The sequence below is a fragment of the Strongylocentrotus purpuratus genome, unplaced genomic scaffold (genome assembly GCF_000002235.5).
Source record: "Strongylocentrotus purpuratus isolate Spur 01 unplaced genomic scaffold, Spur_5.0 spur5_scaffold_1, whole genome shotgun sequence".
Taxonomy (NCBI): Eukaryota; Metazoa; Echinodermata; class Echinoidea; order Camarodonta; family Strongylocentrotidae; genus Strongylocentrotus; species Strongylocentrotus purpuratus.
This window is the reverse complement of record NW_022145594.1, coordinates 24,974,177-25,118,355: the sequence shown is the minus strand read 5'-3', so window position 1 is coordinate 25,118,355 and position 144,179 is coordinate 24,974,177. Positions and strand designations below refer to the sequence as shown.

The following is a 144,179-nucleotide window of genomic DNA, read 5'->3' as shown; positions in this document are numbered from 1 at the left end:
CAATTATTAATACCCCAGGGGGTGTTTCACAAAGATGCTAAGTTGAACTTATCTCTAAGTTGGACTTAACAATTATGGAAAGCCATTAGCATCTATGACTTTTTGTAAAAGTTATTTTAAAAGGCATAAAATGTGAATTCAAATCATTTATATTTTCGATTATCAAGGAGATTTAATGGTCTTGATGTGGAATTTGTTAAAATTCAAAAATATTTTTAATTTTCACTATTGAATATATTTTATTTTAAGGCTACAAATGGCTCTCCATAATTTTTAAGTCCAACTTAAGTTAAGTTTGACTAAGGATCTTTGTGAAACACCCCCCCCCCCCCAGCATTGCCAGGCACCCAGTAGTAGTAGTAGTGGTGGTGATTTTACCTGACTGCTAAGAAAGAATAAATGCTGGTTAGTAAGCAACCAGAGGACAGACGGCTTTAGGTCCTGTCCGAGGGGCCTGGTAATGAGGATTGATGCCTTACCAAAGCGCATCTACAATGTAATTGGTTTGGAAACAGAATTACGAGACCACTGCTTTACCAACTGAGCTATCGTGGCTTCTCTACCTCATACACCTGGGGGTGTTTCACAAAGCTCCTAAGTTGAACTTAACTCTAAGTTGGACACAAAAATTATGGAGGGCCATTTGTAGCCTAAAAATAAAATATATTTTAGACTTTTCATAAATTTCACATCAAGAACTTGAAATCTCCTTGATGATAGAAAATATGAATGATTTGAATCAACATTTTATGCCTTTTATAATAACTTTTACAAAATATTTTCATAGATGCTAATGGCTTTCCATCATTGTTAAGTCCAACTTAGAGATAAGATCAACTTAGGATCTTTGTGAAACACCCCCCCTGGGATAGGAGGGACCAATGTAGGCAAAATTCCTCATCCAAGGCTATGCAAAACAAGCAAGTATTGAACCCAGGACCTGTTATACAAGAGTCAAGAGCCATCACCAATATACAAAGGGGTTCCCGAACTGGGCAAATAGGGATTATCTACCGGTATCCCCCCAATCTAGAGCGGGCGGGGGGATGACCAGGGTGTTACAATGTAAACTATCAAGAGATGTAGGGTCATTGAGAAATGGTTTAGCCACCTATCCCAGAGCTGCCAAGCTTGTGCGACCAAAAAAAGGAATCATGATGGCAAAAAAAAGGAATTTCAAGCAAAAAAATGGAATTGATCAAAACGAAACTTACAACCACGCGCAACACACTTCCAATGCAGAAATGTTCATTCATCATGCTGTTTTTTTCCATACAAGCAGGAATTTTTTGGGTGGTTATCTTGGTCTTATCGGCATTTCATTCTTTTTGAGAATATTTTTCTTTTCAGGTACCATATGTTTTAAATTTAGTTTCTAATGAATTTGTGAACAAATCACCATTTTAGGGCAGTTGCGGTATGTAAAAAAAAGTATTTTATGAAGAAAAAACGTGATACCGTAATTTGGAGGAAAAAACAGAGTAATTACGGCAAAAACAGAATGATTGGCAGCTCTGCTTCCCTAAGAGCAAGGTGAGACGTTTGTATTCGTCATACTAGTTTCAAGCTCAAAACACATTCAATAGTCATAGAACAAGTGGGATATTTATATAGGGAAATAATCCCTGTACATTCTCCTCTACATTTGCTTTCGCTCGACGCCAACAGGCACCCACTAGGGGCACCTGCTAGACACGGGCCCCAAATATAATCTCCAGATCCTAAGATTTGTTTAAAGGGAGTCACCAAACTTGGTGGGAAAACCATTAATGGGAGTACAAATCTGCACACAGCAAACCCATTGGCCAGTCAAGAATTACCCCCTTATCTCTCGGAGAGTCTAGCTTCAGATCCCGCTTCGGATCGGGTGAGGGAAAAGCAAAGCATTAAATAAGGTCGAATGGTCATAAAACTTAAGGCGTACCCTGGTGATTGACAACACCTGTTACTGGGTGAACACCCGAACAGTGTTGAATTCCCCATGACAGCTAACTACTGAGTCCCTGTGCAGAGGGACTTTAAAATTCAGTCAGGTGTCTCAGGATCGAGACCCAGTTTAAACAAAAATTGATACGGAGCCCTGACATGGGAAATGAAAATGTCAATGAATTCCAAACTATAAACATTTTTCAGTCCTGTTACACCAACCCTCTCTTCCCTGGGTATGCCCAGATGCTAGCACCTTTCAATAACCGGTACAGATAAATGAAAGCCAAAACACTTGACAGCATGAGCAACGATTATTGCTCCATTCTCATGAGCAGAGCACCAAATTTTCTCTGTCCCAGTCATACGCTAATGCTTTGGCATGGAGATCGTCGATATCATCATACTTCACCGTATAAAAGGTGTAGAGATTGTTCAGATGACCAATTTGTTCCTCATCCAGCTTGAGCAATTCACTCGGAGAAGTCTTGTGGACCACCTTCCCTTCATACCACTTGTACAGACCATGTTTGCCCAAACTACAGCGATGCCGGATGCGCTTTCCAACGATACCATCTCCAGGAAATTCATCGTCTTTTACGAATTCCTTCTCTTCAATCCCCGCTGGTTCGGAATTACCCTTTGCCTCATCATCAGCATTCTGATTGGACAGAGTCTTTTCAATTGCTGGAATGTCCTCATTGCCACATTTTTCAGACTTATTTTGTTCTTTGTCTCCTTCAACTTGACTCTCCGTTTCAAATTCATTTGGACTCTCGTGCTCTTGCTCGTCATCATTTGTTTCATCCATTTTATCATCATTTTGTGGTTTAGTACTTTCCTCCTGAGTGGTAGATCCATTTGACTTTTGTTTTTTGAGTTCCATTTCAGTCTGCTTTTCGAGAAAGTCATCATCATCATCATTCTCCTCCTCGTTCAATTCAGTGTCATCTTCTTCACTGCTTTTATCATTGGGCTGATGTTTAGCGTTTATTTTTCCTGGAGAGGATTTCTTTCCAGAATCTGTCTTTCTCCTCTTGGGACTGTTCAGCTGCTTGACAAAATCATTCAGAGATCGTTTCTTCACCTTCTCCTTTGCGGATGCTCCCCGCCAATCCCCAAAAGACGACATTCCCGCTGCCAGAGCGGCAAAAGCAGATCGCTCCGGTTTCTTGGGAACCTCACCCTCGTCCTCACTGCCGCTGTAAGGTGGTTCAATTTCAGAGGATTTGTGAGTTTCCTCCTTATCACGTTGGGATTTGTCCCTTCCCTTCCGAGATCTAGGTGGGGATCCCTCTCCCTTGTCTGAATCCTCTTTGGTCTTTCTAGACCTTGAAGACCTTGAAGAACGTGTTGACCTAGAGGGTTGTTTCTCTTCTTCTTCTTCGCTTGAGACTATTTCCGTATTTGTGTGGTTCACTCTGCCATTTCTGCTTTCCCTAGGATTACTCCTTGTAAAATTTTTAGAGGAAGGCTTCTCGTCAACATCAGAATGATCAGAATCCTGTTTCTTTGATGATTCAGAACTGACCTTCCTTGAGTTCTTATTCTTAACACTGCTCACATCTGCACTTTTCTGCTTTGACTGAAATTTGCCGGATGTTCTTCTTGCTCTATTTGAAAGTTTGTCGTCTTCTTCCATCTCTTGGTCTTCCTCATCGCTCCTCTCTTTTTCATCATCAGAGTCTATCTTTGGTTCCGGACCTCTCCTAGCTGGACTTTTTCTTGCACTTGTTTTTCCTGACTTCTCAAACGAAGTACAGTGCCTTCGTGTCGTTCTTAAACATGTCGACTCTTCGTCGCTATCTTCAAAACAGTGGTCATACTCTTTTAAAGTTTTCTTGACTAGATCTTTACTACTGATCTTAACCAGAGACACAGACACTCTACTAGAGAAGAGCTTTTCCTTGTCAAAGTTGTTGATTTCTTCTTCGGTAGCCATGGATTTTGTTGAACTTGAAGCTCTACTACCCATCTTCTGCCGAGAAACTTTTAATGGCGTTCGAGTCACTTTAGTTGACTGTGCACTGGCTGTAGGGTGAGAATGGCCCTTTCTGGGGGAAAGCCGTTTGACGTTGACAAGTGGTCTCTTAAGTTTGGCTTTTACGCCTGGTTTGACTTGAACAGTTATCTTCTTAGTTTGCTGTGATCCCCTGGTACGTCTCACCGGTTTTTCCTCGTCACTTTCTTCTTCTTCCTCGCTACTCTCCTCCTGTACCTCATCTTCACTATCGTGTTGTGCTTTGTCCGATTCCACCATTTTCATGACATTGTCCAGCTTTTTCTCGGCTTTTTGAAGATTCTTGCATATCTTGGCAGTCTGACTTTCCAGGTAGTCCATCGCGATTCGCATGTCTTTCTTTAGAGTATTCACAACTCCGCTCATGGACGTGAAAAGTTTAGCAGCCTCAGCAATGTCTCTCTTGATAATACTGGTATTCCCAGACTTGCGTCTGATTGTCCTTACTTCACCTTCCTCGATGCTGTTATCATCCTCCTCCTCCTCATCCTCCTCCTCATCCTCCTCCTCCTCATCCTCTTCTTCATCCTCATCATCGTCATCATCATCATCCTGATCACCAGAACTATAGTCATCAGACGACTCTAGTATTCTTTTACGACCACTGCTTCTGGCAGGCTTTTCACCAGTACTAGAGTCATCAGATGAATCTAGTATTCTTTTACGACCACTACTTCTGGCAGGCTTTTGTACTTTTGATGTGGTTTTCTTTGCTGGGGCTCTTCTCTTTGTATTCTTAGAAGATGTAGATTGTCTAGTTTCCTTCTTACTCAAGGGTGATAATGCTGCACTTCTAGATAAAGTCTTTGGGTCAGGTTTACTCATTTTGGCCCGAGCAGCTATTGCTGCACCTCTAGATAAATTCTTTGATTCAGGTGTAATCATTTTGGCCCGAGCAGCTATAGCCGCGCCTCTAGATATAGTCTTTGATTCAGGTGTAATCATTTTGGCCCGAGCAGCTATAGCTGCACCTCTAGATAGAGTCTTTGATTCAGGTGTAATCATTTTGGCCCGAGCAGTTTTAGCTGCACTTCTAGGTGATGTCTTCCTTGAAGACTGTGATGTTGACGCTTCAACTGCTTCTTTTTCCTCACCACTGCTCAATTCCTTATCACTTCTGTTGTGAATATCACCACCATCGTTGCCATCAATTTCCCCATTTTCATCTCCATCAACAGGTGAAGATGATGTGACCGGTAATTTCTTTTCACTTGGTGGTTTATCCACTTCTGTGCCCTCTTGAAGGAAACCGGATACATCCATGGCTTCTTCTTTGTCATTCTCTGCATCATCCTCAGAAAATTCAACAGCGATGCCACTTGCTTCTGGTGGATGCTCCAAGGATGGCTTAGTTATATCCTCTTTGCCATGGCTCGTTGTAGGGAACTCCAACCCAGAAAATTGGAATTTTTGCAAGAGGTATTTCTGAGCCAAAGTTAAGCTACTCTTCTTCCTTTTCTTGGTCTCTCTCATCAACGTGGCGCACCAATTGTCAACCATCTTTGAAGTAAGGTCAAATTCATCGCCCCATCCCATTATTTTCTTGATCCACCCTGCCAGGGTCTCATACGTTTCTTTTGTACGGGTCACATATTCACTGAGTTCAAACATCACTCTGTTCGAAATGCTGTCAGGATCAATAGCCTTAGGGAACAACTTCTCCTTGTCAAAGAGAATATCACCCAAGATTCCTAGGGATTCGCACTCTGGTCCTATCGGGAAGCAACCAGGGGCTAGCCATTCTACAGGTTGATGAAGATCATCATCGGTCTGACCCTCTAGATCGTCCATCTTGGCTTTGATGTCGCGGCAGAAGTCCTTGTGAGACTGGTTGCGGATCCTAGCTCTGCCAGCGGACAAGACGGTGATGGCAAGGTCCAGATTGGGATCCAAGGGTTTGTCCACCTCCTGCAGGAGATCAATGATCTTCTGGACCCTGAAGTAGGATGCAATACCATCCTCCCAGTGAGCTGCAGCATGAAAGAAATATGAAGAGCATCAGTTGCTTGATGTAAATGTCATGTACTGATTTAAAGGCCGTCAACACTACTGGGCCAGAAGGGATTAGACCACACAGCGAGGTCACTGACAGGTGGCTATCTCATTAACTGAGCTCTCAACTAACATAAGAAAAAGAGGATTATGGGGGACCAACAGGCACCGATTTGGGAAGTTTTCTATATAGAGGGAGTAAGAAGCTACAAGTAGGACAGTGGGGCTTTAAAGGATTGACTAATGTTTGCTTTAAGCCGAGGGAAACGAATAAGGAAGTTTTTTGAAAGCTGCATTCTTTTCAATTGACAGTTCAACATTCTGAATGCTCACGCATGTCTAGGGATCTAGTTGGCATGAGATGTCTTGCTTTGTGCTGTGATGAAAGTCCCATTTTATAGGGATATCATTATTCATTGTGCCAATATACCCAATGTGGATTTGAATTTCCTTTCACAATCTGTTGGCTGATAAGATTACAAAGCAACCAGGCTGAAAATTGCCTCTGTTAAAATAACCAAACTAGACAAGATTTCAAAACAAGGGAAACGCTCTCGGCGGTCTCGCCTGCATTACGCAATTCGATATGATGAAAAATTGAGGTTGGAGCATTATTCACAGGCAGGGTGGTTCATTAGCAGGCCCCAAAAAACGAAATCCTCTGAATATACCGTAATAAGCATTTTGAAGTGAATTATGACTAAGAATCATCAGAAGAATTATTTACTAGTAATTGTACCACGATCAATAACTTGAATGAAATATGAACAAATTAATCAACAAAATTGATTAAATAATTCTTATATTAAGTTGTGAAAACATAATCCCAAGTCTACTGACCAAAAATGACCTAAAATGACCTTGTGACCTGGAAGTTGTGTCATATGATTTGGGATACTTGATTTCCCTTGGGTACAAGTTTCATGGAATTTGAATAAACAATTTTGAAAATATGCTAAAAAATTTATATCTTAATGTTGATGACACAACAAAGTCTCAGTATGTTGACCTAAAATGACCTTTGACCTTAACTTAGTGACCTGAAATTCTACTCACATGATTGGGGAGACTTGATAACCCTATAGTCCAAATTTCATTGACTAAGAACTTATACTTTAAAAATTATATCACAAATTCAAAAACTTAACCTTTGGTTAAGTTTTTGATGTTGACGCCGTAACCGCCGTCGCCCCCGCCGTCACCGGAAAAGCGGCGCCTATGTCTCGCTTTTTGCTACACAGGCGAGACACAAAATTATAAGCATTGGTCTACTATTCCCATGATAAAAATGTTTTTCCTGTAAATTTGACCATTTCAGTTCCACTTCCACTTGCCTGGTTGAATAAATCGAGCTTCTGAAATGTTTGTAAATTTATGTAATCCTTACTCTGCTACATTCTTAATGAAAAATGTATATCATCTTAGCCACTTGACTGCTGCATGTATTGGTTTAAATTTGTTCATACCCCCTGTGCTACAGCATTTTTGTACTGTACACTGTACACAAAAAAGCCAGATTTTTTTCGGAAGAGCGCCATTTGTGAAACAATTCTTTGTGAACAGAGAGCATCATTAGTTCTTGTATTTTTGTGTAGTTTCTCAATCTCTGAGCAGAAATCTAGACTTTCTTCTATAGGATGAGATATACATGTATGGCTTGGGATTTGACTTTGTGAGGTTTTGGGTTAGGTATAGAGCTAAGTCTAGGCAAGGATTAACACTAACAGGGACAGAGTAGTACACATGGCCCCTTACAAAAATATCCAACTATCAAGAGGTACCTGAATCACCTAAAGCATACAGACCCACAATATGAGGCTCCTAACCCGGGGACAATAACGAGTGTGGGGTTTATAGCCGTTTGGTCTGCAACTTCATGTCACTATGAATATGACTGACAAAGAAAGCGGACAAAATATGCAGTTCCTCAGGTAGACAAAGGAGCATCCCTTCACTGCCATTATGTAAAAATGTGTAGAACAGGTGTCACATGCATATTCACCTTTTTACATAATAGCAATGAAGGGATGTTCCTTTGTCTGCATGAGGAACTGTATATTTTGTCTGCTTTCTTTGTCTGTCATATTCATAGTGACATGTACACTGTAGTTCATCTACTACCCAATTGGTCTAAATTACAATATGGTCTACACCCAGCTTGTCTACTCTCCACATGGTCCCATAATTATTTTGCCTACTTATCATTTGGTCTATCACTTACTTGGTCTAATTGCCAGTTGGTCTAATTTCAAGTTTGTCTGATGCCGATTTTTTTTCTACCACCCATGACTAAGGTCGTTGAAAAAGTTGGTGATTATCATTATTGATTAAATGATTATTAGAAAATTTGGATAGTTGACAAAATAGGCATAACAAAAACTGGCAATTAGACCAAATGATTGATAGACCAAATGGGTATTAGACTTGTAGATAAGACCAAAAGGAAATTAGACTAATAGACTTTCGCCTATATACAGGTATGGTAATTAGAACTAATAATAAGTATACAGAATGATTATGAGGGTACCATGTGGATAGTAGACGTGCTGAGTGTAGACCATATGGGAATAGACTAATTGGGTAGTAGATAAATTAGTAGTAGACCAAACGGCAATTCACCCGAGTGTGGCACCCTTCATAGTTATTTCATTGAATTGAATTGAATTGAGGGCTAAAATCAGGGCTCCCACTAAGCCGAGTTGTATTAGCAAGTTAAGACGAGTTGTGGTGAGTTGCCTCAAAGAGGCACTCGCAATAATTTGGGAAAGCTCTTCTTGTAACTCGGGATAACTCGCAAAAACTCAGTATGGCTCAGCGTAACTCTTTACAACATTCCTCGACTTGAAGTCGGGAGCAGTTACAAAATTTTGAAAATGTTCAAATTTTCACTGATTTGTTGTAACTCGAGGTGAATTCACTTACATGTACATGTACTCGTAATATCCTCGCATTACTCGTAACAAGCTCGCGCTGCACTCTTCATAAGGTGGCGAGTTGCTACGAGTTATGAAGAGTGCAGCACGAGCTTGTTACGAGTAATGCGAGTATATTACAAGTGTAGGCGAGTTCACCTCGAATTACAACGAATCGGCAAAAATTTTGAACAACTGCTCGCGACTTCGAGGAGAGTCGTGGAATGTTGTAAACAAGCCATACCAAATTGTTGCGGGTTATCCCAAGTTACAAGAAGAGCTGTTCGCGAGTTATTGCAAGTGCCTCTTTTAGGCGACTCACCACAACTCCACATATTTAGCTAATACAACTCGGCTAAATGGGAGCCCTGCTTAAGTGTTAACAAGTCACGCCAGAGTAATTTTCAGCTAGAGTGCACGCGTCATTGAAGCATTGCATCATAAGTAATACTAACCTGGTCTGATTTGATTCTTGAGCATGTCATCGAGCTGCTCCTTGGTTAGGGTCTCCTCGAAGATCCTCTCAGTCACCTGGTTGTCCAACGTCACCAGACTGTCCATGGTCCCAGGTCACCAAGCTAGCGCGTATTGGGTGTAACTCCCTCCTTCCTGATCACGACCTCAAAGGCATCAGTTCTGTATGGAGAGACGTTGGCTAACCATCAGATTAGATTAAAGATAAAGACCAGTAATATGCATGGTCAAGCGATTGCATTGTGAAAGAAACGTTGTGGAATCAATCAGGACAGGTTGATCATCTAGCATATAAGTATTGGTGTGTACTGCAAGGTTCTGGAATCATCAAAATGATAAGAAATTTGGCCCAGTCTTGGTAAAGTTACAAGCACTGGACACAAAAAGATGAATATGGGACTACACGACACATGCGTGATATCTATCGGGTCCAAATAGATATAATAATTTACCAAATATATCAATTAGTTGGTGGTTTCTCAGAAAAATTTGTATCATCACGTATTAGTCGAAACAAATTCTTTCACATGATTGGTACTGTAATAAGAGCTTCCATTTCATTTTTGGAGAGGGGGGCATTTCTAAAACTGATATTTACCTTTAAAAGAGAGGTGGCAGGGAAGTGACTCTGAAGCAAGAAAGAAACATATGGTTTGATATATACACTATAAACCAGTTCTCCACACTAACTTTCCAGTTAAACATTTTTGGGGTCCACCTGCATTGGCTCCCTGTCAAGGTTCAAAATGTGTGGTCCAAAGTGAAAACTTAGGGGACCCCATGGATCTGTTGAGTTCAATCTAAGTCCATTCTTTCTTTCTTCTTTTCTTTTTTTTCTTTCTGGTAGACTATTTCTCTTTATCTTTGACATACTTTTTTCAAAAGGATGGGGGCCCTCTAGTCCCACCCCCCCCCCCACCCCCTGAGCACCTTCGTTCTGTGGGCCCTGACATGTACATGTAGGCTTCTAAATAAGCATATCTTTTGCTTGACTGGGAATTTGGGAATTTGTCATTTTCCAACAAATGCATAAAAAAGTATAGTCTAGAGACCTAGACGGTAGAAGTAATCTAATTTTTTTTTAAAGTGAACAAAATCCCGGAAAATCATGTCACTTCAGCAACATTTTTAAATCACTGGTATGGTAGTGGTAACGAATAAGAAATAATCCCTGTTAGAATTTTATGTAAGGGGGGGGGGGGGGGAGGCAACAACATGTACCTGATTGAAACATAGACTATCTATAAAAATAAAAAATAACAACCAGTAGGGGCGCTGGTCCGAGAATAAGGATCATCCACATAAACGAGGATCGTCTTTGTAAACGCAGACGTAAGCCATAAACTTAAGTGAAATACTTAAGCTGAAAAAATCTAACAAATAGAGGGTTTGAGCTTTGAGTTGACTGAAATATCATGACATGTCAAAATCTCCTTGGTGTGACATAATAATGTATTACAGTATTGACATTTCCGTTGAACTTAAGTTACGCTTAAGTTAACTCTAGGCCCTCTTTCAGTTAAATTTGAAGCCACTCGAGCGGATCAGCCAATGGGAGCCGGTGCGTAGCCAGGGGGGCGGTGGGGGCTGTCGCCCCCCTAAAACGCCGGCCCAAAAAAAGGAGAGAAAAAAAAGAAGGAAGAGGACATAGGAAGAAAAAGGTATAGAGTCGAGAACAGTACAACGAATAGTCTTCTTTCTCTCATAATTTAATGAAACGTCAAAGCTACCGCGCGCGGGATAGGGGGGAACTGAATTCAGACAAGGATTAAGAGTCGATCGAGAATGGTACAACTTTCTTTAATAATCGAATGAAACGTCAGAGATTACGCGCTATGCGCAAAGGGGAACTTGATTCAAACAAGGATTTAGAGTCGAGGACGGTACAACGAATCGTCTCCTTTCTCTAATTAAACGTCAAAAGAAACTGAATTTAGATAAGGATTAAGAAAATTCGAGAACGGTGCAACGTCTCATCTTCTTTCTCTAATTTAATAATATGAAACGTCAAAGAGCGTGGGAAACTCCCCCCTCCCTGTACCCACCCCCCTAGGGAGCGCGCTCTGTAAGTGATTCGCACGCTTCGCATGCTCACTACTGCCCCCCTAAATGAAATCCTGGCTACATTAGTACGCGCTTGAATGGGAGCTTGTAATCGAAACTCACTGGGCGCCACTCCTACAGCGCTCAATGCGCAAATTTTTTTGTGCAACACCCACTCTCTCTAATAGTTAGCTCTTTACTCAGTCAGCTCAGTCGACATTCTCATCTTCGATTCACAGTTGCAGCCTCGCTTCACAGTGCAGTGAAGTGCAGTGCAGTGCAGCCTTTGGCTTTACGACTAGGCCTTGTTTAACTTTAAATACGCTCAGCTCAGTTCAGCGTTCAGCTGCAGCATGCAGCCTCAGCTCAAAACACGCACACACGAGTATAAATTCATGAGTAATGATCAATGATTAATGAATGAGTAATACACAACACAATCCCATGTTTCGACCTCAAAAACAACATCAGTCTCACCTTCAATGCAAATTTTTCTAACACAAATATGAGGCGATCTTGATGTTTCTTGCTGAACACGTGCTTTCTTCCTCTGATATCACTTTGGCGACAAATCGGGCAAAAATAGAAGTCAGTCTTTTTCTCAGCCATGTTGTGCCATTCGGCGCGCGTTATTAAATTTTAGTCTGAGTTTCAGGCCATAATAATATGCATTATTCAAATCAGTGAATCTTATAGGAGAGAAGATACAGTAATTTTCCAAAAAAAAATTAAGAAATTAGGGAGGATCGTTATTTCTATTAGAAATTTATATTACTTTTCATAAAAGCTTTGACTCAGTATCCTATCAGTGATTGTCAATAATAATAAAAGTCTGATATTAAATCTAGCCAATGCTCAAGTCGACCACAGACAAAACAGACTATACAGGTCGATGACCTTGGCCTGGGTTTGTTTTGACTGGTTTGGCTGCAGGCGGGAGGGGTAACTTTCTTCATAATTAGGGAGTTTACAGATACAATCTGCGCATGGGTAGGTAAAGGTCATTTGAACCAAAAAGGTAAAACCCACCAGATCTAGGGATGAATACTGGATATGCGCTCCTGAAAGTTATGTAACATTATTCATTTATGCACCAACGGTACATTCTATGATACGCAGGTGGACATAGGCGCCGGAAGTGGGGGGGGCAGGGGGGGCAGTTGCCCCCCCAATCAAAAAAGTGGGGGGGCAAAACGCATTTTTGCCCCCCAAAAACGCCCCCCCCCCCCCTCAAAAAAAAAAAAAAAGCAGTAAAAGAGTAAACATGGTTTGTATTTTTAACCCAAAAGAACATAACAATAAGATAAACCTGAATTAAATCACATATACAATTCCATTCAAAGAAAAGGAAAGTTCACAGGAATTGCGCATGCCACCTATACGGTATTTATTAATGGAGGTCTTTATAATAGCGATGCGCGCATGTCGTGGACAATTATTGTGCGAGAATGGGAAAGCGTGTCTGTTTTTTTGTTATAGGGGTGAGAAGACATGAGCCCCTGAACGCTGGCGTACTGATGGGGGGGGGGGGTGTATTTCTTATTCGATACCAGTGATTTACAAATGTTGCTGTTATGACATGATTTTCCGGTATTTTTTCTCCATTTGTTTGTAAGTCATACCTTCTTATGCCTTTGTTGGAAAATAAGAAATTCCCAAATTACAGTCGGGCGAAAAATACGTTTATTTAGAAGCCTTTATGTCATGGTCTGCAAAGTGGCTGGGTTCGAGACCCCCCCCCCCCCCCTCACTTTTTGAAAAAGTATGTTAAAGAGAAAGAGAAAGAAAGACAGAGATAGAAATAAGTGACCTGCCAGTGTTACAAATAAGGTATAAAAAATGCTCATCTGACCGTAATTAAATAACAAAAACCCCTGAGCTTCCGGGGGCTCTGCCCCCTGGACCCCACCAAGGGCCCTATGGCGGGCCCCTGGATGCTCATCTGACCGTAATTAAATACCCAAGACCCCTGAGCTTCCGGGGGCTCTGCCCCCTGGACCCCACCAAGGGTCCTAAGGCGGGCCCCTGGATGCTCATCTGGCCGTAATTAAATACCCAAAACCCCTGAGCTTCCGGGGCTCTGCCCCCTGGACCCCACCAAGGGCCTAAGGCGGGCCCCTGGATGCTCGTCTGACCGTAATTAAATACCAAAAACCCCTGAGCTTCCGGGGGCTCTGCCCCCTGGACCCCACCAAGGGCCCTATGGCGGGCCCCTTGATGCTCATCTGACCGTAATTAAATACCCAAAACCCCTGAGCTTCCGGGTGCTCTGCCCCCTGGACCCCACCAAGGGCTCTAAGGCGGGCCCCTGGATGCTCATCTGACCGTAGTTAGATATTAAAACCTCTAAGCTTCTGGGGGCTCTCCCTTCCCCTAGAACACTGGTGGTGATGCAGATTTTTCGTCTGCCCCCCCCCCCCCTTCCGAACGTTTTTTCTCATTACGTCACTGCCCCTGGAAGGTGAGCCCCCTGGAATGTTTGCCACCCCAATCCCAAACTGCTTCCGGCGCGCCTGCAGGTGGAAGTATTCTTTTCAAGGGGGCAAACAAAAGGTATTCATGAAGCACATCTTGGACTTTGGCAGTTATTATTCTGAGATGCTCAAAGTGGAACTTCTCCATGTGTAAAAGATCTGTGGATATTTGGGGTCATTTGTACCATGTGCTATCTGTAAACTCCCTTATTAATTTGCATGTTTATTCATTAATAATAATAATGATATCGGATATTTATATAGCGCAAAGTACTCCGAATAATTTGCCCGGCTCAGCATTCAAGGAAATCATCCATACCCATTTAACAACTGCCACATGCAGTGCAAGGCATTAAGTGTCGCTGGGGGACTCGAATCGCGGACCCTGTGATCCAGTCAGACGACTTATCCACTAGACCACAACACCACAGCCTGGTCTATAAGCCACTCGTTGTAAATCATTCTTTGAATTAAGAGCCTTGATTTATATTTTCACTGTGTACGTAAATTGGATAAAATGATATACTTATACATTTTGCAATTTATAATCGCAGTGGAGTTTGCCTATCAACTATGTTATCATGCTGGTTAAGATAGAGAATCGTATGATACCAGTCCCAGTAGAGAGAGAGAGAGAGTCGGGGTCGACGGTTAGGGCCCCGGGAGGGCGGCCGGCGAGGAAAGAGTCGAGGGGCCGGGGAGATCTCGAGAAATAGGCCGGGCCCATATTTATAAGGCGTATGAGTTTGATTTTGATTTGATTTTGATTTGATTTCTGCATTTTTATAACTGAATAACAAATAACATATATAAATGTAAGGTATAATATACAACATGAACAAACAATAATATATCTGTAAAGCGCTTAGGTACATCGTTGGATCGGTGTATTGAGCGCTATATAAAAAACCGGATTATTATTATTATTAATAATAATTTCTGCATGTCAAAATGTTTTTTTTTTACATAATACGAAACTTAATATTTCCATAACATATAATCATAAATTTAAAGTATTATCCGAACTATTCTGTTGGAAAAGTGCAGGAGACCGCAATCATCATAAGCAAAGCTTGACAAGGATGGCGGCCTGGTATATAATCCTCGGATACTTAAACAAATCGAGGTCATACGTTATTGCATTTATAATTTATAATACACGATCGAAGCAGGATTCGTTTTCTCTATGAGTTACGCATATAGCTTATTATGTTCAGTGACATTTGTGAGCTAAGACATCAGTCTGTAAGTAAATTAAATGAAAATTCAAATTTTAAATTTTAAAAATCCTGAGCACCTCCAGAGAGAAATTCAATCTGTGCATCTCATTAAAATGAACTTCGTTACTACAGAACACTTCCGGAGAATCTCCAGAACCCCTCATGAACACGTCTTTATGGGCTCCCCCTGAGCAGGTCAAGCAATTTAAGAATACTTTATGAGGACCTCGATCGATCCAGATTACTTAATTAATTTGATCCTATACCACCAGAGCACCACCTAAATAGCTGAGCACTTCCAGAACACCTCAATCTGTGAATGCACCTCAAGATCTACCACCCCAGAACACTTCTATCCTATGTGCATAACCAAATAAGGCACTTCCAGAACACCTCCCGAGCACCAGTAGGTAGGCTAGAATTCGACCGCTTCCTAAGAACCTCCAGAGTATGCACCACATGTGCGCCAGGGGGGCGTTTCACAAAGCTTTTTTCAATGACAAATGCAAAAATCAGTGACAAATTTGCTGATTACCAATCTGAAGCAATGATTTCAGTAGCTTATAAAAAAAAACTGTAATTTGTCACTGATGACAAGTTTTGTGAAACGTCCCGCTGGTATATATAACAGGCCCTGTCTTCCTGAGCACCCCAATCAAACCTCTGTGCATCGCAAGAGCACCTCAATCTTGATTACCATCAGCTACACCTCTCTTGAAGAACTCTAGAGCACCCTTGCCCCCCCCCCCCCCCATCGAGGCCCTCAAGGGCACCTCGAAAATAATACTGAAGGCCCAGTAAATCAGTGGACAATCTGAGTCGTCATTTACACTACCCTTATGTTGTGCTATGAATGGTTTACCCTTAAGTCGGCAACATTGTGCCGAATGTACTGAATGTACTACACATACCCTAGATAATTTATCCCAGGTCTATCAGTATTCCTAAATTCCTGATCAAGCTGCCCAGTCGCGGATCCCGATTTAGCGAGAATGGGAGGGGTGTCATTTTCTCGCCTATATCGAGGTACCTACAATATTATGCTATGACAAACTAGATAACAATTATTGGCGAAGGGCATGATTGTGCCCCTGTTGACTACCTGAAATCCGATCACAAACCAGATTTAGCCATAATTATCATTTATCTTTAATGAAAATGTATAACCACAGAGCAATCCAAGAAAATCATTTGATGATTCTCACAAATGCAATGATGCTACAGACTCTGCATGTTGATGCAGACACAAGTCATAGAAGCGACTTTTTCGGAGGGGTGTGCTGCGAGCTAAAGGGGGTATAGGGAAAAAAGCAACAGCAAAAAATAACAAAACAACGGTCCTATCTTTTAAAACGGTGTCTCTTCCATTCAAATCTTCTGGTGAGGTACCCTTGGTTTATTGTTACAATCATTGTCAATTTGTCCTAGCACCCCGCCCCCCAAGACCCGATCCTTCCTCCGGCTTTCGGCTCTGTCCCTCCGTCGAAGGAAAACCAAAACCCAAAATCGAAATGACAACGCTAATATGGCCATAGGTGAGCCATTATCCTTGATATTAAAAAGAAAATCGATGGCACAAATGCATATACGGCCCGGCAACAATCGCTCAATGGTCATTTTCGCTAACCATAAACCTGATTGTAACTCAGTCTAATCTCAAAAATCCTCGGGCAATCTTGCTTGTCGCTATATAGAGAGTACTGTCAGTTCTCCGTTGGGCCTATACACAAAGCTATGTACATGGAAAGGATCCATGTAAACAAAAGCCGAATTGGTCTCGTGTGTCCAAAAAAATATAATTATTAAATAAAATGATAAGAATACAATCAGATATTGTCGAGGGTGAAGGATTTTGTTTAGTTTCTTTAAGAGAGTGTAACGAATTTGGAGAGAAAATTATGGACGTTATTATTTAGTATTCCCCCTTCTGTTTCATTTAAAAAAAAAAATTTTTACTGTTTTTCGAACAAGAGATATCTTGGCAAGTTTCTGTAATCCATCGCTATCATCCCATATGAGATCCTTTTGTATTTTGACCCTATAGCTACTTCCTGTACAAGATTATTATGGTTTCATAACCATTGAGACCCGATACATTTCGTTTCGAGGAAATTCGAGCCCAATGTATTGCTAGCAACGGCGAATCCAGGACTTACCCCAAAAAGGGGGAGGGGAGGGGCGATGGCACCGTTTGCGAAGCGCGCTGCATGCGAGCCCTTCTGAGTGGGGTTCAAGGGCCAGTATTAGGGCCCCAGAGACCCTCAGAGACCCCCAGAGATCCCCAGAGACCCCCAGAGAGAACCCTGTCGGGGGCCCTTACTGCAGACCCTCTGACGCTCTCGAGATTTACACATTTAGAACCTTCAAGATAGCCGTCTTTAGCAATGGAAACGCATATTCTCTCCCAAAAAGTCAATTATACAACATATAGGGTTGTCTTGGGATTCAATGGATAAGACCAAGAGACATGCCCTCGAGTCTTATCAATTCAAAACCTTCAAGATAGCACTCATAAGTGATATAAATTATATTAGGCCTACTCATCCCTTGAAATAGATCTCCTTGAAATTCACACATTTCGTTAGAAATCATCTCTCTTTCTCCCTAGAGATAATTTCATACCCCCCCCCCCCCCCTGCTGTTCTAATTTCGTCCGATGTCTTTGAAGGCACATGTGCCAACCCATCGGCAAAACAATAATTTGTACATTTAAGTTTCATGTTGGTTTTTTCCCCTTTCTGCTCTCTGTTCTCTCTCCATCTATCTTTTCATTTTTTTTCTTTCGCTCTCCCCTTATTATTTCCCCCACTTAGGCCGAAATAAAGGGGGCCGCGGTCAATTGCCCCCCCCCCCCGCGATCCGCCACTGATTAATACATTTATGTATGCATTACGCGTAGCTTGCAGTGCAGTGGGGTGGAGTTCCAGACCTGTTGCTCATGCAGGGTAACGATTAAAAAAAAAATGTCTCTCTGTCTGTCTATCTCTCTATCCTTTTCATATCTTCTTCTCTTTTTCCTCTTTTTGCTCTTTCTTTTACCCTTTGTTTTTTCCGTCGCTTTCTCTTTTCACCCCCTTTTAATCTGCCGCCAAAAAAGGGGACGATGGCGGCCGATATGCCCCCCCCCCCCCACTTGAATCTAGAAATGTCGAACCGTAATGCATGCAATTCTGAATCCTATAGAGTCGTTTATTGGGGTCGGTAACTCAATGATTGCATGGTGCTGGGTGATTTTAAACATTGGTAAGCTGACATTGGAAGAAAATCTGAGAGGGGAGCAAAATCTAGCTCAGTTAAGGGCTCCTAAAGGGGTACCTCCTCAATGGGAATGACTATAAACCTACCGTGCATTAGTTGGCATATCTCATTGTGTGTGTTGTATGGCATGGCAGGAACCTGTCGAAGGGGGTGGGGACATGGCTATAATATTGGTCCTACAAAAAGTCAAGGATGGCCAATTAGTTATTTAAGCATAATTATGAGCCACTTAAAAAATTTAAGAGAACAAAAATCTAACAAACTACATCTAGAATTATTAGTATGATTATAGTTGTATTTGGGTGGATATCGATCGAATGGCATACTGCATGTACTAGCTGTAGCCTACAGTATAATATGCAATTTATGTTTTGGTGGTGATCATTCGGGGAGACTCCCTAATTAGTGATGCGCACAAGCTACATGAATTATGACCCATATAACATAGGTCTATACGTGATGACGGAGAACTGCGTCAAAGGTCCAATGAAAACTTTAAAGATCATCATCGGGAACATTATGTCAAGGGTGCCCCTTTATGTATGACCTATATATATATATATATATATATATATAAATATATAACATAAATACATATCCTGTCCCGTAGGCTCCAAATGGTAGCTGGGCTCCATGGATCGCGCGCCAAAATAGACATATCTAGCTGGGTTTCAATGTATGTATGGTAAATATATATATATATATATATATATATATATAATTGTTTGTAGACCTATTATCTGCATAAATACCAAAATAACTTTTGGGAAAATTTCCTTTCCGTAGCCTGGCCCCAATCTGAGTCTCTGATATTGAGTTGACACAACGACCATATACCCCACCCCATGGATGCAGTAAGCGGGGTGGATGAACTCTTCGCGGTTATCATGAAGACCTATATAGCTTGCTTTGAGCGCAGACTTTGTATTTTCCCCGCGAAAACAACATGTGTGCGGTGTGTGTGTGTGGTATCTGCTTGTTCAGCATGCACCATCTATTAGGGTACTAGCCATGCACGCATCAGACGGAAAATATAGAAGGACAAAGAGAGATCGACACAGCCACAGCTCAAGGCGAGCCCAGAACGATAAAAGCGCATGCGCATGTCATTCAAGACTCGATGATTGGCTTGCTTTTTCTTCCGCAGCGCAGCATCAGTGCTATATTTATACGTACCTCTGTACATTAACTACGTACGTATCGAGAACGGGAGTGAACGCGTGCAATCCGAAATGGACATCTCATTTTTGTACTGAAAATTTCGGATTTTACAATTGTCAAAATCTTCCCGGAATTGTATCGTTGGCATGTACATTTTCTTTCCCCGATGTCGTGATATAAAATAATTTTTCGTATAGCCGGTAAGTATTAGAATTTAAATGGACATTTTTGGGTGTTGGCCATGTGAGATTCAATTTGTCGTCTATTTCTGTGTATGGTATGCGATTGAACATTGTAACCCGTGTACAGACAGCGTGTGTGAAGTCCGACGATATAGCTTTTGTGTATGGCACAATATGTGTGTGTGCTATAGAGGCTTCGTCTAGTTTGTGTGGAGAGCTAATTTGGCATGCATGCATTCTCGCACTATCTTGCTCGCTGTAGCTGCATGTGCATGGTGTAGATCAATACATGATGCTGTGTATTGTGAGTCGTGTGAAGTGCATGCAAGCTTGGGGGCCTAGGCGATGGCCTGCCCTTGACTAATTTTTCATGACTTGTGTTGTTTTAGAAATGTGGGCCGAGCGCCTTGATTGAATGGACGATGGACAGGGGACAGGGTTTAAACTTAATGGCCTAATTGGCATGAGTCAACTAAACGTGTCAATGTCTGGGTCTGGGAAAAAAAATGATAAAAGAGATAATGATGGCCAATGACCAGATGACATGCAATAGTACGTAAAGTTGAACATTACCAACACCAGGATCTCGGCCATGAGGAAGTTTTTTTTTTTTTTTGGGGGGGGGGGGGGGGGGGGTATATACTGTACTCCTTTCACGATCAGTTTCTCTCATTTACTCAACCCTCCAAAATTCTACCTAAAATTCAATTACATGTAGGCCTATGCATATTTCCCTTTGATAATTGGAGTACACAATTATGGTCAAATGTCCCGGCCTTTGTGGGCCTTCTGACAACTGTTCAGGTTTGCTGGACCGACATTGCTGATCTCATTAGCTGTCGGTCTAGTGGACTGAGTATCTCATGGACATTGGTCTTGTGTGCCTTCGATCTCATGGATATTAGTCTAATGGGCTGCCGGTCTCATGGGCTGCGGTCTTATGGGCTGTCGGTCTCATGGGCTGTCGGTCTCTTGGGCTATCTATCTCATGGGTATCAGTTTAGTTGGCTATTGTTCTCAATGTGCTGCGGTCTTGTTGGCTGTCGGTCTCGTAGGCTGTCGACCTTGTAGGTTGTCGGTCTTAAAGGCTGTTGATCTTATGGGTATAGGTCTAGTGGACTGCCGATCTCGTTGGCTTTTGGTCTCATAGGCTGTTGATCTAGTTGGCTGTCGGACTCATAGGCTGTCGGTCTCGTAGGTTGTCGGTCTCAAAGGCTGTTGATCTCATGGGTATCTGTCTAGTGGGCTGCCGATCTCATTGGCTATTGGTCATAGGCTGTCGGTCTTATAGGCTGTTGAACTCATAGGCTGTCGGTCTCATAGGCTGTTGAACTCATAGGCTGTCGGTCTCATGGGTATCAGTCTTGGAAGCTGTTGGTCGGGTATACTGTTAATCTCATGGGCTAGCTGCTGCTTTCGTGGACTGCAGCCTCAGAAATTACCCAGGTGACCTCTGCAATTCTCACAAGAATATGCTAGCTGCTTGCGAAATCATCAATCATTATTGAGATTAAGGAAAACTGCCGATCTGCATGCAGCTGCAATAGTGGGCTCTGTTTGAATGTGCACTCATTACATGTATGTCAGAGAAATGTTACCGAAATGCATTTACGAGCAGAAAGATAGAGCCCTAATATCTGCACTAACTATACCTGCCCATAATTGTGTGCATTACCAGTTTGGATAGGGAAAACAAATGCAGATAGCAGCCATGCAAAGGAAATTAGGAATTCTCTATACCGGTAAATTGCTATGGTAGCTTCAGAACTATTTTTTTGTAGTCAACATGTAGGTTTTTGGTTTTTATTTGATTGAAAAATGTAGCTAGCTATTATCCCCCCCCCCCCCATAAAAAGAACACTTTAATTAATTCTTAAATATTTCTTGTTTTTATCTGTAATATGTCTTTATAAAGCACCTTTGAATTGAGCAGAGTCTACTAGATTGTTCTCCAGTTTTTAGATCTTTCAATCTTGAAGGCATCGTTTAACAATGTTAAATCTGAGATGCATGGCCCTACGTGTTATCTGTATCTGAGTAAAAGTTACCGGATCCCTTTAAAGGGAGTGGGTCATCTATTTCCATGTGCACGACAAGGTCATATTTCGCTGACACCAGACTTGGTGGAAATACCATGTACAAGTTTCAAAACGCAAACATGAAACCCTGAAAAAGATGCGTTTTGTATCGTGATTCTACAAAATCATGGGCGCTAAAAATGGATTGAAACGCAACAGAGATCTCAATCATGATTCTATAACGCAGGGAAAAAAAATACTGCTATAATGTCATTATCATGGCCTGCTTCCGGTTTGACCGACAGTTGACCTTGAACAAATTCAGGAGGCACCAGGCAACGTTGACCTATACTTTGAGGGGTGTATGAATCGCGACTTTGTATCTATCCGAACATCGTATAAACGATGTTCACACAGGGAAGATTTTCTTTAATGATGTTTAAAACTGTAGAGTTAAACATCTTTAAACTAATCAGCTCTAGAAATGATGAATTTTAGCTGTGTGTGAAAAGGCTGTGTATCTGTCAATGGCAGTAACGGCCTTTCTTGCAGGCAGCAAAAAAATCTACAATACTGTATTACAGTTCCATGTACATGTATGGTGCTGTGATGTGTACAACGTCAATACTCAGTCTGTTGAGTCTGATAGTAGTTCAAACCCTGCTTTATTAGTGGTTACGACTACCTAGTTAAAACTGATGAGGGGGTTTCTGGTTTTCCTCGCACAGTACATTGTATATAATGTACTGTACATGTACCTTTGTACATACATACCTTGAAAGTTTGAATATTCCTCATCAGGGAAATATTGTTGAGTAGAAAATAGGTTGTACAGTTAAACTAGGAAATGTTTGTGAATGAGATAAGTATAAAACTAATAAAAGACATGTGATTTTATGATATACGGTATGTCAAGCTATTAAAATTGTCTAATACACCCTATGTTCTATTCTCTGTTGTAGATCTATGCGAACTTACAACTCTTGAGAAATCGGTGTGAATTTGTGCAATCATGGACAAGGACAAAGAGAAACAAGGTAAAATTAATTGTCTGTCAGCAAATTCTTACTCTTGTGTTCCCTTTACTTTCCTGCTTGTGTGTCTTGCAATTGTACGTGAAGTGAACTGTTGTGATTGATAAAAGTTCTTAATTTGTAGTATGATGGTCTGTCTGAACATTTAAGTAGTTTGCTGCAAACTGAAAAGTTTGTTACTTAGTGGTCGTCATAAAACGAAACACAGATTCAGCTTGGTATAGTAGATAATTGATATTGAATGACTGACAGAACCAAAAGAATCTGTTCTAATCCAGGATTTGTTTGATACAGACTGTTAAACACATGTAGAGCATTAGATACTCTGAAGACCAAGAGGCATATATATGGTCCTTGAATTGGAAAGGAAAGAAGATCAGTGTCAACCACATTTGTGTGAATGACTGAATACCAATAGTTATCAGGTGTAGAAAACATGATTGTACTGATGTTAAATTCAAGTCAAGTCCGGGAGCTTCATTTTAGTATAAAAATATTCTGGCAATAATCATAGGCATTTCTATAGCCCCGTCTATCTAGAAATTCTATTCTGAGGCGCACTAATTATTACCTCCGCTTTAGCCTAGCAGCCATTACAGACTTCAGCATTTCAAGGAATTAATTCCTGCCAGGTACCCATTTACCGCACCTCACCTCACCTGGATACTGGCAAGGTATATGACTAGTTCATGTTCACCATTTTCTTTTTAGGCGTTTCGATCAGTGCCTACCTAATCCCAGAGGTGGTGAAGACCAAGCCAAAGGTCACATCCAATGTTGAGGATACCCCTGCACCCGATGGTACTCCAGACCGAGCCACCAAGACGCTGCCTGAAGGGCTGGGGATTCGTGCCTCCGGCATCCCTGCCGCTGGCCTAGGGGTCTGGGCAGAGAGAGACCTTGAAGAAGGGACTCGCTTCGGGCCGTACGAAGGAGTCGAGGTGGACAAGATTGCAGGCTACAAAAGTGGATATGCATGGGAGGTAAGTCTATTGATTGATCCACATTCATTACTTACCCTCGCAAGAAATATTTGCAAATGTCGTTTCGTGGTTCAGGGGGGGGGGGGGGGGGGCGTTTCACAAAACTTGTCATCAGTGACAAATGACAGTTTTTGTTATAAGCTACTAAAATCCTTGCTTCTGATTGGTTATCAACAGTTTTGTCACTGATTTTTGTCATTGAAAAAAGGCTTTGTGAAACGGGTCCCAGATGTATGACAATTTTTATGCTGTGAAATAAGTGAATCAGAATTCACACTTCAAAAAAAATTTACAAAAATTGTTGCCCTGAAACATTTAATATTTGTTCAGACATTGTTTTGTTGACTTGAGTATGTGAGTGGTGTAAGGTTTTGCAGAGTGACCAAGGTCTAGACGATGTGGACAAGTCAAGGTGGCGCAAGACTTACGACTCCCTTGTTGCCCTGTACCTTTTTGTCTTCTATGAATTTTGTTTCTTGTCGTCCATTTTGTAGCCACTCTCCGATGATTTCTTGAACGTCTTTGCTATTTTTATCCCAGATTAGTAATGATGGAGGCCAAGGAGAGCTCATCCATTGCATGGATGCTGAGGATGAGACTAAGAGCAAATTTTTGTGTTCTATGAATTCCATTTCTTGTCGTCCATTTTGTAGCCTCTCTCCGATGATTTCTTGAACATCTTTGTTATTCTTATCCCAGATTCGTAGTGATGGAGGCCAAGGAGAACTCATCCATTGTGTGGATGCTGAGGATGAGACCAAGAGCAACTGGATGCGCTACGTCAACTGTGCCTGCAAGGAGTCGGAACAGAACTTGAGGTCGTACCAGGATGGTGAAGATATCTTCTACATAGCTTACAAACCTATCAAGGCTGGCACTGAACTCTTGACCTTCTACGGAGAGGAGTACGGCAGGAAGCTGGGCGTTGAGACGGAACCTTCGACAGGTAAACAAACAAACAAATAATGTTTAATTTTTGTACAAATACAGTACAGTCAAACCTGTCTACAGCGGCCGCTCAAGGGAAACACAAAAAGTGGTCTTTGTAGACAGGTTCCTTTAGTACATGTTTCAATGGGACACCATTTTCAAGGAAAACAAAAAATGTGGTCCCTGTAGACAGTGGTCTTTGTAGACAGGTGGTCACTAAAGCAGGTTTGACTGTATTACCACTTTCTCAAAAACCCATTTTGGTGATGTATGAAACACAGACTGATATATCAAACTTTGTTTGCGGGATACAGCCACCACAGCTAGTGATGTGCCCTGAGAATAACTTTCCAGATTGTTATTCTTTTCCTCCTTTTCTCTGTATAGTAGTTTAATGTTTCGTTGTGGAACTACGCAATATAAGTTTTCTAATGATTCATATCCTGAGGTGGCATTTCAGGGGGCTGTTTCACAAAGATCCTAAGTAGGACTTAATTCCAAGTTGGACTTCAAAATTATGGAGAGCCATTTGAAGCCTTAAAATAACATATATTCAGAAGCAGAAATTCAAGTATTTTAGACTTTTCATAAATTCCACATCAAGAACATCTAATCTCCTTGATAATAGAAAATGAGAATGATTTTAATTAACATCGTATGCTTTGTAAAATAACTTTTACAAAATACTTTCACAGATGCTAACGGCTTTCCATAAGTTTTAAGTCCAACTTAGAGATAAGTTCAACTTAGGATCTTTGTGAAACACCCCCTGGTTTGTATTTTCCTCTGCAGTTGCCACAGGAGACACTCACCTCTGTAACATCTGCGGCCAACTTCTTACATCAGTAGAGTTCCTGACTCGTCATCTGAAGTATGTTCACCAGAGTCGTTACGGAATTCCCTCGACGTACAACATGAATGCTGATGTTTCTGATTGTAAGTACAGTCAAACCTGTCTATTAAAGACGGGTGTTTACCCAATAACAGGTGTTGTCAATCACCAGGGTTAGCCTTCAGTTTTATGACCATTAGATCTTATGTAATGCTTTGCTTTTCCGTCACCCGAAGACTCTCAAGTATTCTCCGTATTAGGGGGGAATTCTTGACTGGCCAATGGGTTTGCTGTGTGCAGATTTGTACTCCCATTAATGGTATTCCCACCAAGTCTGGTGTCAGCAAATTATGGCCTTCTGCACATGGAAACTGACGAGTGACTCCCTTTAAGGCCACCCAAGGGAAACAGAAAAAAGTGGCAACTGAAGACGGGTGTTCTCTCTAGACTGGTTCTACAACACACATTTCTTTCTTGAGGGCAGCAATATACCTGGCCACAGGTGATCTTTATAGAGAGGTTGCCGGCTCTGACCTACACTGTTGGCCCACTCTACGTACCGCTCTAATGCCTCAGTCACACCTTTGCGTATTTGGCTTGTGTATTGCTGCATATTTATGGCAAGCCGTTTTAACATTTATTCCTATTTCTCGATATCAAGAAATGATTTTCTGTTGTAAAGCAATGGTAATTCTTGATATCAAGAATTTGATTTCTTGATATCAAGAAATAGGAATATATGTTAAAACGGCTTGCCATGAATGCAATACGCAAACCAAATACACAAAGGTGTGACTGAGGCAATACTCTGATATGATAGACCGTTAGTGTTGTGTAAGGTCGAACTTGCAAGAGATGGTTACAGTACCTGTTTATACATTAATGATTTTAAGGCCCTTAGTGTTACAGGATGCCTCCATAGATTGTCAGTTCCCTCTCATGAAGCAGCTATTGTAGTAAAGTGAACCGCAGGCCTGGGGCCTTATATATATTTAACAGATATCATTTATTTGTAGTCCGGTACATTGTTGTTCCTTCTCCCCCCCCCCCCCCTCCCCCAATCCCCTGCATCCTCCCGTACTCACCTATAAATACTCGCTTGTCTCACCCTCAGCCTTTTCACACACAGCTAAAATTCATCGTATCTAGAGCTGATTAGTTTAAAACTGTTCAACTCAACAGTACTAAACAGCTTTAAAGAAAATTTTCCCTGTGTGAACATCGTTTATACGATGTTTGGATAGATACGAAGTCGCGATTCATACGCCGTTCAAAGCAGGCTGTAGATACGAAGCCTGTATCAAGAGAGCTTGACATTTTGTGTGTGAACGGTTATACGTGTTTAAACTGGATGGAGCGTGCGCTTTGATATGACCTGACCTTCAATGCGCAATGGCACTACTGCCCATTTTAAGAGCAGTAGGTAATCACAAAACGATTAACGATCGCACCAAAATTTCTGTGTGTGAATGAGGTCGTATGTAAAGCTGATTAGCACTTTAAACTAATGAGCTTTAAAGAATTTTACTTGTGTGTGAAAAGGCTCCCTTTAACATTTGTTTTCTTTCTCCTTCCTTTCCTGCTTGATCACTCATGCATTAGATATGAAATCAGTGAAGCAAGGCAAGGACCTACTGGAGAAAGCAGTGAGCCAAACAGACACAAGTAAGTATGTCGTAATTGTAAGCTCTGCCACAGTCACATCAGGATATTGCACAGAGTAAATAGAACGGGGGGGGGGGGGGGGGGGGGGGGGGTGTGTTTTATAAAGCTGTTCGTAAAGTTACCCATGACTTTACTAACCACTTGTATATGAAGTGCCAGATAGGATGCCCAAAGTTTTTTCTGATATTTTGAATAACCTCAATTTATTATGGCAAAAAATATACTTTGTATTAAAAATGTTTGTTATCATGAGAATGTTAATCTACATCTGCACACTTCAACTTTAATTGATGTATTTAATAATGATTGAGCATCCCAATTGGCTTTTGATATACAAGTCGTTCGTAAAGTCATGCATAACTTTACAAAAAGCTTTATGAAACACCCCCTGTTTACTAACATATTCAAGTTTATGGATGTTTCTTTACTGTGGAACAAGTGGCGAGTTAATCCGTTAACCTGTTTTTAATGAATGAACTACAATCATCATCATCATAATAGGCATTTTATAGCGCCGTCTACCTAGACAATTCCAATATAACCCGGCTTTAGCCTAGCTGCCATTACATTGCTCTACCCTTTCAAGGAATTAATCCCTGCCAGGTTCCCCTTTACCTCGCCTGGGTCGAGTGTGGCAAATGTAGATTAATGCCTTGCCGAATTTCAGGTCAAGTGCTTAAACCACTCGATTACGACACTTCTAGAATACTGGAATCCAGTCTGCATACATTACTTGTTGCTATGTCAGGCAAGCTTTCATATTGTTAAGATCAACCTTTGTTTAAAAGGTATGCATTAACCCTTACTGTACTGGGGGGGGGCCTGGGAGGCCCCCCCTCGACATTTTCGGAGATTGCGCTGCAACCGCTTGGAATTTTGAATTGTCGTTTCATGACTTTTTTCCCTCAAGTCTTACGCACATTTTGATACCATTTTCGTCAAAATCAGATATAGCTGTAAGGTGTTACATAACAATTAGTATGCGCATGTCATCAAAAAAAAAAAAAAAAAAATGAAAATCGCATCAAAAATTGCATAAATTATCATTATTAATTACATTAAAATAACTCTTTTGTGTTAGAAAAGAAGTTTCATATGAATAATGAGTTTCAACATTCAAAACGTGGAGTTTGACACGTTTTCGGTAAAATGCATAAAATTAGCGCATTTTGCATAATTAATTAGGCTAACGACAAAAATTTGCATATTCGGAAAAAACTAATTATACCATCTTGTTCCTTACGTAAATATCTACAAACATGCAAATTTTCGTGTTCATCGGACAATCGACGGCCGAGATCATAGGGGGGGGGCCTCCAGGCCCCCCCCCCCAGTCAGTGGGTGCTCAAAATAGCCCAGTACAGTAAGGGTTAAGATGAATATTTTGCCATACTACATGTATTTTTGGTTTACTTATTTATCCATCCTTTCTCAGGTCCTAAGACGTCAGCGAAGAAAGCTGCAATTAGAAAGTCTAGACTCGGTTCTGCAATACAGAGAGGTCAGTCATTTATTTTTGTATAGATATTAATTAAGTTTTTAAAAGCATATAAAGGATGCTTATTTTTGTTGAAATTATTTTATTAGTACATGTAGTGACTAATGTAATGATAGCACACCTATACTCATTGCGAAATTTGATATGTACCGATTTGTACAAGGAGCATCTTGACGACACCAGGGGGTGTTTCACAAAGAACCTAAGTAGAACTTAACTCTTTAGACTTAAAAATTATGGAGAGCCATTTGTAGCCTTAAAATGAAATATATTCAAAAGCAGAAATTGAAGTATGTTAGAATTTTAATAAATTCCACATCAAGAACATGACATCTCCTTGATACTAGAAAATATGAATGATTTGAATCAACATTTTGTGCCATTTTAAATACCTTTTACAAAATATTTTCCTACATGCTAACGCCTTTCCATAATTGTTAAGTCCAACTTAGAATCAAGTTCTACTTAGGATCTTTGTGAAACACCCCCCAGTACTTGTGTCATAAAAGCATCATGCAGCAATATTTCACTTCCATTACTGTCTGTCCAGCACCTTATCAGTTACAGAAATATTACATTGTACAGGTATTATTGTTTGTTTCAATGTTCAAGGGAGGGGGGGGGGGGGGGTCGAGACATGAAAAATCTACAGATTACTTTCATCACAGAGAGAGAGGGGGGGGGGGGGTGAGACATGAAATAATCTATAGAGTACCTTCATCAGACAGAAAGAAAGAGGGGGGGGGGGAGACATGAAAAAACTACAGAGTACTTTCATCAGAGAGAGGGGGATGAGACACATGAAATAATCTACAGAGTACCTTCATCAGACAAAGGGGGGGGGGGAGGGATTTTTAGCTACCTTTATTTACCTCCTGCAGTTATCAAGTCTACCAGACCCTCGAAGGTTCCGTTTTCTCCTACAAAAGAATCTAAAGACCTGACTTAAGTTTTAGTTTCAGTACATTTTTAGAAATGGTAATTTTATTTACCTCCTGCAGCTATTAAGTCTACCAGACCCTCAAAGAATCTGTGCTCTCCTTCGAAAGAATCTAAAGACCTGACTTAAGTTTTAGTTTCAGTACATTTTTAGAAATGATAATTTTATTTTAATACCTCCTGCAGCAATCAAGTCTACCAGACCCTCGAAGGCTCTGTGTACTCCTACGAAAGAATTTAAAGACCTGACTTAAGTTTTAGTTTTATTATATTTTTAGAGATGGAACTTTCATTTACTTTCTGCAGCTATCAGTGAAAAAAATACACGGGGGCTCGGGGCGAATTAGCCCCCGAAATGCCTAAAAGAGCCCCTGTAAATTTGCGTAGAGTTCAATGCAAAACAAATTTTAGAATGTTATTTTCATGCATGCAAGGTTGAAAAGTAGCCCCCGAAAAATAATTATTATTTTTTTCCCTGGCAGCTATCAAGTCTACCAGACCCTCGAAGGCTCCAAGTACTCCTAAGAAAGGATCTAAAGATCTGACTTAAGTTTTAGTTGAGTACATTTTTAGAAATGATAATTTTATTTTAATACCTCCTGCAGCTATCAAGTCTACCAGACCCTCGAAGGCTCCGTGTTCTCCTATGAAAGAATCTAAAGACCTGACTTAAGTTTCAGTTTTATTATATTTTTAGAGATGGTACTTTCATTTACTTTCTGCAGCTATCAAGTCTACCAGACCCTCGAAGGCTCCGAGTACTCCTAAGAAAGGATCTGAAGACCTGGTCCTACTGGACAATGAGGATGATGATATCAGATTGACCGGTAGCACCAGTAAGCATTCCTGGTCCCTGAAAGCCGATTCTGATGATGAACTAGCAGATACAGCTGTACCAGGTACGAACACCTGTAGTTATACATGTACTTATAATGGTTTTTTAAAACACTACCATGGTGTACATAAGTCTTTGGAGAATTCTCAAAGCATCTCATGCACAGAATCAGGTACTAGCATGAAGGTCTGTTGGGTGGTATGAGTTAAATACTTATGTCGTTGCTTTATGTTCTAATCCCCGTTTATGTGGTAAATATATCCATTAGATGTTAGACAGTTCAGACTTTAAATTTTGTGATTTACCACACAGCATGCATCATTCTTCATTTCATATAACGTAATACCAGAAACTTTTATGTGCTGTATTCCTTAAGATATTTGTTGCTGTGGAAACAGCTGACATTAAACATATATAAAAGTTTCTGATTTTGCAGTATATGCATATTCAAGACCTCCTTTGTGTCATATCATTCGGCTTTCATGTTTTGTTTTTCTTCCATTGGGTGTACACAGTGTTCAGTGCATGCAAACACTTGCTTAATAGAAAGGGAAAATATACTGTACACATATACGTGTATATATACACTATATCATAGTTTGATTAGATTCACATGTAGCCAATTTTATCAATTCACAGTCATTTTATTTATCAGTTGCAAGAAAACACAGTCCTGCCCTTAAACAGCAAATAGACTTTTGCATAAGAACGTAAGAAGCATAGATTATTGGCATGTCTAGTTTCTTCTAACTCGGTGCATATTTTTAGCGATACTTTGTATAACCTGATTGCTTGTGATGATGGGGATTTGTGTGTTCGGACGCTTTACAAAAATAAACCTGATTCTTTTGCCTTTGAATTTCACAAAAAAATATGCATCAAATAGCACTAACCATGACAAATATTATTCTTTTATGATACTGTCTAATCATTAAAAGATTGATGAAATATTGCATGTAAAATTCTTCAAATTTGCCATTTTAAATCAACTGTCTGGACACTCAACCTGTCCGAACACACATTCCCGAAGTCACATAGGAGGTTTGTCGACAAACCAAGGTTTATGTGCGTCATATGACGCGTTTCGACGCGTTTCAAACCAAGGTTTTTCCACAAACCTCCTTTGTGAATTTGGGCCATAATGTCTTGGTATACAATTTCTAGCCCAAAATGCTTGGTAGCATGGTTTTCTCTCTGCTGGGTCCTAAGATTTATGAAATATTGCATGTGAACTTCTACAAACTTCTTCAAATTGCTGTTTTAAATCCACTGTCTGGACACCCAACCTGTCCGGACACACAATGTCTTGGTATACAATTCCTAGCCCGCACTGCTTGGTAGCATGGTTTTCTCTTTGCTGGCTGGGTCCTAATGCAGTGTTCTCTCTTCTGTGTTCTTTCTTGGTTCAGACCCTGTGGTGTGCACGGTGTATGAAGATGTACAAGATTGGGCAGAGGGGTTAATAGGTGAGATATGTCAGAAAGCATGTGATACTCTCATTAACACTTTGAATACTAAACCAACAATTTTGTAAAGGGTTGATGACAATCAAAGAAATGCCCCTGAATAATTTTGGTGGAAGGGTTTGTAGATACAATATTGGGCAGAGGGGTTAATAGGTGAGATACATGTATGTCTGAAAGCATGTGATACTCTCATTAACTCATTCAATACTAAATCAACAATTTTTTGTAAAGGGTTGATAACAATCAAAGAAATGCCCCTGAATAATTTTGGTGGAAGGGTTTGTAGATACAATATTGGGCAGAGGGGTTAATAGGTGAGATACATGTATGTCTAAAAGCATGTGATACTCTCATCAACTCATTCAATACTAAATCAACAATTTTTTGTAAAGGGTTGATTACAATCAAAGAAATGCCCCTGAATAATTTTGGTGGAAGGGTTTGTAGATACAATATTGGGCAGAGGGGTTAATACATTGTAGGTGAGATACATGTATGTCTGAAAGCATGTGATACTCTCATTAACTCATTCAATACTAAATCAACAATTTTTTGTAAAGGGTTGATCACAATCAAAGAAATGCCCCTGAATAATTTTGGTGGAAGGGTTTGTAGATACAATATTGGGCAGAGGGGTTAATAGGTGAGATACATGTATGTCTGAAAGCATGTGATACTCTCATTAACTCATTCAATACTAAACCAACAATTTTTGTAAAGGGTTGATGACAATCAAAGAAAATGCCTCTGGATGATTTAGAGGTTGTGCAGGGACCTGTTTCACAAAGCCTTTTTTCAATGACAAATGACAAAAATCAGTGACAAATTTGCTGATAACCAATCAGAAGCAAGGATTTCAGTAGCTTATAACAAAAATTGTCTTTGTCACTGATGACAAGTTCTGTGAAATGCCCCCAGGAATTTGATGGAAGGGTTCGTAGATGAGGCATATTTGAATGCATGCATTTACCAATTTTTTTTCTTGGAATACCAAAATTATAATGATATATAAGGGTTGGCAGCAATGGAGGAAATGCCTCTGAAGATATGTATGTCCATTGATTTCATTGATTTAAAGGTTTAGAGGTAAGACATTCCAGGATGCATTAGTAGTCCTAATTATCTTTTTGAAAATTGTATTCAAATACTTTTTTGGAAGGTCTGAAAAGAAATTAGATGCTACCCAGAGGCTGTATAACAAACTATAAGATTTCTCAAGATATGGTAGATGTTCAGTATTGAGCCAAAGCTTAACAAGTAAGATATTCCAGTATGAATGTTTGACTACTTTAAAGGGGTTATGTAAAATGTGGAGTGAGTAACTTTTTCTCAAGAGCTGTTAGACATTCTAGGGAATATCCAGGATGCATTTGATGCCATGAATTTTTGTTTTAATGCCAAACAACTCATTTCACCTAAAACACAACTCCTGTGGTTTTTCAACCAATTAAACCATTTTGATAGGTTACAGAAAGCTATGTAGGACAATAAACATGGTCAGTCACTTCAGGTCATATCACCTCAGCACAAAATATAATTTTGAATCATATTTCTGCCTTATGTTTGCATGATTTCTTGTGTACTTTGTGATACATCATATATGCTGTATAATGAACGTAGCTGTTACCATTGCTTGCTTTATATGCATTATTTTATGCTCATTGGCATGCTCATTCATCTTAGACTCTTATGTAACTGAAGATTGTATAATCTGAAGTATCAGAACTTCGATCAGACAAAACCTGATGTGTTAAAACTGGACAATATTTGGTAGTGTACTGGACACCACATACCTTGGACATAGATGCCCGCACTACATTTGAACCATTGGTGTAACATTGTAGATGAAGCACAACTCTTGCATTTCACTATTCCATGCATGCACTGCAATTTACCAAGTAATATAACACATTTTCAGAGTGAGAGAATAAACTTACATGTAGGAGATGTATGTTCCAGAAAAATGACACCTTAGACCTGATGGAGAACATTTCATAAATTTATCTGTTGCTTCTTCATCTTTAGGTGTTTTAAAAGGGCAAAGTTGAATTAGCCTACATATGCCTTCCTTAAGGTGTCATGGTCGAGTGGATACGTCGCTGGACGGTGCAAACTATACCAGACTGAATTGAATAAGTACCAGCTTACACCGATATAGTGACCTTTCAATAAATCAGTCCATCATTACTGCTTTGAATTTACAAGAAAATCTATCCTTGTGTTTTGGTACAGGTACAATAGGATAACCTTTATAATTTCATCACATTAACAACTACTATGGTTGATAAAAGTTCAACCATGAACATTTCTTAAAGGCACACTGTCCTACTTGTAGCTACTTGCTCCCTCTATATAGAAAACTTCCCAAATTGGTGCCTGTTGGTCCCCCATGATCCTCTTTTTCTTATGTTAAATGATAGCTGAGTTAATGAGATAGCCACCTGTCACAGTGACCTTGTTGGCTCGCTGTGTGGTCTAATCCCTTCTAGCTGCAGTAGTAACGCCTACCTTTAAACATGAAAGGATACATCATTTTTGTTTATCTTACAGATCTTGATGAAGGTAAAGATGTAGATGAGATGAAAGCAAGCAGAGATAAGCTGTCACCAGAACAGGATGAAAGTGGTGAGCAAAAAGATGTGTTCTCTAATTTTGCCTTTTCTGCAAAGTACAGCAAATTATGCAACATTAAAGCCCCACTGCACTAGTTTGGCCAGGAGGGATTAGACCTCCCTGAATAGTCACTGACAGGTGGTTATCTCATCAAATAAGCTCTCAATTAACATAAGAAAAAGGAGATCATGGGGATCATTGGTCACCGATTAGGCATTGTTTGCTATATAGAGGGCGCAAGTAGCTATAAGTAGTGCAGTGGTATTGATTATTGACTGGGTTTCTATACGAATCTGAAAGTATTGGGCGCAAGCTGTTTGAAAGGCTGTTCTGAGGTTTATTGCCTTGTATCGGCCAGTATTGACTTAATTTGTGAGTGTTCCTTTACCCATAAAGGAAATTATTAGAGCAGCTCATATTGTTTTAAGATATCTCTTGAAAGCTAATGGATTCATGTAACTCTAGGAAAGTGTCAAGTTTCAAGATGCAAACTTATCCTGTTCAAATCTTACAACTACCATTGAAAACACATGTATAAAAAGAACTACTATTACCAAACATACTATGTTTATATTTTATCAAAGCATCATCCTTATTATACAAATTGTATCACATTTTATCTGTATAATTAACATTTTTTTCCTTTGCTTCCTTCCCCCCCCCCCCCCCCCCCCCAAAAAAAAAAAAATCAGAACTTGACTGGCATCTGTGTCATGAATGTGGACAGCTCTTTGATGAGGAGGAATATCTGGAGATCCATGTTGCTGCTCGTCACAACAATGGAGGTAAAGATGTCGCTGATAAAAAGACGACACCCTCCACAGAAGCTACTACCGATGGTAAGGCTTCCTCAAAGTCTGAAGACCCAATGACAAAGAAGATTAGCAATGCAGAAGGGAAGAAGATGACCGTTCTCTTGGGGATAAAGAAAAGCGTGAAGCCAGCAACGGGAGGGACTGCAAAAGAGCACAGCAGTGATGTTGGTGCCAGGAGTGATAACATATTTGACAAGTTTGGACCGATCCTTGGAAAAAGGACAACCTCAAAGGCTGAAGAACGATCTGTTATTGCGAAAGCTGATGTAGTAGAGATAACCAGGGTTGAGAACGCCGATGACGACAAAGCAAAGGATGGACCAGTGCAAGTAGACCGTGAAAGGACACAAGGGTCTGTTGACAAGGATCTTCCAGTGCATTCTTCAAGAGATGAAGTGGAGTCTTCAGATAAAATCATGGACAAAGCTGATCAGATAACTATCAATGGACATGACCACCCAACTACAAATGCAGGTCTCCTTGCAATGGGAGATGAGACGTCAGGCCAGCTGGCTGATGTTAATGAAGTAGGAACTGATCAACGTGACCCTATTTCAACTGTGGGTGATTTTATCCAGGTAGACGACACTGCATATGCTGACCAAGCCCAAGTTGGTTCTCATTATGCCCTGGATGGGGATTTCATCCCTGCTGCCAATGTAAACATTGAGAAAGAGATAGTGGAGATCATACCCGGTGATGAGGATCAAGGTGAAAGTACAGTCAACTCCTTGGCCAGTAGGAAAATTGAAGATGGAATGTCCCAACAGGTATGGAGGCAAAATATCTGCAGCATCTGCAAAAAGGCGTGTCACAACAGGCAGGCTCTTGAAGAACACCAGAAGACACATACATTGTTTCAGTGTGTAACATGCTTTGTGTCGTTCATTAATGAGGATAGTCTTAGGCAACATGAGGTAGATCACAAAGAAAGGCCCTTCTTCTGTGGTACTTGTGGAAAGACATACAAAAGTCAGTCCAGCTTAAAAGAACACGAATACAGCCATACTGGCCATCGGCCATTTGTGTGTCCATACTGTCCAAAGGGCTTTATGCGCAATAAGAAACTGAAAGTCCACATCAAGAGAAATCATAAGAAATTGATCCGTGCCGCTCAGAAGCCTCATCCCCCTCCTTTGGTTCTGCCACAGAACAACCAGTTTGAGAATTCTACTTCTGTGTCTGATGTGGACAATTACATCTGCAAGTTTTGTAGCTTTGAGTTCTTTGATAGGGATGAGTTCAGAGAGCATGAAGCAAACTGTGTTAAGGCACATGCTACAATGACAAGTAGTGACCAAAGGGAGGGCGAGTTCAAATGTGAAACATGCAACAGAAGTTATCCTTCTAAAAAGATGCTAGAACGCCACTCTAAAGTTCATCAAATCTGGGGAACTGCGTCAAGTATATCAGCCAGCTCTGCTGCTTCTTCTCTTCGGGATAGTGATAGCATTGACGACATCTCTGTAGAGGCTGGGACATTCCCTGATGAGGTTAGGCCTCCTCGACCCTTCAAATGCCAACTCTGTGAGTCAACATTCCTTGAGGAATCTCACTTGCAAATTCATGTAGAGATTCATAGTATGGATGGACCTTGGGCCTGTGTTGTCTGTAAGAGGAAGCTTAAGCAGAGGGCACACCTCTTGGAGCACATATATGTTCACTGGGGATACAAACCATATGTTTGCCTGTATTGTCCTATGGACTTTAAGAGAGCCTATGAGGCAGAGAGACATATGATCTCACACAAACAACAGCAGAGGGAAACAGTAAAGCATGGACGGATTGGAGCAACAAGCAAGAATGGTGATGTTAACAATGCTGGCGAAGTTGATGAATCCACAGGGTCCATTCTCCAAGTTTTGTTAACAAAGCCGCAAACTCGTAATGAGTCACTTGTCTCAACAGTACATAACCCAAGTGATGACTTCGCAAGTGATGACTTCGCAGGTGAGGATGTGGGTGAAGCGTTCAAGAACTTGGGTGACTCGTCCCTAGCCCCACAGTCTGTTACTCCTCTGAGATGTCCTGATGATGGCAAAAACAGACCTTTTGCTTGTGAATTATGTGACAGAGCATTTACTGCCAAGTCTTCACTGAGGGAACATCTCTTCTTACACTTTGGGAAGCCGTATCCCTGTGACTTTTGTGAAAGACAGTTTACAAGGAAAGCCTACCTGATCAGCCATATGAAAGAAGTGCACCCCGAAGCAGATACCTCTGCCATTGAGGACAGTGTTCTAGATGCAAAATACGAAGAGATTATCAACAAGGCTCTTGAAAGGAATCAGTCCATGGACCAGAAGAAAATCTCTCAGCCTGATATGATTATTGAACCAATCTCAGACAGGCCATACGTCTGCAAAGTTTGTGGTAAAAGTTTTGAGTTCTCTGCCACTCTCAAGAAGCACATGCAAGCCCACGTCAAGCTGAAACCGCTCCTCTGTGACTTTTGTGAGAGGAGGTTCGTAAGACAGAGCTATCTAGATGACCATATCAAAACTCAACATCCACCAGGATTGAGATCCAAAGACCCTAACAAGCCCTTCAAGTGTGAGATCTGTGACCTTACCTTTTCCAAGCGATCTTATCTCAAGGATCATCGCTACAGACACAAGCTCAAGAAGCCATTCCCTTGCAGTTTTTGCACCAAGAGCTTCCGTCGGAGATGTCTCCTGCTAATGCATACCTCTCGCCATCATCCTAATGAGCATCGGCAGATGGTACCCAACCAACCAAAAGCAGCATCTGCTTCTCATTCACCAGGATACGCACCAAACACTCTGAAGATCAAGCTGCCTTTCCAAAAACAGAAATCTGCAGCTTCTCTTGATTCGAGCCTGAAAAGAGACCCTCTAATGTGCCATGAGTGTGGTACCACTTTCTCATCTGTTGCCAATGTCAGGAGACACTTGCGTATCCACAGCGGGGAGCGTCCATTCACTTGTAAATTTTGCTCATGGTCGTTCAACCGCAAGGAGGTGTGGAAAGGCCACATGAAGAAGAAACATGCAGAAGAACTGCGGGCAGCAAAAAACCGAGCAAACCCTAACCTTGGCAGAATCAAGACAGAAGGCTTCAACTGTGACAAGTGTGGAGGAACATTCAAGAGTTCTTATGCTTTGTCTGTACACTTGAAGCAACACAGTCAGGGTTCTAGTTCTCGTCCATTTAAGTGTTCGTTATGTGATCTAGCCTTCATTCGACAGTCTGATCGTACCAAGCATTTGAAGTTTGTCCATGGTCTTGACCAAGCTGATATCGACGCCAGTGCTTTGGGCAAAAAGGAAATCAAAATGGAACCTAATACGACACCACTCCATAGCACACCACAGACTGTGACGCTTCCTAATGAATTGCATGTGTGCCACAGATGTGGGGCACGTTTCGATTCATTTTGGGGTCTGGAGAGCCATTCAAGAGTTCACGAAAAGCACTCAAGATTTCCCCGTCCATATAAATGCGTTGAATGTTGGGCTGCATTCAAAGGACTTTCCAACCACACACGCCATATGAGGGTTCATACTCCAGAATACATTGCGGAGACAAAGATGCTCCTGAATGAAATGCCTGGCAGGAAGTCAAGAGTTCAAACATCCACAACTTCTCCGCCGAATCTCACTGTGGAACCAACAGACAAAGGACCGTTTCTAAGTGGGAAAGAAGCAAGGCGCCACGTGTGTCCCAAGTGTGGTACTAGCTACAAGTATGCAAGGAACCTGAAAAAACACATCCCTCGCCATATCAAGTCCAGCGATCGCCCCTTCCAGTGTAAAGTCTGTGGGATTTATGCAAAGACCAAAACTAGTATCGCCAAGCATGGTCAGATTCACGGTCCCCAAGCAGCTACATCTACCTCCACTAGTACAGTTTCCTATGACTGCGTAAAGTGTGGGAATGCTTTCACTACCAAGCAGGAGCTGCTGAAACATCTGGCATCTCATACCCAGTCCATATCTTTTAAGTCAATGTTCAGATGCAAGTACTGCAGTGCCGGTTTCAAGCACAGGGGATCCCTTACAATACACGAACGCTCCCATTCCAAGTTGAACTTTGGTTTTATGCGGGGGACGGGCCATGCTGTGAACGCAACAGAGATTTTCCGGAATGGCGATAAGCAGGTGTTCGTTATAAAAGGCTTGCAGTGTCCGGTGTGTGAGAAAACATTCACAAGACGCTCCGGTGTCAGCAATCACAAGAAAGTTCACCCAGACGTAGAGTTTGTATGGGAGGAAGAGCTAATGGGTTCTGTAGATATGACTTCAGATAGGCCTTATCAGTGTCGCATCTGCCTCATGAGATTCATGAGGAGATCGGGCCTATCTAATCACATGCACTCTCACCGTATCAAAGTGGGTAAAAGCAACCCCTCGCCGTCTAAGACCTATACTAAAACAGAAAGCGACGGTTTCCTTCTAAGTACAGATAATGAAGGGGTGACATCAAATGCAGAGGAAAGACCCTTCTCTTGTGAGCAGTGTTTGTGCACTTTCAAAACCAAAGGTTCACTGACGACACATACCAAAGTGCATAGCCATGATAGACAGGATGAGCGGAATCATGTCTGTGACATCTGTCAGTGCAGGTTTATTAGTTCTACAAACTTGAAGAAGCATCAGAAAGTCCATACAGGTCAGCCAGGGACTCCAGTACGGACCGACCCTGTTACGATGTATTCTCAACTAGAAAATGCAGAGAGTATAGATATCAAGACCAAGAGGCCCTTCCGATGTCGATTGTGTGGTGATACATTCAAAGCCAAGCACCTCCTAGATGATCATATTCAGGTTCATAGCGTTTCACCAAGACAGTCCGCAGTTAGACAAAAGGAACAAAGTGGACTGGCTGCACACTTAACTGAAAGTAGTGGGGAAGCCTTAATAAGAATGTCCGATAGACCCTTTCCATGCCCAATTTGCGGTGACAGGTTCCGACTGAGGACTACCAAATACAAGCACATCCGTCTCCACAAACAGAGTGCAGGCAAACCCTTCAAGTGTGTTGAATGCGGCCTTGGCTTCTATTCTGTTGGTAACATGACGAAGCATTTGAGACGAGCCCATCGCAGATTTTCAAACAATGTAGGAGACGAACCGGTCGCAGAGATGTTGAACAGCCTGAAGGTTACCCCTGAGCCGGTATCCCAGTCAGTCAGGTCTCCAATCAGGTCTCCTTGTAGACCCTCCAAGATGAGACCATTTGCCTGCAAGTATTGTGGAGATACATTCACCATGAGATGCAACATGAACAGGCATCGGAAACGACATGAAACGGGAGACAACTTGCCGTTTCGTTGTTCACACTGTGGGTTCGGATTCAAGAGCACCAAAGAAAGGACAAAGCATATAATGCGTGTTCACAATGAAGATCCTAAAGACAATGTGACGCCTGATTTTAGGAAACCAATACGCACAGGACTGAAAACCTACAAATGTCCCATCTGTGAGGATAACTTCAGTGATTCTTCAGGAATCTACAAACACTTGCGTGTTCATGCTAAGAGTGCAAATAAACCTTACAAATGTGACGTTTGCAAGATTGGATACAATACAATGGTTGGTCTGTCTAGACATCGTGGTCGAGTTAAACACTTTGGCAGTGCTCCTGGCAACGAAGGTTTAGCAAGTTCATCCAAACAACTGCCACCAAGAGACATTAAACCAGATCTAATTTCCCTGCAGGCTAGCTTAGGAAAGAATATGCATAAATGCCATTACTGTCCTGCTACTTACAAGGATCGATCCTCTGTCTGGAGACATGAGAGAGTTCACAAGCTTGGTGTATCCAATACAAGACCATTTTCTTGTAAAACCTGTGGATTTGCCTGCTACTCCAAAACACACTTGGAAAGGCATGTACAGATGCACCGCAGAGCTCCTGGATTCATTCATCCAGATTTGCAGTCAAGGAAAAAGTCGACCTCGGACCGCTGCAAGAGATGTGGGTTGTCATTCCGTACAAAGAGCCTCTACCTTGTACACATGAAGAGATGCTCAAGAACCTCGACATTTGTATGTAAAATCTGCTCTGTTCCTTTCAGCAATCAAATCATGCTCACCAAGCACGTACGCCAGGATCACGGTGGTCTTCAGAGGGACGTCATCAACCTAGGTGGTAGGAGGATCATCAGAGAGACTGGACATGACAAGAAGTTCTGCTGTGACCAGTGTGACCAAAGGTACAAAAGACCTAGTGAACTTGAGAAGCACTTGCGACGCCATGCCCTTGGCTTCATCAGGCCACAAGAAGGATTCACTCCCTCAGTCATCAAGCAAGAAGAGGATGTGGAAGTGAATGTGGAAACAATGGAAGAGAGTTATGAAGAGAATCTTCCATTAAGAGACGACGCAGAGCAAACAAATGAATTGTCTGAAGTCGAGGTGCCGTCTACTAGTACAAGTAGTTGGAATATGACAGCAGGTCGAATACCAGTTCACAATAGAACAAACAAGTCGGATAGGGCACGACCATTTGTATGTCAAACCTGTGGATTTGCCTTTATGACTGTCATCCATCTGCGCAAGCATACACGTCTTCACAAGGTAGCACACACAAAGCCGTTTGTTTGCAAAATTTGCACGCTGGGTTACACAAGACTTTTGGACTACCACAGGCACTGCAATGTAGTTCATCCTTGGGGGAAGGGGAAAGGTCATCAGGATGGGGTCAGATGTCCTCGTTGTAAGGAGAAATTTGAAAATAAAAGCGACTTGGTAGAGCACCTGGAAAAACAATCCTGTAAGTTTGTTGATGACCTTCCAGAAGTTGAGACGAATCTGCAAGGTGGAGATGGAACCGAAGAGATGAATACAGCATCTGCTGCTGTAGAGGGTGTTGAAGGTGAAGAGAGTGCTGCTACTACTGCTGCTGCTACTAGGCAAGGTTTTAGTAATAAACATCTAGTGTGTCCCATATGCAGCTATCAATTCCTTGCCAGACCTCATCTCGAAACACATATGAAAAATCATGACAACTGGGAAAACCAGCCCTTCAGATGTGAGCGCTGTCAAATTGGTTACAGTACTAAGCAACATTTGAGCAAGCATGTAAACATGAACATTCAATGTATCAAGCTGGCCAGGGAAAAGGAAAGGAAGAAAAAACTAGATGAGCAAAACAATACTATGACTACCAGTAGTACAGAGTTTAATGCAGAACTAGGAGAGATGGCACAACCTCAGATGTCACGAAGTGGAAAGCTGAAACGACATATCTGTCAGTACTGTAAGAAAGGATTTGTCAAAAGAGGACAGTTACGCTTCCATTTGGAGCTTCACAAGCCATCCCCTGATCGACCACATGTATGTGCCAAGTGCGGTATGGGCTACAAGACTCTCTCAAACTATGCCAAGCACATGAAATGGGAACATTCCAGGCCCACCACTTCTCAGGAGAAATTGACGGCAGCTATATTCATGTGTCGGGACTGTGGGTATTCAGTCACCAAGAAGTCCCTGTTGGAAGAGCACACCCGCTTTGGGTGTCCCAAAAAGAAGGAGAATCCTGCCACAGAAGCACCGCAAGCCTGTCCAGTCTGTGGTAATTACTTCAACTCGGCCGGTATGCTTTGCATTCATATTCATGAACATATATACCACAAGCTGTTCATCTGCAGTCAGTGTCCTCTAAGATTCGCCAACCCAGAGGAGCGAGAGAAACATGAGCTAAACCACCCAGACTGGAATAATATGTTGCTGCAGTTATTGTCATCGGAGTTCAACCACAGGCTCAATCATCCAGAAGACGGGCAAACTATAAGAGTGAAGACAGAGCCCGGTCTGGAAGAAGACGCTATAGCTCCATATGTTGCTGAGAAAGTGCTACAGCAGGGACCATCTACTGGAGTCCTGGTGGTCAAGCCAGAGCCTGTGGATGAGCCAGAGTACAATTATGATCTAGGATCTCTTCAGGATAGTGCCCTTGGAGATTATCAAGCCCTGCTTCCTGACACTTCAGACAGCGTCTTGCCGAGTATTTTTCAGCAAACCAGAAGACCAGAAGGACAATCTTCATCGGCTAGTAGACTGGAGAAAATAGTGTCAAATCTTGCAGCTCAAAAACCATCATCTACAGACTGGTCAAAGACGTCTCCTGGTATCTTTTCTGGATCTAGTTTAAGTTCTCAAAGAAGACCCAGTGTAGAGAAAAGGCCCAGTACATCTACAGTTGTCTCAACACCAGTTTCCAGTGTCTCTACATCAGTTTCAACTGTCTCAACATCAGCTTCAGGTGTGAATGCAATGCCAGATTCAGAGACACTGGCAAAACAAGTGGCAGAGGTTTTACCAAGCTCCAGTCCAGCGGCATCTGTCAAGCCTTCACCTAATGTTGTTTCCAAGAAATCTATGGAGCAAAAGGCAACTCCAAAACAGAAACTGTTCCGTTGCAGATATTGCCCATCTGCATTCAGGCTTAAAGGACTCTGCATGGCTCATGAGCGTCAATCACACAGGAAGATATACTCGAAGGCATCTGATAACAGCAAAAGACCTCTGAAGGATATCAGCAAGATGTCTGTCTGTGACATTTGCAATGCTGTGTTTGAGCAGCAGTCAAGTCTATCAAGGCATATGCTTTTCAAGCATGGGGTTCCTCTTAAACCTAAAGAACCTGCAGGAGATGATACCATTCAAAGAGCTCACGGGCGTGCAGGTAGAGCTGAAGTACACTATATTGCTGATGATGGCAATGTAAGTGAAGGTCCATTTATAACCAACATAACAAGCCAAGGAAATTTGCATAATGAAGCTGTCCAACATGAACAACCATCGTTGTTGCAGCAACGTCTGGAGGCTCCACTCTCGCCCTCGTTGGTACGACCGTCCTCTTCTGGTCAGCCAATGTCTCATCTAGAATCCCTATTGACTGGAAGATCTTCATCACCTGTAAACCAGTCATCCCTTCTTTCAGCGGGTGAGCTGGATTACAGACCTTACAAATGTGATAAATGCAACTTTGCCTTCACCCAGCGCCACCATCTTGTCCGACACATCAAGAGGGACTCCTGTGCCTTTCATGTCCTGGGGCGCAAGGCTGCTGCCCAACTCAAGGGTGGGGACGTAGGTAGCAAACCAACATCCACGAATGTCCACGGTATGAAGATCAAGGTCGCAGAGAAGAAGCATAAATGTAAAAAGTGTTCCAAAGCTTTCTGGAAACGCATCAGATTAGAGAACCACATGCGGGTGCATCACGGAGAAGGCCTCTTTCAATGTCAATTCTGTGCTAAGGAATTCAGGTTAAGGGTGGATTGCGCAGACCATGAAGATTCTTGCCCATTCGGTCCTGGGGCAATGGATGATCTGGACCTTAACGGAGGAGACTTGGGCTATGAACAGGGGGTGGACTTTGGCCAGACTGAGGATCAAGATTTTGGGCCTGATGCAGAGCTAGAACCTGATGTAGAGCTAGAACGGGCCCAAGAACAAGCGTTTGTTGAAGATCAGAATGATAACTTAGGGTATGAGAATTCTAACCATCTTAGTGATTCCTTAGTTGATGGTATCGAGGACGATCGAGAATGGATGGGGATTCAAATCAAACAAGAACCTCTTGATTAGTAATTCCAATTTGTATCCCCCCCCCCCCCCCCCCCCCCCCCCCCAAAAAAAAAAAATGAAGAAGGAAAAGAATTACATCCAAAGCAGGATACAGGTTTGCATTGTTTTTGCATTCTTTGTCTCCTTTTTGATGCAGTCAGCAAAATGTGACCAAAAGACAATATTTTTGTTTTCTCCCTGAAATCAAGTTAAAAATGCCAAACTTTAGTTTTTATATGTCTTTTCTTGTGGAGCTTTTACACAGAAATTTAAAAGATGGAAGAAAACAGAGCTGTATGTGATATTGTATGTTTTTTAACATAGATTTGACTCCTTTCTGGATCTGAGCAGACGATATGTTGCACACAATTTTGAAGATTTTATTTGACTGTAATAAAGCGATTAAGAAATTTTTCAGAGGAATACCACCCATGACTGAACAATTTAGACAAAGTAGGAATAGATTTATCTTGTTTAGATTAAGTAAAATGTGGTCAGTGTTTTATAAACCACATTTCTGGAAAATGACAATTTACTGTCAACTGGTTGTGTTCACGCCCTTCTGTGTGGCATGCTATGATACAATCATTCTAGAAGAAACCAAATTTGGCCTACAGACTGCAAGCACGATCATAATGCTAATTTCTTTTTCAGTTTCTGCTAGTGCAATGCATTTCATGTCATCATCTATCACCATTTGAGAAGCTGCAACTGATCTGAAAAAAGAACCAAACTAATCAACTCTTTTATGAATATGGACAAGTTTATACTACCCTGCTGTTTAGGTCCAGTTTGGATGGAAAAATTATGCCTATTGAAAAATAATGTATTATCATGTTTATGTGTTTCATGATTATAAAAGTTTGTCTGGTTTGTACAAATAATACATGAAGATCATTTTTAATTCAATTTTCTTTGTGTTTTTCGATGAGCATATATCTGACTGTAATACGGTGCTTTTGCCATTTCGTAGTAAAGGGTGAATGTGTTGAATTATTCTAGTACATTTTTGTACTGGCACATGCTTACTAGAGTTAATAGGGTTTTCTTGGTCCTGTTTTTGTCTTCTTTAATCTAATTCCAAACGCACGTTCACCCTGTTTTAGAGTGAATTTCAAATAACTAAAAGTATGTATGGAACAAGTAGGCAAATGTTGACAAATAATAAACAAATTTTGTCAGTGTTTTCTGAAGTTTTACCTCTAATTTGCAATAACATGTACTACATTTCCTGATATTTACAATAATTTTTGTTCAGCTTATAATTAATTTCATGATAGCTTGCAATGTTCATGAATCACAATTTTGCCTATACTCTGAATATGATAATGATAAATTAATGGCTCTATGGCCACTTTCCAACACTAATCACATTTTTGAAGATAAACCCAGCACTGTATTTTACCATGACCATATACAGTCAAACCTGCTTTAGTGACCACCTGTCTACAAAGACCACCTGTCTACAAAGGCCACATTTGTTGCTTCCCTTGAAAATGGTTTCTCATTGAATCATGTACTGAAGAAACCTGTCTACAAAGACCACCTGTCTACAAAGACCACCTGTCTACAAAGGCCACTTTTTGTGTTTCCCTTGGGCGGTCGCTATAGACAGGTTTGACTGTACAATCAAATTTGTACCCCTGTATTTTTGTTATGACTGAAAGGATTGTGCATTGTTATATTAATTCTGTAAAAATTGGAACTCTCCAGCATTTTCTGAAATTCAGTACCTTGGAGGAGTGAGTTTGTACATTTTCTTGCCTCCAAGCCACAATGTGTCATTAGTGATTGAGACAGAGTACTTGAAAATATCATCCAAAGGCGCTCTAAATATGTACATTTTTAATTTTTAATTCTTCTAATTGTATTTAGTCATCTCTTTCATAGTACATGTGTTTGTAATACGAAAAGTCTTTTCTTTTGTTTCTTTTTTGTTTTTAATGAACTATATTAGTTCAGCTTCAAAGCTAAGTTGTGATGAAAAGTTTGTATACCTTAAAGAATTTGTTAAGAAGAGGAATAAGTTCAAAGTTTGTTTCTCTATCTTTTAATCAGTTTCATAACAGATGGGAACTGAGAATTCATCAATCTATGGTATTGTCTTTGGAGAGCTTGAAAGGTATTAACTTTGTGTTAATGCATGGGCCACAAATTTGGCTGTAGCTTGCTTTAGAGAACATAGTTTCAGTTTTCAGAAATTGTAAATATGACAACCTGTTAAGCACTGCATTATTGGTCTCGTAATTCCTAACTTTTTTGCTCTATACCTGTGCTCCTTCCCCAAAAAGTTATCAAAGTACGTTGGTACATATTATAAATATGGAATACAAAGTTTATTCTACTCCGTCAAAGCCCTCTGGAGCCCGCACTGTGGTCCCTGTAATGAATTAATGTCCTTTTGGCACTAAGGTGACCATGTATGCAGTTAAGTAGTGTTCCTTTTTTTTAATCAAACAAGAAAAAAAAGTAAATATTTGGCATTTGATAGTTCATTTACAACTGTTTACGGTAGTCGATCTAGCGGCAGAGAAAAGATATAGGGACACTTAACTTTTAACAACTTGTGGTGCAACTTAGCTAACCATGTTTTAAGTGGTTGTTGTTTTAACCCTTATTCTCCCCAAATCAAGAAATTCTGTTTACTATATACATGCACATCTGCCAATGTTATTAGCCTGGTTGTGCTATATGGGCATGCATTGTTGACTATAATTCAAAAGTGAGAATGTACGAATTATAAGCAATGTGATGAAATATTTTCTCTCAGTTTTCAAAGAGAAATATTGTTATTATGGTTTGAATTAATCTTGCACTGAAAACTGATGCGTCATAATGCTTCAATCAAAATCATAGCTAGGAAGAGCTGTATAGGTTTTTAATTTCAATTCTTGAATGGTTATTGTGATAAATTAAGAATCTGAAAAGTATTTCTGATTTATAATGACTTACAACATGTGATACATTGTGCTTTGCATAAGTACAACGTACTGTTAAATAGGGTAAATAGGAACAACAAAATTGTTCAGTGTTTTTTCTTCATGATTTTAATCTAGTAATTATATAGATCCATTTCATTCTCTTATCTATCGTGAATAAATGAAATGAACTGGTTTTATATCTTTCCTGGAGATAATGAAATACATGTACAGTTAACAATTTAATTATTCATACCCCTGGTAAATTTGATGTTTTTGGTAACTAAATGAGAAGGATGAAAGGTCAACTAGTTAAATAAGGGCCTTTTTAAAAATACTTTTATGTCATCTTTCCACATACTTTAACAATTACAAGACTTGGTAAGGGTATGAATTATGAATACTTAAAGAGAAGGTTGAGTTCTGGGAAGAGGTGAAAAATAATTTGTGAGCATTACTCATTCTTATTATGCAAGTGTGGAAGAACATCAGTTAAGACATGTTCCCTGAAAAGCATGGCTCTTCAAATGCCTTCATATTCTAAATTTGCATGTAAAATCGTAAAAATCGGGGGGGGGGGGGGGGGGGGCCGGCTTTTTACACCACGTGTTCGTGTAGTCCCATATACATCTTTCTGTGCAAGTGTTTGTAACTTTATCAAGACGTGGCCAAATTTCTTATCATTTTGATGATTTCAGAACCTTGCAATACACACAAATTCTTATATGCTAGATGATCAACCTTTTCTGGTCGATTCCACACCGTTTCTTTCACAATGCAATCGCATGACCAGAACTCAACTTCATCTTTAACTGTATATGTGAAAGCCCGTCCTTCTTTTGGTCCTGTTCACATTGTTCCTATTACCCTCACTTATAGGCTTGTTCACATGTGACGTGAGAAACCGCTTAAGATTAACTTCTTTTCTTTTTACTTGGAAGTTAATGGCAAGTTAATGACAAAAAGGAAATGTGTGCAACAAAGATTTATGTACAGTACTCGCTTATTTGCAACGAGATAAGGAAACCTGAAGCGCATTGCATTTTTGTCATTAATAAACCCACCATGGTACCCACCTTGTATTTGATAAGCATGTATAGTACAATGTAATGATCATGGCAATTATCTCATTTTCAGTGTGACATCTCATTTTGCAATCAAAAGGCTTAGTATGAGTTTACAGTGTGGCATTTTCCTATGCCTTTTGACCTTTTTAAAATAAATCCATTTTCTTTATCAACTCTTGTCGGAAGGCGAGTAATGTTCATGGTTAGAGATTAAATGCATGGAAACGCTCAGTAATGGAAATGATGAATAGTTGCAAGCATTTTATTAATTCCATGTGGTGTTCTTGGTGCGTGTATGCACAGTATTAAAATCAATCATCCATAATGTATTCATTTGGTTTATTGAACGTTGTTTATTGATTGTACAGTGGAAATTCGTTATAACGAGGTCCCTGGTTGTATCGGGAATCTTGTTATATCGGGGTAAAAAAACGAAAGAATATAAAGGGCTGGGACCATCAAAATCACATTGTTTGAAACAGATCGACACCTCCTTTAATATCAGAGCTTTTTATACAGAGGTTCCACTGTACTTGTATTTTAACATATGCAATAATCTTGATTTAGTCTATACAGTGGAACCTCTTTAGAAAAACTCTAGTCTGTATTCAATTGAACCCTGCTCTGGGTCCAAGATCATGATTCGTGAAAGAAATCTAAGACATCAGACCAACTTCATTTATTTATTCCAGTTTACAAAAAAAGCTTGGTTATTTTACCATTTCATAATGAGACTGTGTAATGAAAGTGTTTTATGTTAAAGAGGTTTAAAAAATAATTTTAATAAGTTTCCATGTGATTAATTTACCCTTCCTTTAGAGATAGAGAGAGAAGAGGGAGAGGAAGGAGAGAAAGAAAGTAAGAAGACAGAAAGAGAGAGAAAGAAAGAAAGTAATAAGGAGAGAGAGAGAGAGAGAAGGAGGTTGAGATATTGGAGAGTAGGAACAGAAGAGAAGAAAAAGAGTGTAAAATGCATACATTCCCATGGACAGTACCGACCAGGGCCCTATTTTGAAAAGAGTTGCTATCTGAATCTGTCACAAATCTTGATTATTTGCAAAATTACAGTCGAGACTCTTTTTATGATGCTGGCCCTGGCATGAATTCATGAGATGTGAGAAGAAATTGAGAGAGTGAAATTTTATTCATGCACTGAACCTGTAAGGGAAATTAATATTACTTTACAACTCTTTGTACTTCTTTCTCCTTCCCCCTCTTACTCTCCATCTTCCTCTCTCTCCTTACTTTCTTTCTCTCTCTCCATACTCCTTTTCCATCTTCTTACTCTTTCTCTCTCTCCATACTCTTTTTTTCCTTCTTCTTTCTTTCTCTATCTCTGACCTGTCTTTTTCCATCTTCTTACTCTTTCTCTCTCTCCATACTCTTTTTTTTTTCTTCTTTCTTTCTCTATCTCTGACCTGTCTTTTTCCATCTTCTTACTCTTTCTCTATCTCCTTACTTTCTTTCTCTCTCCTTTCTCTCCTTCTTTCTCTATTTCCTTACTTTCTTTCTCTCTCCTTTCTCTGTCTCCTGTCTTTCGCTATCTTACCATCTTTCTCTCTCTCTCTCTCTCTCCTTTATCTTCTTATTCCCTTCTTGTCTCCCTCTCCTCTTCATCCATTAATTTCCTCACTCTCCTACCTTGTCCTTTTAAAGGCAGGGTACTTTATTGACATCGCTACCACTGCTGTAACATATCTCCAATTGCACCATCTCAAAGAGTAGCAAACGTACTATAGAGTGGTGAAGTGTGACGTCATCAAAAATCTAATTTTAGAATTTCTCAATTTCTTCTTCATTTTCCGAAATAGCATCAAAAATAATGTCCAAATGTCGAAAGCCAATTGAATGTGTTAAGTATTGGCTGAGATATGACCATCTGAATAATTATATGTCCTATGGGAACTGGGTGTCATATATGCTCTGGCTCCTGGTTTTCGACATTTGGACATTATTTTTGATGCTCTTTCAAAAAATTAAGACAAATTTGAGAAATTCTAAATATAGATTTTGATGACGTCCCAGCTTCGTTACTCCATAGTATCCACACGAGTACCCTCGTGAACTAGTCTTTTTCACGAATGAAAAACAAACAAACAAAACATTTATTTCCAAGCACATTTATTGTAACATTGAATGCATATTTATATGCTTTATATGGCAGGGTTAAAGCGCGGGATACAATATGAATACACCATTTTCAATCATTTCATTCTGCAAAATAAGCTACGGGGAGGAAGTTTCGACTCCTATGGCTACACTACACTAATTTGTACATACACATATATTTATAAGTCACTCAAAATTATGTGTGCAACAGTCTACAAAATCATCAACCCTTTTTTTAATGATTTCCAATGTTATACCGAGATATGAGCCTGTTGAACTAGTGCACTTATTGTCATCGAATATACATTTTCTCTGCTTAGTAGCAAACCGGTACACGTATATGGAGAATTACAAACGCATGTTAGCTAGGTAGACAGAAAAGTAGTTTTCCTTGAAATTGTTACCTTTATTAATTGTCTGTAAGCAATTATAATTGGGTTAGACCTCTGCCTATAGAACGACCGAAGGTGTGTTATGTGGAGTTGCATTTTTTTATGGCAGTATTAAAGGTCTGTCCAAGGATGTAAAATAATAATACATGTATTTTTATTAACACAATGTCTGTAAACACTTGAGCACACACACATATTGGAATATTCGTAAAACTTTAAATAATCTCTGTTTGGCATACCAGCATGACAATTAATCCCTCCTCTCTTTCACTTAAAGTTTAAAAATTCAAGGAGGAATTATAACTGGCAAAGAAAAACGTTTTGCTCACTACAATTAAAAAGGCCCTTAGTGCTATTGACAATACAAAGCTTTTACAGCCTTGTTGCGGCCAGCCAAGATGGTCAATGTTCTTATACCAGTATAGCTGTTAACAATTACATGAAGATTAAGTCCATAAATAGGCTCTTGAATATGCATTCAGTATAACTGTTCATAACAGCTATGTTCATATGTGACCGTTATAGTTTTAAACTTTAAGTTTGTGAAACCTCAGAATTTTAAACAATGAATTAAACCCTGATAAAGGTTCACATGGGACCGAAACAACGCATATCCAGAGTTTTAAACCATGAGCCAGGCAAACGGTCTTCTCGACTATCTGGCGAATACATTTTAGTGAGAACAGAGTAGACACAGCTATCGCGTTACCCTAAGATCGTTCATGGTTTATTATTTCAAGTGATCTTAAGTTTCATAACCATGAGTGCATCTGCAGGGTTCATAGAAACAGAATAACCTGTGAGTTTAACTCCTGACCTAAACTTTTAATTTTAGGATCCGCCGTGTGAACTCAACTAGCTAGTAGCACGGAAAGGGGTTGGGATAATTCACTTTCACAACAAAGGCTGTTGCACACAATTATACATTAACATCTTAATGGAAGAATCTACTCGAGTAACTAAAATCGATAACAAATTATTTACAACACACTTGCTAGGCAAACAAATAAGTTACTGAATCAGCCATTGGTATGACTAGGAAAAAAATAAGTACCACTGAAAAAACAACACCTTTTGAGTTTGACTCTAGAAAGTTATTGAATAGTAACAACTTGAAAGTAGACAGTCCTGTAAACAAAGGATTAGTAATACATGATTAGGTCATTAGTAAACTACAATCACCGATATACATGTACATATTCTAAAAACACTCATTTTTACATCATTATTCAGATAAAATTACACTAAACATTACTTTAGAAGTAATCATATATTTAACGACATTTAGTGGTCCCATTTGTTTAACAAAAAATATCTGCATTCAGAATACAAGATATCTACGTCTTTGGTATATATGTATGTTGCGAGCTATCATTCATTTTTTTTTTCTTCATACAAATAATTAAAGGAAACTTCACCCCCAAGAACAAGTGCAGGCATACTGAAAGATGGGACGTATTCCTGCCTTTATAATGTACAATATTCCTTACATAAGAATACATGAGATATATAAATGAAGATATTCTTGGCATGATGTAATGAGTTTTAGCATGACATAGGTGAAGCCATTTTCTTGATAATGTACCAGGCAAACGTGTACATGTATCATGCACCAAACTTTAGTCGGAAATGATTTTAATTCAACAACAAAACCTTTACTTTTCAATGAGGGAAAATCATTGCTGAGAAGAACTATCTTTGGTGAAAAATATATAAATTGTAACTCATTTATTTAAAAGTAATAAAATATAGCAATAGACAAATCTGTTTCAGTTAAGCAAAACCATGACCCCAGAAGAGCATCGACTGATTTATGCAATTTGCGTTCTGATAATTGTAGTACAAAGGATAATGGCAGTTGAATGAAATACTTAATCACATCATACACCTCGGAAGGAAGTATCCATAAATTGAAATACATTTACTTGTTAAATGACTTTGCACAGTACGTTACGTTATCAAGAAAATGGTGATGCCCATGTCCTGCTGAGAAACTGTACATTATGCTAAGAATATCTTGCTTTATACATCTCTCATACCCTTTGGTAGGGAATCTTGAAGATTAAAAGGCAGTAATACAATAAATCTGTCAGAATAACTGAAGTTAATTCTTGGAGTGATATTTCCAATAAGCTTACACATTGGACTACACAGACTTTGCAACATAATACTCAGGAGTGACACAAAACATAAAAGCACATTCCTTTCACTATCCTCCATTCCCCAAATTTAAAATATTCATAGAAGTTAAACAAAGGTGATTTCTGGTGAGGACCCTATTTGCATGCTTCACAAAAAAGAGGAAAAACCTCTGAAAATGATATTAGTTATTAGTTAATAAATTTGCAAATTTAGCGTACCACTGGCAAGAGGGTTAGTCTGAAGAATCAGCTGCATTCTTAACTTTCTTAAATGTCATTTTGACAGCAGTGCAGCCACTCAATTCCATGTGCTATATAAATTTGTTTTAAATTGAAGTAAAATTTGTGCAAGTTCACTGATGAAATTCTTAAATACAATTAATCCCAACACCAATTTCCTGCCTGCATTTAATTATCAAAGGCTTATTTGGCAATTTATGAAAACAAACTTGTGCGAACAGAGTGCTAACATTTCTTACAATACCGTCTTCCTTATACAAAATTGATAGTAATTATTCCTCTATATCTTTATTTAATATTTCCCATCCATTGTAACTCAACAAAGGGTGAACAACACAATCAAATCTGCACTAAACATCTTGCAAATTTCTACATTTCATGTGTACAAAGCACAGACAATTACACATGTAAAAAACATTATTTTCATTTGTTAATTGATACACCACCATAAAACATCGTTGAATAACCTCTACTTCTTTTCCATTCCTTCTCCCGACATTCAAGATTGATCATCTTAACATGTACTTTACACTATGTTACAAACTTTGAATTCATTTCTCCATAGAATACATACATTGGCATAAAGAGTGTTTCTATACAGCATCTACCTACCCAGCCTGTGCCTCCAATTAATACATTGCCACAATCACCAGAGGCAATCACCAGAGGCAATCACTCAGAGGTATGAGACCCACTTTCAAGGGAAAAAAATGGATCAGCCCCAAATTACTCACAACAGTATTTTGAGATGCTGTCTTAATTAGCTTGCCAGGGATTTCAATGATTTTTTTTAAAACATTTTCCCTCCCCCCCCCCCCCTATTTCTGACAGCCCTGGATCTGCCACTGGAAAAAAAACCTTCATGGATTTCAGCCATGAAGGTAACTTGGTTATATTCTGACAAAGTTTTAACGGGCTAATTTCTTCATTTGCAGAACTCTAGCTCTTAGCAGTTTGATGATGATGTTTACTACATCCAAATGCTGAATAGCTGATAGATAGGAAGTTCATCCTTGTAAAAAATAAAGCAGCAATCGGTGGACGTACAGCTTTAAGTGAATTAAGTCCTATCCAAAGGACTTGGTAATCCCGAGTTATACATGTAAACCAATGGGTAATAGCACTTCGTAACTTTCAGATTTGGGGCAAATTTTTTCCACCGAGCAATTTAAATCCCCAAATTAACTTAAAATTTCCTCAAACACTTTGAGCCTGCCGGGCTGGGTGTAACAAGCTGGATAGAAACACTTAAAAAAACTCACTGTACAATGACATCGGATATATAATCATCACAATATACAAAATGCATGTATACTTTTGAATACTACTCTCCACACTAGAAAGACCTTAATTTCTTTTCTTGTTTTCACTTTGGCACTACCATTGATGACAAGTTGATGAATAAATCTTTGTTAGATTACGAACACATAATGCTTATGAGCTACCACATTGCAAAATTTCCATGAATTCAGTCACACGGAAGGAATACACATACATGATTTGAACTATTACAAATATTAAAACAAGATGAAGACTTACAATACATGAGTTGCAATTACATGTACATTATTCATTATTCTGCATAAATACACCAAAACAGGACATCATAAGTATTCATTTTTTTGGTCCTTCCACCTCAATGAAATGATCTTTTAAAGATATATTATCATACTTCAATATTTATGAGGGAATGGGAAAGATTGGTCTACACAAAGAAAAATAGGAGATAACAGAACAATGGAATGAAATCCTAGAGTAAAAAAAACAACACTTCCACAGTGTAAAATCTGAACTGCTATTATACACATCGACAATCCAAGCACCTTTTAAAAATGAACATTTCTACATTAATGTGTCGGTTATGAACATATGGCGTCTTTAAAAGAAAAAAAACATACAATGGCAATCACACTTTCAGAGAATTCTTTTAGAACATATACAAAACTAAAAATAATACTGAACCCACATTCTCACTCAATCCATTTATAAATAGAAGAATTGCATTTAACCAACACAAGAAAGCAAGCACAAGAGAAAATCAGACGTTAAAAAAATAGTCTGGCATTGCGAGGGAAAGAATGGTAAGACATATTGCTAAGCTACAGATACTCTGTTTGACCTAAAAGAAAGTTATATTGCAACTAGTTCTACACAAAAGAATCTTGCATACATTGAAGAGCAATTCTACAAGGTTTCATTTTCAATAAAGTTCCGGCCTTGGGCCATATAAGTACCGAGAAAACAAAAATATGAAATTGCCTGTTGCATCTTAATAAACAAACACAAGGCATCAACAATAACATGAAATGCATTTTTTTTCTGGCAATATGTGTGTATTCGGTGACCTTAAGGTATTCCCAGAAAGAGCTTACAGGTATATCTATTTTTCCTTTTTCTTTCTTCTGACGATAATAATAGACCAGTTCCCATATGATTTCAACTTTAAGTATACTTATTCCTCAAATAGCATGTGACATGGTATTGCATTCTTTTTAAAATGTATTTTAACAGCGAGAATGTAGACCCCAAATTGTATTTAATGAGCTAGAAATTTTGTCTAAACTGTGTTTTAAAGGCCCAGGAGAAAGAAAGTTACATTGCTGACACACATCGAGTGAGCTTTTGGGTCATTACAAGGACCCCCACAAAAATGCAATGAATACATGTGAATTTGTGAACTGGTCTATGTCTACAATTGGCACAGAAAAAGAATTCTCAAACCTCAGGGGCCCCGTTTCATAAAACGTTTTATCTATAACAAATGCTAAATTTCTATGACAAATTTGCTCTAAGCCAATCAAATGCGAGGATTTCAGTAGCTTATAACAACTATCGTAACTTGTTATCGATAACCAGTTTTATGAAACAGGGCCCCGATACCGACTTCAAGATGACACAAATAAAAGATAATGATTGTCTGAAAGGGCTGCATATTACACTGGGTGAAGTTACGTTGAAATCGTGCTTCACCGTAAGACACACACAAACCAACAAAATATAGTCTACTTCAGCAATTGAATACATACCTTTAGGCAAGACAAATATGAATTACTACCATGATAAAAACAAAAAACAAGTCACATCATCCCAATAATATAGAATCTCTAAAAACTGTATAAAAAAGACAAAAATACAAGGTTTAGTGATCATGACATTAGTCTGACTAAATATGATCAGAATTACAAAGTTTGGTTTATTCTTGTGGCAAAAATTACATCATCATAAAAACAGCTGCGATTAAATCATCTCTTTTTGGTGGATTCGATCATCTTATATTGGAATCATTCAACTATACTTCTCTACACTCTCATAATGCTGATAAAACGTTATTGCAAGGTTGAGTTGCGCTACAGAAACCTCCCATCAAATCGTTCGTTATCTGTTCAAGCTGTCCGTTCATGGGCAGACTTTTATTGGAGTTGAAGAATTATGAACTATGGCACGTAATTACGATGGCACTACAGTGTAGGGTCAGGGTTTGTTCATATGAACAGAGGACCATTGAAATTTATACTGTACACTTCCCTTCTCCCAAAGAACTGATATCCCCTTCTCCCTCTCTCTCTCTCTCTCTCTCTCCCACTCTCTCTTTCTCTACCCCACTTTCTCTCTCTCTCTCTCTCTCTGCTGCTCTTTCTTTATTGACGTTCTCCATCCCATCTATCTCCTTATCTTGTCTTCACTTATCAACTCTTTCTTTTACTCCCTGATATTCTTTGCACGAACGAACGAACAACCTCTTTCTTTCTTTCTCTGTTCCTTTCTTCTTCTCTCTCTCTCACTCCTCTAATCATCTCTCCATACCCCTGTCCTCCATCTCCACCTCTGTCTCTCTCTATCTCTCTCTCTTTCTCATCAAAATAACACACAGTGGTCCTAACATCACCCATCCCCTGGGTTGTTCAACGTTTCAGAACAAAATATGAATTATTTTAAAAAAATGGTAACATACCAGGCAAGATGCGAGCTATCAACCTCTACATATTTTCAGCAAAGTCCTGTACTTACTTAAAGTTCTTGAACCCTTCAACCAATCCCCAATAACCCATAGGATATGATTTGATTTTTCATTGACTCCAGCCTCCCTAATTCTCTTGGACTTTAAGTGTTTAATGGGTTATTTCATATGTAAATGTGGCAGTATTATTGTGTGCATAGCATATGGTTCAGAGTGACAACTTGACATATTGGCTGATCAATTGTCTCTCTTCTGTATTCCTTGCAACTTGAGTATCGATGTGTTAAGAAATTATAATTGTAACAAGTCCTGCAGGCCTAAAGGGATCAAGTGCCTTCGTAGAGCCAAAAAGGGTTCATTGAATCAGTTATGTTTATTACCGGGGTAATAGTATATTTGTAAAGCGCTTAGAGACATTTGTATAAAAGCTAGATATGATTATATTAATAATAAGGGACATCATCTGCATGAAAATATTAATCTGCCAGAGATATTTGACAGAATTTGTTTTCTTTCCAATTAAACAAAGGGTGTGTTTCCTCTGTCAATCTATTGGGGCTCTGTTTGATTGTGAAGTAAAGTGGCAAACTGCAACCTCTCTTGTATGGATCCTTGCTTCTTCTTGGTGTCCATATGGAACCATTATTTACATGGCATGTAAATCCAGTCTTCACCTTCTGACACAGAGCAAACACAAGAACTACAAACATCCAAAGGCAGTGAATACATATGTGAAAGGGTTCAACCCTCATCAGAGTAATAGCATGTTTTGCGGTGGTGGAGCTTTCTCACTCCCGGGCAGGGAAGGATTGCCCACGAACTGATGTTTCTGAAGGTGCTTCTGCAGGGCGCTGTTCACAATGAACGACTTGCCGCACACGGGGCATTGGTGGGGTCGGAACTCCGTATGGATCCGTTCATGCATGTTCCTGGCACTACACTGGGAGAAGCGCTTGCTACAGAAGCGGCAAGGATAAGGCTGCTCACCGATGTGCGTGCGGACATGGATCTGCAAGTAGCGACTCTGTGTGAAAGTCCTTCCACATATGTTGCAGATGAAGGGTCGTATACCATGCACTTTCTCATGGTGGGCAAGTGCAGCTGTGTCGTCAAAGCGCATGCTGCAGAACCTACAGTTGTACAGTGGACGCAAGGCAGAGTTGGACTGGTCCATTAATAGATTCTGCGCATTGTAATTTGGAATGGTATCATATGGAACGTTTGAACTAGGCGTTGGCATTTGATCTACAGGGGACAGGGGGCTCAGTTTGTAGTCCCCATTTCTTACATGTATTCTCTCGTGAACATTACGAGAGCTCCCTTGGGTAAAACGCTTGGAACAGTACCGACACTGGTATGGTTTTTCGCCCGTGTGCGTGCGTTCGTGAATCTGCAGATATCGGCCTTTGCTGAAAGCCTTCCCGCAAAAACCGCAGATATGATCCCTTGGCCGCATGTGCGTCTGCTCATGGCTGACCAGCAAGGCAGCATCAGTGAAGGTTTTATTGCAATAACGACAGCTTTGGATAGCTTGACGCACTGGAAGATTTGGCACAGTGGAATTTTCGCTATTCGTTTCTGGAGCCTTCTCGCCTTCCTTCTCTCCATGTGCTATCTCTGCAGCTTCGTTCTCTAAGGCTTCCTGCGCTTGCTTGCAATTCTGTTCAGCTTCTTTGGCTGCTTTAATCCTTTCATGGATCCTCTCATGCGCATTCCTAGAACTGGTTTGACTGAAGGTCTTCCCGCAGTACTTACAAGAGTAGGGTTTCTCCCCGGTGTGGATCCGGACATGGATCTCCAGGTAGCTCCTGTGCGTGAAACGTTTGCTGCATATGTCGCATGAGAAGGGGCGCAGCACATGGGACTGCTGATGTTGTTGCAGTTCTGAGGAAGACGCAAAAACCTCAGGACATTGCCTACACGGGAATACTTGCCGCTGCTGCATCGGGGCAGGATGAATTGGCTGCTGCATAAGCATAGCTGGGAGGCCATTTCCCCCATGCATGCCACTGCACTCATGCCGAAGCAAGTCTCTGCTTCGTTTGAAGCTTAGACTGCACTTCTTGCAGTCATACATACCCCAGTTGCCATGCTTCTGTTCATGGACATTACGGGATGTCATCTGGTTGAAGCGTTTCCCGCAAACTCTACATGGATAAGGCTTCTCACCAGTATGCAAACGTTCATGCACACGCAAGTATGCCTTCTGATTGAAACCTCGTCCACAAACACCACAGATGTAGGGTTTTAGAGAGCTATGAGTAAGCTCGTGTTGCATCAACTGACTTGCAAAGAGGAAGCATTTGCCACAGAACCTGCACTGGAATGGCTTGGAGTCACTGTGGATGCGCTTGTGAGTTCGGAGATGACTGCCATCTCTGAACCTCATCCCACAAGTCGGCACGTCACACATGAAAGGTTTGATCCTGGTGTGGGTCCTTTCATGGGTGTTGCGCGCACTCCCTTGCGTGAAGGACTTATCGCAGAAGCGACAGCTGTAGGGTTTCTCTCCCGTGTGGATGCGTATATGCGTGCGCAAGTACTCTTTATGGCTGAAACGTTTGCCGCAAACATTGCAGAGGAATGGCTTGTTGACATCCACGTTATTTTGGTTGTTTCCGTTTTCAGCCATTCTTGAGCCCTGCATACAGGCATGCCCTTCAAGATCTTCCTTTGTTGGGAACAGATCGCCACACAACTCACACTTCTGTCCATCTACAACACTATGCGTGATCATGTGAGCATTGTAGACCAGTTCAAGAGCAAACTGCTGTCCACACACGCCGCATACATACGCTTTCCCACCTCCTGCTGCATCTTCTAAACCACCCTTGTTAGGTCCCTCAATCTCCGCCCAAACATTGTCTCCATTACTACGTTCATACTCCTCGTACCTTTGCAAATTTAGATCCATCATTGGCTCGCCATTGCTCATGACATAACCACCCATCCTCTCACTCTCTTCATCTGACCTTTGACCTACTGTATCATAATACTCTGACCCTTGACCTCCATTCTCATAACCTGGGGAGCTCTCACTCATCTGTGCTTGCTCTACGGGATTCTCTCCTCCGTTCTCATACGAACTCTCACCTGTAACCTCTGAACCCTGACCTCTTAACTCTGAATCCCCATCTCTAGCCTCGGAACCATGACTGCCGAAGTCTGACCTTTGACCTGTGAAAGCCTCGTTGTTGGAAAACCGTGTCATGGCTTCAGCTTCGGCCACCATGGCAGCAAGGGTCTGTCTGTCGATGCTCTTGACCACATGATGACTGGTGGAAGATCCTTTCATGACTTTGTTGTGGGAGTAACGAAGATGTCGGGCAAGGTAGATGGCAATGGTGAACAGTCGACCGCAGAACTCACACTTGTATGTTCCAGATTCTGTAAAAGCAAATTTTTGGGACAGCTAGTATCAGTATGTTTGCTCAGTATTTTAGTATTTGATGCCCAAGTCTTCAACCTCACACAGTTCTCACATCAATAGAATACATGACCCAACAAAGCACATGGCACAATCTCACAATATCTGACTAATATAGTCAGACATATTGCAAGAATGGGATCATAGCATTATTTCTCTGAGCTTCACTCCAATGATCTTTCACCTTCTACCCTGTAAATACTGTGATAAACTCTCAATCAGATATGATGAAATCTCTCGCGAGATTCTCAAAAATTTAAACAGTACCAGCATTTCAATGTCAGTTCTACTGGCCTCAGAGACTTTGACTTTTGACCTATGAAGGTCAATGAAAAAAGTGCCCTATGCATACTAGTAGCTTTCTTTGTTATCCTCTAGAGGGGTTCTAATGGAAAATACTACAAACTGAATCAAATGCAAAATAGATTTGCAGACTTTCATCTTCGACCTAAAAGTGAATTAGCTCATTTTCCTTCTTTGATTTGCACTTGCACAATGTTTGAAATTCGTTCCTGCAATAAAGACTATTTTCTTAATGTAATCAAATTTAATGCACAAATCATTGTCAAGTGCCTCAATCGTTACAATTGATTTCATCAACCTGTTATGAATAATTATATTTCAATAGTCAGAATGTGAATTGCATACATTAGGTGTTGTTAGGTAGGACAATCCATAATGCGTGTCCTACCTAGCAACAATCAATGTATGCAATTTGCATTCTGACTTTTGAAATACAATTATTTGTAACAGGTGAATGAAACCATTTGTAACGAGGCACTTAACAAAGAGATTAGATGCAATATAATTGATTACATTACGAAAATGACCAATTGGTCTGGAAGTATTGTTATTAGGAAATGGAGGAGACAATCTGACCAGCTAAAAACACAATGACTGAAATTCAAACTCAAACCAGGGTCCACGCCTCTGATTTCTCACTTTTGGCTAAAAGGGTCCATAACACAAAGGGAAAAAATCAATAAATATCGTTTAGCTTTTGAAAAAATGGAGGCAAAAACATGTTTGTCTTTGGTTGTACTTTGACAGTTTTGTTCATGTTCTTTTTCACCTTTTTGGCCAACCAAAGTAAATTGGTAGCTTATAGACTATGGTTTAGTTTTCGACCACCTTTGTGAAATCAGGCCTATTGCAGACCTGCCAACCACTGGAATTCAAAAACTGTATTCTTTAATCCCAAAAGTTGTATTTTACTGACAAAAGTTGTATTCTTAAAAATAAACAGGGACTGTTACGCGGATCAATGCCTCTTACAGTTCCTACATACAGGAAGAATTTTTCTATGGATCATTGGTTAAATATGCATGATTTTGTCACATCTTTTGTATTTGATGAACCAATGAACATCCCAAAATTGTTGATGTGATACTTGAAAGGACAGAATGGGCATTTTGCTATTGAAAATGGCACATACACACAGAATTTTTTTTTTTTTTTTTTTTTTTTTTAAATCATATTTTATTGAGGAAAATCGTACTATCGTATTTGCTTCTAAAAATTGTACGAAATACGACTAAATCGTACTGGTTGGCAGGTCTGCTAATGACTCCTGCAACATCTTCAGAGGTATTCACGCATACACATCGCTCTTGTATCTGACTCAGGGAAAAAAAATACATGGGGCTCAGGGCGAATTAGCCCCCAAAATGCCCAAAAGAGCCCCTGAAAGTAAAAAAAGAGCCCACAAAATTTGCATAGAGTTCGACGCAAAACAAATTAAAGAGTGTTATTTTCGTGCAAGCAAGCTTGAAAAGTAGCCCCCCAAATTTTTTGAATAATTTTTTCCTTGATCTGACTTACTCGAGTCATACATAAGGCTGGCCAGCTCGGAAACAACGTCCAGCTTCTTGGCGAATTCCTCCCCGTAGTAGACCAAGAGCTCCGTGGCAGGCTCGATGGCTTTGCAGGTGTGGTAGTAGATCTCCCCAAGGTGCTGGAAGGCGACCAGGTTCTGCTCGGACAAGTTGCGCGCGCAGTTGACGAAGCGGAGCCAGTTGCCCTTCCTCTCATTCTTCCCGTCGATGCAGTGGATCACCTTGCCCTGGACACAGATCTGAAAGATGTCAACACAAACAAACTGTAAGGTTTATTGTTGAACTTTCCATCGGTATGCCCCAACATAATCATCACATGCCTTGTTTTACGTTCAATTTACTCGTTTACATGCATTGCATATGACAACCTGTACAAGTTCTTGTGCAAATTAATAATAATACCCTATACTAGACTTCTCATGTCAATAATTCCGTGAAATATCGCCATCCATCAAGCACGATCTACAGAGAAAGCATCATAGTCAAAGCCATTGATCAAACAGATCCTAAAGATGAAGTAAACCATCATGCAGAGTCAACTCCCTGCCTTACGCCCAAACTCTCCCACAGTAACATGTCCCTTTCAAAGCAGATTCTATCTATAAGATATCCAAATATGACCCATGCACAAAGTTTAATCGCCCTCAATTCCCCTAATTTCCCTACGACAGAACATCAAACTAACATCGTCCACCCCTAAGTGTTGCAGAGAATAAATGGTTATTGAAAAAAGACTGACACCAAGAGGTGACGTAGCCTGAAATTTGGACTCTCTGCAACCTTCTTCCTTGAAGAAATATTCCTCAAGACTTTGTAGAATTCTGGTAAAAAAATGATGAGTATATAAAGTTAATTTCATTGAATATCCCAGGAAGACCCTCGTTAGTATTAATAATATTCTCCATGAGGACCCTGTAATGAAATAATCAGCCCGGCTTTAGTCGAACTACCATGATAAGGCACTCAAGCATTCAAGGAATGAAGCTAGAGGATTCTTGAAGATCAAGCACCCGAGATACCATTACACAACACCAAATATTTAGACATTAAAGCACATAAGAACGTGTATGCTAGTATTTAATCTAACAGGATGTCAGGTAGGTGCCTAAAAAGTTAATGGTTTAAAGGATTAAAAAGTTACATATTTCTTGTTAATTCTTTGCTGCGAGAACCGTGTTGTTCCTGTACTAAACCAATGGGAATGACAGAATTTAGTAATCAAAGGGTTAAAAGCATAGCAGGCCTACCTCCCAGGCAAATCCACTCCAGTAGCCGGCATCATTGCTCACAATCTCCCCTGCATAGGGACCGAAGCGTACCCCTTTGGGGATGTGTTTCTCGGCCCACACCCCTTCCCCGCACCCCTCCACACCCGACTGACGGATGGAGAGGAAATCAGGGAGGGTCAATCTGGCCCTGTTTTCGCACTCCCCAGGGACCGGTTTGTCTTCGATGATGGTGAAGGGGTGCAGAGGACACTCCCCTTCATAACGCTCCTTGCATTCCTCACAATCTAGACAGCAACAAGAAAAAAAGAGAACAAGGGAGGATAAAAAAGAAGATAACAATTGTAAGTAAAGAAAACACAGCACAACAGAAGCTTCATGCTGTGGAATTCGGATTTAAAAAACTAAAAATTTGCAATTGGGCAAGTTTCAACTTAAGCAAAAGCTGTTATCATTAACAGCGCATGAAAGTTTAGCGTCTGAAAAAATTCTGGCTTTACAGGATCCTTATTTATTGTAAAATGAATCGCTGAATGAGATAGAAATGAAATTTTGACGATGGCAAAATTTTTATCGTAAAAAGTCTACCTCTTAGGATTTTCAGATGAGAGTCTCTCAATTCCTCACTTTCATTGATTTGTTATGACAATCTATATTTTAGGTCCTTGATTATCCTCGAGGGCCCTGCCTTCATATTAGTACCCTAGCTTAAGCACAGCTATCATGAACAAGGCGCACAAGCATTTTCTGAATTTTCTGAATTTTCTGAATTTTCCTCCTACCGGGCATTCATTTACTACACCTGGCTGAAGAGTGGCAAAAAGGAGATTGATATCTTGCCAAAGGCTACAAGTGCCACAGCGGGACTTGAACCACAAACCAGATGATTCACAGTCCAGCCACATATCCACTAGACCACGGCACCTCTTCCCTCTAACAAAAACAGATTACAAGAATGCATGAACACAATATGGAATTACCCATAACCTCCTGATAAGCAACAGCAACTAGACCGACTCGCTGAGTAGCATGCAAAGTAAAAGGGGACTGTGGCGTGTTTCTACTTTATACCAATTTTTTTTTACTACCCTTGCTGAATATATCGTTATATGCATCAGCATCCACGCATGGATGCATTTGGCCAGCGCAGTGGGATGAACAACAATAGGCCCATCGCTGTTATATATTTCGCAGGTAGACATATTTCATCCCTGTGGGCCTCTTTCTTTTATTCTTAATACTGTGATATGAACCCACACTACTTTGTTACGTACTCTCTGATTTTCAAAAGCAACAATTTATGAAAGCAGCAAAAGTAGGCTTAGGCGGTTGTACCATGCAAAGGTATTTTAAAAGGCTTAACGATGCATATCTACAGGAGCCCTATTTCTTTTAACAAGCAGAGACCATATTTCACATTAGCTATTGTACCATGTAGAAGCTATTGAAATCGGTGCAGAATACATTTCTATAGCCATGGTACGGAATGTATTGTGTGTAGCCACATAAAAGAAGAACTATTAAATAACGTCCCGTTTGCCATGACCTCTTTCATGAAGAGTTCATGATTATTCTGTTTTCGATACCTGGTGCGATCATGACTCGTCCTACTTCTACCGGAGAGCTGTTCATGAGAGATTTCCCAACCCTGGAGACTTTTGTATTATTGAATAATAATAGCTCGTTCTTATATAGCGCATTTCAGGACCGAAGGCCCTCTCAAAGCACTTTACAGATAAGTTTATTATTAACCCGGTCATTGGATTCAGGCTTACCTGCACACAATGTATGCACATTCTCCACTCCCTGGGGAGCATTCCAGTCAGGCGTCATTTTTACAAGCGCACACTTGCTAACCTAACCACATTAGCTTTCGCATCCTACCGGGTACCCATTCAACACCTGGGTGGAGAGTGGCAAATGAAGATCAATGTCTTGCCAAAGGAATTAGTGCCGCGGCGGGACTTGAACCGCGGGCCTTGTAATCCACAGTCCGGTGACATATCCACTCAACAACAACACCTCTTCACCACGTCAATTATGTTTACAGGGAGCGGCATATATATGTCTATATTTCAGCTTCTTATCACAAAGTCGGGCTAACTCAGACCCGGGAAAACTCGGTCCCTGCAAAAACAGTCAGTTTTTGCAGGTTTAGGGTTAGGTTTAGGTTTAAGGGTAGGGATAGGGTAAGGGTTAGAGTTAGGATTAGGGTCAAATGAAAAAAAGACTGACTGTTATTGCAGCGGGCCGAGATGTCCCGGGTCCGAGTTAGCCCGGATTCCTTATCACATAGAAATACCATTAAGCAATGATTCTATGAGTTCAAGAAGGACGTAGGTATACTTCTACAAAAAGGGCGTTAACTCTAGATCAACGAATAATGCCCTTCTTGCTCTTCACGGATGAAACCATCTGTTTAGAACCGGAATGGCATTAACTATGCAACTGTATAAAGGAGTATCAGGTATAAAATAATGTGATAACAGCCTTCTGGCTGCAAACAGGCCACATCATCATTTTTCCCCCATATTCGGTGACAATTTAACAATTTAACCTACTTTTACTTGAATGGGTTCAGTAAAGATTCCGCAACCCTGGAGCCTTTTGTATTGATCACCCCAAAAGTTATTTTTACTTGAAGTAGTATCGTCTATGTTTAAGGCTTTACATTGAAATATATTTGTTGATTGTGTGGTCAATGCTGGCTTTCTCTATTTCTGTCCCTCTTTTTCTCTCTGTGTATTGTAGTCTCTTTTTATGTGCTTAGATGTTTATTTATCCCTTATACTATGTACTTGCCCTAGTGATTTTCTATCAATAAGCCTCTCTCTCTCCCTCTCTCTCTCCCCCCTTCTCTTTCTCTCTCCCTCTCTTTCCATAGATTATACTTTTATTTGTTCTCTCTCTGCTTATGTTTATTCATCATTGATGTACCTGTCTTTGTGCTCATATATATGTTTGTCTACAGGAATGTCTCCGTCTGTGTTTCCATCTGTCTAGTCTAGTCTCCCCTCCCTCTGGCTATCGGTATTGTAAGTATCCTTTTTATCAACTTTAGATGTTTCATTATCCTGACTACTATACACCTATCCTACCTATTTAGTGATTCCCTTTCTCCCCCCCCCCCCCTCGACCCTCTCTCTCTCTCTCTCTCCCTCTCTCTTCTCTCTCTGTCTCTCTCTGTCTCTCTCTGTCTCTCCCTCTGTCTATTTGTATGCTCCCCTTCTTTCTCTGCCCCCTCTATTGGTCTCTTCATTTTTCTTCCCTTTCTCCCCCTTTCATATCCCCCTTCCTCTCCCTCCCTTCCTTTCTGATCCCTCCTCCTCCTTCCACCTCCCCCCCCCCCCTAATAATACCCAAACACAGGACACCTACAGATAAAGCAACCATCTGGCATGCAAGATTGCACAAACATTTTTGCTCCCTCTCCCTCCCTCCCCTTCCCTTCCTTACCACCCTCTCTCTCCCTTTTCCGTCTCCTATCCCTACACTTCCAGAAATGGCAATCATCAGGAGTGCTAGGGGTACTTGCACAAACACTTTTGCTTTCTCTGCCCCAAACCCCTCCCCCATACTTACAGATACTAATCAGCCTCCCCCCCCCCCCCCCCCCCCATCATACCCCTATACTTACAGATATAGCGATCATCTGGCATGCTAGATTGCACATACATTCTCCTTCTCGCTGCTTGCCCATCAACAAATACTGCATTGTCTGGAGAAAAAAAACAAGAAAAACCCAGACAAACATGAATTATCATTCATATAACAGACTATTTATTCAGGAAGAAAACAAATATATCCATAGATATATGCACGAGCAGTATGAGGGAGAGAGAGAGAGAGAGAGCAGAAGAGACAGAACTTGAGCATACTATACAAATATTTACTTCTCATGACAATTGTGAAACCCATGGCGTGGTTCACATTGTCATAATCAGTTGTTACATCAGATCATGTATATGCTGTATATGACTTTGGGGATCACGGTAAAAGTATAGTCTCCCCTCCAATCATTTTTTATTAGCTCCTAAAATGACTTCATATTTGATTATTGTGATTATTTAATTCAGGTTTAGACAGGTAACTGTTGACAGCTAGTTACACCAGCAGTTCCTGCAAAGAAAATTAGTTTGTTGCTGCTCAGATGATGTTATGTATCACTCATCTACTTAAAAAAAAGAGAGAAGTAACTAGACATTTCTAACCCCCTGGGTATCTGTTTTTACTCCCAGCCCTACATCTAGTAATACTAATAAACCATTCTTGTCACATAACGATATAACATCCCTAGGTGCTCCAAATGAATTTGCAGGTTATTACCCTAGGCTGGCTTTAAAGGGGTGTAGCATGGCAAATACTGGTTAACGTCATCTACGACTTCTTTGGACAACTGCACGTAAACAAACAGACTTGATTAACGGTCAGCCTACGCTAGTGTTCGAGAATCGGACCAAAGAAAATACTGTGGTCGCGTCGTCCTTAGTTGTATCATACTTGATCAGCCTTGAGTCAGGCCATGGAAATGACACATAGTCTCGTCATGCTACACCCCCTTTAACTCTGGCAGCTGACATCATTGCACAGAGCATTTCAAGGAATAAATCTTGCCAGGTACCCATTTAACACCTTGATGGAAAGTTGGGCTGGACTCCGGAGAGTGGCAAATGTGGATTAATGCCTTGCCAAAAGACGTGAATGCCGAGCTGAGTATTGAACCTACACCCTTATTAAATGACGAGTCAAGTGAATGCTTCATCTCTTAATCTATTCACCCACAACTATGGACTAATCAGAACAAGCTATCTACATGTACATGGTTTTTATCATGAGACGTGAATGCCGAGCTGAGTATTGAACCTACACCCTTGGGGGAGAGTCAAGTGAATGAACCACTTTACCATGACACCTCTCCATCTAATCACCCACAACTTTGGACCAATCAGAAGAAGCTATCTACATGTACATGGTTTGTGTCATAAGAACCAGTGAATGAAGTACTATACCATGACACCTCTAAATCTATTCACCAACAACTTTTGACCAATCAGAACAAGCTATCTACAAGTACACGGTTCATATCAAAAGACGTGAATGCCGAGCTGGGGTTTGAACCTACACCCTTGGGGGAGAGTCAAGTGAATGAACCACTTTACCATGACACCTCTCCATCTAATCACCCACAACTTTGGACCAATCAGAACAAGCTATCTACATGTACATGGTTTGTATCATAAGAACCAGTGAATGAAGTACTATACAATGACACCTCTAAATCTATTCACCCACAACTTTTGACCAATCAGAACAAGCTATCTACATGTACATGGTTCGTATCAAAAGAACCAGTGAATGAACCACTATACCATGACCCCTCTACATCTATTCACCCACAACTTTTGACCAATCAGAACAACCTATCTACATGTACATGGTTCGTATCAAAAGATGTGAATGCCGAGCTGGGGTTTGAACCTACACCCTTGGAGGAGAGTCAAGTTAATGAACCACTAGACCATGACACCTCTCCATCTATTCACCCACAACTTTGGACCAATCAGAACAAGCTATCTACAAGTACATGGTTCGTATCAAAAGATGTGAATACTGAGCTGGGTTCGAACTTATACCCTTAGAGCAGAGTCAAGTGAAAGAACCACTATACCATGACACCTCTACATCTATTCACCCACAACTTTGGACCAATCAGAACAAGCTATTTACATGGTTCATGTCATCTCCATGAAGCCAGAAGGGCATTAACCCTAATCAGTTTTGTCATTAACCAACTGCCTGCTGGCACCAGTTGGCTTCTGTATCAAAGCCTATGGGAATGGGAGAGTTCAGTAGTCAAAGACTTAATGCTTGAATGGCTCTCAGCAGTAAGGCACTGTAAAAATGGCATGCAAGTCTACTATGTATGGTGCATGAGCTGTGAAAGATAAAAGTCAGTTAGTAAATGAAAATGATAAGAAAATAACCAAAATTATCAAGAAAGATTGAAAGAAGAACATGAAGTGCAGATGGATGCAATATCAAGGAAATGATAGAGAAGGAAAAGGGCCAAGGGACACATATTGAGAAGGCAGACAGCGAAAGACAGAGAAACAGAGAAAAATAAAAATGGTGAATGCCACGGAGAAATTGAGAGAGCCAATTGGGGTAAGAGAGAGGGAGTGAGAAGGAGAGAGACAGAGAGAGACAGAGAGAACAAAAGAGAAAACCAATATCTGGCAAGAGTACAATACATAGAGAAAGAGAAAAGAATGGAAAAAGAATGGAAAGAGAGAGGGAAAGGAGGGTTTTAAAAGCAGGTCAACGGAAACAGACAGAATCAGACAGACAGTATTCAACTCCTGAATAATGCATTTTTCAAGGCCGCTATCTACACAATACAAACAATTGTCACAAAAATAGAAATCAGCTCAATTCTCTGGTAGGTGCCTATACACAATAAAGGCTGGTTAGTGGTTAGACAGCATAAACAGTGCCCCCAAAACACAAAATTATGTTCTAGTTCAAATAAAACTTTATTCTTGAAAAAAAAGAGCTATCTACATTCTACAGCTCAACTTCAAATTTGTGTACCTTACAAATCATGTTAATATTAAAGTAAGCGAGTAAACGTAGGACCGTTACATTTACGTTTGCCATTCATTTAGTACACACAAGCTGTCGTGGTAAAATGCCACAGTTAAAATTACAAGAACAAGCCATAACAGAGGTCTGGTTAGTCCAGATTCTGTCAGTTTATATTTCAAATTCTTCAACCATCTATGTCTTCCTCTCTTTAACACCCATCTCACACAGATCGCGCTAGCCAACCCCCCCCCCCCCCCCCCCCCTCCAAAAAAAAAAAAACAGTCAAGGAAAGAACGAAAGGCAAGAAATGTCTCCGTTTTAGTGTTGAGGGTGTGTTATTTTCTCAGCTGATTTGGGTGCGCGGCACAGAAATAGTCCAGGCAGTCCAGGTCTAAAAAGTTTCACTCTGGAGTCTTAGTGGCCACCTCTCTATGGAGGTCACCTGTCCGATAGTGGCCATGGGTTTTGTCTCCCTTAACTAGGTGGGGCTCAAGTTGTTGACCTTCTCGTGGTGAACCCTGTTAACTGGCGGAAGTCAGGCGAACGACAACAACCAGAGTTAGTAGTGTCCCTAAACTAGGTAATGTGCGTTGTAGAACCTGTCTAGAAAGGCCATCTGTCTGCGGTGGCCATTTCTAAGTTTCCCTTGGGTGGCCTTAATAGCCAGGTTTGACTTGACTGAATGCAGATACTGAGAGTGCAAAAAAATTGCTCCCATCCCTAAATGGAATAAAATTTCAGTTTTTCTTTAAGTCCCTTCTCCCTTTAAAAATAACGTTAAAGGTAATACAAAGTTTTGGTATTGGGTCATGAATTTGGTTCAAATGAACATATTGGAAGCATATGCGACCCTACAATATTCAGGGATCGTTGTCGCAGTTGAAATCGATCCTAAAGTTATGAAATTATAAATAATAAACTCCTTATGTTGTATAGCTCCCTCTCCAGGTCAATATATTAATTAGGCTATAAAACAATGTTTCTTGACTAAAATCGACCGATTAGCTATTCCCGTTTGGAAATTATATATCACAACTACATATTCTGAAAATTTCATGGTCGCAGCTACCATTGTACGGCCGTACGGCGCTATTTGAAATTTATCAGAATTTACCGGGAGCACCGGTAAATTTTTATATTCAATTTTTCTCGAAAGCAAATTGTTTTAGGGGCTAAATTTTCTAGTGATTTTATAACATCCACAGGGGCATCCAAATATATCAAAATTGAAAAGAATCACCACCATCCAACTTTCAAAAATTCCCAAAACTTTGTATTACCTTTAAGGGTCCATTAGAAGTTGGACTGTCAGGGCACATACACATAAGACTATACAATGTAGACTCTATTGAAAAGAAGTTTTAAACAGAGTACAAAGTTCAGAGAGATGCATGCTATACCATTGCTATAAATATAGCGTTATTGTGAATAAGTGCCCTGCACCTACCTACATGCCTATTGATCGTATCAATACGATGTGATAGCTACCTGCACATTAACAATGTGCCAAGATAGTCTATAGAAAATGAGAAAAAAAATACTATTGTATACATTTTTTCTACCATATCTCATACACTTCAAATGAAGTACTCATAGAGCAATATGTTTGTACGTGTAGAAATTACATGCCTACACAGCATTGCTGGTGTAATGTGCTTTGTAACTTGTTTGGGCTGTTGTTGAAAAGAAAGCCATATTGCGTGACAGTATGGAAAAGATTCATTTAAAAAAAATAGAATTTAATTAAAATGTACGCAGTATAATGGCCTGTCTAGGAATCATACACTTTAAAAATCACACCTAATGCTATTTCTTGCTCATTATTCAATGAAAGTCAGGATTTATGTCTTTTTTCCTGAGCATCTGCACGTTTGTGAGAAACTTTATTGAAAAGACACAACATACGCATTAAACAACATCTCATTACCAGGTACATACATGTACTACTTATTCCTTGATTATAAGGCTGTGCACAACCGTGTAATGAGGTATCCGAGTACACTCCCAGGCTTACAAGCGAAAACTCGAATATTCGGACGCCATGTTTTTTTTTAATTTACATTTTTTTAATTTTTAATTTTTAATTTTTTAATTTTTTGTTGCCACAGGAGCAGTATCCCAGGTTCGTCTCCAAAAACTCAAGCAATTTTACTTCGAGTTGCCGTGTGGGTACTCGAGCATTCGACTACTCGTCGCAGCCCTACTTGATTATACCTTCTTTTTTTTTGGGGGGGGGGATACGCACTACATGTTTATGATGCAAGGATAGTTGGTGTTTGCCAAAGAATGAAAATAGCAATTTAACATTTAAAACATCTTTGAAGCACTTATCTTTTCTGTTAGTACTGCTTTTCAGCACAATACTTTACTACAAGCCATGCTTGGTCCATGGCACAGCTGTAATAGTCTATATAGACCAAAATACAAGTGACTTGCACTAGTCCATAATGATAGATATGGTAAGACCTCTCTACAAGACAGAAAGAAAAATGAAAGTCTTCTCCAATCCATAGGGTTGGCTAAAATCTCACATGAGATAAGGATGGCCAGACTGATATCAGGGGAAAAAATTGTGGGGGCTACTTTTCAAGCTTGCTTGCATGAAAATAACACTCTTTAACTTGTTTTGCATTGAACTCTATGCAAATTTGGGGGGCTCTTTTATGACTTTCGGGGGCTCTTTTGGGCATTTCGGGGGCTCATTCGCCCCCAGCCCCGTGTATTTTTTCACTGACTGATATGGTATGATCACGAGTACATGTAACATCCGTGTACACGTCGCAGGCTTAGCTAGGATTTAGGAGGGGAATAAACTTCCGGCTTAGAGATGGACCATACCAACAATGAAACATCCAACCCACAGCATGGTATTGGCTGTTTAATGCCGATGATCATGATGCCCTACTCTACCATACAGGTTGTATGACCCACACATCGCCGCCAATTACTCTATAGTTAATTTTCAACACCAACCAAATTTCTAACTTCACCCCTGCAACCACCCTCTCAGTGTTGTAGGTGGCCCTTTACTGCATTTAGCCCTGGTTCATTTTGTAGTACCGGTACATTTGATAATTGTGTACTGTGAGGTTTGGGATCTACAAAAATAATATATACAAGATATTGGCTCAAGCTTGCCTGGAAGCACAAACTGGTAAAAAGGCTGCACACAGATATGAGTACATGCGACTACACAAACATGTGGAATCCAAGATCAAACCATACTTTCAAATTATATAATCAGTTATATTTGGAATACGTGGCAATTTAAGAAACATGTGACATTGCTACTTGTTTTCTTCGACATAATAAGAATAATAGGAATAAAAAGAAGCTCACATATTATTTTGTTACGTTTACTGGAAACCACCCTTCTCTTAAAGTTTGTCAGTACTAGTTTACAGAAGGGATTAGACCACCCAGCCAGGTCACTGACAGGTGGCTATCTCATTAACTCAGCTCTCAACTAACATAAGAAAAAGGGATCAATGGTCACCGATTAGGCACTGTTTGTTGTATAGAGGGCGCAAGTAGCTACAAGTAGTGCAGTGGGCCTTTAAAACTCACCTTGCAGAGCCGGACTAGATCTGGCCTCACATTCTGACTCATCTCTGCTGCCCTCTTCTGCTACTTTCTCATTTGAACTTTGACCTTCTGACGCCTTCTTGACCTTGGGTGAAATTTGGGCTATCTGCTGGTGGACGTATCTGAGATGGATGGCCAGCTGGCCGGGCCCAGAAAACTCATAATTGCATAGGTGGCACAAGGAAGATTTGATTTCTACAAACAAAAGGGTAAACAAAATTATCATAATACGGTATAGTATACCACTCACAGACTTTCGAGCCAAAAACAGTAACTGTTGCAACATGAAGAAACTTTGTGAATTTGTATCAACAGCAATTTCATTCATTCACATGACCAGATGTGTGGCAAAAAGGAAAATGTTTGAATCGCTTCCTGAATATTTAGGACTATTACATGCACAGGTAGATGCAGGATGAATAATAAAACAATGAGGTGAATAAGACCCCCAAAAATTGTTTTCATCTTCATTTCTTTTTCCAGGAAGGATACAGATATTTTTAATTCATCATGAACAAATATAATGAAAAGGACCTACATTTCTGGGAAATGAAAATCATGTCTAACATGCTTTTATAACTTTTGTTCTTAGTGATCCCTTTACAGTACTTACAGTCACAAGTGTATAGAAATGGGGAGACACACAAAGTCCTTACATTTAGTTTCTCTCGCCTAAATGTGTTAGTGAGAAATAGTGATTCAAGGGGGGGGGGGAATGCTATCTTTAATTCGTTTTGGGCAGATGGGCATCGTTTCAAAAGATAGTCATAGGTACAATTTCACAGACATCCCATTAAAATAATATGTGCTAAATTTAATGCAAACATTTCAAAGGATTGTTGGCAAGCTTGTACTAATGACGAATCTGTGGAATGCTGCCCATGTCTTTAAATACATGTGGTTGTCGAAGAAAGTTTAGTCCCTTCCATGCCAACTGAATTACCAGTAACTACTGTAAATTTTCAAGATCAAAATATCCATTTTCTATTCCTTGTTTTATGGGTGGATCTTCCACAAAGACAATCTGATGAAGGTATAACCAGCTTTATATTCTGGGCGAAAGATTTCAGCTTAACGTTGCCTCAGATTCTGAAACAAAATCCTGGATTTAGCTCATGCTGCAATGATAATTATTAACCTTTACATGTAGGTCAGTCAGGGACCCCATGACTGTCTGATTATCAAGATATTTATGATTGGAAATCGAAACCAAATTTTGCGCTTTCCTAACAGTTTCCATAACAGTACAGTCTATTAAGAAAATAAGTAAGGTAATACCGGTCACTGAAATATTTTTTTACTTTTTTGAGGCACTTCTTGATCATTTTGAAGCACAATTTTTTTAGGGCTTCAATATTACACCATATAAAAAAAAACTGATAACACATAGGGCCATGCATCTCAAATTTAACATTGTTAAACGATGCCTTTAAACAGCAAGTTGAAGAGGATAAATGGTAACTATACCTGTAATTAAATTATCTGCTTGATTCATTTGTTCTCCAGATTGTTCTTGAGGCAGGTCTCTGAGGTCTTCAAGGTCTTCTGATAATCTTCGTGGAGATTTCTGCTTGCGCCGACCAGACATTTCCATCTCTTGAATTCATTGATTTCTTTCTGAAAAAGAGAAGTGGAAATTTCATCATTTTAGGATGAGGGGGATTGTTGGCGAAATTGATATGTTTTTAATGTTTCAAATTCTGTAAAATTCATTTGTAATTTAGCTTTTGGCTACAATGAGTGAATAAAATACCTTGAATTGAAAAAGTGAACCATGAATTACCAGTTTCTTTTCACTATCCTATCCTTTTGAACATCCAATATAGCAGGTATATCATTAGCAGGTATGGCTCAACACTAAGAAGCACTTGGACATCCACATGGGCACCGAACATCAAAAATTAAGCCCAAGACCCCGATTATTTTGATATTTTTAAATAAGGTTCATGCAAACAAGACTATTAAAAAAAGACCACCTTCCTTCTTGACAGCTACGGTACATGTAATCCAACAGGTAAATGCCATGGTACTGAGGAAGAAATTTTCAAACTTGAGATTCTGAAGCATCAGTGTTAGAATAGGGCTTGTCTTCTTCCTGATGATCAACTTGATCAGCTTTTGACACAAATAATTGACAGGTCTGGTGCCCGGCCCCTCACTCCGGGAACGGGGGACCGCATGCATGTTAAAAAAATGTCCGGTAAAGGGGTACTTTTCACGCAGCAAAGTCTGGCTTTTAACACACAAAAAATCGGCCCGTATTGACTTTACACACCAGACTTAGGGGGGGGGGGGGGGGGGGGGGGGTGTTTTTCAAAAGGAGGGAACATGCATACGTGTACCCTAAATAACACTGAGTGGGGGGTGGGTGCGGGGTCTGGTGTCAAATAACTTGTATTACTGCCTATCATTTAAAGCTTTGTGTTGCTATTAGGGAGCAAAGCTCTCGTGTGCAGGAAAGTGTCATTAATATTTAGAAAATACAAGGATGAACTGGGCCAAAGAAAAAAAGTGCCAGTATCACATATAACATGATTAACCTTCGAGTGAATTTCTATATTTTGGATTTTGGGGCAGCACGTGTTTAAAAACTTGATTTTAAAAGGAGATCACTGGCTACCACGGTACAAAAAAAACACCCTCAAATTTCAATTGATCAAGTTGACAGAAATCTCATCTACAAAATGTTTTTTAACTTATAAAGAGCGTTTTCAAATCGGAAAAAGGTGATTTTTCCATAAATTTTGCTAATTATTTGGGCATTTATGATTATTTAGAAGGGCGTGTGACTGGAAAATTTCAAGACTAAAATCTCTAGAAAAGATGGGCTGGGATGTGATGTGCCCGTGACCAACATTCTCACTGTTTCAATTATTTCCACAGCACAGACAATGAATATTCAATGGCGTTTGACTCCATGGACACTAGAAATCGCGGTAACTCAATGAATGTTAAAGATAAACTTGAGTTCTGGTAAAAAAAGAAAATGAATTCTCACAGAATCTAACGAAACTTACACTGCATGTTCAAGATTACAAATAAATGTCATGTGCCAAACAATTTTGGAAGAAAATGTATACTGGCTGAGTAATGAGCATAGAAAGATAAGGAAATCAGGGTAGTACTAGCCCTGACACCATGTGTGTTGTCCCATACACACCTTTCTGTGTAAGTGATTGTTACTTTACCAAGACTCTGCCAAATTTATGATGATTTTGATGACTCCAGAACCTTGCATTACACACCATTACTTACATGCTATATGATTAAATTTTCTGATCCATTCCACACCTTTTCTTTCACAATGCAATCACATTACCAGTACTCAAGTTTATCTTTAAAATAAGAACAGGAAACATTTTCTTGTCATCATGATCAGGAAAATCTGAAATTACAAGGTTTATCACGCCCACTCTAGACTGGTATTCCTTGATAAAACTGACATCTGTTTACCTTCCCAATACACAGACGGCAACCCTTGCAACATGCACAAGGGAGGGGGACTAATTAGTGAATTTTCAACGGAATGCATAAAAAAAGTTTGCCCTCTGTTTTTCTTTATCTAGACTCGATGGAAAAATAATTGGTCTTAATTGAAGCAAAAATATGAAACGGGTCAGTGAAAGTTTGAGCAAAACCCACTTAAAAATAACAAATATATGAATATTTGAATGTGCCATCAATCAAACACAAACTAGCTAATCTGTGGCATATCTATAATCTTGCAAGGTCCCCTCCCATCTCATCTGCCCTTCAAAAATTTACACTTTCCATTAAGAAAATGTTCAATCATACATTCACCCTATATATAATTACCAGTACTGCAAATATGTTTTATACAATCCCTGTATGAAACAAGTTTATTCTGTCATCAATAACTAAGAAAAAAGCAATTTGGAGGAGAGCTCGCAGGATACCTCACAGTGTTCTCAATTTGTGTTTCGCTGATGATAACTTCAAAAACTTACAACTTCCCTATCGTAATTGGATATTGCTCAACTTTCACTAGTTGTATGCTACTGATGTACTATCATTTTTCTGCTTTTATTACAACCAAGATAATATCAAAGTGGACTTCTCCTTTAACAGTTTGATTTAGAAAAGATGATGATTAGAAATAAAATAAATCTAACTTAGATATAATATAAAAGAAAATCATTGTAAAACATAAAAATATAAGGACCGACTTAGAGCTAAACTTTCAATTTTCATGAAGCTACTTGCGTGAAAAAATTGGCCATCACAAAAAACTGCATTGCGTAACCTCCCTTCATTAACTGTACTTTGTACTTCAGTCTCAGTATACGTATAGAGGCGGTCAGTGGAGCCCGACATAGTCTCAGCGGACTGATGAGACTGAAGTTAGTGATTAGTGAAGCTTTCCATCTAGACTCGTCTCCAGTCCAACTTGATCTTGAAGTAATTCTCCCAAATTCATGGAATTTAATTAAATACCCACCCCAAACATAATTCATGAACATGCAACAGATAATCATAAAGAAAACTTGAAAATTTCAGCACGGTTAATGGTTATCACCAATCACTGCACTGCAAAGCTCCGCAGTTGTTCACATGTACTTATTGCAATCTCACTTCGGGTATGAATGGAATTGCCATTTCCCGTTCTTCAGTCATGTATGACTGTATACAGCTGTGCACGCGAGACACAGATCGATGATGCCTCTCCAACGAACTGCCACTGGCACAGTGCACTCTTCAACTCAACTCTCACTTATTCACGCGTATCAACCCTCAATTATACCATTTTATCATTCATATCTCACGAATCAGATTAAAAATCACATACTGCACCTTTTACTCTACCCAGCTATGCAGAAGAGACTAAATTCGGTTGAATAAGGCAGCCTTTGTTCGCTTTTCTCCCCATCTTTTCGTTCGCGGAGGCTCCGTAAAGTTTACATTATATTTCGCGAAATTTGACCTCTTTCCAATTGACTTTCCGGGTCGTGCCTTTTGGGTGACCTCAGGGGGAGAGCAACCTTTCCTCCAGGGGGTATAACACTGCAGCGGGTGGTCCGTTGCTAGCCATCGACAAACTTTCGACCAATCGCAGGCCAGGGATGAATGCATATTTTATCAGTCCAGATCAACGAGCCATGGAAAAAGGGAGCTATACCCGAATAAAAAAAGGGGATTGATTTGAATGTAAGGGATTAGATTATAGATATTAGCTCTTTTGCTAATCAATAGATGATTAAAAAGGGCTTGTCAGACAAACTAAATGACAGGAAACATATCACAATGGTTATGCTTTTGTTACTCTCACATTTATATCATCTGCATATATTAATTGAAAGAAAAGAATATAATCTCCCTCTCTATATACCTCTCTCGACCCCCCTTGAGCTCTAACAAAACACAATTTCGATAAATAGAAGGGTTCACATAATATTCGACATGAATTGGTGTTTTTACATGTCTCTACAATTTAAGCAAATAATTTATGATAACTGCATTAGACAAAACTATGGTTGCACAAAACATCATCAGTATTAGCTGGCTACCCCCCCCCCCCCTCCTAATAACGTCTCTGCCGCTTCATTCTCCGATAACCCCCCCCCCCCCCCCCCCCTCTCTCTCTCTCTCTCTCACACACACACCTACCCTTAACTACATTGTGTGACGCTATCTGAACTTTTCCTAAATTCCAATTGTATGAGTACAATACTATATTCGTGGTGTTGGACACGCTCACAAATAGCCGAGTCGACCGTTGTGACGTAAGACACTCATATTGTTGAATGCGCTAATCAATATTGCGCGTGTTCGCTGACCCGGCCTAATTTATCCGACTTCAGGCAATTTCAATTGTGACGTAGGACGCTTACATTAGTATTAACGCGCTTGAAACCCGCGCATGCTCGCCTGGCTTTTGCAAAGTTCGCTGACCCGGCCTAATTCATCCGACTTCAGCAAATTCCAATTGTGACGTAAGACGCTTACATTGTTTAGCGCGCTTGAAACTCGCGCATGCTCGCCCGACTTTTGCAAAGTTCGCTGACCCGGCCTAATTCATCCGACTTCAGCAAATTCCAATTGTGACGTAGATCGCTTACATTGTTTAACGCGCTTGAGGCTCGCGCATGCTCGCTTGGCTCTTGCAAAGTTTTGTGACCCGGCCTCCTTTGATGCCGATTATGACGTAAACGTTTGGATTTTCGAAAACGCTTAGGCCATGCGCCCATGCTCGCCTTTAACTCAAAGTTCGCTGACACGACCTAATTTATCTTACACCATCGATTGTGCATGATGTCTTTATATTCTATGTAAACTATTGATAAAGCAAAGGGCAACTTTATTGAGACGGGGCGGAGAGATTTATCTTCGGACTTCTGGACTATCCAACTACCACACGACCTCCAGACCCATTCCAAGTTCTTGTTTAATAATGTCTCCGTCTCTCTCTTCCCCTCTGTCTCCCTCTCCCTCTCTCTCACTGTCTCTGTCCCTCTCTCTGCCTCTCTCTCTCTCTCTCTCTCCCTCTCCGTCTCTCTGTCTCTGCCTCTGTCTGTCTGTCTCTCTCTCTCAACAAACACACACATGCGTTTGTACATTTTTTTTCAGTTTGGTATTGAGGTCATGTTTCTCTAATATCCTAATATTGCTTTGAAATGATTTGACGGAGTATTATTTTTAAAGTAACCACAAGCCAAATATGTTTTACATTTCAAATTAACAAATTTATCTCATTTAAACAAAAAATAAACTTACATTTTGTTAACTTGAAATTAGATAGAGGCATCGACCAAAACATTAGTGACTAAGGAAACTACCTACGATCGCAAAGTAATGCAAGCTCTAAGACAGGCCTTCTCAACTGGCGGCGCTTTCAGTCAGTCGGAGTGGCACGCGACTGTTGCAAACAATATCATATTTTAGGATTAAAAACTCTTCGAAACCAAGAAGTCCAGTCGAAGTGGAATTTAACGGTTTTTACCATTTTATACGACTCTAAACCTGAGCTCTAAACAACAATAAGCTTACGATGTGCTACCAATTTTAACATTTCCAATCTCTGGAAACATTTTGATTTTGTTTGTTTGATTTTCACTTAATTTTGACATTTCCACTGTTTATTGCATCAAAAAAACTACATCTAAATATGCCTCCAGAGTAATTGTACCCAGGAATTGTACAAATTTGTTCAAATCAATATGAAATATAAAATGATTGATATATTTTGGAATAAAAAATGTGTTAAAAATGCCATATCTGAAACCTTTGGCTTTAGAAAGTCCTAACATTCACCAGCTTCAGGGGGCTCTGCCCCCTGCACCCCCGTTTGGGCTTTACCCATAGACCCCTCCCTTCGTCGGCTTAGTAGCTACGCTCTCTCGCAGGACAGTCAAACATACAGGTTGGCACTTCAACTACAAATTATTTTCGTTTTGGCACTTCCAATAAACTAGTTGAAAAGGCCTGCTCTAAGAGATGCAGAAAAGTGGGTACAGGGTGACATGACATTCAGACACAAGGGGCATACAGTAACTATTTAAACAAATTATTGGACAAGTTTCAAGTTTATTTATCTTTCTTTCATAACATACATTACAAATATGACATGAATATAAAAGAGTGAACAGAATATGGCGTTACAATAGAAAGATGAGGTGACCTTGGTTGACATCCGATAGAGATGATGTCAAAAGGAACCAATCTATTGTCACACTTATGAATATGACGGACAAAGAAAGAGGACAAAATATACAGTTCCTCATTCTACCCTCAACTCCAGGTCCAGGTTCTTTATGGCGGATCTGACACAACACGGCTATAGCTCTAGGGTCAACTTATGCTTGGCCCCATATCAAGGCAGAGTTAGCTAGGAGAGCTTTAATTGATTGTACATACTTAAATGAGTTTTGCACTATGTACAGTACGTGTGCCTTAGACATTGATTTTCAACTTTATTTGACAGGAATGTGTGAAACATTTTAAGTACTTAAAAAAAAAAATTGTTTTAGAGATGTAAATTCTATAAACAAAAATGAGCTACTTAGAGTTCTAGTCTGGTGTGTAGCGACTTGCACTTTAAAACCTAATAACCCATGTAATGCCTAGTTCACCCTACTCCCGAATCACCCAGACTCCTTTCATTTCATGCATGGCATTTTACCACTACAGAAGAAATACTCCCACCATCTGGTTTTAATGGAATGCATTGACTATGTATAAATGAATGTGATTTACATACCTTTCATGGGTATATTTACATCCAGTAATTGCATCAGTAGTTGTTTACAATTTCAAACAAGTAATACCATGAACATGACAGACAAAGAAAGCGGACAAAATATACAGTTCCTCATTCTACCTTCAACAACTGCTGTGGTAGACAAAGGAACATCCCTTCACTGCTATTATGTAAAACTGTGTAGAACAGGTAAATATGCATGTGACACCTGTTCTACACATTTTACATAATAGCAGTGAAGGGATGTTCCTTTGTCTACCAGAGGAACTGTTGAGGGTAGTATGAGGAACTGTATATTTTGTCCTCTTTCTTTGTCCGTCATATTCATAGTGAAACTTATATGGAAACACGCGGTATACAACAATACTGTTAGGTCAGACAACGTTTGACCAGGGAGTTAGAATCATTGCAGTATAGAATTGATGTAGTGTAACCATAGCAACCCATTTTTCTTCTTCGATACACCTCTTTCCTAATTATATGCATGTCTCTTGAACATAAGTTTATCTTGATGACTACAATACAGTAATGTAACCAAATTTAATGCATAAGTTTTTGTGAAGTGCATCAACACAAATTATTTCATTCACCTGATAATAATAATAGTATTTCAATAGACAGATTGCAACTGCATGTATTAAGTATTGCTAGGTAGGTCAAGCCGTAATGTTTGTCCAACCTGGCAACAACTAATGTATGCAGTTCGGATTCTGTCTCTTGAAATACTATTATTCTTATCAGGTGAATGAAATAATGTGTATTGAGGCACTTCACAAAGACTTATGCATTAAATTTGGTTACATTACGAAAATGGCCTATTTCCAAACATAGCAACAGATAATGTAACCAAAGCGGATTCCGTCTATAGAGATAAAATGATGTATATCAGGTGCATTAGATAGTTAGTAATCACGGATTCTCCAGAGAAACATGCGTATATTGGTGTTGGTGGTTATTTTACTTACAAGCATAAATGCTTGTAAGTAAGCGACCAGACTGCCGACGGGTTTAGGTCATCTCCGAGGGACCTGGTAATAATGATTAATGCCTTTCCAAAGGGCACTAGCGCATCGAATTGGTTTCGAACCCGGGTCACCGGATTATGAGACCACTGCTCTACCGTCTGAGCTACCGCGCCTCCTGGGTTCGATCATGGGTACGATCCCCAGCAGACTATTGATATCCTTGAGGAAGGTATTTCAGATAAAACATTAGTAAACATGTCGATTCTACCTTTACAACAATCATTCGTTCACGGTGAACATATTTGTATGATACAACCAAACGGAATTTACACTGAATGTTTGAGAATACGTACATGTATTATACATGTAACTATTATTTGCCTGATGATTTTTATAGAGATTGTTTTGTATAGGTGAGTGGTGCGCAAAGAAAGACCTATATTGCAGTGGCGGCACGGTCTACTGACTGGGCTAGATATGCAAGAAGGTCATATGTTCGATCCCCAGCAGACTACTGATCTTTGAGAAAGTTATTAGCTTTACATTGCTTCTCACCACCTAAGTGTTCAGACAGTTCATCTTTTCAAAATGAACAAATCTTTGTTTATTATTTGGTTTGTGCCCAAGTGAGAGTTTGTTTTTTCTTCTATCATTCAGCTGAAACAATGTAAAGGTGAGCTTTAATAATGTGTAAAAAGGGATATGAATATCGTCTTGACTGTTTTGCAAATGAAGAAAAGGCCAAACAAACGTAAAATTTGATTTCACACTTTTTAACCTAAAAAATGAACTAGATTTGTTCAATTTGAAAAGATATTTCATGCGAACGTCATTGCGGTTTGTTGCGCATTGTGTGCGACTGTGACATGGCGCCGGGCTGGAATGCTACCCAGGGACCACCGTAGAATGTCCATACATTGTACATGGGCCAGACAGAATCCTGTGTATCGTATTATACATTTGTAAAGATTATTTTACGCTAAATAAATCCAGAAATATTAGTTCTATTATCGAATCTAGCTGATAGTCTCGATCCATATGCCTAACATCTCCTGTTAGGATAATGAAATATAGGCTTACTTTTAAAACACGTATAATGTTAGCATCCAATCAAAAATATATTTGATATAGCGCCTTTTCCTTGTTGTTGCAAAGCGCTGCTTATTAACAAAACTAAGTCACTTCTCAGAGATCAGTTAAGTTATGCGGGCTGGTTAATAAATTAATATCTAGCAGAATAGCATGCGTAATATTAATTTGTTAAGGTCTATATTTTGTTTTTCAAAACAACCCACGTCATCTTATTAACAAAAAACAATTATAATAGAAAAAATCTATGCCATTTCTTTCTCTGAATGCAATTGTATTCCCTTCCAGTAACTCAAGATTATCTGGTTGGTGTACTTCAACAACATATTTGTATTGTTTATAGTTAGATCATATTCATGAAATGAATCTCTTATAACTATAAAGTGATCGCAATTTTAATATTTTATAACAATTTTTCATACATCAATCTCTATGACTCATTAGACTGGTCAATAAAAGTTCTGAGAAGATATCAACTTTATCTTTCAAGGGTAACCGTATATATAATATTAACAAACATATGGTCACGTGTTGGCCTAACATGACGCAACAAATGATGACGAAGAGAAAATTCATGGTTTACTAATGGAATAGTGCAATTCGTGAACTAATAAAAACCGGTTGGAGGTGTACCTTTTAATCATTAATATTCTCGTTTTATACAGACATATGACTTCAATAAGACCTCCAATTCAATAGGACCTCCGAGGAATAAATAACGCTTTTGGCAAGTACCATTGCCATTGTGAGTGGTTATGAACGCTATGAAACAGGGGAAGAAAAGGATTTCAAAACAACTTTTAGATAACCCATACAATACAGTGGCCCTACGGGTTTCTATTGTTGTATAAAATTCACCACCCACGCCTCTAGATGGGAAATCTAATTTGAAAGATTAATCTTTAATTTATATACGCTCATCGGAAAGTAAAATTATTATTGAACAATGAAGCGCTTTTCGGTTTAGGCCATTGGAAAATTCTATTCATCTGAGCTTTCAAACCGTTGGGGTGTAGGAGAGGGGGAGGGGCTTACACTGACTTCAAACTATACTAGATAGAACTGCCAATGGTATGGCAGACTGTTGATCCTTTTAAAAGTAATTGTAATAAATAATATCATCGACACATTTTTCTTCATTTTGATTTCTACTAATATTCAAGCAAACCCCTTCCAAAGAGTACAGACGTTTTCGTTTGTTTGTTAGTTTGATTGTTTGTTTTTTGTTTTAGCAATGAAAGTAAATTATGTCATTATATGGAAGATTTCTTACAAAGAAGTTTCGCCCTAACTCCTGGTGGCATTGTAATTTGCATATTTTTGTTTATAATTAGGTTATCTGATAAATTATACTATTACTACTACTTCGACTACTACTAGTACTACTACTAACAATAATAATATTGGTACCAATGAAGTTCATGATCCCGTTTCATTTCCTTCATTAATTATTCTCGACTCCGTTCCACCAAAACAATTTGGGTTTAACTCTCTAGACTAGCAGTGAACCATACAAATGTAATTAAACTGACAACTAGTTTAGTAAAGTACTATGAAAAAAAGGGGGTCAAGTTTTCTCACTTGATTGATGTTAAAAAGTCATAACCTCTCTTCTTCATTGCATCGGTGGTTTTACAAAGACTGTTATACAAAGACTGTTATTACAGTTTTTACGCCACCGCAGGCGCGGGATTGAAAGGGGAATTCCCGAACACTAAATTCTACACAGTGTATACAAAAAAAGTAAAACATCGCAGTATCCAGATTTTCATATATGTGACATGCTCAAGCTCTTTCCATATGAAGCTTTTGACGACATTACTGGAGCGCGATGATTTGAGAAAGCACGCATCCCGACATTTGGAAGAGGGACGGGATAAATAAATTACAACACGAATCAAATAAAAATAATCGTTAAAAAAGTTCGATATTGCAATGAGTAAAGTGTGCAGGTAAGTAACAACCTGGAACGATTTGGGATATATATATATAGAGAGAGAGGGGGGTGTAGGGTGATGGAGGAGAGGGGGAGGGAGGGAGAGAGGGTGTGGAGGGGAGCGAGGGAGACAGAGATGGGGGAGAGAGAGAGAGAGAGAGAGAGAATGTGAGCTAGAGGAAGAGACAGAGGGTGAAGGGGAGCGAGACGCCACCAGGGCATGTAGAAGTAGAGGCTCAAACAACTGTTCACATCACTACCGATAGCTCACACAACCGATAATTGCTCTCTGACGTGCACTTTTACGTTGAGATCTGTGCAGACTGCAGTCTGCACAGATGTTTATCAACTTTCACTTAGTTGCCGGTGTTCACTCACACGCAAATTGTTAAATAATTCTTTTGCATACGAAAAAAAAAATCATCCAGATTTTTAAAAATGTCCAATCTTGATTACTTTTCAAAAATAATAATTATTTACTAAAGTGTTCCTTTTTGTTATACACCCTGTACAATCGAGACTTGAGAGGCCTGTACGATGTGAAGGTCGATTCCAGTGAGCACATCATTGACTTCGAGGTAAAGCTAGGTCAAAATCATCGAGGACTTGTGTAACTGAAAAATAAGTGCTACCGAAAGCGAATTCTGACCTGAAAAACGCTTTGTTAATTGTCCAATAGTAATTAAATGCAATCATATGGAACATATTGATGAATTTAATAGGATTTTATTCGCTTTGTATACTTCTGTGTATGGTCAACAAAGCTATAGAATAATACACATGCCTGGGGTTCGGGGCCCCAGTGTGCGTAATAAATAAGTAGTGTTTAATAACAATATTTCTTACCGCTATTCGCACTACAAGTAATGGCTAATATTAAGAGAGAATGGCCCAGAGAAGAAGACTGGCGCAAGTTTAAACGAATAGGACAAAAACTAAGAATGCTAAGAATTTTTGAAAGTTGTAATAACTATACGTGTGAGCACTTAACAATGGCTAAATCGGTAATATCACTGTGAGGTAGTACTGGACTAGAATCCCATTGTTTTAATAACTAAAATTTCATTTAAAACAAATCTTAATAGACAGTAGGTTTGCGGGTGCACCATGTGTGTGAGAGAGAGAGAGAGAGAGAGGGTTGAGGAGTCCTGAAAAAGGACTCTGACTCGGTAGTCTTTCTTGGGGTGTGTAGTCCTAATATCCTAATACGTATGACTCCGGATGGTCTTTTCTATTATAGAGGACCTGTAATTATTACAGGTTATTATTATAATATACTTTCCATAATGTAGTTTGAGTAGTGCCCCAAGGGTGAAGGCTCTTTGGAGAGAAAAAAAAAACAATTAGTGATATGTTTGTACATGACAAACGAGAGAGTTATCCATCACTATGTCACAATTCGCTGACAAAATTCCCTGTTTGAGATTCTTATAGATTTAGTGATATCATATTTCAGACATTCATTATTTTTGTATTACTGTTCCGAGTTAATTTAATATTTCGCCATTCAATTTCTCTGATTTCCTGCTTTCATTCAGGTTTGGATTGCCCTTCAATGCGATTTGAAATGATATGATTTGATTTGATTTGATTTGATTTGATGTGATTTGATTTGATTTGACTTGACTTGATTTGATTTGATTTGATTTGATTTGATCTCGTTTGATTTGATTTGATTCGATTTGATCTCGTTTGATTTGATTTGATTTGATTTGATCTCGTTTGATTTGATTTGATTTGATTTGATCTCGTTTGATTTGACTTGATTCGATTTGATCTCGTTTGATTTGATTTGATTTGATGTGATTTCGTTTGATTTGATTCGATTTGATTCGATTTGATCTCGTTTGATTTGATTCGATTTAATTTAATTTGATTTGATTTGATTTGATTTGTTTCCATTTGATTCAATTATTATTCGATGTGAATCAAGCAAATCGTAAATCTGAGCAAACCCCCATTCTTGATATTTCCCGCGAGGTGTGATTATGTGTTCATATTATCATAACATTTTACCATTTGTTTGGTTTAAACGTTTAGAGCAACCAAGAAATTGAAGGATATAATATCAGGGCTGCAACAGACACTCGTGTAATACTCGGTCATTCTCCCTTTTCAAATAATATATTGAGCAGAGAACCCGCTTTTTGTAATAAACTACTATACCTCAAACAGTGTACATCAATACACAGCTTAAGGCAGCCGTTGAAAAACGACATAGCGCCTTATACGTTTTATTCCAGCCAATGCTAATATTGGCTTTTTGTTGGCTTTTTCGTGTTATACGCACAACCAACCGGCCCGTGTATTGTTATTATTAATTAATTAATTAGTTAACGGTCGCCGTATTATTTCTTAAGTGGAGCTGATCTTTGGTATTATCGTATTTAATCTAAGTTTACACATTTTGGGGTTTGAAATTACCTTCATAGCAATTTTAGGTTCTAAAAGGGCACTAAAAAAATTCATAAATAAGAATAAGAGCAATGAACATGCACTTTCAAGACATTTGTGGTCTTAAACAAGAACTCAACTATCCCTTTAATTTGAGTTGATTCGATATCATATGATTTATTTCATTTCATTTTATTCGCCCTAATTCTATTTGATGAGAGTTAATCTAATTTGAGTTTAATTGATTTTAATTGATTTAGAATGATTTGAAATTGTTCAATTTGATTTGATTTGAGAGCGAAAGAGAGAAGGGGCGCGAGAGAGAGAGAGAGAGAAAAGGAAAGAGAGAGAGAGAAAGGGGATGAAGGAGGGTAAGAAAGAGGTTAATACGAGAAAAAAGAAGAAGAAGGCAGGGGCTGGAATTAAATAGCATATGTATCAGGGTCACGATTAGGGGAAATCAAAAATCTATTCTATAGCTTCCTTTTTCGACCTTCACGTCTCTCTCTATCTATCTCAGTCTATCTCCTATAACCAAAGTAGGCAAACAAAATGACCTTATCTGAGGTAAGAGGTATTCGCGACAAGTCTGTAGTAATTATCGGTTATCTAATTAAGTAAATAATTAATCCGTGAGGGATCATCTAAGATTAATCAACAAGGTCCTTGAATTCTTTGACTTTGAACTCGCGTCTCTTACGATGCTAAGGCATGGTTAGTTGTCAAGTCTTCATTTAGTTTCCAATCGTGAACCAAGGTAGCAGGAACCAGTAAGCCCAAGATCAGTATCTGGTAAGTGTATTCTTCATACAGTCTCTCGGATAGGAGTGTGAGCTGTCGATTGGCCGTACTAACCAGTAGAGTATCTTAATAAAAGAGTTACACGAACCCGTGATGTGTTTCCATTACTAAGCATCATTAAATCAAGTGCAATGAGCACCTGTATGTTTGAAACAGAACTTTAAGAATCCGAACGCCATCTCGTTTCTCTTGGATAGGATTTAAAGCTGTCGATTGACCAAGAAACCCTGTGAAGAAGAGTAACGCCAAACCATGATTTGAACGTCAATTCGTGTCCACTATTACGCAACATTATTATTATTCAAGTGCCATGAGCTATTGCATTCCTTTGACTCGATTGATTGATAAATAGGACGTCCATGTATAGGCTCTTCCCAGAAAAAACTCTACTAACTGGTATTCATTTTTTCAGTTAGCAATGAGTTTGAACAGTTAAGCCCTTCACACGATGGGAGCTCTTACATGATTTGTGTATATCAAGTCAGGCATAACTTTATAGTTTTATCATTTTCTCTTGAGATGATTGCAACCATTTGTTGTGTCTTTAAGTTCTTGTAAAATAATGTATCATGGCAACGTTTTGGGAGGGTTCACTGTACCGACGTCCCAAGAAACCACCAATTTCTTTCTTCCCTTATGTCCATGTATTCTTTGTTGTGTCAGTCTCAATGGCCGACGGTCTCACTGTCTATTGGTCTAATGATCTGTGTGTTTCGTGGGCTGTCGGTCTTGAGGGATGTCGATCTCGTGGGATGTTAGTATCGTGAACCTTATGTAAATCTAGGTTTCATGGTGGCTGTCAGGCTTCTAGGATGAATACGACTTTTGTCTAGTAATTTACGCAATGTTCAATATCGAATGCTAATTAACATACTGTATAGTGTGATTTTCTTCTTCTCAGGCGAATACATTACGTTTTTCCTATTAATAGCAATTTGTATTATGTCACTTCGAATTCTAATGCTTCTGTCTGGCACTGTTCCATTTCAACAGGCATTCTGTTAAAAATGCATGTTTTATGAATTGTTCAGTTAACTTCTTTTGATGGCGCTATCCGATATTATGATTCTGTGGTATTGAACTTGCGGATCATTTTCTCCACCTATCGGCTTCGAGATTGTATGAAAAACTTGTTATTTAATCATTTCCATCCATCACATACAGTCCACGTATTCATTTCACATTCATTTAATTTCAAATTTGCATTTTTACAAATATAAAGAGTAAACAACAGTTCATTATGTACAATGAATTAGGGCCTATATACATAAAACAGAAAACATAATGAAAGATGATCAAATGCGGAAGAGGTGGTCAAAAAACACAATGATTTATCGTGATATATCCCTAATGAATTCGTGAGGTGTCAAAACAAAAATCGAAACCCATCAAATTAAATTTCATTCATTGCACTTTCTCAGTTAAAAGCTAATGGAAACAAGTTACTACCCAATTTACAGACCACTATTTCATTACCTTTCTGTTTACCAGATGATTTGAATAAGAACAAACTCAGGCCAGACTCAGGCCAGACTCAGGCCAAACTCAGGCCAAACTCAGGCCAAACTCTACAACCTTAAATTATCTTTAATTTACGTTATCAACACTACGTCAAGTATACACGTCCTGACACCAAAGTTCGTAAGAGATCATAGTGTTTATTTAATTTGTTTGATTAATTATCACTACTTGATATAATTTGGCAATGTTTCAATTCTTCGTATGACCCAATTACTGCTTCCCTAATAGCATAGCTACCATATAATTGAAGAGAATATTGAGTTCTGAGAAAAGTGAAACATAATTGGTTAGCTTTTTCATGCTTTTTATGTATGCATGGAAGAGTATCAAAGAAAAAGAGTCACCAGAAAAGGATGGCTCTTCAAATGCCCACATATTCAATATCATGACTAACTTATTATGACTATTGTGCTAACTTCTAGTTCTCATTAACAACTTCACCTGAATATAGTGATATATATTTACGTATATATCTTTTGTCATTTAATAGTAAGCAGATGTATGTCTAAAAATATCGTTTTAAAACAATTACTGTTCAATCAACATTACTCTTATGTTATGTATACATGTATCAGTATTATTTGTATATAATTTTGCATGTACGATAAAAACAGTTTCATTGGAGAAAATAGAAATTGATGAATTTTCCATAAAAAGTATGCTGAGAAAATGGCGAGGTTTGTATTTCGTCGAATGTTAATTCAAAATCCATAAGTTCCTGTTCCATTGTACTTTGGGCCAATCTAAATAAATTAGACGTGTATTTTTAAATTGGTGAAGATGAATCGTATCAAAAATGGCACGAGTAGCCTGTATCGCACTTGGAGGTAATTGTGTAAAGATAAATCGAGTACCTTAGTTTATGAATTAGGCGAACTGACTCTCTGAGCTGTAAATCCTTTCCAGCACGTATGAGGTTGTATAGATTAACATTTCGAAATAATAAGAATTATTGCTCTTAATGACCTTGTGAGCTTATCCCGTACGATCATAATTAATTTTGTCTGAAGAGACATGGAAAGGTCTTTGAAGGGTTAAAGTTCTTACAGTGATAAGCTTGGGAGTAAATACAAATAGATTGAATACTTGAACGAGTTGACTAATCACTACTTATATGATAAAGATGAGGTTAAGGAGTTTTTCTCAAACTGGTTATATGCGCTCAATGACTGAAAACAGCGTTCTCATTCTTTGACCTATATACCACGGGAAGGTCATTGAGAAAAAAAGTCATTAATATCATCATGGATGGGCCCGACATACAAGGGAATATAACCATGACGTAACAGAAGATGACAATAACTCTAATCCTGGATTTAGTAAAGCTTTCCCATTGCCTTGTATACATCATTGTATTTTCATTTCATTTATTTTCATAGTTTTCATGTTACATATACATTTCAAATAAATTACAAATTGTTTTTTCACTAATACATAATAAATAACAAAGATAAGTGGTCAATATGGAGTACTGAATTAACTAAGAGAAATATGATGGGACCTACATGAAAGCAATGTGTCTGCAACATTATTTGTTAATCTTCGTTAAATATTCAACAAAATGGAGTATCATTTTTCTTAAACCCATTCCTGATTGCTACATCACTTTAGAAATATGCGGTATAATGATAATAATTAATTTTTAAACAGTGCATGACGCAGTGTCCATTCATTTTACACATTTTGATTTACGAGGTGAAAAAACAAATAGTATTCATTTAGTGCCAAAGCCCTTAAATTTGCTTAATGGGATTAAAGTTCAATACAGGTATACCAATTATTAAAAGATTATTACCGCCTACTTTAAGGTACTACTTAACTTTATGAGCAGAATATTATCTACTTTTGAGTATGAATAGAACTAATTTAATCGTTTTTTTGGTAATAAAAAAAAAATTGTACTTTTTTAGTAAAATGAAAGTATTAATCTTAGGCAAATCTAATCAATACTGATTTGATATATTCCAGGGTATTCAACTAATACACAATAATAGTCAGTATGCGCATAATTGTCTTTTTCCAATGCATATGATATATATAGCAAATTACTTTGCAAAATACTAGGTTATGATATGATCAGTCTCTTCTTTAGAATATTTATATGCCTAAATCTCTTGAAAAATGTATGAAGATAATCATACCGGACAGCCGTGAGACATAGAAAGTGAAAGCTAGTATTCACACCATTGTTTTGGCAAAAGCAGAGGAAAGCATTATCATTTTGCACATGAAGAGATATATGACTATGGATCCAACGCATACACACGCACACACGCATCCAAGAACACACGCCTCCCCACACTCTTCTCTTACATCATTAACTCGTGCCCATTTGCTCAGTAAATTATTAATGTCCTCGAAGGTATGCTACTATCTAATTTGTCTAATGCATATCTGAAGGTACAAGGTCAAGGTGTAAACAAAAAATGATTAGCCCTTCTGAAAGATTATATTAACGCTCCATGCCAGATCAACCACGTCTTTGATAAACACAATTTCGACTTATCACCTACTTTTACAGGCGACTAAGGAGTAAGAAGCGACTGCTACACGACTGAACTTTCGACCCACCACTCATGACCACTCGGTACCATGGATGATATAGGAACCCATGCAATTGAGTGCTATAACTTGAGCAAGCATTATGGACGAGGCAAAGGCAAATTACAAGTATTGCAGAACCTGGAGATGAAAGTACCAAAAGGAAAAATGTAAGTTAAATAGAAAATTGATATCATACCGTTTAACATTTATTCCAAATAAAGTATTAACTGCATGTATTTGACATATTGTACTACATTTCGTTAAAATACTGTGACACCATAGTTCTCCAAGTTTCATAAAACAACAATCTTGAGAGTAAGAGTCATTAACGATTAGGGATATTTTGCAATTATTGTACAAATGTCATGAATGGTTAATGAATTCATCTCATGTTAATGAATATGCAAACCATTGAACTATGAATATTCATTTCTACGTGATGACGTGTAAATCGTGATTAGGTTAATAAAGGCACCAATGTTAGGTAGTCGATCGCATTGGTTTTGTTTTATTTTGTTAACCCTTTCCCCATGATTTATGTTCGTAGATTGAGCTAAATGAGGCATGTGATTCTATAATTGTCCTCAACCTAACAAATTGCATAAATATGATCTTGAAAATACCATCATGCCAAGCATACAGAATTTAACGATAAAGACATTGTTATTGTGAAATGTTTATAATGATTATAATAAGTAGAATAACATTAGTGATGATGATGACGATGATGATGATGATGGTGATGGTGGTGGTGATGTAGGTAATGAAGACAATGATGATAATGATAATTATGGTGGGCATGGCGGAGGTGGTGATCGTGGATATGGGGATCGTGATAATGATGATGAAGATGATAATAATGATGAAGATAATGATACTGATGATGATAAAGATGATGATGATGATGATGATGATAATGATGACGATGATGATGATGATGATAATGATGATGATAATGATGATGATGATGATAATGATAATGATAATGATGATGATGATGATGACGATGATGGTACAATGCTTTCTAGCCATACCTTACTGATGACCTTCAACTCTTGCTATAGCTACGGTCTGCTTGGTCCCAGTGGATGCGGAAAGACCACACTCCTGCGATGTTGCTTGGGCCAGCTAAGTAAAGACCAAGGCTTGGTCCTAACCCTAGGTCGACCTCCACTCACTCGAGGTCATGGTATCCCTGGTAGTCGGGTCGGCTACATGCCTCAGGTAACTTCACGTGCAAAGTTAATTTTATTTCTCCTACATTATGCCTTCTTCTTTTTTAAAGGTAAAGACCAGTATTGGAAACGCCCCAATTTCAAAAAAAGAAATGGAAGCTCTCATTACCAATCATGTGACAGAATATGTTTTGACTAATACATGATGATACAAAATTTGCCGGGAAACCGCCTACTAATTCATATATTTGGTAAATTTGTTTCTCTCATGGTCTGTGAGAGATATAGGGTAGTCCCATATACATCTTTCTGTGTATAGTGCTTGTAACTTTACGAAGAATGGGCCAAATTTCTTATCATTTTGATGATTCCAGAACCTTGCAGATGCTAGATGCTAGATGATCAACCTTTTCTGATCGATTCCACAACGTTTCTTTCACAATGCAATCGCATGACCATAACTGGTCTTTACAATTACAAAAACTTGAAGAGCGATATGACCACAAAGCGATATGACCAATATGATAAAAGAGAAAATAACATTTCTTACTCTTCACAATGGTAAAACATGTGTGAGAAGAATGGATAGCCATTGCAATAAGGGTTCTAGGACACCTACCCCCTGGAAATCCACCCCCGGATAACCACCCCAGTCAACTACCTATAGGGCAACCACCCTCTAGGACGACTACCCCCCGGATAACTATCCTAGGGGGTAGTTGTCCGGGGCAGTTGTCCTAGGGGGTAGTTGTCCAGGAGGTAGATGTCCCGGGGTAGTTGTCCCAGGGGTGGTTACCCTAGGGGGTAGTTGTTCTAGGGGGGGGGTGGATGTCCAGGGGATAGGGTCCGGGATGGATTCTTACATTTAGCTAGGAAAATACAAAAGACTTATTCCTAGCTGAATACCCATAATTTTCACCTTCATTTGACAGGACCTTGCCCTGTACGGGGAATTCACAATCAAAGAAATGTTGATCTATTTCGCCACACTACACAAGATGAGCAGGAAGGATGCCAATGCTAGGGTAGATTTCTTACTGGATCTGCTTAATCTGCCCTTCAGGAACAGAATGGTAGCATATCTCAGGTAAAATATAATACAATACAAATGAAAGACAACTGTAAAGATTCGAGAAAATTCTTTTTGGATCTGCTTAATCTGCCACTTCAGAAACAGAATGGTAGCATATCTCAGGTAAAATATAATACTATACAAATGAAAGACATGAACTGCAAAGATTCGAGAAAATAGTAGTAGGACTATTCTGACTGAATTAAATTATCAAAGTCATGCAAATTGTCGGTTTAAATTCCACATTTTAGGGTTGATATTATTTGGAAGTCTCCACTTTTGTATGGTTATTAATCTATTTCATTTTGATTTATTGGCGTATTATAAAAAACAGCAGGATACGCTGAAAAGGGCAGTAGATAGAGGTGTAATACAATATATGCAAAGGTCGTCATTAATAATCTTATAAACTATAAAACTATAAATTATGACAATGATATTATAAATCAGAACTGTAATCAGGTTTGTTATTAACAGACAAGATATTTGTTTACATTACCGCACATGCTTCTGTTACAGAGGTTTTAGATTCATCACGTATGTACAAGCACAGAACTTGTCTTTGGAAATGTCGTTGTGCAAAAAGGTTGGACAATTATACTCTTTTTTTTCCCAAAGACATGCAGCTCATTTTCGTGTGGCATAGAAATTATTTAAAGACAGGCGACGATTGCAAATTCGAATTTGACAATAACATTACGAATGTTTGTTATCATGTGCTTTTTTCGGTACACTTTGTAAAATTATTGTCAAGTATATTTTTGCGATTATTTCTTTGTGATTATTTTATTTTTAGTGGGGGCCAGAAGAGAAGGGTGTCATTTGCAGTAGCCTTGGTTCAGTCGCCTGAACTTCTCATTTTAGATGAGCCAACCGTGGGCGTTGATCCACTCCTTCGACAGAAGTAAGTAGACTTATGGGGCGTTGCAAGAAAGTTGGGATTGATTGCAAGTTGCAAAATTTGCAACCCATTATTTGCAAACGATTGCAACTCAACTTTCTTGCAACGCCTCATTAGTCTCGTAAACTCTTTAGGATTTTGTTAGGATTAAAGTTTTAATAATTGTATTAAGTTAACTTGGTCTAGCTTTTATCCCCCCCCCCCCTCTCTCTCTCTCTCTCTCTCTCTCTTCTCTCTATCTTAATAATAGGGCGTTGCAAGAAAGTTGAGTTTCGTTCAATTGCAAATTTGCAATTAATCGCAAGACTTACGCTTGGTTTTGGGGATTTGCAATTGATTGCAACTTTCTTGCAACGCCCCATAATTCACTTTTGAGGGTTTCCATGCGTTTCTCAGAAAAGGGGCAAACGAGTTGCAGATTTAACGGAACACTAGACAAGGGAACCTACGGCTTTGATACGTATACAAGGGAAAACACTTGAGTGTTCCTAACCGTGTCTCATCATGATAGCTCGACTAAAGCTGATATTATAATATTGATGATGATGATGATGATGATGATGATGATGATAATAATAATGAGAATAATAATAATAATGATAATACCCATAATGAGAAGAATAATTATAATACAAATATTAATCGGCGCTTTGTTTTCTCCTGAAGATTCATATAATAAGTCATATATAGCAAATAAAACCTCACTGAATGATGGTTGTTGATTGCAGGATCTGGGACTATCTCCTACAGTTTGCACAGACAGGAAAAACAACCATCATCCTTACAACACATTACATCGAGGAAGCCAGAAATGCTGACGTGGTATGAACAAAATTTAATCAATCTTTTAAAGCCCCACTGTAGGTACTTGGTCCCTCTATATAGAAAACTTCCCCAATCGGTGCCTGTTGGTGCCCCGTGATCTTCTTTTTCTTATGTTAGTTGAAAGCTGAGTTGATGAGATAGCCACCTGTCAGTGACCTCGCTGTGTGGTCTAATCCCTTCTGGCCCATATGTTATCTCTAACTTATATAAATGGTAATGATTATAGCTGTCAGTTTATATCGTTCATTTTCTATATACGGATATATTCAACTGCGCATTGCAATATCGGAGGAGAAAAAGCAAGAAAAATGAAAAGTTATGACACTGAATGAGAAAATTAGATTATCTTCTTCTTCTTCTTCATTTCTTTTTCTACTACTCTTTCTTCCTCATTTTTCTTCTGGTCCCATGAAAATCCAGCTGACTATGACCCCCAAATACCCACAGATCTTTTACACTATGGATACGTCCCACTTGTGCATTTTAGAATAATCACTGTCGAAGTGATGGGGGTGCTTCATGCATACCTTTTGTTTGCCCTCTTGAGAAGAATACTTCCACCTGTGGATCAGATAAATGTACTGTCGGTACATAAATGAATACTAATTACATAACTTTCATGTGCAAGATACGAGTATTCGTCCTAATGGTTTTACAATTTGGGAACGAATGACCTTTATCTGCACATGCGCAAATCCTGATTACGAACTCGCTTATTGCAGCTGCAAATGGGCTCCCATGTCGTCTGTTTTTCAGTGTTTTATCCCGTTCTACATTTTGTTGTTATTCAATTTAATGCCATGTGATTTATTTTTTGCTTATGTTAAACGTATATTTAGGGCAGACCTGCTATTTTTTGGTTGAGAGACATTCACGTTTGAACAGGGCAAAAGCTGTCAGAGGCAACATCAGATAGAGAAGGATTGCATAAACTTGTGATGGCCACAGCAGCGCAGCTAGCGCCACCTAAGTGAAAGAAGAAGAAATGTATTGTGTATATGGAAATAAATGTTGTTATTCTCCTTTTGATTGCATATTCTTTTATATGACAGAAATGAAAATTAAAAAAACACAATGCAAACGTAACCTTTCAATCTTTATTTCCTACCGCAGGTTGGTCTGATGAGGAACGGGAAACTTCTGGCTGAGGAAGACCCCCAAGTCCTGATAAGGACGTACAATTTTCCGGTAACAATTCCAGCATGTATTAAGTATTAAGAGGTGCCGTGGTCGATTGGATACGTCACAGGACAGGGGATCACAAGGTCCACGGTTCAAGTCCCACCGCGGCACTAATGTCGTTTGGCAGCCCAGGCGATTTAAATGGGTTAACTGGCTGGAATTATTTCCTTGAAATGCTAGAGCACCGTAATGGCGGCCATGCTAAAGCCAGGGCATTAATCAGGAGCGCCAGGAGTGTCGATCAAGTCTGACAGATATGAGCGCTATACAAGAACACAATATTGTATAATGAATAGTAGTATTAGGATCGACTGCACGATCTGAATATGATTTTTCTTTTAATTTATACGTGCAGCCCACTCTTGGGAGTTTGTTTTCTAATTAAAAATACTTTCCTTTATCATCAACATATTTCTTTATTTTGTATCATTTCTCTCAATATCTGTACCCATTTCTTTCTTTCATGCATAAGTTCATAATTAAACAAAGTTTTGTTTTTGTTTTAGACATTGGAGGAGGTATTCTTGAAGCTCTGCATGGCCGATATAGAAGGGGATGATGATGAAGTAAGATTAAAATATGTTAATAAAATGATAGTAATCATAATGGTATACATTTATAAAGTGCGGACATTACGCAAATGTATTGTGTTGCTCTGCAAAACATCCCGGCGTGATTATCATCTACAACATGAAGTGAAAATGAAAATATGTGCCTTATCTTTAGATTTAAAAGTACTTTACGATGATGATTTCCTAACTTCTTGTGGGATAACTAGGTCTATTTTATTGTATGTCTTATTATGAAACGCTGACACAAGTTTAACTGCTGCGATAGCTGTATTAATGACATTGTATTCATAATAATAAGAATAATAATGATAATGATAATAATACTATTGATAATAATAATAATGATGATAGCAATGATAAAAATATAAAGCTATAATTGTAAGCACTTTTTTGTAGGTTTCATCCTACTAAACTTTAAATTCGATGCTAGGGTTTAACGAAAGGGACGTTAGTCTGTAGTCTAAGTATTCCTGTCAAACGCGATCTTCGACCAAGGGATACATACCTTAGAAGTTAAATCACACGCCAGTTCAATATTTATCATTCTTTAACATTCATGTATTAATAAAGTATACATATTTATGAAAAACATTGAAAATTGATATCTTAAAGAAAAGTGGCACTGTTGTGTCACAAGAAGAAGAAGAAGAAGAAGGAGGAGTTGGCGAAAAAGAAGAGGAAGAGGAGGATGAATGAAGAACGAGGAAAGGAAGGAGAAGTGGAGGAGTAGAAGAAGAAAAACAAAGAAAAAGAAGAAGAAAAGAAGAAGAAAAAGAAAAAAAAGCCTAGAAGAGGAGGAAGAAGAAGAAGAAGAAGAAGAAGAAGAAGAAGAAGGAGGAGGAGGAGTTGGTGAAAAAGAAGAGGAAGAGGAGGAAGAATGAAGGACGAGGAAAGGAAGTAGAAGAGGAGGAGTAGAAGAAGAAAAACAAAGAAAAAGAAGAAGAAAAGAAGAAAAAGAAAAGAAGAAGAAAAGAAAAGAAGAACAACAAGAACAACAAGAACAACAAGAAGAACAAGAACAAGAACAAGAACAAGAACTAGAACAAGAACAAGAAATGCTAGCTTTCTAGATATCACCATAAATCTGTCGTCATCATCGTCAATCATACTTATCACTGACAAGAGAAGAAATTTATTACTCTCCCGAAAATAAGTCTTGTTTTCTTTAAAAAAGAAGAAGTTTGTATTGTTATTTCTGAAAAATTAACAGAGTAAAAGCAACAATATATCATTCTTGTTTTCATTATTGTTTGATTGAATCCCAGGACGACATACCAACCAGTGTGCGAGCAGCCAGCATCTCAGAAGTCAACGAAAGGACACGCCTAATTTCAGAGTCAAGCAGTCACGTGACTCAATACACCAATCAGGTTTACGATGACGTACCCGCCATAGCAAGCGCCCCGCCAAATGGTGATGCGAATCAACACGCCAATGATGACGTGTATGAAGAGATCTCCCAACGCAGGGCTAATGGGGGCGTGGCTCGCTCAATGTCCACCATGACAACAAAAACTGAAACTCCAGACTATCACTACGGTTAGCATGAAATTCGCTTTCTTAATACAACTGCATTTCTATCTCCTTGAAAGGATGATTTTTGTTGTTGCTCTACAACTTCTACTTATTATAATACACATTTATATATTTGTTTGAAAAGGTTTATCGATAAGAACACATTCTCGGCCAGAGGGTCGAGTTACAGATTCTTTTACAATCATAAATAGGAAAGAAAATCTTACCTTTCTGATTGTGTAATCATAGATAAACCCAATTATGAATATAGTTAATGTAGTCTCAGACTTCGAAAAAATCAATTAATTGACTAGGGCATTTTTGATAGAAGCCAACTGTATGTCCCATAGAAACTATGTTCGGATTGCGTATTAAGTCATTTTCATGTTCACACATTTCTTAAGGTGAGGGACAAGGCTATTTCTTCTTTTTTCAGGATCGGAAATTGCTCAAACTTTCACTAATTTGTTTCTCTAATTTTTCTGTTTTTATTGAAACCAAGTTTAATATCAGGGTGTACTTCCCCTTTAAAATTTTACCCCAGGTGCGGTGTTATTAATCTACATTTGCCACTCTCCACCCAGGTGTTAAACGGGTACCGGTAGGAAGGAATTCCTTGAATGCTGTGAGCGCCGAAATCGGCTGCCTAGCAGAGCCGGGGTAAAGGTTGGAGCGCCTTGAGCACCATGCATGGTGGATATGTGCGCTATATACATATCCAACATTATTATTGTTATTATTGAACATGTCGGGATAAAAAAAATTGAACATATATCTAGATGATTGGCTTTGGGTAGCAACAATAATTATGTTATTTATTACATGAACACAATCGATAAAATCGTCTCCTGTTAGACAGGAGGGCGTTCTGTGTTAAAGTTTGTTAGTTAACACCCTTAATGCACTCAGCAAACGAAATACATAATGCCATTACACCCTTTTCCTTTTTACTGATTGTGTTAAGATATTTGAAGCTCTGTATCTCTTCCATGATAAGGATCATTTGTTTATGTTATTTTCCCAGTTTGATATTATCACAATATACATTGGAAAGAAATGTGTTTTACAGATTTCGAATAAAACGTATTACTGTGACAATGATATTTATTCCAGAAATGCCGCCGTTGAAATGCACGGATATCTTTCCAAGTCTACTCAACATGTGGGCCCTACTTATCAAGGATCTACTCAAGCTAATTAGAAACCCAGGGTAAATAATTCCGTTCCCATAAATTCCATTCCTGTGCATCTTTTCATCTTTTCATCTTTTCAATTCCAAAGCAAAACGTGTTTAATTACTATGAACCTACCATGTCAATGTATCAATATAAATGTAGTATAACATAAGTTTCAAACATAATATGTCATGAATATTGCATCCAACTATCAATTACTGATTTAGCCAGTTACTTTACAATCTATGTGTCATCAATAAACTAAACAATAATAACGATGCCGGTAAAAATTATACTACTGAAAACGGTAATCGATAAAAATAATAATAATTATAATAATAATAATAAAAATAATACAAATAGTAATTTATGTATTCATTATCATTTAAAGATTTAATATGGAACAATCATTGATATTAAATAATTTAGCTTTATATTTTGTAAAATGGAATCTGATATTACCTCTTTAACCACCATAATTATATACCGTGGCTTACTCATATATTATCTCCTTCATTGTATGTTTATCACTGTCCTGTAATATTTAATTTATATATTTGTATTGTAACACTCTGTAACCAGTGGAAATCAAATTTCCTGCAAAGGACAATAAATTATTATACTTATAAAAAGAGGTTGGGGAAAAATTTACCGAATATGCGGTAAAAGGGGAGCCTGCATATTTGTTGGGGTACACTTGAACCCCAAATTGGGTCAAATGTGACCCTGAAAGATATGAGCGCTATTCAAGCACCAAATATACTTTCATATATAACGCGATCGCAAGTCCTAATAAACTAAAGAGCAACGTCAATATCCTATTGTACATCCTATCTAAATCATGTTTGGACTACAAAATGCTTCAATGTAATGTTCAGCCATTCCAATAGGTGATCGGCAAGGTTAATGAAATGGAGAAGAAGAAGAAGAAGAAGAAGAAGAAGAAGAAGAAGAAGAAGAAGAAGAAGAAGAAGAAGGAGAAGAAGTAGAAGAAAAAGAAGCATGAGAAGTTTAAGAATTAGAAGAAGAGGAGGAAAAGAAGAAGAAGAAGAAGCAGGAGAAGAAGGAGAAGAAGAGGAGAAGCAAAAGAAAGTAGAAGAAGAAGAAAACAAAAGAAGAAGAAAATGAAGAAGGAGAAGAAAAAAGAAGAAAATAATGAAGAAGAAGAGTAGAAGATGAAGAAGAAGAAGAAGAAGGAAAAAATAATCTTCATTTTATTTGTTTTTCGAAAGTCATTCTTATAAATTATGCCCCCCCCCCCTCTTTGGTTATCGTCATCGCGATTATTGTCCATCTCTTTTCTTCTCCAGTCTGACGCTCTTCCAATTCCTCCTGCCCGTGGTTGAGGTATCCCTGTTCTTTCTCGCCATCGGTGGCCCGCCTAGGAACCTTGCTGTAGCTGTGGTCAATAACGATGCCTACGCCGCATTCAATCTGAGTGACATCTACCTTAACCAGATAGACGATTCAATGATCTCCCAGGTGATGCTCATTCCATTGTCTGTAATGATAATAAAGATAATAATAATGATGATAATATTAGTAATGGTAATAGTAATAACAATTCCGCTTTTATATAGCGCTTAATACATCAATGATGTCTCTAAGCGCTTTACAGATGTACTATTACCCCGGTCATTGGATTCAATACTGTGTGCACAATCTCCACTACCTGGGGAGCATTTCAGCCAATATAATAATAATACTAATAATGATACTACTACTACTACTACTACTAATAATAATACTAATAATAATGATAATAATGATAACCCTAAGGCTACGGGTTGAAGCTTGTCCTCAGTATGCTAATGAGACAAAACCAGCATAGTTCAAGCTGAGATATTGATAAAATATTAATCATAATATTAATATTAATGATGATGAAAATAATTACAATAATTATGATAATTGATGTCTATAATAAAAGATGATGATGATAAGTATATGAATAATAATGATAATAATAATAATGAAGTAATAGTAGTAGTAGTAGTAGTAGTAGTAGTAGTAGTAGTAGTAATAGTAGCAGTATTAGAAGTAGTAATAGTAGTAGTAGTAGTAGTAGTAGTAGTAGTAGTAGTAGTAGTAGTATAAGTAGTAGTAGTAGTAGGAGTAGTAGTAGTACCAGTATAGTAGAGTAGTACTAATGATAACAATTATAATACATATGTAATAACGTTCTATTGGTATCGCGCATAATTATACATTTTGAATTATCTCTTTATTTGAACTCATATATTTGATGATTTAAAATGCAAACAATAACCTCATATATATTGTCAATGTTCTAATTCAGCAGAATCTGAAACCTCCAGTTGGCCGTTAACAATAATATAATTTGGTATTATTTGCCCAGTGTAGCTAGGGCGTTATAAATACTGAGACAATATAGGTGCCCGCTATTAAAGGTACTATGTCCCTTTTGCAGCCAACCTCAAACGCTGTAGAACTTTGTAGGAATTATGAATATGTCATGTATGTCCTATCTGTGAAATTTAAACGTTAGCAGTGTCCTCATATTCAAATTATGCAAGGAAAACCGTTTACTTGCTAGACTTCACTGTCAGACACTATTGAGTGACTGACTGGCTTTTTTCTTCTTTGGTAATAACATTACATGAAAAGAGTTGTAAAGGGTACATGAGCATTTGTCTACATCAATAACCCACTTCTTGTGATGGCCAAGATTAAACTGATTAAATCTTTGTGCAGCATAAAACGTATGACCATTTGGTACAATTGTCTGAAAATCAAGACTATTACTTTTGGGCTCTATAGCCCTAAAGTCGATTTGACAACTAATAGTCGTTATTTTCCCACTTAAAGACATTTTCAAGCCCCACCTTTTTTAGGGAAGTTCTAACTTAGTATTATCTTTCAAATGCAGTTGGAATTTAACTTTTTCATTTTTTTGGCCTGCAAATGGGACATAGTCCCTTTAATAGAGCAGGAGGCCTAACTAGACAGGTGGCAACTGTGACAGTTTGGACATTCAGAGTGGAGGTGACTGTGTGTGGTATAGCGGTTCGTTCATGAAAGGTAGGGATTCGAATCCCACCCCGGCGTTAACGTCTATCTACGTGCCAAGATCCAGATGTAAAATGGGTACCTGGTAGTTATTGGGGTAATAAGAAATCTAGGGGAGTGTTTCACAAAGACTAAAAATGACCTTAAGTTGGACTTGACTATGGCAGGCCTTCGTGCAACTGGTTGCTCTCACCATTGGTCTCTCACCATTTTGATCTTTAGATAGTATTTTCTCCTTCAATAATGAACTATCAAAAAGGGTAAATTCTGTAGATTTGTAACAACGATTTGTACGTCCCTTCAGAAACCAGTGTCAGGAATTGTTAGAGGAACTTGTGGCATGAACAGCCTGCCATAGTTAAGTCCAACTTAAAGTAGATCTTAGTCTTTGTGAAACACCCCCTGGTCCGGCAGAAAAAGCAGGAATAATACTGACGTAGCTACCCTGGGTAAAATTATGATTTATTATTCTGGAAATTAATTTGAATTTCAATATTCTGTCATTTTGAATCTTGAATACAGAAACCTGTCGATACATACGAGGAAGCCTTTGCGGATATACGCCAGAGTGGAAAATACTGGGGCATCATCGAGATACCAGCCAACTATTCTCACTACCTCATCCAACGGTATGATTAGCTTACATCTTTCTTACATTCCTTTTATTTGTAACACGTTAATAATTTATTCAAATACAGGTACGGTTATAGAGCAATATTTTGTTTGTGTGGGGGGGGGGGGGGAGGAGCGATTTTTGCACTCATTCTCTACATGTGCCGCGCTTAGATTTATTTGTAATTAAGATTTTTTGTTAGGGGGCGGTGTAGAACAGCTACTTTCTTCATAAGCAAAAATGCATACTGTCAATCGAGAAAATTGTTCCATTGCCTTTTTCTGTCAATTTTAAGACTATAAGACCGGTTTACTAACGTAGTCAAAGGTATGGATGTTTATTCCCTGGGAACCATATGTGACGAGTTATTTTTTAAACATGTAGTTAATAAATGAAGTACAATACCTGAAATCCAATCTGCAAAAATTACTTGTTGCTCTGTCAGGCAAGCCTCGGGAAAGCTTTGAGGCTGTCAAGAACAACCTTTGTTTAAAAATTATGCATAAGATTTTAAAATGTTAGTAAACTGGTATACTGATGAAGTCCATTTTCTACAATATATGTTTATAAATGTATATCACTTTGATTCAGAGCATCTTATGCTCGCCAGGACATCGTATAAAATAAAGTAATTTATGGAGCGAACTCCGTTTTAGTCTGAGATGGAAAAAATCTTGAAAAACGCATCACTTTCTGAAGTTATAAAATGCAGATATATGTTTTTTTTTGTTGTTGCAACACCAACCGTTGTTACCCGATTTAGTGTGTGTGTGTATGTGTATTGGGTTTTTGCAGACGTGTATCAATCAGATATGATTATTTAAGTCTGGGGACCGACCTTTAAACGTCACCATCCGAATCCGAAAGACGTGACTCAGTTTTGAACCTGCGTTCTCGGCTGAATCAGTTTGTAACTTCCACTTTTAGCTGGATTACAGGCGCACGCCACAACGCCTAATTATTGTAGTTTCTAAATGGACATATACTTATTTCTGTCTCTACCTTTCATTTTCAGTGTAGTCCAGGGTAATGCCGTTGACAATGTGACACTGTATGGCAGTACGATCAGAGTCACGATGGATGCCACGAGTAAGTCCTAAACAATTGTTTGGTTACTCAACATTATTATTAGGGACTTTTAGAATTGTCGAACGACAACGTGGATTGCTACGATCGACGTACTTGTAATGCACTGCCTTGAATGGACGTCACACGCATCAGTCCACGCAAATCTAAAAGTCCCTATTGTCCGTTTATCTGCTACCATTACCATATATCAGTTTAGTAATTTGACGATCTTGACCACTACTTTCTTTTAGTTTATTTTGGTATTGTATTGATGGAAATGTATGATTTTGTTCATTTGTATTACCTTCTTGTACTTGTCATACCTGTTTGTTTGGCTCACTATTGTATATTTACTGTATTCATAACTGTATTGTATTATTTGTAAACATGATCAGTTTTGGTCCTTGGACCTTTGAATCGTGTATATTTATATGTCTTTTTTAACCGAAATAAATAAAATACAATAATATTAATAAACCATTCTTATATAGCGCATATGACAAAAATAAATTTAAGTCACTATGCGCTTAGAAAAAAGAAAAGAAGGGATAATAGCAGACACTATTAATATGACGGACAAAGAAAGAGGACCAAATATACAGTTGCTCATTCTACCCTCAACAATTGCTGTGGTAGACAAAAGAACATCCCTTCACCGCTATTATGTAAAAATGTGTAGAACAGGTGAATATGCATGTGCCACCTGTTCTACACATTTTTACATAATAGCAGGGGAGGGATTTTCCTTTGTCTACCTGAGGAACTGTATATTTTGTCCTCTTTCTTTGTCCGTCATATTCATAGTGAGACATGAGAGAAGAGACGAGAAAGAATAATTGCTTTGTCATGACATTGTACACATTTAACAGACGAACAAATTCAGCTAGAGCAAGTAGTATAATTTTACATTTCAGTGAATAGTCTGTTGCCTATGGAGATCTTCTCAGAGCTTAATTGAATAACATCCATAGCTCTTTAGATTGATCATTAAAGTTGTTGCTATCAATTCAAGTATTCAAGCTTCTAATAGTTGGCCTCTGCATTTATTTGTATTCCTTGATTTACCTCCATACTTCAAGTTTTTAATTATATCTACATATTTTCCGTGTGTATTCCAGTTGTCACATTTTATGTAAATCAATTATATTATATATACTATTGTTGTTTGAATATTTTGTACTTTTTTTAATGAATGTAGAAACATCTGCTAAAAGTTCAGAGAAGATTTAAACTTTATCTATCAATAATAAATTACATTGCCACAGTCATTTGATGAGAAGAAGTAACGAAAAAATAATTCCAACTTTATGGGCATAACAGTGCATAAAAGGGAATAAAATAGAACCTTGTAAAACTCCATCTGTCAATACTTTCAAAACCAATTACGGTTATGTGCTACCTTTTGGAAGCGGTAGCCCCATAATAGTTACACTTATTATATTTGTTAAAATGCTTAATATGTCTTTTTATGAAAGTAAAATAAATTTCTGTCGTAAGTCTAACATAGATAAAAACTAGATTGTGGTTAAAAGATATTGTATACATGTCATCAATTCTTGCAACACTTGATTAAATTCAGCTACTTTAGCTTTTAACGCCTTTTCATAATTCAAACTCTTAAATATCAACTTTAGTTCTCATTACTCTTCCATTTCTTATAATTATAGTATGATTATTCTTCCAAATCTTTCTTTTTCTCTAAATCCCACCCTTCTTAGATCAGCAGATTGCAGTGTCTATCCAAACTGCTTTATTAGCTGCGTATGAGGTAGGTCACTTTGAAAAAACCTTTTTACATAGATTTATATAACGGAATGCACTAAAATGATCTAAAGCGCAAGTGTTGTTTGAGTTCATTTAATGAATAAACAGAGGTTTAAATGATCCTTCGGTAAAATTGAGTGTAATGGGAATTGCGGAGTAAAGAGGAATACAAGTCTCTATCTATTTTGAACGCATATATATGAAACTTTGACCGCAAGTGAAATATCATGACTTTCGATCTAACAGCAACAAAAAAGTGATCATACATTTGAATTTTCTATATTAACATTTGATGGAATTAGAACTAGCTAGACGGATTAAGTGATAATTTCTTTTTAAGTAGACGTGTTATTTAACTTGAAAATTGATGATGTTCCTGATAATGAAAAATAGCAAGAAAGTCTTCATAACATCATAATGAATGCATAAAGGTAAATAAACGAAATAATTAAAAACACACATACTTCAGAATTATATCTTAACACTGATGAGATTAGTAGGCAAGGTTTGTTGATTTAAATATTTGGTGAATTACAGCAACATCTCTTAAGCAGGCGCGGATCCAGGATTTTCCAATAGGGGGGGGGGGGGGGGGCGGAAATTTGAAAATTGCGCAGACATTTTTTCAACTCAACATACCAATACTGACAAGGTCATATTAGAAGCACCATACCGGTAATTTTTTTTTGACATTTTCATCGGGGGGGGGGGGGGGGGTGAAGCCTCTTGCCCGAAAAAGTAATTTTCTGGTTTCACAATTCGAGGATAATATTTATTTTGTGAAAGTGTTATTTATCACCAAAATACACGAGAAAAGATATAACAAATTCATATTCGGGCAGCTCGCTGTCCACTCCCCCCCCCCCCCCCCATTACGCGCGAAGCGCAGAAGCTTTAATGTTCATGAAATTATTAGAGAAAGAAGAGGATTCGTTGTACCGTTCTCGGTTGTTAATCATTGTCTGAATTCAGTTTCCATACCCCCTCCCGCGCGAAGCGCGGAAGCTTTGACGTTTCATTAAATTATTAGAGAAAGAAAACGATTCGTTGTACCGTTCTCGGTTGTTAATCATTGTCTGAATTAAGTTTCCATACCCCCTCCCGCGCGAAGCGCGGAAGCTTTGACGTTTCATTAAATCATTAGAGAAAGAGTACCGTTCTCGACTCTTAATCCTTGTCTGAATTAAGTTCCCCCCTCTCCCGCGTGAAGCGCAAAAGCTTAACGTTTCATTAAATTATTAGAGAAAGAAGACGATTCGTTGTACCGTTCTCGATTCTTAATTATTGTCTGAATTCAGTTTCCATACCCCCTCCCGTGCGAAGCGCGGAAGCTTTGACGTTTCATTAAATCATTAGAGAAAGAGTACCGTTCTCGACTCTTAATCCTTGTCTGAATTGAGTTCCCACCCTCTCTCTCTCTCGCGCGAAGCGCAGAAGCTTTGACGTTTCATTAAATTATTAGAGAAAGAAGACGATTCGTTGTTCCGTTCTTGGTCCTTAATCATTGTCTGAATTCAGTTTCCCCCCTCCGCGCAAAGCGCGGAAGCTTTGACGTTTCATTGAATTATTAGAGAAAGAAGATGATTTGTTGTACCATTCTCGATTCTTAATCATTGTCTGAATTCAGTTTCCATACCCCCTCCCGAGCGAAGCGCGGAAGCTTTGACGTTTCATTAAATCATTAGAGAAAGAGTACCGTTCTCGACTCTTAATCCTTGTCTGAATTGAATTCCCCCCCCCCCCTCTCCCGCGCGAAGCGCGGAAGCTTTGACGTTTCATTGAATTATTAGAGAAAGAAGATGATTCGTTGTTTCATTCTCGACTCTAAATCCTTGTCTGAATTCAGTTTTCCTCCTCCCGCGCGTAGCGCGTAAGCTTCTCACGCTTCATTAAATTATGAGAGAAAGAAGATGATTCTTTGTCTCATTCTCGATTCTTAATCCTTGTTTGAATTCATTTTCCACCTTCCGCGCGAGGCGCGGAAGCTCTGACTCATACATAGTTTAATGAAATTATTAGAGAAAGAAGATAATTCTTTGTTCCATTCCCGACTCTTAATCCTTCTCTGAATTCAGTTTTCCCCTCCAGCGCAAAGCGCAGAAGCTTAACGTTTCATTAAATTATTCATTAAATTTATTCATTAAATATGAAGATGATTTGTTGTCCCGTTTTAGACTTGTCAAAAATGTTTCTTTGTCTGCTCCTTTTTTCGTCGTATGTCCTCTTACTGCCCCTACCGCCCCTAGCTACGCATGCTTTAAAGGGAAAATGAAACAATCATGATTGTGATAGCATACAATTCGGTCAGTAGAAATGAAAGGGAAAAAAAGATCTATGTATACACCAACCATGAAATAATCGCGACCGGGAGCGTCATATATCTTAGTTTTGTGTTATCGGGTGAAGGCCGGAGCGGAGCGACCAAGCGAGATTTTGCAATGTAGAATGCTGAAATTATGCATTCTAGAAAATCCTTTAGTCCGATATGTACGTTCTTTCCGTTACATGTATATTTCTTTCTAGCTATATATCTAAATTTCCGGGGGGACGTGTCTCTCTATCGGGCCCAGGATCGCCGCCGCTGTCCATTATCACCACCTACATGCATGAGTTCAAATATAAGCACAAGCGAGTTGGTATGAGCTGAATCCAAATGAAGGGCAAAATAAGAATTATGAAGCGGCCCTACCGTTCATTTAAAATTTGACTATGAAGTATATAGCTTCTATTTGAAAGACATCCAAAACATTGTGCCCTATTCAATTTTTTTCAAAAAGCAGGGGCTGTTTGTAACGTTTAACTTTGAATCCGTGGCTCGAGATTTTATGCGGCCGGCCCGGCCCCCTCTATTCAATAATGTTTCCCCAAGCCTTCTGGAATGACCCACAATCTCCCGATTACAGTTTTTCCCTTATTCGTCGTTATCACTTAGCGCCATTTCCTTGTCTCTCCCCCTTTCTCACCCGACTTTTCTCTTCCCCTTCCCACCCCCCCCCCCCAACCCACTCAGTGTTATCTAGGTTATGCGCATGTATGTTCCCTCTCTTAGTTTGAAAGCACCCCTTTATCTTCGGTGTGTAGAGTCAGTGCGGGCCGGATTTGTGTGTATTACGGCCGGACTTTGTTGCGTGAAAAGTAACCCTTCATCGGAAATTTTGGGAACACAAAATCGGTCCCTCCGACCCCGAAGTGGGTCTTCTTTCTTTTCTCTTCTCTTTTCTTTTCTCTTCTCCTTTCTTTTCTCTTCTCCTTTTTTTCTTCTCTTCTCCTTTCTTTTTTTTCTCTTTTTTTTCGCGCCGCCAATAGGGGGGGCCGCGGCCGTTTCGGCCCCCCCTGGATCCGCCACTGTTAAGTTTTAGTTTGTATGTAGTATGATGTTTCTGTTTCTTGCTGGTTTTAAAGTTTTTCCTTGTGCTGTGTACTGACACAGCTGAGCAGGGTTATCAATCCGTATCAGTATGTTTTCTTTTGCGTTGTATAATATTGATAATGATGATGCTGATATTGAAACTGATTAAAATAAATAGATAACAAGAAAATATTGATGATGATGATGATGATAATAATAATAAGAATGATAATATTTTTTGAACAACATTGATAATAATAACAATAACAATTACAACAACCGGAAACCAACACACCAACAAAAAAATAATAATAAACAATAGATGTAAATAATTCGAACTTTGTTTTTCTTTCTTTAGTCTTTTGTCGATGTCGTCTTGACTAGTCTAGGAGTGAACCCAGCTGTTGCACAGATTCCTATCGCTGTAAGTAGTTTTTCAAAAGTGCAATATTTTTCATTGAACATTTGTAATTTGTTGTCAGGTCCTTTAGGAAAAAGTAAAATACTATATATTTAACATCTGTAATGTTGGTCAAATTCTATTTCACGCATTTAATGTACATGTACTACGGAATTATTATATATAAGAAATTACATATAATAATTAAGTGACTTTGAATAAATCACGTCCTTTTCAAAGTATGATATCAATCATTTAGTATCACTAATCTTTTCGTCAAATTCTGTTTCAAGTATTTGCTATATTAAATGATGTTATATTACTTATTAGGGGAATTAGATTGGAATAAATCAAGTCATAACTTCAAATAAATATTCTTGGCACAGAATGCATGTAGTACAAGTGGTTTTAGAAGTTTTATTCCGTCCTCTCCATTTTGTAGTCATGTTCTATTGTGTGTTGTATTTAGTCCTGATTTTGTATTTGGTATGAATTGATAATACAAGTATGTTAATTGATGTTACATTAATTGAGAAACAGCCGGAAAATTATTTTTAAGCCATGTAATTGTGCATGATCAATAAAGTTTAACTTGAACTTGATAACGACCGACACTAACTTGCGTTCAAAGATTTTGAGAAACCAAACCGTCAATTTCAAACACTTTGATCAACCATCATATTTGAAACTTCTTAGTATGCTATATTTTGTGACAAATTTACTCAACCTACCCATAACCCATCTAGCATTTCAACTATTTTCATTTTCATATAATATTATGTTCTCTGTTCAGTTCCAAGAACCAATCTACGGCGAGGTCGATGCACCTTTCACCAATTTCATGGCTGCCGGTGTTATTTTAACGTAAGCTTCAAAGAGTGGGTTTACTTAGATGATGATGGAGAGGAAGTATTTGAGACAACTTATCTCTCTCTCACCCTGTCTCATCCTCTCGCTGTCTATTTTCTCTATCACATTCTCTCTCTCTCTCTCTCTCTGTATCTCTCTCTCTCTCTCTGTATCTCTCGCTCTGTATCTCTCTCTCTGTGTCTCGCTCGCTTTCTCGTTCCTCGTTTTGCCTTTCTCTTTCTTTCTTTCTATTTCTCACTCACATTATTTCTCTCTCTCTCTCTCTCCCCCTCCATGAATGTTATCTCCCTCTTTCTCATTGATTTGTGTGTGAGTGTGTGTGTTTATGTGCATCTCAATGCTTATTTGGCTACACAGTGTCTATGACATGCTTTTAACTGTCTCAAAATGAATGTATATTAAATTGTATTGTACACTACCTTGTACTTGTTTGCATTGCCATGTATAGTACAGCTGTTGAGCTGCATTGTAGTTACAACAAAGAGGCTTTCAATTCAATTAAATTCAACTATTTCACTTGATAAGCCTACATCTCCCTTGTTGATGTAATATATTCCAAATACGATCGCAAATTTTTTTTTTTTTTAAATTCACATTATAGTAAGGCAATTTCAAATAACTTTGTGCGCCACCTTTTGAAATGTGCGACTATGACAATGATATATTACACTAATCCAAACAAAAATTATATAGGAATAACTAATATTGAAATAGCCCTTAAGTTGATTTCTTGGAAGTCTTTGTGATCGTGTCAATGACATTGAACTTACAACATTTATGCTTCATATGTTTATGAAAGAAAATGAAACAAACGATAAACTATGAAGATGGTTTAAAACAAATCTGTTCTTATGTTAGTTGAGAGCTGAGTTAATGAGATAGCCACCTGTCAGTGACTTCGCTGTGTGGTCTAATCCCTTCTGGCCCAGTAGTATTGATGGTCTTTAAAACAAATCTTTTCATGCAGGGTCATATTCTTCCACGCGGTGGCTTTGACCTCAATGACCTTTGTCGTGGAGAGGAAAGAAGGTCTACTGGACAGGATCTGGGTCGCAGGTTAGTCATTAGGGTCTTTTAGATTTACACGACGAGAACGTGGACTGCCCTTTTAAGGCACTGACAGTGACGTCATATCGCCTTAAGAGGGCAGTCCGCGTTCTCGTCATGCAGAATCTGAAAGTCCCTATTATTATTTTTACAAGAACGTGGACTGCCCTTTCAAGGCAACGTGACGTCCTTTTAAGGCACTTGCAGTGACGTCACATTGCCTTAAAAGGGCAGACCACGTTCTCGTCGTGCAGAATCTAAAAGTCCCTATTATTATTTTTACAAAACATTCCCTCAGTCATTCCATCACAAATGAGTAAAATCTCTCACCGTTGGCGTGCTAGCCGCGGGGAGACGGGGGCACATCATGCCTCCCCGATGGTGTCAATTTACATTCAAAGAGGTGTAACTTAGTTACCTTTCAAGATAACTTATTACAAAGTATGACCCCTGTAGCCTTAAAAAGCTACAAAATGTGCAATATTCAATAACACTGGTTTGGGGTTATCGAGTTCAAATCGATTAAAAAGTACAATATTTTTTGCGAAATTTGCCTTAGTGAGCACTAATTTTTTGTTTGCCCTCGAAATTTGAAAAATCGCACCCTTCCCCCCCCCCCTTGAGCGTCAAGGGGGCGGGGGGGGGGGGTGGGCATCTCCAAAAAAGGTAAAATTAACGTGTTTTTACACGTTTTTCCCCCAGTGGATCCGCCATGCACTATAACAGCATAACAATCAGGACGGATTTCTATGCTAGATGTTTGTGTATACTATTCCCATATACATCTTTCTGTGTACAGTGCTTGTAATTTTACCAAGACTGGGTCAAATTTCTTTTCATTTTGATGATTCCAGAAACTTGCAGTACACACCAATACCAGAACTCAACTCTATCTTTAAGCCCATGGTCTCGGGCCTATACTTACCCGGATTTCCTTATCTTTCTATGCTCATTACTCAGCCACTATACATTTTCTACCAAAATTGTTTGGCACATGTCATTTATTTGTAATCTTGAACATTCAGTGTGCGGTTTCGTTGGATTCTGTGAGAATTTATTTTTTTATATTTTACCAGAACTCAAGTTTATCTTTAAGCTAAACAAGTCACATGCTCCTCTTGAAAATAATCGTGAAATTCTTCCTCTTTAAAAACAGAGCAAAACAAAAACAAAAGCCATATTTGTCTAATTCACGAACATTTAAATGTTCTCAAACATCCCCAAAAATTACCACCTTTTCTCGAAATTTCGAAGTATCCTGCCTACACGAAGTGAATACAAAGTGACGTCACCACCAGGCATGCTTTCTCAGTTAACTGGGCCAAAGGTGGGGGAAAGGGGAGATTTTCAGCTGTCCTTTTTGAGAGAAAGTTTAACTTTAAAGTATAATAGGGACTTTTAGATTCTGCACGACGAACTTTTAAGGCAATGTAACTTCCTTTTAAGGCACTGGCAGTGACGTCACATTGCCTTAAAAGGGCAGTCCGCGTTCTCCGTTATGCGGAATCTAAAAGTCCCTATTATCAATACAGTTGAACTTCCTTGATTGTCTTCTGTTTTTTGCAGGTGTGGGACCGGGTGAAGTAAGCATAGCTCACGTCATGACTCAATTCATCATCATCTCGGTCCAAATCGCCCTCGTACTCGTCTTCACATTCGCGGTCTTCGATGTGAGTATAGATGGTATAGGGAATGGGCAAATGCGTAAATGAGAAAGAAGCTTATACCATATCAGACTTGTAATCAACTTATACCGTGTGTACTCGTCTGCACATTCGCGGTCTTCGATGTAAGTATAGATGGAATAGGGGATGGGCAAATGCGTAAATGAGAAAGAAGCTTATACCATATAAGACTTGTAATCAACTTATACCGTGTAAGATCTATAATGGTCTTTTACCATAATGGTCCGTAATGGTTTCATGCGGTTAAATTAGGTCCTATAGTGGTCTTCAACAGCATGAGATCGATGGGACAAATAGCAACAACCCCTCCTTAATTATCCCTCTTGGATGTTTCTTCAATTTGTTGTATTTGTTGTATTCTCACCCCCCCCCCCCCCCCCCCCCCCCTCTCTCTCATGTTGAGAAGCTCTCTTTCAATAATGATCTTTTCCTCCTCCCATCTCTCTATTAAAAACTTCCTCTTCTTAATCTCGTTCCCTCCCCCCCCCCCTTTTTTTTCCCTCTCTCCCTCTCTCCCTCTTTCTTCTGAACCTTTGTTTCTGTCTGCTCGATAAATAATGATGCATCTATTTCGAACTCCATTTAGATTCCGAACGAAGGTAGTTTATTCCTCGTCATACTCATGATGATGTTACAAGGTTTATGTGGAATGGCTCTTGGTCTGCTCATCTCGGCCTTCTGTGACTCGGAATCCACAGCTATTCAACTCGCCCTCGGATCTTTCTATCCCCTTCTCCTCCTCAGTGGTAAGGCGTAGCATCAAATTAGCAAAGTCTGTTCATGGTATCAATTTTGAAAATGAAACAATGAAGGGAGGGTGCAATGAAAAATGAAATCGAAACAATGAAAGACACGATAGTGATGATGCACTGATGTATGACATAAACTTAGCAGATCTATTGGACGTCGCCCCTGTTCTTTCTGTACGGAACGCTAACCCGAACGAGAAGACAATTCGACAATGATTTAGACGGGAAATATTTTGTACAACACGATGGCCACTCATCTCCTGTATGCATATATCATAACAAATCCAACTAGACTTTAATTCGTCACTTAGACGAATTAGGTGATACGTATGATAATGGTTTACATAACGAATAATGCATTACACGATATATTATTTTGTAAAATGCTTCTCCCATTCATATGCTTCTCCCATTATGATCTATTCATATGTCAAGATTAAATTGTGTCTCCTTGATCATCATGGATCTAGGGAAGATAGATTGAAACAATATATGACCTTTGACCCTGTGCAGTAACCAGTTACACATTTGACTCTAATTTACATCATGAAGAACACATTTTGACGATTTTATCTTATTCAAAGAAATGAAAATGTAATTGATAAATGATTATCATCATTATGATAATGATGATCATGATGATCATGATCATGATCATGAGCGCGATCATGACATCTTATTGAAAAAATGAGGGTTGATTTAGATAGCATATAGTCTCAGCTACAACATACTCAAAAATCAACAAAATCCAAGCCGAAATAACGGCGATATTGCTCGCAAAAGACAGGAATGTAGACTCCAGATTTTAGAAAAAGTCATCTCCCATAGGGATTACACGCAAAAAGTAATGGATTAAGTGAAAATATGGTAATAATAAAGTAAAAAGGGTTATTTATGACATTATTTGCGAATCTACGTGTTTAAATATTCAAAGGAGATGGTACAGTGAAGGTCAAAAGGAAAAAAAAGTGAAAAAAAAAAAAGTGTTGGAGACACCCGGACTCGAACCAGGGATCTCGAGGTTGGAAGTCAAGTGCGTTACCGATATACCAAAACATCTCCCATAGCGATTACACGTAAACGGGAAATGGAATTCAGAAATCCTACTTTGCAAGTGAAATATTAGCATGATCCCGGCATCTAATCGAAAAATAAAAGGCACACTTTTGATTGCTCATTGTCTCAGCTACAACATATCCGAAGCTCAGTGAAAACAAAGCTAAAACAACGGAGATTTTGCTCGTGAAAGACAGGAGTGTAGAATCCAGTTTTGAGAAAAAGTCATGTCCCATAGAGAATACACGCAAAATGCGAAAAATTGACATGCCTCCTTTAATCGCAAAAATACACCATGATACTTTTGTCAAAAATAAAAATTGTGAATACTACATTTGTAGAAAATTGTCTCAGCTAGAACATATCAAAATTAAAAAGAAAATTGATCAATATTTACAGAGATACAATCCATTTTCCAAAAATATGCTGACGTCATAATATGCAAATTGAAATTTTGAGTTTGGAGGCCATTATGATGACGTCATGAGTTAATTGAGGATAAAATGAGACATGAAATCATATTTCCGACTCATAATCTATCTAAATATGAAAACATATTGGGAGTTCCCATCCATTCTGAACAGTAACAATGAATTTTGTATAGGCATGTTTTTGTCAATGTATGGTGGATAAAGATAACGCAGATCTGCGCGTGCTGTCAACTTTGACGGACGCTCATTGCGTTATTAAAAGGTGAACAAGTTATCAAAATGCTTGGAAAAATGTATCAAATATAATGACAGAAAAAATTCGGCGATTCTATATTGCAAAATGCCAGTACGCGCGAAAATGCGCGCGCATGCGCGTGTGCGTAATTTTTTTATCAAATGCTCCATATGGCCTGAAACGGATGTAAAAAAAAATTGGGATGATTTGGAGCATTTTAATTTTTTTCGCGCGCGTAAACGCGCGGACATAAGCGTACGCGCATTTTTGCGCGCATTTATTGACTTGAAATTGACCGGACGGATATTGAGTTTAATCATGATAAATATGAATGAAAAATGGCTTTCCTTTATGAAGATATGATCATAAGTTGATTTTCACAAAATGGCGCCTGGATGACGTCACGATGACCTTGACTGTCTGAAAAGTCACACAGTTCTAAGTTAGACTGAGATCTATCATCATTGAAAGTTTCATGATAATGGCTTTATTCAGTCTTGAGATATCCTGCGAACAAATTCGAGGAAGAATAATAAAAATAAACTAGACTTTAATTCGTCACTTAGACGAATTAGGTGATACGTATGATAATGGTTTACATAACGAATAATGCATTACACGATATATTATTTTGTAAAATGCTTCTCTCATTTATATGCTTCTCCCGTTATGATCTATTCATATGTCTAGATTAAATTGTGTCTCCTTGATCATCATGGATCTAGGGAAGATAGATTGAAAGAATATATGACCTTTGACCCTGTGCAGTAACCAGTTACACATTTGACTCTAATTTACATCATGAAGAACACCTTTTGACGATTTTATCTCATTCAAAGAAATGAAAATGTAATTGATAAATGATTATCATCATTATGATAATGATCATGATCATGAGCGCGATCATGACATCTTATTGAAAAAATGAGGGTTGATTTAGATAGCATATAGTCTCAGCTACAACATACTAAAAAAAAAAAAAAAAATCCAAGCAGAAATAACGGCGATATTGCTCGCAAAAGACAGGAATGTAGGCTCCAGATTTGAGAAAAAGTCATCTCCCATAGGGATTACACGCAAAAAGTAATGGATTAAGTGAAAATAGGGTAATAATAAAGTAAAAAGGGTTATTTATGAAATTATTTGCGATTCTACATGTTTAAATAATCAAAGGAGATGGTACAGTGAAGGTCAAAAGGAAAAAAAGTGAAAAAAAAAATTGTTGGAGACACCCGGACTCGAACCAGGGATCTCGAGGTTGGAAGTCAAGTGCGTTACCGATATACCAAAACATCTCCCATAGCGATTACACGTAAACGGGAAATGGAATTCAGAAATCCTACTTTGCAAGTGAAATATGAGCATGATCCCGGTATCTAATCGAAAAATAAAAAGCAAAATTGTGATAGCTTATGGTCTCAGCTACAACATATTCGAAGCTCAGCGAAAACTAAGCTAAAACAACAGAGATTTCGCTCGCGAAAGACAGGAGTGTAGAATCGAGTTTTAAGAAAAAGTCATGTCCCATAGAGAATACATGCAAAATGTGAAAAATAGACATGCCTCCTTAATCGCAAAAAATACGCCATGATGCCTTTGTCAAAATGGAAAATTGTGATAACTATGTTTGTAGAAAATTGTCACAGCTAGAACATAGCCAAATTTGAGAGAAAATCAATAAATATTACGAGAAATACACTAAATTTTCCATGAATATGCTGACGTCATAATATGCAAATTGAAATTTTGAGTTTGGAGGCCATTATGATGACGTCATGAGTTAATTGAGGGTCAAATGAGACATAAAATCATATCTTAGACTCATATTCTATCTAAATATGAAAAAATATTGGGAGTTCCTGTCTATTCTGAAGAGTTACAAAGAATTTTGTATAGGCATGTTTTTGCCCATGTATTGTGGATAAAGATAACGCAGGTCCGCGCGCGCTTTCAACTTTGACGGACGCTCATTGCGTTATTAAAAGGTTAACAAGTTATCAAAATGCTTGGAAAAATGTGCCAAATATGATGATAGACAAAATTCGGCGATTTTATGTTGCAAAATGCTAGTACGCGCAAAAAAACGCGCGCGCATGCGCGTGAGCATATTTTTTTGTCAAATGCTCCATATGGCCTAAAACGTATGCCAAAAAATTTTGGGATGATTTAGAGTATTTTTAATTTTTGCGCGCGCGTAAACGCGCGGACGAACGCGCACGCGCGCATTTGCGCACGTTTATTGACCTGAAATTGACCGGACGGATATTGATCTTAATCGTGATAATTAAGAATGAGAAATACTTTTACGTTATGAAGATATGATCATAAGTTGATTTTCACAAAATGGCGCCTGGATGACGTCACGATGACTTTGAGTTTTTGAAAAGTCACGCAGTTCTAAGTTAGGCTAAGATCTATCATCATGGCAAGTTTCATAATAATGGCTTTAGCCATTCTTGAGATATCCTGCGAACAAAATTGAGGAAGAATAATAATAATTTCTTCTATACAGACACAAAATAAATACTAGACTTTAATTCGTCACTTTGACGAATTAGGTGATACGTAAGCTATTTTTGTATCATGAAAGTGTGCCGATGATGATCTAATGATAATATTCATCAATACGATAATGACGATATTGATGATGATTTTTTGGTAAACTGAAAATGGAATTCTCAAATCCCACTTTGCAAGTAAAATATGAGCATGATCCAGGCATATGATCGAAAAAATAAAGTGCACGTTGGAGATAGGTAATTGTCTCAGCAACAACATAGCCGAAGCTCAGCGAAAACAAAGTTAAAACAACGGAGATATCGCTCCCGAAAGGCGGAAATGTAGAATGCAGTTTTGAGAAATAGTCATGTCCCATAGACAATTCCACGCAAAATGTGAAAAATTGACATGCCTCCTTTAATCGCAAAGATACGCCATGATACCCTTGTCAAACTGGAAAAATGTGAGTACATTATTTGTACAAAATTATCTCAGCTAGAACATATCAAAATTTTAAACAAAATCAATCAATATTTACAGAGATACAATCAATTTTCCAAAAATATGCAAACGTCAAAATATGCAAATTGAAATTTTGAGTTTGGAGGCCATTATGATGACGTCATTAGTTAATTGAGGGTCAATTGAGACATGAAATCATATCTCCGACTCATAATCTATCTCAATATGACAAAATATTGGGAGTTCATATCTATTCTGAAGAGTTACAAAGATTTTTGTATAGGCATGTTTTTGCTCATGTATTGTGGATAAAGATAACGCAGGTCCGCGCGCGCTGTCAACTTTGACGGACGCTCATTGCGTTATTAAAGGGTTAACAAGTTATCAAAATGATTGGAAAAAAGTGCAAAATATGATGATAGAGAAATTTCGGCGATTCTATGTTGAAAAACGCTAGTACGCGCAAAAAACAGGCGCGCATGCGCGTGAGCATAATTTTTTCTCAAATGCTCCATATGGCCTGAAACGTATGCAAAAAAAATTTGGGATGATTTAGAGCATTTTAAATTTTTGCGCGCGCGTAAACGCGCGGACGAACGTGCACGCGCGCATTTGCGCACGTTTATTGACCTGAAATTGAACGGACGGATATTGATCTTAATCGTGATAATTATGAATGAGAAATACTTTTCCGTTATGAAGATATGATCATAAGTTGATTTTCACAAAATGGCGCCTGGATGACGTCACGATGAGTTTGAGTTTTTGAAAAGTCACGCAGTTCTAAGTTAGGCTAAGATCTATCATCATGGCAAGTTTCATGATAATGGCTTTAGCCATTCTTGAGATATCCTGCGAACAAAATTGAGGAAGAATAATAATAATTTCTTCTATACAGACACAAAATAAATACTAGACTTTAATTCGTCACTTAGACGAATTAGGTGATACGTATGATAATGGTCTACATAACGAAAAATGCATTACATGATATATTATTTTGAAAAATGCTTCTCCCATTCATATGCTTCTCCCATTATGATCTATTCATATGTCAAGATTAAATTGTGTCTCCTTGATCATCATGGATCTAGGGAAGATAGATTGAAACAATATATGACCTTTGACCCTGTGCAGTAACCAGTTACACATTTGACTCTAATTTACATTATGAAGAACACCTTTTGACGATTTTTATCTTATTCAAAGAAATGAAAATGTAATTGATAAATGATTATCATCATTATGATAATGATGATCATGATGATCATGATCATGATCATGAGCGCGATTATGACATCTTATTGAAAAAATGAGGGTTGATTTAGATAGCATTTAGTCTCAGCTACAACATACTCAAAAATCAACAAAATCCAAGCCGAAATAACGGCGATATTGCTCGCAAAAGACAGGAATGTAGACTCCAGATTTTAGAAAAAGTCATCTCCCATAGGGATTACACGCAAAAAGTAATGGATTAAGTGAAAATAGGGTAATAATAAAGTAAAAAGGGTTATTTATGACATTATTTGCGAATCTACGTGTTTAAATAATCAAAGGAGATGGTACAGTGAAGGTCAAAAGGAAAAAAAAAGTGAAAAAAAAGTGTTGGAGACACCCGGACTCGAACCAGGGATCTCGAGGTTGGAAGTCAAGTGCGTTACCGATATACCAAAACATCTCCCATAGCGATTACACGTAAACGGGAAATGGAATTCAGAAATCCTACTTTGCAAGTGAAAAATGAGCATCATCCCGGCATCTAATCGAAAAATAAAGAGTACACTTTTGATAGCTCATTGTCTCAGCTACAACATATCCAAAGCTCAGCGAAAACAAAGCTAAAACAATGGAGATTTTGCTCGCGAATAACAGGAGTGTAGAATCCAGTTTTGAGAAAAAGTCATGTCCCATAGAGAATACACGCAAAATGCGAAAAATTGACATGACTCCTTTAATCGCAAAAATACCCCATGATACTTTTGTCAAAAATAAAAATTGTGAATACTACATTTGTAGAAAAATGTCTCAGCTAGAACGTATCAAAATTAAAAAGAAAATTGATCCATATTTACAGAGATACAATCAATTTTCCAAAAATATGCTGACGTCATAATATGCAAATTGAAATTTTGAGTTTGGAGGCAATTATGATGACGTCATGAGTTAATTGAGGATAAAATGAGACAGGAAATCATATCTCCGACTCATAATCTATCCAAATATGAAAAAATATTATGAGTTTCTATCTATTCTAAAGAGTTACAATGAATTTTATATAGGCATGTTTTTGCCCATGTATTGTGGATAAAGATAACGCAAATCTGCGCGTGCTGTCAACTTTGACGGACGCTCATTGCGTTAATAAAAGGTGAAAAAATTATCAAAATGCTTGGAAAAATGTACCGAATATGATGACAGAAAAAAATCGGCGATTCTATGTTGCAAAATGCCAGAACGCGCGAAAACGCGCGCGCATGCGCGTGTGCGTAATTTTTTTATCAAATGCTCCATATGGCCTGAAACGTATGCCAAAAATTTTTGGGATGATTAAGAGCATTTTAATTTTTTGCGCGCGCGTAAACGCGCGAACGAACGCGCACGCGCGCATTTACGCACGTTTATTGACCTGAAATTGACCGGACGGATATTGATCTTAATCGTGATAATTATGAATGAGAAATACTTTTCCGTTATGAAGATATGATCATAAGTTGATTTTCACAAAATGGCGCCTGGATGACGTCACGATAACTTTGAGTCTTTGAAAAGTCACGCAGTTCTAAGTTAGGCTAAGATCTATCATCATGGCAAGTTTCATGATAATGGCTTTAGCCATTCTTGAGATATCCTGCGAACAAAATTGAGGAAGAATAATAATAATTTCTTCTATACAGACACAAAATAAATACTAGACTTTAATTCGTCACTTAGACGAATTAGGTGATACGTATGCTAATTGTTTACATAACGAATAATGCATTACACGATATGTTATTTCATAAAATGCTTCTCCCATTATGATCTATCCATATGTCAAGTTTAAATTGTGTCCCCTTGATCATTAGGGATCTAGGGAAGATAGATTGAAACAATATATGACCATTGACCCTGTGCAGTAACCAGTTACAACTTGAACTCTAATTTACATCATGAAGAACACATTTTGACGATTTTATCTTATTCAAAGAAATAAAAATGTTATTGATAAATGATTATCATCATTATGATCATGATGATCATGATCGTAAGCGTGATCCTGACATCTTATTGAATAAATGAGGGATGATTTAGTTTGTATATAGTCTCAGCTACATCATACTAAAAAATCAACAAAATCCAAGCAGAAATAACGGCGATATTGCTCAAAAGACAGGAATGTATAATCCAGATTTGAGAAAAAGTCATCTCCCATAGGGATTACATGCAAAAAGTAATGGATTAAGTGAAAATAGGGTAATAATAAAGAAAATGGGGTTGTTTATTACATTATTTGCGATTCTACGTGTTTTAATTATTAAAGGAGATGGTACAGTGAAAGGTCAAAAAGAAAAACAAAATTAAGGCATATATTGTGGGAGACACCCGGACTGTAACCAGGGATCTCGAGGTTTGAAGTCAAGTGCGTAACCGATATAGCAAAACATTTCCCATAGCGATTAAACGTAAACGGGAAATGGAATTCTCAAATCCTACGTTGCGAGTGAAATTTGAGCATAATCCTGACATCTGTTCGAAAAATAAAAGGCAATTTGTGATAGCTTATTGTCTTAGCTACAACATAGTCGAAGCTCAGCGAAAACGAAGCTAAAACAATGGAGATTTTGCTCGCGAAAGACAGAAATGTAGAATCCAGTTTTGAGAAAAAGTCATGTCCCATAGAGAATACACGCAAAATGCGAAAAATTAACATGCCTCCTTTAATCGCAAAAATACAGCATGATACTTTTGTCAAAAATAAAAATTGTGAACACTACATTTGTAGAAAATTGTCTCAGCTAGAACATATCAAAATTAAAAAGAAAATTGATCCATATTTACAGAGATACAATCAATTTTCCAAAAATATGCTGACGTCATAATATGCAAATTTAAATTTTGAGTTTGGAGGCCATTATGATGACGTCATGAGTTAATTGAGGATCAAATGAGACATGAAATCATATCTCCGACTCATAATCTATCCAAATATGAAAAAATATTAGGAGTTTCTATCTATTGTAAAGAGTTACAATGAATTTTATATAGGCATGTTTTTGCCCATGTATTGTAGATAAAGATAACGCAAATCCGCGCGTGCTGTCAACTTTGACGGACGCTCATTGCGTTAATAAAAGGTGAACAAATTATCAAAATGCTTGGAAAAATGTACCGAATATGATGACAGAAAAAAATCGGCGATTCTATGTTGCAAAATGCCAGTACGCGCGAAAACGCGCGCGCATGCGCGTGTGCGTAATTTTTTATCAAATGCTCCATATGGCCTGAAACGTATGCAAAAAAAATTTGGGATGATTTGGAGCATTTTTAATTTTTGCGCGCGCGTAAACGCGCGGACGAACGCGCACGCGCGCATTTGCGCACTTTTATTGACCTCAACTTGACCGGACGGATGTTTATCTTAATCGTGATAATTATGAATGAGAAATACTTTTCCGTTATGAAGATATGATCATTAGTTGATTTTCACAAAATGGCGCCTGGATGACGTCACGATAATTTTGACTCTCTAAAAAGTCACGCAGTTCTAAGTTAGACTAAGATCTATCATCATGGCAAGTTTCATGATAATGGCTTTATTCAGTCTTGAGATATCCTGCGAACAAATTCGAGGAAGAATAATAATAAATAAATAATAATAAAAATCTTGACGAAATCAAAAGGTGATACGTCTACGTACGTATCACCTAACTAGACTTTAATTCGTCACTTAGACGAATTAGGTGATACGTATGATAGTGGTTTACATAGCGAATAATGCATTACACGATATATTATTTTGTAAAATGCTTCTCCCATTTATATGCTTCTCCCATTATGATCTATTCATATGTCAAGATTAAATTGTGTCTCCTTGATCATCATGGATCTAGGGAAGATAGATTGAAACAATATATGACCTTTGACCCTGTGCAGTAACCAGTTACACATTTGACTCTAATTTACATCATGAAGAACACCTTTTGACGATTTTTATCTTATTCAAAGAAATGAAAATGTAATTGATAAATGATTATCATCATTATGATAATGATGATCATAAGCGCGATCATGACATCTTATTGAAAAAAAAGAGGGTTGATTTAGATAGCATATAGTCTCAGCTACAACATACTCAAAAATCAACAAAATCCAAGCCGAAATAACGGCGATATTGCTCGCAAAAGACAGGAATGTAGAATCCAGATTTGAAAAAAAAGTCATCTCCCATAGGGATTACACGCAAAAAGTAATGGATTAAGTGAAAATAGGGTAATAATAAAGTAAAAAGGGTTATTTATGACATTATTTGCGAATCTACGTGTTTAAATAATCAAAGGAGATGGTACAGTGAAGGTCAAAAGGAAAAAAAAAGTGAAAAAAAAAGTGTTGGAGACACCCGGAATCGAACCAGGGATCTCGAGGTTGGAAGTCAAGTGCGTTACCGATATAACAAAACATCTCCCATAGCGATTAATTACACGTAAACGGGAAATGGAATTCAGAAATCCTACTTTGCAAGTGAAATATGAGCATAATCCCGGCATCTGATCGAAATATAAAAGGCACACGTGTGATAGCTTATTGTCTCAGCTACAACATATTCGAAGCTCAGCGAAAACAAAGCTAAAATATGGGAGATTTCGCTCGCAAAAGACAGGAGTGTAGAATCCAGTTTTGAGAAAAAGTCATGTCCCATAGAGAATACACGCAAAATGTGAAAAAATGACATGCCTCCTTTAATCACAAAAGTACGCCTTGATGCCTTAGTCAAAATGAAAAATTGTGGCAACTTTACTTGTAGCAAATTGTCTCAGCTAGAACATATCAAAATTTAAAAGAAAATTGATCCATATTTACAGAGATACAATTAATTTTCCAAAAATATGCTGACGTCATAATATGCAAATTGAAATTTTGAGTTTGGAGGCCATTATGATGACATCATGAGTTAATTGAGGGTCAAATGAGACATGAAATCATATCTCCAACTCATAATCTATCTAAATATGAAAACATATTGGGAGTTCCCATCCATTCTGAACAGTTACAATGAATTTTGTATAGGCATGTTTTTGCCAATGTATGGTGGATAAAGATAACGCAGATCTGCGCGTGCTGTCAACTTTGACGGACGCTCATTGCGTTATTAAAAGGTGAACAAGTTATCAAAATGCTTGGAAAAATGTATCAAATATAATGACAGAAAAAATTCGGCGATTCTATATTGCAAAATGCCAGTACGCGCGAAAATGCGCGCGCATGCGCGTGTGCGTAATTTTTTTATCAAATGCTCCATATGGCCTGAAACGGATGTAAAAAAAAATTGGGATGATTTGGAGCATTTTAATTTTTTTCGCGCGCGTAAACGCGCGGACATAAGCGTACGCGCATTTTTGCGCGCATTTATTGACTTGAAATTGACCGGACGGATATTGAGTTTTATCATGATAAATATGAATGAAAAATGGCTTTCCTTTATGAAGATATGATCATAAGTTGATTTTCACAAAATGGCGCCTGGATGACGTCACGATGACCTTGACTGTCTGAAAAGTCACCCAGTTCTAAGTTAGACTAAGATCTATCATCATTGAAAGTTTCATGATAATGGCTTTATTCAGTCTTGAGATATCCTGCGAACAAATTCGAGGAAGAATAATAAAAATAAATAATAATAATAAAGAAAAATCTTGACGAAATCAAAAGGTGATACGTTGACTTCGTTACGTATCACCTAACTAGACTTTAATTCGTCACTTAGACGAATTAGGTGATACGTATGATAATGGTTTACATAACGAATAATGCATTACACGATATATTATTTTATTTATTAATTATCTCAACTAGAACATATCGAAATTAAGGAGAAAAACAATCTATATTTACAGAAATACAATCAATTTCCCAAAAATATGCAAACGTCATAATATGCAAATTTAAATTTTGAGTTTGGAGGCCATTATGATGACATTATGACTTAATTGAGGGTCAAATGAGACATGAAATCATATCTCCGACTCATAATCTATATAAATATGAAAAAATATTAGGAGTTTCTATCTATTCTAAAGAGTTACAATGAATTTTATATAGGCATGTTTTTGCCCATGTATTGTGGATAAAGATAACGCAAATCCGCGCGTGCTGTCAACTTTGACGGACGCTCATTGCGTTAATAAAAGGTGAACAAATTATCAAAATGCTTGGAAAAATGTACCGAATATGATGACAGAAAAAAAGTCGGCGATTCTATGTTGCAAAATGCCAGTACGCGCGAAAACGCACGCGCATGCGCGTGTGCCTAATTTTGTTATCAAATGCTCTATATGGCCTGAAACGTATGCAAACAAAATTTGGGATGATTTGGAGCATTTTAAATTTTTGCGCGCGCGTAAACGCGCGGACGAACGCGCACGCGCGCATTTGCGCACTTTTATTGACCTCAACTTGACCGGACGGATATTTATCTTAATCGTGATAATTATGAATGAGAAATACTTTTCCGTTATGAAGATATGATCATTAGTTGATTTTCACAAAATGGCGCCTGGATGACGTCACGATAATTTTGACTCTGTAAAAAGTCACGCAGTTCTAAGTTAGACTAAGATCTATCATCATGGCAAGTTTCATGATAATGGCTTTATTCAGTCTTGAGATATCCTGCGAACAAATTCGAGGAAGAATAATAATAAATAATAATAAATAAATAAATAATAAAAATCTTGACGAAATCAAAAGGTGATACGTCTACGTACGTATCACCTAATAACTAGACTTTAATTCGTCACTTAGACGAATTAGGTGATACGTATGATAGTGGTTTACATAACGAATAATGCATTACACGATATATTATTTTGTAAAATGCTTCTCCCATTCATATGCTTCTCCCATTATGATCTATTCATATGTCAAGATTAAATTGTGTCTCCTTGATCATCATGGATCTAGGGAAGATAGATTGAAACAATATATGACCTTTGAACCTGTGCAGTAACCAGTTACACATTTGACTCTAATTTACATCATGAAGAACACCTTTTGACGATTTTATCTTATTCAAAGAAATGAAAATGTAATTGATAAATGATTATCATCATTATGATAATGATGATCATGATAATCATGATGAAGATCATGATCATGAGCGGGATCCTGACATCTTATTGAAAAAATGAGGGTTGATTTAGATAGCACATAGTCTTAGCTATAGCATACTCAAAAATCAACAAAATCCAAGCAGAAATAACGGCGATATTGCTCGCAAAAGACAGGAATGTAGAATCCAGATTTTAGAAAAAATTATCTCCCACAGGGATTACACGCAAAAAGTAATGGATTAAGTGGAAATAGGGAAACACTAAAGTAAACAGGGTTGTTTATTACATTATTTGCGATTCTACGTGTTTAAATAATCAAAGGAGATGGTACAGTGAAAGGTCAAAAGGAAAAAAAAAGTGGAGAAAAAATTGTTGGAGACACCCGGACTCGAACCCGGGATCTCAAGGTCGGAAGTCAAGTGCGTTACCGATTTACCAAAACATTTCCCATAGCGATTACACGTAAACGAAATGGGAATTCTAAAATCCCATTTTGCAAGTAAAATATGAGTATGATCCCGGCATATGATCGAAAAATGAAGTACACATTGGAGATAGCTCATTGTCTCAGCTACAACATATCCAAAGCTCACCGAAAACAATGTTAAAAAAACGGAGATGTTGCTCGCGAAAGACGGAAATGTAGAATGCAGTTTTGAGAGATAGTCATGTCCCACAGACAATACACGCAAAATGTGAAAAATTTACATGCCTCCTTTAATCGCAAAAATACGCCATGATACCTTTGTCAAACTGGACAATTATGTACACTGCATTTGTAGAAAATTGTCTCAGCTAGATGATACCAAAATTTGAAAGAAAATTGATCAATACTTACAGAGATACAATCAATTTTCCAAAAATATGCTGACGTCATAATATGCAAATTGAAATTTTGAGATTGGAGGCCATTATGATGACGTCATGAGTTAATTGAGGATCAAATGAGACATGAAATCATATCTCTGACTCATAATCTATCCAAATATGAAAAAATATTAGGAGTTTCTATCTATTCTAAAGAGTTACAAAGAATTTTATATAGGCATGTTTTTGCCCATGTATTGTGGATAAAGATAACGCAAATCCGCGCGTGCTGTCAACTTTGACGGACGCTCATTGCGTTAATAAAAGGTGAACAAATTATCAAAATGCTTGGAAAAATGTACCAAATATGATGTCAGAAAAAAATCGGCGATTCTATGTTGCAAAATGCCAGTACGCGCGAAAACGCGCGCGCATGCGCGCGTGCGTAATTTTTTTATCAAATGCTCCATATGGCCTGAAACGTATGTAAAAAAAATTATGGATGATTTTGAGCATTTTAAAAAATTTCGCGCGCGTAAACGCGCGGACGAACGCGCACGCGAAAATTTGTGCACGTTTTTTGACCTCAAATTAACCGGACGGATATTGATCTTATTCATGATAAATATGAATGAAAAATTACTTTCCGTTATGAATATATGATCATAAGTTGATTTTCACAAAATGGCGCCTGGATGACGTCACGATAATTTTGAGTCTTTGAAAAGTCACGCAGTTCTAAGTTAGACTAAGATCTATTATCATTGAAAGTTTCATGACAATGGCTTTATTCAGTCTTGAGATATCCTGCGAACAAATTCGAGGAAGAATAATAATAAATAATAATAATAATAATAATAAACTAGAAATTTAATTCGTCATGGAGACGAATTAGGTGGTCTGTCTTCAAGTCTTATGAAGATTATAATATTTACTATATTGAGAAAGGGAGAAGTTATATATACATGTAAACAATGATGATCATCATGATCATGATGATGATGATCTTGATAGTAATGGTGATGACGATGATGATGATGATGATGTTGATGATTATCATCAACAGACCACGATGACATCAGACTGAACAAAATTAGAGAACATTTAGATAGCGTATAGTCTCAGCTACAACATACTCAAAAATCAACAAAAACCAAGCCGAAATAACGGCGATATTGCTCGCAAAAGACAAGAATGTAGAATCCAGATTTGAGAAAAAGTCATCTCCCATAAGGATTACACGCCAAAAGTAATGGATCTAGTGATAATAGGGTAATAATAAAGTAAATATGGTTGTTTATTACATTATTTGCGATTGTACGTGTTTTAATATTCAAAGGAGATGGTACAGTGAAAGGTCAAAAAGAAAAAAAAGTGAAGAAAAAAAATTGTTGGAGACGCCCGGACTCGAACCAGGGACCTTGAGGTCGGAAGTCAAGTGCGTTACCGATATACCAAAACATTTCCCATAGAGATTACACGTAAACGGAAAATGGAATTATCAAATCCCACTTTGTAAGTGAAATATGAGCATGATCCCGGCATCTGATCGAAAAATAAAGGACACACTTACGATAGCTTATTTTCTCAGCTACAACATACTCAAAGCTCAGCGTAAACAAAGATAAAACGACGGAGATATTGCTCGCGAAAGACGAGAATGTAGAATCAAGTTTTGAGAAAAAGTCATGTCCCATAGAGAATACACGCAAAATGTGAAAAATTGACACGCCTCCTTTAATCGCAAAAAAACGCCATGATACCTTTGTCAAAATGAAATCTTGTGAAGACTGCATTTGTAGAGAATATTCTCAGGTAGAACATATCAAAATTTGAAAGAAAATTGATCAATATTTACAGAGATACAATCAATTTTCCAAAAATCTGCTGACGTCATAATATGAAAATTGAAATTTTGAGTTCGGAGGCCATTATGATGACGTCATGAGTCAATTGAGGGTCAAATGAGACATGAAATCATATCTCCAATTCATACTCTATCAACATATGAAAACAAAATTTGGTTCATCTTCCATCCTAAAGCACTACAATGGATTTTGTATAGGCATGTTTTTGCCCATGTATGCTATGTATTACAAGAGCTCGCACGCACGGACATTATCTTAAACGGACGCTCATTCCGTTATTAAAGGGCAGAAAAAGGTGAACAAGGTATCAAAATGCTTGGAAAAATGTGCTAAATATGATGACAGAGAAAATTTTGCGATTTTATGTTGGCAAATACCAGTACGCGCAAAAACGCACGCGCACGCGCGTGCGAGCTTTTTTTGCAAAACGCTTAAAATTGCCCGAAACGTATGCAAAATTAATTTTAAACGATTTGAAGCATTTTTATTTTTTGCGCGCGCGCTGACGCGCGGACGTACGCGTGCGCGCGCGTTTTTTGACCTGAAGTTGACCGGACGGATATTGACCTTAATCATGATAAATATGAATGAGAAATGTTTTTCCGTTAAGAAGATATGATCATGAATAAAAAGTACCAAAAAAAACACAAAATGGCGCCTGGATGACGTCATGAAAAATTGATGACCTTGAAAATGTTACTCTAACGTCTCATGACAATGACCTATGACTGTGCCAAAATTGAACGAAATTGACTAAACTGATCTTGAGTTATCCTGTTAACAAAAAAGTGTGAAAATAAATAAAAATAAATAATAATAATAATAATAATAATAATAAAGAAAGAAAATTCTGACGAAAACAATAGGTGATCTGTCGTTGACAGACCACCTAATAAATAACAATCTTGACGAAATCAATAGGTGATACGTAGACTTCGTTACGTATCACCTTATAATAATAAAGAAAAATCTTGACGAAATCAAAAGGTGATACGTTGACTTCGTTACGTATCACCTAACTAGACTTTAATTCGTCACTTAGACGAATTAGGTGATACGTATGATAATGGTTTATATAACGAATAATGTATCACACGATATATTATTTTATAAAATGCTTCTCCCATTATGATCAATCTATATGTTAAGTTTAAATTGTGTCCCCTTGATCATCATGGATCTCGGGAAGATAGATTGAAACAATATATGACCGTTGACCCTGTATAGTAACCAGTTACATCTTTGAATCTAATTTACATCATGAAGAACACATTTTTACGATTTTATCTTATCCAAAGAAATGAAAATGTAATTGATAAATGATTACCATCATTATGATAATGATGATCATGATGATAATGATCATGATCATGGGCGTGTTCCTGATATCTAATTGAAAAAATTAGGAATGATTTAAATAGCATATAGTCTCAGCTACAACATAGTCAAAAATCAACTAAATCCAAGCAAAAATAACGGCCATATTGCTCGCAAAAGACAGGAATGTAGAATCCAGATTTGAAAAAAAAGTCATCTCCCATAGGGATTACACGCAAAAAGTAATGGATTAAGTTTTTAAAAAAAGGGTAATAATAAGGTAAATACGGTTGTTTATTACATTATTTGCTAATCTACATGTTTAATAATCAAAGGAGATGGTACAGTGAAAGGTCAAAAAGAAGAAAAAAAATGAAGAAAAAAATAGTTGGAGACACCCGGACTCGAACCAGGGATCTCGAGCTTGGAAGTCAAGTGCGTTACCGATATACCAAAACATTTCCCATGGCGATTCACGTAAACGGGAAATGGAATTCTCAGATCCTACTTTGCAAGTGAAATATGAGCATGATCCCGGCATCTGATTGACAAATAAAAGACACATTAGTGATAGCTGATTGTCTCAGCTACAACATACCCGTTAAACAACGGAGATATTGCTCACGAAAGACAGGAATGTAGAATCCAGTTTTGAGAAAAAGTCATGTCCAATAGAGAATACACGCAAAATGTGAAAAATTGACATGCCTCCATTAATCGCAAAAATACGCCTTGATGCTTTGTCAAAATCAAAAATTGTGACGTCTATATAATATGATATAATGACGTCATAATATGCAATTTTGTATTTTGACTTTCAAGGCCATTATGATGACGTCAAGATGTATTTAATGGCCTAATAAGATATGAAATCATATCTCCGACTCATACTGTATCTAAATATGAAACAAAAATGGCAGTCCTTATTCATCCCGATGTGCTTTTTATAGGCATGTTTTTGCCCATATATACTATGTAATACATGAGCTCGCACACAAGGATATTTATATTGAACGGACGCTCATTCCCTTATTAATAGTGATAAAGGGATGAACATGGTATCAAAATGCTTGGAAAAATGTGCCAAACATGATGACAGAGGAAATTTGGCGATTATATGTTGCAAAATGCCAGAATGCGCAAAAAACGCGCGCGCATGCGCGTTTGAGTGATTTTTTGTCAAATGCTCCATATGGCTTGAAACGTGTGCAAAAAAAATTGGAAATGATTTGGAGCATTTTAAATTTTTGCGCGCACAAACGCGTACGCGCGGATTTGCGCACGTTTTTTGATCTGAAATTGACCGGAGGGATATTGATCTTATTCATGATAAATATGAATGAGAAATTACTTTTCGTTATGAAGATATGATCATGAGTTGATTTTTACAAAATGGCGCCTGGATGACGTCACGATATTTTTGAGTCTTTGAAAAGTCATGCAGTTCTAAGTTAGACTAAGATCTATCATCATTGCAAGTTTCATGATAATGGCTTTAGCCATTCTTGAGATATCCTGCGAACAAAATTGAGGAAGAATAATAATAATTTCTTCTATACAGACACAAAATAAATACTAGACTTAAATTCGTCACTTTGACGAATTAGGTGATACGTATGCTCATGTGTAACATAATGAAGAACGCATTTTCACGATTTCATATTTCGTTTACTACTCCCATTATGGTCTATCCATGAGTCAAGTTTCAACTGTAGGGCAAGAGGGAGACAGACCAAGAGAATAAGGGGGACGCAAGGCAAGAGAGAGAGAGAGAGAGAGGGAGAGGGTGAAAGAGAAGAGAGATAGATAGATGCAGAGACAGACCAAAAAAGGAGAGGGGCAGAACATGAGAGGAGAAGTAAAGAGCAAGAGAGAGGAGAGAGAGATGCAATTGAGAACAATGCCTTCCAGATGACCATGATTGAAAGTGGTATAGCGCCCCCTTCAGGTATCCGATTGAGGATTGTTATATATGATAATTGACATGTCACCTGTGATTGAATTTTCGACTATGATAACGTCATGATAATGTTAAAGAGTCTTCATAAATCTCGTGGAAACTTGTCTCAGCTACAACATACTCAAAAATCAACAAAATCCAAGCAGAAATATCGGCGATATTGCTCAAAACACAGGAATGTAGAATCCAGATTTGAGAAAAAGTCATCTCCCATAGGGATTAAACGCAAAAAGTAATGGATTAAGTGAGAAAAAAAGGGTAATAATAAAGAAAATAGGGTTGTTTATTACATTATTTGCGATTCTACGTGTTTTAATACTCAAAGGAGATGGTACAGTGAAAGGTCAAAACATAAAATGAAGACACATATTGTTGGAGACACCCGGACTCGAACCATGGATCTCGAGGATGGAAGTCAAGTGCGTTACCGATATACCAAAACATTTCCCATAGCGATTACACGTAAACGGGAAATGGAATTCTCAAATCCTACTTTGCAAGTGAAATATGAGCATAATCCCGGCATCTGATCGAAAAATGAAAGGCACACGTGTGATAGATTATTGTCTCAGCTACAACATATTCGAAGCTCAGCAAAAACTAAGCTAAGACAACGGAGATTTTGCTCGCGAAAGACAGGAGTGTAGAATCCAGTTTTGAGAAAAAGTCATGTCCCATTGAGAATACACGCAAAATGTAAAAAATTGACATGCCTCCTTTAATCGCAAAAATACGCCATGATGCCTTTGTCAAAATGAAAAACTGTGGGCACTGCATTTGTAGAAAATTGTCTCAGCTAGAACATATCAAAATTTGAAACAAAATCAATCAATATTTCAAGAGATACAATCAGTTTTCCAAAAATATGCTTACATCATAATGTGCAAATTAAAATTTTGAGTTCGGAGGCCATTATGATGACGTCATGATTTAATTGAGGGTCAAATGAGACATGAAATCATATCTCCGACTCATAATCTATCTAAATATGAAAAAAAATATTGGGAGTTCCTATCTATTCTGAAGAGTTACAATTAATTTTGTATAGGCATGATTTTGCCCATATATTGTGGATAAAGATAACGCAGATCCGCACGCGCTGTCAACTTTGGCGGACGCTCATTGCGTTATTAAAAGAATAACAAGTTATCAAAATGCTTGGAAAAATGTGCCAAATATGATGATAAAGAAAATTCGGCGATTCTATGTTGCAAAATGCTAGTACGCGCAAAAAACGCGCGCGCATGCGCGTGAGCGCGATTTTTTATCAAATGCTCTATATGGCCTGAAACGTATGCAAAAAAATTTTGGGATGATTAAGAGCATTTTAAATTTTTGCGCGCGCGTAAACGCGCGGACGAACGCGCACGCGCGCATTTGCGCACGTTTATTGACCTGAAATTGACCGGACGGATATCGATCTTATTCATGATAAATATGAATGAAAAATTACTTTCCGTTATGAAGATATGATCATAAGTTGATTTTCACAAAATGGCGCCTGGATGACGTCACGATGACTTTGAGTCTTTGAAAAGTCACGCAGTTCTAAGTTGGACTAAGATCTATCATCATTAAAAGTTTCATGACAATAGCTTGATTCAGTCTTGAGATATCCTGCGAACAAAATCGAGGAAGAATAATAAGAACTAGACTTTAATTCGTCACTTAGACGAATTAGGTGATACGTATGATAATGGTTTACATAACGAATAATGCATTACACGATATATTATTTTGTAAAATGCTTCTCCCATTTATATGCTTCTCCCATTATGATCTATTCATATGTCAATATTAAATTGTGTCTCCTTGATCATCATGGATCTAGGGAAGATAGATTGAAACAATATATGACCTTTGACCCTGTGCAGTAACCAGTTACACATTTGACTCTAATTTACATCATGAAGAACACCTTTTGACGATTTTATCTTATTCAAAGAAATGAAAATGTAATTGATAAATGATTATCATCATTATCATAATGATGATCATGATGATCATGATCATGATTATGAGCGCGATCATGACATCTTATTGAAAAAATGAGGGTTGATTTAGATAGCATATAGTCTCAGCTACAACATCCTCAAAAATCAACAAAATCCAAGCAGAAGTAACGGCGATATTGCTCGCAAAAGACAGGAATGTAGACTCCAGATTTGAGAAAAAGTCATATCCCATAGGGATTACACGCAAAAAGTAATGGATTAAGTGAAAATAGGATAATAATAAAGTAAAAAGGGTTATTTATGACATTAGTTGCGATTCTACGTGTTTAAATAATCAAAGGAGATGGTACAGTGAAGGACAAAAAGAAAAAAAGTGAAGCAAAAAATTGTTGGAGACACCCGGACTCGAACCAGGGATCTCGAGGTTGGAAGTCAAGTGCGTTACCGATATACCAAAACAATTCCCATAGCAATTACACGTAAACGGGAAATGGAAGTCTGAAATCCTACTTTGCAAGTGAAATATGAGCATGATCCCGGCATCTAATCGAAAAATAAAGGGCACATTTGTGATAGCTCATTGTCTCAGCTACAACATATCCGAAGCTCAGCGAAAACAAAGCTAAAACAACGGAGATTTTGCTCGCGAAAGACAGGAGTGTAGAATCCATTTTTGAGAAAAAGTCATGTCCCCTAGAGAATACACGCAAAATGTGAAAAATTGACATGCCTCTTTTAATCGCAAAAAATACACCATGATACTTTTGTCAAAAATAAAAATTGTGAATACTGCATTTGTAGAAAATTGTCTCAGCTAGAACATAATAAACTTTAAAAGAAAATTGATTGAAATTTACAGAGATACAATCAATTTTCCAAAAATATGCTGACGTCATAATATGCAAATTTTAATTTTGAGTTTGGAGGCCATTATGATGACGTCATGAGTTAATTGAGAATCAAATGAGACATGAAATCATATCTCCGACTCATAATTTATCCAAATATGAACAAATATTGGGAGTTTCTATTTATTCTGAAGAGTTACAAAGAATTTTGTATAGGCATGTTTTTGCTCATGTATTGTGGATAAAGAAAACGCAGGTCCGCGCGCGCTGTCAACTTTGACGGACGCTCATTGCGTTATTAAAAGGTTAACAAGTTATCAAAATGCTTGGAAAAATGTGCCAAATCAGATGGTAGAGAAAATTCGGCGATTCTATGTTGCAAAATGCTTGTACGCGCAAAAAACGCGCGCGCATGCGCGTGAGCATGATTTTTTGTCAAGTGCTCCATATGGCCTAAAACGTATGCAAAAAAAATTTGGGATGATTTAGAGCATTTTTATTTTTGCGCGCGCGTAAACGCGCAGACAAACGCGTACGCGCGCATCTTCGCATGTTTATTGACCTTATTGACCGGACGGATATTGATCTTATTCATGATAAATATGAATGAAAAATTACTTTCCGTTATGAAGATATGATCATAAGTTGATTTTCACAAAATGGCTCCTGGATGACGTCACGATTACGTTGAGTCTATGAAAAGTCACACAGTTCTAAGTTAGACTAAGATCTATCATCATGGCAAGTTTTATGATAATGGCTAAAGCCATTCTCGAGATATCCTGCGAACAAAATTGAGGAAGAATAATAATAATTTCTTCTATACAGACACAAAATAAATACTAGACTTTAATTCGTCACTTAGACGAATTAGGTGATACGTATGATAATGGTCTACATAACGAATAATGCATTACACGATATATTATTTTGTAAAATGCTTCTCCAATTCATATGCTTCTCCCATTATGATCTAGTCATATGTCAAGATTAAATTGTGTCTCCTTGATCATCATGGATCTAGGGAAGATAGACTGAAACAATATATGACCTTTGACCCTGTGCAGTAACCAGTTACACATTTGACTCTAATTTACATCATGAAGAACACCTTTTGACGATTTTTATCTTATTCAAAGAAATGAAAATGTAACTGATAAATGATTATCATCATTATGATAATGATGATCATGATGATCATGATCATGATCATGAGCGCGATCATGACATCTTATTGAAAAAATGAGGGTTGATTTAGATAGCATATAGTCTCAGCTACAACATACTCAAAAATCAACAAAATCCAAGCCGAAATAACGGCGATATTGCTCGCAAAAGACAGGAATGTAGACTCCAGATTTTAGAAAAAGTCATCTCCCATAGGGATTACACGCAAAAAGTAATGGATTAAGTAAAAATAGGGTAATAATAAAGTAAAAAGCGTTATTTATGACATTATTTGCGAATCTACGTGTTTAAATAATCAAAGGAGATGGTACAGTGAAGGTAAAAAGGAAAAAAAAGTGAGAAAAAAAAAGTGTTGGAGACACCCGGACTCGAACCAGGGATCTCGAGGTTGGAAGTCAAGTGCGTTACCGATATACCAAAACATCTCCCATAGCGATTAAACGTAAACGGGAAATGGAATTCAGAAATCCTACTTTGCAAGTGAAATATGAGCATAATTCTGGCATCTAATCGAAAAATAAAGGGAACACTTTTGATAGCTCATTGTCTCAGCTACAACATATCCAAAGCTCAGCGAAAACAAAGCTAAAACAACGGAGATTTTGCTCGCGAAAGACAGGAGTGTAGAATCCAGTTTTGAGAAAAAGTCATGTCCCATAGAGAATACACGCAAAATGCGAAAAATTGACATGCCTCATTTAATCGCAAAAATACACCATGATACTTTTGTCAAAAATAAAAATTGTGAATACTACATTTGTAGAAAATTGTCTCAGCTAGAACATATCATAATTAAAAAGAAAATTGATCCATATTTACAGAGATACAATCAATTTTCCAAAAATATGCTGACGTCATGATATGCAAATTAAAATTTTGAGTTTGGAGGCCATTATGATGACGTCATGAGTTAATTGAGGATAAAATGAGACATGAAATCATATCTCCGACTCATAATCTATATAAATATGAAAAAATATTAGGAGTTTCTATCTATTCTAAAGAGTTACAATGAATTTTATATAGGCATGTTTTTGCCCATGTATTGTGGATAAAGATAACGCAAATCCGCGCGTGCTGTCAACTTTGACGGACGCTCATTGCGTTAATAAAAGGTGAACAAATTATCAAAATGCTTGGAAAAATGTACCGAATATGATGACAGAAAAAAATCGGCGATTCTATGTTGCAAAATGCCAGTACGCGCGAAAACGCGCGCGCATGCGCGTGTGCGTAATTTTTTTATCAAATGCTCCATATGGCCTGAAACGTATGCAAAAAAAAATTGGGATGATTTGGAGCATTTTAAATTTTTGCGCGCGCGTAAACGCGCGGACGAACGCGCACGCGCGCATTTGCGCACTTTTATTGACCTCAACTTGACCGGACGGATATTTATCTTAATCGTGATAATTATGAATGAGAAATACTTTTCCGTTATGAAGATATGATCATTAGTTGATTTTCACAAAATGGCGCCTGGATGACGTCACGATCATTTTGACTCTCCAAAAAGTCACGCAGTTCTAAGTTAGACTAAGATCTATCATCATGGCAAGTTTCATGATAATGGCTTTATTCAGTCTTGAGATATCTTGCGAACAAATTCGAGGAAGAATAATAAAAATAAATAATAATAATAAAGAAAAATCTTGACGAAATCAAAAGGTGATACGTAGACTTCGTTACGTATCACCTAATAATAGGAATAGGAATAAAAATCTTGACGAAATCAATAGGTGATACGTAGACTTCGTTACGTATCACCTAACTAACCCGCAATGCCACTTGCTCCATTTTAATTTGTATATGTTAACAATCAAATGTAAACTTCAACATAATTACAATTCTTACAATTTTGTGTATTATTGTAGTTCATTCTTCCTCTCTGATTCACACCTCCCTTACCTCCTTCTAAGTTTACCGTATTTAATACAATGGTTTTGTTTCACGTTGTTTTGGTTCGATTGATTTGCTTGTTTTTGTTTGTTTCATTTTTGTTTGATTCATGTGCTTGTTTTCGTTTGATCGCTTATTTGTTTTAATAATTATTATAATTTGACAGAAATAAGAGTGAAATTTTACCTATTTAATTATCTATAACAGGTGTTGTGTGGCCGATTGAAGCCATGCCCGAACCCGTTTATTACATCGCACTAGCATTGCCTCAGACTTTGGCTGCAGAAGGCATACGAGCAATACTTGGACGAGGTAATGTTTTATATCAATAATTTCTACTTTACATTGGCGGATCCATGGAGGAAGGTGGGGGGGGGGGGTGGCCCCCTGGGGAAAAAAACGTGTAAAAACACATTAATTTTACCTTTATTGGGAGATGGGCCCCCACCCCTGGCGCTCAAGGGGGTGGGGGGTTCGATTGTTCAAATTTTCGAGGGCCAAAAAAAAAGGTGATCACTACCCCCCCCCCCCCTCCCCATCCGCCCCTGATTGTGTAAGTCCTAACATTCTGCATGTTCTTTTTCTTTGTCTCTTCTTCCTTTTCTTCACTTGTCATCTTCTGTTCTACTCAATATACCATTTGTATTAACCTCGTTTGTGTAGATGATTTTATTTGCAATTGTGATGACAAATGAAAACCAAAGCAGAGAAAAGGGGGAGAGAAAGAGAACAACAAGATAAAGAGAGAAAATGAGAAAGTCAGATGAGAGCGAAGTTGATAAGAGGAGGAGAAAGAGTGAAAATATTTATTTCACAATTTATTATATCACAGACTATAGTAAATCCGAAGTTCGCAAATATTTGATCCACTTAAGCCCCTCTGTCCTACTTGTAGCTACTTGCTCCCTCTATATAGAAAACTTCTTCAATCGGTGCCTATTGGTCCCCCATGATCCTCTTTTTCTTATGTTAGTTGAGAGCTGGGTTGATTAAATAGCCATCTGTCAGTGACCTCGCTGTGTGGTCTAATCCCTTCTGGCCCAGTAGTACTGACGGTCTTTAAAGCTAACGAAAATGGGCGTTCAGAAATCTCACTAGCATTTCTTTCTTTCTTTCTTTCAGGTTGGGACATGAGTTACTTTGAGGTCTGGATCGGCTACCTAACCACAACGGCTTGGTGGCTAGTACTCCTCACCCTGGCAACCGTCGTACTCCGAGTCAGACGATAAACCAGTCTATCGGCATCGAGCTCTACTTCAAGTAATACCGTTGTTGTTGTTGTTGTTGGTAATAGTTTAATGGCGTTCATATAGTATTGAATATATACGCCATATCTTCAGTTTTATAAGAAAATCAGTTATACATAAGCAAACTGAGAATAATGATTTGTAATTATATAATTAATTAGTCAGTAACGCAAGTTATTAAGAGTCTCTGGATGGTTTGCAACTTCGTGTTTCTGCTTTTTATGCCTCCGTTACGAAGTAGCCGGAGGCATTATGTTTTCGGGTTGTCCGTCCGTCCGTCCGTCCGTACGTCTGTACGTACGTCCAGTTCTCGTGATCGCATTATCTGAAGAACCGATTAATAGATTTCTACCAAACTTTGGTCATGTATGTATCTTGCAGAGCCGATGAACTGATTATATTTTGGGGTCACGAGGTCAAAGGTCAAAGGTCACATGTCTCATTATGTATGCAAAAACAGCTCGTGATCGCGTTATCTGAAGAACCGATTGATGGATTCCTGCCAAACTTTGGTCATGTATGTATCTTGCAGAGCCAATGAACTGATCAGATTTTGGGGTCACGAGGTTAAAGGTCAAAGGTCACAGGGCTCATTATGCAAAAACAGCTCGTGATCTCAAGAACTGATTGATGGATTGCTGCCAAACTTAGGTCATGTATGGTACGTGCAGAACCGATGAACTGAGTAGATTCTTGGTTCATAAGGTCAAAGGTCAAAGGTCATGGGCTCATTATGTATGCAAAAATAGCTTGTGAACGCATTCTCATTAGAACTGACAGATGGATTACTATTTAACTCAGGACATCTTGCAGAGCCAATAAACTGAGTAGATTTTAGGGTCATGAGGTCAAAGATCAAAGGGTCATATATGTATATGAGAAAGTGCTTGTAATCACGATATTCTGAGAACCTGTTAATGGATTACAATTGAACTTGAATTCAAAAAATTTCTTCTGTTTTGGTTTGTAAAATTGCTCTATGACGGAGGCATCATTTTCGACTGCGCGCAGTCGAAGTTCCATCTAGTTTTTGTTATATGTTTAATCTGTAATACCGGTAGATATTGTCTCTTTATAAAGGGACACTACCGGTAGAGCGTCACGCGCGCCCTCAACGATCAATGCTGCCTTGGATCAACCTAAAAACGCACTGTAAAAAACAATTCATAGGATTGAGCAACTAATCACTCAATTGTACAACCAGAAACTACCACAATCATGCTGTAGTCTCACCAAGAATATATCAATACGAGATGGGAGGGGTCAAACTAAAGGCAGGAACACTTAAGAGGAACTTCTTCTTTCTCGATCTAAAATAAATCCGTCATT

The 144,179-nt window shown here is 38.3% G+C and overlaps 5 protein-coding genes across 9 annotated transcripts; 3 read left to right on the top strand and 2 right to left on the bottom strand.

Annotated features, from left to right (window-relative positions):
• Positions 1–1,346: 1,346 nt before the first annotated feature.
• On the bottom strand, positions 1,347–11,958 carry LOC764395 (nucleolar protein dao-5). 2 transcript variants are annotated; one of them, XM_011685404.2, is made up of 3 exons: positions 11,845–11,958; positions 9,306–9,505; positions 1,347–5,916 (listed from the first exon to the last, which is right to left on the bottom strand). In XM_011685404.2, the coding sequence occupies exons 2-3, from the start codon at positions 9,409–9,411 to the stop codon at positions 2,255–2,257; spliced, it is 3,768 nt and encodes a 1,255-aa protein (XP_011683706.2). In that variant the 5' UTR covers positions 9,412–9,505; positions 11,845–11,958; the 3' UTR covers positions 1,347–2,254. The 2 variants fall into 2 exon arrangements, with proteins under 2 accessions (XP_011683706.2, XP_001200676.3); XM_001200676.4 differs by having other exon boundaries at positions 9,306–9,486; positions 11,845–11,954.
• Positions 11,959–19,366: 7,408 nt separating this feature from the next.
• LOC764375 lies at positions 19,367–46,265 on the top strand. 4 transcript variants are annotated; one of them, XM_030977878.1, is made up of 12 exons: positions 19,370–19,680; positions 22,643–22,717; positions 23,426–23,697; positions 24,397–24,643; positions 25,420–25,563; positions 27,062–27,124; positions 28,560–28,625; positions 30,287–30,460; positions 31,806–31,862; positions 34,413–34,487; positions 35,168–44,750; positions 45,484–46,265. In XM_030977878.1, exons 2-12 carry the CDS (start codon positions 22,693–22,695, stop codon positions 45,491–45,493), a joined length of 10,716 nt encoding a protein of 3,571 aa, XP_030833738.1. In that variant the 5' UTR covers positions 19,370–19,680; positions 22,643–22,692; the 3' UTR covers positions 45,494–46,265. The 4 variants fall into 4 exon arrangements, with proteins under 4 accessions (XP_030833739.1, XP_030833737.1, XP_030833736.1 ...); XM_030977876.1 differs by lacking the exon at positions 45,484–46,265 and having other exon boundaries at positions 19,369–19,680; positions 35,168–44,887; XM_030977879.1 differs by lacking the exons at positions 25,420–25,563; positions 45,484–46,265 and having other exon boundaries at positions 19,367–19,680; positions 35,168–44,887.
• An 11,344-nt stretch (positions 46,266–57,609) lies between these two features.
• LOC115920998 (zinc finger protein 585A-like) lies at positions 57,610–75,829 on the bottom strand. Its single transcript, XM_030977874.1, has 6 exons — positions 75,780–75,829; positions 74,295–74,507; positions 67,780–67,860; positions 64,164–64,429; positions 62,903–63,155; positions 57,610–61,041 (listed from the first exon to the last, which is right to left on the bottom strand). The coding sequence occupies exons 1-6, from the start codon at positions 75,805–75,807 to the stop codon at positions 58,406–58,408; spliced, it is 3,477 nt and encodes a 1,158-aa protein (XP_030833734.1). The 5' UTR covers positions 75,808–75,829; the 3' UTR covers positions 57,610–58,405.
• A 13,811-nt stretch (positions 75,830–89,640) lies between these two features.
• On the top strand, positions 89,641–114,349 carry LOC105447611 (ABC transporter G family member 20-like). Its single transcript, XM_030978643.1, has 17 exons — positions 89,641–89,703; positions 93,755–93,944; positions 94,842–95,001; positions 95,885–96,039; positions 96,821–96,928; positions 97,654–97,747; positions 98,864–98,938; positions 99,439–99,498; positions 100,770–101,043; positions 102,133–102,229; positions 103,505–103,676; positions 105,747–105,853; positions 106,853–106,926; positions 108,624–108,673; positions 112,377–112,442; positions 113,212–113,282; positions 114,256–114,349. Exons 2-17 carry the CDS (start codon positions 93,826–93,828, stop codon positions 114,347–114,349), a joined length of 1,776 nt encoding a protein of 591 aa, XP_030834503.1. The 5' UTR covers positions 89,641–89,703; positions 93,755–93,825.
• Positions 114,350–115,903: 1,554 nt separating this feature from the next.
• LOC115920997 (ABC transporter G family member 20-like) lies at positions 115,904–142,852 on the top strand. The gene is made up of 4 exons (XM_030977873.1): positions 115,904–116,005; positions 116,607–116,766; positions 141,811–141,915; positions 142,726–142,852. Exons 1-4 carry the CDS (start codon positions 115,937–115,939, stop codon positions 142,830–142,832), a joined length of 441 nt encoding a protein of 146 aa, XP_030833733.1. The 5' UTR covers positions 115,904–115,936; the 3' UTR covers positions 142,833–142,852.
• The last annotated feature ends 1,327 nt before the right edge of the window (positions 142,853–144,179 follow it).

What these genes read in the sequence shown, in the direction of transcription:
- LOC115920997 (XM_030977873.1), top strand. Translation starts at nt 115,937, where the DNA reads ATGACTCAATTCATCATCATCTCGGTCCAAATCGCCCTCGTACTCGTC. An exon ending in TCACATTCGCGGTCTTCGAT is followed by an intron (nt 116,006 to 116,606) that starts GTGAGTATAGAT and finishes AACTCCATTTAG; the next exon opens with ATTCCGAACGAAGGTAGTTT. An exon ending in TCCCCTTCTCCTCCTCAGTG is followed by an intron (nt 116,767 to 141,810) that starts GTAAGGCGTAGC and finishes TATCTATAACAG; the next exon opens with GTGTTGTGTGGCCGATTGAA.
- LOC105447611 (XM_030978643.1), top strand. Translation starts at nt 93,826, where the DNA reads ATGGATGATATAGGAACCCATGCAATTGAGTGCTATAACTTGAGCAAG. An exon ending in GATCCACTCCTTCGACAGAA is followed by an intron (nt 96,929 to 97,653) that starts GTAAGTAGACTT and finishes TGTTGATTGCAG; the next exon opens with GATCTGGGACTATCTCCTAC. An exon ending in CTTTATTAGCTGCGTATGAG is followed by an intron (nt 108,674 to 112,376) that starts GTAGGTCACTTT and finishes TTCTTTCTTTAG; the next exon opens with TCTTTTGTCGATGTCGTCTT.
- LOC764395 (XM_011685404.2), bottom strand. Translation starts at nt 9,411, where the DNA reads ATGGACAGTCTGGTGACGTTGGACAACCAGGTGACTGAGAGGATCTTC. An exon ending in CAAGAATCAAATCAGACCAG is followed by an intron (nt 5,917 to 9,305) that starts GTTAGTATTACT and finishes TTCATGCTGCAG; the next exon opens with CTCACTGGGAGGATGGTATT.
- LOC764375 (XM_030977876.1), top strand. Translation starts at nt 22,693, where the DNA reads ATGGACAAGGACAAAGAGAAACAAG. An exon ending in AAAGTGGATATGCATGGGAG is followed by an intron (nt 23,698 to 24,396) that starts GTAAGTCTATTG and finishes TTCTTATCCCAG; the next exon opens with ATTCGTAGTGATGGAGGCCA. An exon ending in AGCAGATACAGCTGTACCAG is followed by an intron (nt 30,461 to 31,805) that starts GTACGAACACCT and finishes TTCTTGGTTCAG; the next exon opens with ACCCTGTGGTGTGCACGGTG.
- LOC115920998 (XM_030977874.1), bottom strand. Translation starts at nt 75,807, where the DNA reads ATGAATCAAGCAGATAATTTAATTACAG. An exon ending in AGCAGATAATTTAATTACAG is followed by an intron (nt 74,508 to 75,779) that starts GTATAGTTACCA and finishes TTTTGTTTGTAG; the next exon opens with AAATCAAATCTTCCTTGTGC. An exon ending in GCCAGATGATCGCTATATCT is followed by an intron (nt 64,430 to 67,779) that starts GTAAGTATAGGG and finishes GTTGCTGTCTAG; the next exon opens with ATTGTGAGGAATGCAAGGAG.